Consider the following 127,270-nt stretch of genomic DNA (forward strand, 5'->3'; position numbering starts at 1 on the left):
AAAGGGAACTGGAGTTGTGAGAGCAACATTACAAAAGAATGATTGAAATGAAAGCATCAGAAGTAAAATGAGAAACATCTGATCAGAACGGCACAGGAGATGATAAATGAGTAGAAGTTAATGTGGGCAGAAGGGCTTCACTCAGTTATTAATGAGGCTGGTATGTTGTGTATTTCCAGGAATAATAAGTGCTGTAATATCTACTTTATCAAAACACATGCAAATCAAACAAACGTTTGGCCCTCAACACGTTATATATCGCTAATCTAGAAGCCAAATATCTTCAGCTGTACGGCTGAGAGCTGGTGTTGGCTGATACAAACACACTCAGAGAAACAGGCTGTGTGAGCTGTGCTGTTTGGGACAAATGGAAAAAGAGTCCATGTTCTATTTTCACTTTCTTGTCTTGAAAAAAATGTGAAATATCTGGGGTTTCCATATTTCAGATAAATCAAAACCTGGAATGGCTGTTCAGTTTTTATTTGTGTAAGTTTGCTAACTTCATCTCTGTTGCCTGGAGATAAGAGAAATACTATTGTAATTTATACTGATTTATCCAGTACAACATAGAAAACGATTTTGTATCATATTTAGTCATATGTAAAATCTCAATCAAAAGTAAGTATTTGTCAGCTAAATGCGGTGAAGTAAAAAGTACAGTGTTTCTCTCTGAAATGCAGTGGAGTAGAAGTTGTGAATCATTTTTTATTGTTATGAACTCACATGTTGTGAATATCATTTCAAACCATACTGTATCTTTTAACTGCATCTGGCAGATAAACATGAGGGAACTATTTTCCCTCAGAATTTTTATTTTATTTTTTTTATTTCACTGTGAGACATTTTGAAATAACTCATCAAGAACAAATACAGAGCAAACATGTAATCATGAAATGCGACAATGCAATACATTTAACCAAGCTGCATTATTGTAACTGTAGGTTTCAGTGTCGGAGTCTGGCCCACACTACAGACTGGAGGTCAGGACAGCTCAGCCTCTGTTGCTCTGATTTTCAGCATTCTTTTTCTTTAATGTGTCTATTGTACATCTTCCAACTTTGTGCTCTGCATGTAAGTGGCTGAAACAAGCAATAGATTGTCGGTTTAAGGAATGTCTGTTGACGTTCAGAAGAAACCCTGTCGCAAGTTATTAAAAAGATGCTCCGAAGAAAAACAGCCTTTCACCAAAATGGAGATAAGTTCTTTCAACTCAGTGTTGAAGAAGTATCCAGAGCAATATCTCAGGGTAAAATAAGTCCACTCAAAAAGTCTTGAATTCCAAATCTTAAAGTATCTTAAAAAAGTCTTAAGTAGAAGTACAGAAGTATTAGCAGCAGTAATACTGTATATAAGAATTCTCCACCTCTCAGAATCATCCTGAAACAAATAGGGGAAGCATATCTCAGAGTAACCACTGCTGCTAACTATAGCTTCCATTGGCTAGTTTTTAACATCAAAACTTTGATTTCTTCATTCTGTTGATCATTTTTGTTCCATTTGGAATGTTTTCAACTAAAACACCTTACACTATCAAAATCTCATTAGGCAGCAGAATGACCCCTGTCAGTGTGATATAATATCATTGGATTATTATCACTCATGCATTACTATGTACACAGCATTGTGTGTTGTAGCTGTTCAAAATGAAGCTAACTTTAAAGGAGGACTACGTAGATTTGGGGAAGACATTTTCACTGACTGATTTTTCATGTCTAAACAAACTAAACAAACTATCTTTGATTTCATTACTGAATAAACAAACTGACCTTAAAGTGACAACGAGGAACTTTCAGTTTTTGTTGATTCTAGCGCCCCCTTTTGACAAAAGCGGTACAACACCAGCACCTGCTGTTGTAAAGATCTTTGTTAGCCCGTGCCGGCAGCGTGTGCATTTGTTTTGGAAGTGAGTGACAGAGAGATCGCAGGATGGACCGTGATGAGGTAATGTATTTATATGTGATTTTATATGTGATCGGACCTGAGCACAGGCATTAATAACTAAATAAAAATAGCAGTCTGTTCGCTGATGGTCTCGTTTGCTGTTACAGGTCATTTATAATGATCAGAGGAATCAGAGCCTGTCTCATAAACACTTAAAAGTTCCTCATAGTCACCTCAAAGGACAACACAGTTTATACAGTTTTACTCTGTTTATATGTGGCGGACCCTGCCACCTTTCTAGCTTCTAGCTTCTCGGGACCTTATTTTCCTCTGAGAACAGCTTGTTTATTCAGTTATGGAAAAAATAAATATTTCTGAGTTTGCATTATTATCTCATTAGTATTATAAATAATTAAATTCTGAGTTTGAATTTTTTCTCCAAAACTGCATAGTGCCCCTTTAAGTACTCTATACACTGTTGGGTAGTTAACATTACAACATTTCATCTATAACTCTTCATACTTTGTAACCTGAGCATGTATTTTGTTATGAAACCTTGATCTTAAAATGAGTAATTGTAACTGTCAAACAAGTGTAGAGGATTAAAAAGTACAATCTGCAACTGAAACGTAGTGGAGAAAAGTACACAGTAGCATACAGTAAAATTATGGTACAGTTACCTCAAAATTGTACTTAAGTACAATGTTTGAGTGAATGTACTTTGTTACTTTCCACCACTCCCAATACTACTGGAGGTGGAGAGAAGAGCTCATCATCCAATCATCACTGCAGGGCAGGACATCTGTCACCTCACCAAAACACAAGGTTGGACTCACCATCCAACAGTTAGCAGAACTTTTCAGGAGAGGTCACCGCTCATCATAGAAAGACGCTGTCCCACTGGGTTTTATTGTCATGTGCTAGAAGCTGCTACCACCTGATGGACAGTGAGTGTACTGACCTCTCCCACTGTGCAGAGCAGAGACACATACTGCTTTCAATGAAATCTACATGTGCAGTGAGGGGCTCATTAAAAAACCTATTTCCACAATCACAACATTCACAGTTATTTCCACAGACACACAGAAACATGAGGTGTCTACCAAAATGAAGAGAGAAAAGAAACAGAACAATCTGAGAGAAAGTACAAAGGCATAAATCCATATCTTAAACATGGAAATCTATGTCATCATTGGGTTTCCATCTTATCCTTTCACTCATGCATTTATAAAATACAGAGACACGATCCATTTCTTTGAGAGAAGCTGCAGATTTAATTTTTTTCCTGCTCATCAAAATATAGAGCTGAATCTCTTTCCCTAACACACTGAAGAGTGGAGCAGTTTTCATGTGACTAAACCTTGATGTGCAGATTACACACATCACCCAAGAAATCTTTTATAGTGTACCACTGTATGATGTAGTTCAGTTTATGTTTAGATAAAACATATTATTTTGGTAAGCAATCAAATGATGTAACTGTGTTCACACAGTGAAGTGATAAGGCTGTCATCCATTTATGTAGACCTATTCATTATGATCATGCATACAAAGATCAGATGACCTCAGGAGTAGGTGATGTCAGTAAACTTAAAGTGTTTTTAGACTAACTTTGTATTCAACACAGTCAATTCCACTAATAGCTCCACTTCTCCCTTTCTCCTGGACCGAGGAGGTGAAGGTGTGAAGCCTGCACGGTCGATGGTGCATTCTGGACAAACATCTAGTTTAAATATTACAAATAAAAACACTAATTAATGAAATGTGTGTGCATGCATGTGTGAGTGTTTGCAACAGAGCTGGAAGTGTTGGATTTTATGATTGTAATCATTATGTGGGCTTGGTTTTGCTCTATCATAAAGCAACCTACACATGACATCCTGGATGTTAAAGGGGCACTTCGTAGTTTTGGACAAGAAATTCAAACTCAGAATTTTAATATTTACAAAATTAAACTGAATAAACAAACGGTTCTCAGAGGTAAAATAAGGTCCCAGAACACTGTTTGAAGCTAGACAGGTGGCAGGGTCCGCCACATATAAACAAAGTAACACAGTATGAAACTGTGTTGTCCTTTAAGGTCAGTTTGTTTATTCAGTCATGAAAAAAAGTTTGTTTATTTAATAGTTTTTTCCTGTTAATTCTTTTTATTTCAAAAAGGAGGGCAGTAGACAGTGACTCCCAGTGACTGTGTACTGTATGCAGGTTTACAACATAACAGCTTTGGTTTACAAAGTTACAAGTTTGTGCAAAAATAAGTTAAAAGTAACAAAAATGGTAATAATGACAGTAACATTAATTAAACAGAAAGAATATATAAACACACATTACATTACAAATGTAGAATACAACAAGGATGAATAAAAGAGTAAAATAACAAAATGAAATAGAAATGAGACAAGAATCAGGGGTTAGATTACCACCCCCTAACACACACACACACACACACACACACACACACACACACACCTTCACAAACAGATGGAAAAGAGAAGGTAGAAACCAAACAACCATAGCTAACAGGCAGGTACGTACTCGGATCAATCGGAAGGCAAACACTGAAGTGGGTTATAACGGGCTGCCTGATGTGAAAACATGTCTCCCTTGCCCCCCTCATTGTAAACTTTAACTTCTCAAGTCTGAGAGAAAGAACATGACCTCTCTAAGCCACTGAGAGAAAGAAGGACTCCTGTGTAGCAGTTAGAGCAGGTGTTTCATCAGGGATACCAACACATGCTATCAGTGGACATGGTTGCAAATTCAAGTCAAGTACTGTGGACACAGTTTAAAAAGGTGGGTATGTAATATTGGACATAAGAAAAACACATTGCTTACATTGCTGGGAGTGTTACGACATCTACTTCATGTGTCTCCAACATCTGGATTTATGCTGAAAGCCTAGATTTGGAAAGATGAGCCCTATGCAATAGCCTAAGTTGTACGAGGCTTCCCCCAAAACTACATAGTGCACATTCAATTATAACAGATGTAGCCTAAAACAATATATAAACACGTGCTCATAACTTGGCAGTCTGGCCCTCCTCCTCATCCCTGGACATGAGCAGACCCTGTTGGTCTCGACCTGCTCGGATTCAGGACAACGTTTCAACCTCTGTGGTATTTTAGCCTGTAGCTCCCCTGGTGGACAGTCTGTGTTGTGAAGTTTTGACACTAGATGGCGGCAGTTTACCTGAAGCAGGATATCAACCACCACTCCACCGAAGAAGAAGAAAAGGACCAATGTTGTCTTCCGGTGCTAAACTTCACGTGTTAAGATCTGCAACGTGAGTCCTCCTGTTTCTGTCAGGGACACGAATAAAGACACAAAATGACGCAGTCAGACGGTGTGGTGTAAGTTTGATCATTCATTTTTAATGGCTCACTGTGTTTATGTGTCCATTTTTTATTGTATACTCAATAAGCTTGTGTAGTGTTCGTGAAACCAACTTTGTTAAGACTGCTAACGCTAGCCTAGCATAACGTTTGTCAGCTAGCATTCATTAGCTGAATGTTTAGACAGAAATTCGTGTTGTATGTAGAATATTTTCGATGGTCATAAGTCGTTCGCTATGTGTAGTCGGTGTAAATCATTTAATGCCAAACTAGTGTTGAGCTGTCGGTTAACTTGTGGTCTCACACACAGCCTGTATGTTAACGTGTGGTTGTCAGTGATGGATCAATAAAAAGCTGTCTGGTTATTAATTCAGAGTTTGTCTCATAACTGCTGGTCAGACTGAAATTCCAGCTAGAAGACGAGAGTACAGTCAGTTTATGATAAACATGCGTTAGAGATGGATGTTACTCTGGTGTATACGTGCCTCTGTATTACTGCTGATATTTAAAGTCAAGGCAGTGTAGTGATAATTCATGGTAAGTGATACAAACACAGGCGGTGTGTCGAAGTAAAAGCTCTTCCCCTGCAGCCAAAGTATGTTGCTGGTAGCAACTACTACAATACTACCCAAAGGAAGGAGCTGTAATCAATTTAAGTGATATTATATCCTTTTCAAGCCAACAGCTCAGTGAATGGTCATCTGATACAACCATGTACCATGTATGTGTATTTGATGTGAGGGATGGGGCCACTCTTGTATTGGAGTACCAGATTACATTTTAGCATACAAGAGAAGGAAGTTTGCCCGTATTTTATTAGTTTAGTATAGGGCAGGTATCAGTGTTGAGACACCATCATGAGACTATTGTTTCTTTTTAATGGAAGTCATTGTTGCTTTTTTACATATGAATGAAGATATTCCCAAGTTACTTAATGTTAGTAACTCCCATTTTGCCCAAGTTTTTCTCAGTTGTCAAGCTGTAATATTTCTCATCATCGCTCTATAAAAGACAACTAATGATCAAAATGAGGATAACTTATGCGCATGTCTGCCAGTTCTTGTGGCAACATTGTACTTTCTCTCCAGCACAATATACACTTAGAGTTTTGTATTTAATTTCTAACTTAGCAAAGGATAGAAATCAGTCAGGGTTGTCAAGTTAAAGGAGGATTAACACGTTTTTGCACTGGTTGTCATTGTAGCTCAGTATGAACCGACTGTCAAACTGGCGAGATTGTCAGTTTGTATAGTACCAGGACCAACAATAGCCAGCAATATTAAAGACTAAATAATTAAAAAGCTACTAAGAATCAATTCCATGTGTAACACTCATTTCTTACTTTAAGATTTTTGAAGGCATTTTTTGCCTTTGTTTTACAGCAGAGGGAGGTAATGGGGTGATAGGGGAGAGAGAGATGAATGAGGTGAAGTTGAGGCAGTCATTCGACTACCAAGGTGCTCATTTCTGTTTGAAACCTGTCCTATGTTGTGACTCTGACAGCCTCGTGTTCGGCTGATTGTCATTTTCTCTCTTCAGAAAACCAAAGACAAAGCGCTCCAAGCGCTTCTTGGAGAGCAGAGCGCCCAAGCTGATTGAGGATGTGAAGACTGCCATGATTATGAAAGGAGGGAACACCAGTCTAACCGTCACACAGGCCCTTAAGGACATAGTAAGTAGTGTGATGATGAACTCATTTAAAAAAGACCTTTTAAGACACAAGTTATTTCACACGGACTGTCATGAAGGTTCAGTAATCCTCTATCAGTCTCCAGATGCTAAGCTAGCAAACAACTTTTCAACCATCTCATTCAGTGTGAATCCCAGTATCAAACCTAAAGTCTAAAACAAAGATGACACTGAGGTTTGTCACGTCAGTTGTCCGTTCTCACTTGTCTTTTGAATTGCTACTTCCTGCTTCAGTCTACAGGTTGACCTCAGTGTGATATGGGACCTGGTTAGCAAAGCTGTGAAGTCAAGCATGTTGAAAACTTATGCAGATATTATAAATTATGTTTCTTGTTGAAAGAGCCTGTTTAAGATTTGTGCTTTTTTGGCTGCCTTCTTTGTTCAAAAAGCTGTTTCCAGCAACGCCTGCTGTTCATAATCTCTACAAAAGAGGTGATTCATTGGATGCGACTACATGAAAGATTTTGTGGTTGTGAAATAATGGAAAAGGACTGTTTATGGTCTCATGTATACAGGCGGGGGTTAGAGCAAATAGCAAATCTGGGATTATTCACACAGATGATCAGAGTGATGCACATTTGTGATTAATCTTAAATAAAAAATCTGGACTCACTAGAAGAATTATAGATTCAAACAAGAAATCTTTTTTTCTGCAGTATGCATTGAAGAAGCCCAGTGCTGTGCTGTACAAGAAGTAAGTGGTTTTTCTGTCATTTAAATGTACTAACAGATTACATGTAACTGGGCAAAATATTATATATTTTCATTTTCAAATAATATACTAGTTAATTAATCCCAATTAGAAATAGAATCACAGCATTTTAAATGTACTTTTATTTATTTCCAGTACTAATTTTTTTCTCCTTTGTAACACTTAAAGAATTTAGTTAACAGCAGATTCAGATAATATTGAAAAGAAAATGGCGATTTCTGGTGTTTTCTTAGGTCATATTGGAGATGTTAGACTATAGGAGTATTAACACTAGCTACGGTTACATAAGCAATATTTACGTGTTTACGCTAAAGCCGGTGATCCAGTATGTGCGTTTACATTCCCCAAAGCATTTAATCAGAATTTCTGCTGATCCTTTACACCACCACTCTCAATCTGATTAAAAATTCCTTCAGATTGAGCCAGTCTCTTCCAATTGAGGTGGTTACATGAGGCATTTTTATTCTGATTGGGCTATTATTCTGATGATTAGTGGAATATTAGTGTCCATGCAAGCAGCTAGTGTCTGATGAAAAAGGATTTAGATATATTCTGACTCACAGCGAGGAATACCGATAAATCCTATAGAATCATTGCTGAAGTAGGCTGATCAAATTAGATGTGAATCCAAAGATGAATTTGAAATTAATTTAGTTACACTAATTTATCTCCAGTGTGAAATGAAAAGTAGCACAGTCAGTATGGCACATTATCTGTGAGCTGTCTGCAGTGTGTGAATTCTGTCTCTGTTGACCAGGAAGAACATAACGCGGCCGTTTGAGGACTCAACATCACTGGTAAGTGTACAAGAAAAAACATAGGACACCCCAAATGCTTTATTGCAATCAAATGTCTGGACATGTTTTCCAGATTGATTGCTCATCATTTAAACTCTTTGTCAGGAATTCTTCTCGAAGAAGACCGACAGCTCCCTGTTTCTGTTCGGCTCCCACAACAAGAAACGGCCCAACAACCTTATATTTGGTAAATTCTCTTCTATTCTCTCACTACCTCTCCACATCACTCACTCAGTTTGACACATACATTAAGAGAATTATTGTGTCATGGAATATACAGTGTATAATCTTCATTAGAAAACACTTCTCTTGATTGACTTATAGACTTACAGAGTTATAGTTGCATGTTCTCTTACTGTAGTGGGCACGTTTGTTTTACCCACAATTTCTACATGTTGTGTTGTAATGAGGACTCATCTCCTGCTGATTGTGCGTGGTCTTATCAGCTCACATGGTGCCCATTATCAGCCTACTGTCCCCATAATCTTAGCAAACACTAACCATTTGACCTCCATTAGAAATATTGCTGCCTGTAATTAAATGTGATACATTCAGGATGGTGTGTTAACTGATCAGGCTAAGCTTCATCCTTTTAAGTTAATCAAATCAGTTTTGAGGGCCTGCTTGCCAAATGATGTGTGTGTCTGTTTCCTTTGCTTTGTTTGCAGGTCGTCTGTTTGACTTTCACGTGCTCGACATGATTGAACTTGGAATTGAGAAGTACATCTCTCTGAGTGATGTTAAGGTAATGGTTGCAGTCATTCACCTAACATCTGCGTTGTCTGATGAGGGAAATTGGATTTGCAGTCTTGTTGACGAACTGTAATAGCCCAGTTAATTATAATGAGAGAAGGGATGATTATCTTCACAGCTCCGAAGTCAAATCAAATAAAACCCCTCTCTGCCCCCCCATGGTTTATTTTAATCTACCATTAAGCATCTATGATTTTACATGGTTGCCTTCAGTTTGGTATAGAACCAATCACAATGTTTGATTACAATAACTTCTGTGGAGAAAACCCCTGTGTCACGCACCAGAATACATACAATTTAATTTTCTTTTCTCATGATGTGTCTTTACATGTCATTCATCCATCTCATTAATTACAACACTTTAACTAACGGTGTTTACCCAAAACCAGCAGTTAGTCTGTGATGCCACTGTTATGTAGATATCAAAGATGCTAGCAAAGTAACACAGAACATTAAAAAAGTAGAAAGGTCAGATAGATCGGACCACTATGTTTAGCTATATTTCTTCAATGTTACAGTTATGGCTGAAAGTGAAAGTGAGGTCACAGTGATCTGGTCTATACCTCCTGATTTTAAGCCTTGTTTAAACAAAGAGTCTTAGGGCGGATTTTACTTTCTAAGAATAGTGCAACATATTGGAAATTTGTCCATTTGCTTGCTTATCATCTTCATGTCTGTGCATGAAGTAGCAAGCTGGAGTCAGAAAACTGAGTTTAGCATGAAGACCGGAAGCAAGGGGAACGTTTAGACAGACCCTGTCCGAAATTCATGAATATGCCTAGCAAAACCTCTTAAAGCTCACTAAATTGTACACATTTGTACACAAAACAGACAGTATGTGATTTTATGATGAGGTATGTCCTGGGCCCTTTTTACAGCACCTCTGTACAGCATCTGTGGCTGTAGTGTGGGTCACCAGGTACAGTCTGTGCGGACAGACTTTGGTTCTGGGTTCTGTACAAACATTATTCTACCAAACCTGGCAACCTTAATATTGAGCGAGGACTTTGGAAAGCTGTGCAGAGTCACTGCAGACCAACATGAAATAGTTCAGCACAGAACTCCTCATCAAATCCCAAATGTTTTCACATGTGTTTGTGTCTGGTTGGACCAAATGAGAGGCGAGTAAATTACTAAGCCTTAGCTTGGGAGGTGCATTTTTTTCACTCTGGACTCTGCTTACAGTCTTTATGCTAAGCTAGGCTAGGTTAACCACATCCTGTCATGAGACAAAGTGTGATCTTCATCTTCTCTTCTCACTCCCTCTAAATAAATAAGAATATTCCCCAAAAGGTTGAACCATTCTTTTAATTTGACGTTATATGAATAAGATATAATGAATATAAATATAATCTGTTGTTCAGAGTTTAGGTGTGGTGGGTGGAAGTTACCCTTACCCTGTCACTGCCAGTTCAGTGTGGGGTAGATTTGACCTTTTACTGTTCAGGCAGAAAAATGGTTTAAAAAACATCTGAATAAGAACATTATCTCATCCATTTGAATGGCATAGACCACACGGACACACTTAATATAGGACCATGAATTGGAAATGGAAAGCAAGTACTTACAGCTAATAAACAACACACAATGTGATGTGGTCAAACTTATATTTAACACTACGCCAGCAGCCATAATACAAGTTCACAGATCAGATAACATGTCCTCAAGTTCAAATACACTAAACCAACATAACAGTCTGATCTGTAGTGTTACCATGACAACCAAACCAGCTTGTCTTAACTTTGTGTAAAATAGTTTTTTCACTCGGCTGAACGTGCAGTCCTGTTTGCCAGAATAGAAAATGGTATAAAGTGACTTTATTGATACTTGAGACAAACAAACCCCAAGGAAGAGCGCCAGGCTTTGCAGCCAGTTTTTGTAGTGGGCAAACCATGTAATTACAACATCACGTGAGGCACTGTGGCCCAAAAAGACTTTTTCCCATAAGTTTACATAGTGAAACAACACAACCCCCGCAGAATGACTCGTTTCACCATCATAATTTGAGCCATTTGGTCCAATAAAATTTGTAAAGTCTAGAAGAGCCACATGATTAAATCATTTTATCCCCATTCAAGTTAGCCGGGCACTAAACTGAAAGTTCGCCAGCTCGGCCAGCGGAAGCCTCTAGTGCGTCAATCTAAGGGCCACACCATATGGAAGCTCTAGGTGTTTTCATACCCGGGAAGTCGAGCGTTTTGGCTTTAAAACACCACTGAGCAGCTTTCATAGGAATGAACGGGGCGCCGCCTCCAACGCTGTGTCCAAATTCAATATAACATCCTTGACTGGAGAAAGGAAAAACCACATTGTTGCCATGGGATGAACCACTCTTGAAATGTGTTTTGTCTGCGCTTTTCTTCCAGTGATTGAGGGAACACAGGTAAAACCCCACAGTCGCCTACAATTGATTTTTTGTGTTCTTCTGTTGCAGGCCAGCAAATGTCCTGAAGGGACCAAACCAATGCTTGTGTTTGCAGGGGAGGCTTTTGATACAGACAATGAACACAAACGTCTGAAAAGTCTGCTCATAGGTATATACTAGTTACTGCATATTCACAGAATGTGTTTCTAGATTTCGTTGAGGAGGAAATGTTGTTTTCTTGTTCTACTTCACACATCAGTCCATTTCTGTGACCCACCTTGCAGACTTCTTCAGAGGTCCCACTGTGTCTGCGGTGCGTCTGGCAGGTTTGGAACATGTTCTGCACTTCACTGCCCTGGATGGGAAAATCTACATGCGCAGCTACAGGTATAGAAATGAGAACTGGTTAAAAAAAAAAAAAATCATGTTTGCATCTAGTCAGCGTAACAAACTGTGTTCTGTGTGAAAAATAATTGAATCACAAAATTGAATCACAAATCCTCATGTTTGGAATTTAAGTCACTGTTGAATTTTGGTATACAACATCTATCTCATCTAACATCTCTCTCAACAAAATGGATGTTATGTGTCACTGCAGGTCTCTGTTGAAGAAGTCAGGGTGCCGAACACCACGGATAGAGCTGGAAGAGATCGGGCCATCCTTCGACTTAGTCCTAAGAAGAACACATCTGGCTTCAGATGACTTGTACAAATTAGCTCACAGACAGCCAAAGGCTCTGAAGGTAAAGTTTTCCTGGATAAGAATTCCTCAGCTTTCCTTTGATGGAAAATAGTAATTACATGAAAATGAGACATGTACACTGGGAAAATGTGGGATCAGTGATCTTAACAGGGGCTTAAGATGATTTTTTTCCTGCTTATTTCATTATCCTGTGCATAAAACTAAGCTTTTATTTTGAAACAATACTAAAAGTCTATTATAGGCACATTAATGGCCCCATTAGGCCAAACAAAATTGTTGGATGGGTGAAAAGACAACTTGGCTGTTCTTAGATCCTGACCACTAGTGGACTGACAAAGGTAAAGTGTGTCCTGAGGGTGGCACCAGAGGACAGAGTCTTATTTCCTAAATTGAACATTTGCACAGTTACCATTTTAGATCATCTAACACTCTCCATCGTCAGACTTGGCCGTATAGTAATGAGTCTGCGCTGTACTTATCAGTGCTTTAAGTTGATGCATGAACATTAAAACTACAACTGACAGACAGAATGATGGACTGAGTGACTGATGAAACGTCCAACATTGTCACATGGCTAACAGCATAGGAAAATGCCAACCCCACACAAACCACTGTCTAAAAAATGATAGAAATATAACAGGCATTATCCCCAAAATTACAATTTAGGGAATGATAAATGTTTTGCAGAGAGACGTCAGCCGTAAGAAGTGGGGCCTGTGGTACATTTGATGTACTGGTGGTACGAATTGATTGTGTCTTTGTCCGAGTTTAATGAAGGTCTATTGTTGAGTAAATCCTAAATATGTCCCAAATGAACAAAGTATGACAAACAGCTTGCAAAAATAGCTCTCGTTAATGCTTCACCTTTCAATGTTACAGCCCAAGAAGAAGAAGAACATTTCCCATGATGCCTTTGGTACCAAGTTCGGCCGGGTACATATGCAGAAGCAGGATCTGTCCAAGCTGCGCACACGTAAGATGAAGGGCCTGAGGAAGAGAAGGGGAAATGTGGTTGCTGAAGAACAGGATGGACAGGCACCCAAAGTGGCCAAAGTAGCTGAGCATGCAGAATAAAGTCAAGTACCCACCAGTGTCCATTCCATTGATACTGGACATAAGACTGACCATATGTTTATCATTACCTGCTTTTACTGCCAGTGATGGACGTGTGAGCAGCTGCCAGGCAAACAGGACGCTATTATTTAGTTTTTCCTTTTTCTCTCCATGTGACGCTCAGAGGGTTTTGTCTCAGATTTCTGGTTAAACCACACAAGCATCAGAACACGTTAAAAGTCCAACAAATGATTTGTATTATTTACAGTTGTAGAGGAAGTCTTGATGGTTTCTTCTGTAAGTTGAATTATGTAAAAAATGAATTTCATTGGATGCACTCACTTTAAAGGAAATAAAATGGTGTGTTAACTATGTTGGGCTGATTAGAGCTTTCATTTTTAGATTTTCACTTCCTGTGTTCACTGTATCCTTATTACTTTAGTTTTAGCCTATGATCATTTAACTTCTTCCTAAACAGTGTTTAAATTCATTAGTTTTGTTAATTACCACAGGGGGAATCACGCATTTATAGTTGAACCAGTCCTTCTCTCTGGCTAAATCATAGTAAACAATAATTTAAGCAGAACAAAGGTTCACTGCTCTGTTAGTTATAATGTGCTGTGTTTGTAGGGTTAACAGTGACTACAAATGAATGCTTTGACTGCAAAGGGAGGAGATCAGGTGGCAGATGACTGCTGTTACAATGATTATTAAATGTAGCTTTGTGAACTCAATCTTTTAAAAGCACGTTTGGGATCAGTAGAAAGAGGTCGTGTTTATAAGTCTTAATAATTAAAGCTAGATGTAACTGTGAAATCTGAAATCAAGTCCATCTTCAATTTTTTAAACGATAGAAGACAATAGATCATATAGAGATGTTGTCAAAGTTACCTACTTTAAAGGAAATTATAAACTTTAATGCTGTAAGTCAGTGTTTAAAAAAATAAAATAAAAATCTAAGTCATAACACTGAAGCACCACAAGAGTTTGCTGTTTGACAGCAGAATACACAAACTAACAGAACACAGTCTATTCCATTAGTTTATTGCTTACCATCAGAGAACTGTAATGACACTGCATACAGGAAAATACAATATATATATATATATATTTTTTAATTTATGAGTTAAGACCAATTTACAGACTAGACTCAATGGGTAGTCAGATGCTCTTCATTCACAACAGAAAAGCTCTTTCTGGAGCATCACAGCTAAACAGTGTTTCAGTATTCTCCTGAACAACTGAAGTAGATGGGGACTTGTCTTTATAATGTAAAAAACAACCTAATAAAAACCCATAACATGTCTCGATACAGCTCAGTGGACATAGTCCAGGCCCCTAGAAGCCCTGAGATCTCTAACTGATATAAACAGATGTTAGCTTGTGCACCCACTTCAGACTGGGTGCATGCTAACACTTTTAGCTTAGCAGCTTCAGTGAAGATTCTGTTTTAAAGATGGGTGTTAATTACACTGGACTGGACTAGCCCCCCCCTTAAAACAAGTCTCCAGCTACTTCAGCTGTTTAGCAAAATGCTGCAACTCAGTTTTACTGTGAAGCTCCAGAAATGTTTTGTGGACTACGAGACTTCACCTGACTTTCATCAACATGGAGGGAGGAGATGATGACTGGATTTTTAGTTTTGTGTGAACTTAGCCTTTAAACACTCTCCTCACCGTACAGATCCGTCTGTCCTTGTCCTTGTGCTTGTGCTTGCCTTGCAGTGTGTCTATTTTTAGCAGCTGGACAGTGAAGTGAAAGCTCTTACAACAACACCGAGCCGCTGCAGGAGGGCTGAACATGGAGACTGCTTATATGAGTCTGCTTTTTTTTTTTACTAGTTGCGCAAACCTACATGTTAAAGCGATATTTAGTCTGTACTATAATACGTGGTCGTCACGGGTAAATGACAGCGACCAATCAGCTGCAGGATTCCCCGGAGTCCCGCCCCTCCGCTCTCTATTTATAATATTGCAACAGCAGCTCTCTGACAATTACTGTAGGAACAGATGCTGAATTATCCAAACCACAGTTAACTTCAGCCGCACCTCAATGGATTGAGCCTCATCCTCACCAGAGAGCTGTCAGTAACTTCTGTCTGAATCCTCATCTTTCTGAAGCTGTCACCGCAGGCTGCATACCAGCAGATTTTAAACAGCACAGCTCGTTGTTCGCTCTGAATATAAACCTGACAGAAACAGTGACAGACGGCAACAACATGCTGGAAGGTAATACAGCAGGGAAGGATGAGCTGCCCGCCGGGGAGCCCGCCGAGGAGACGCGGCCGCAGGAGGAGACGCGGCCGCAGGAGGAGAAGAAGGAGAACGGGGACAGCAAAGTGAGCGTCCCTGCTACCGGACCGGAGGAGGTCGAGTTCGTGCACCCCGAGGGCGGCTGGGGATGGATAGTTATGCTGGCTGCCATGTGGTGTAACGGCTCGGTGTTCGGGATCCAGAACGCCTTCGGTATACTGTTCCTCTCCCTCCTGCGGGAGTTCGGCTCCGAGAACGATGAAGACCTCCGCTTCAGGACAGGTGAGTGAGGAGGAGCGGGGACACGGACCTCAACCTGAGGTGACTCATCGCTAGAGGTTCGACGTTTAAACTTCCTGTAAATGGCCTCAAATTAGCATGAAATAGAGTCATTTTAACGTCCGCTATGTCGCTCAGTTCCGTCGTGTTGTTGTGTCATGTATCGTGTCCAGAGGATGCGGTACTAACGGTCACGTTGAGCTAACTCCTCTGAAGGTCTCCGGTGCGACAGTGAATTAAAGTTGACGTTAACGGCGTTACTCCCGGGCACATCGAGCTGTGAGGCGGGGAACCTTTGACCGACCCTGCGCACTCACATGCTACCAGTGTAAAGTCAATGCCGTTGCCTAAATGTATGGCTTTTATATATATATATTTTTTAATAAAAAAAAAAAAGTGTTTCCCATTTAGCCAGCTGTAAGTTGCTAACGTCAGCTAGCAAGAAATACGATTTCCTGCATGACAGAAATAAAACAAAAGCAACTGAAGGAAACTGACACAGCTCAGGGACAGAGGGGACATGATGCTTTTTGGCGGCAGGGGAATGTCATGGCACTAAATGTGGTGGCAGTATTTTTTTAATGTGGTTATACTGGTTTCTGTCAGAATATGTGTGTGTGTGTGTGTGTGTGTGTGTGTGTGTGTGTGTGTGTGTGTGTGAGAGAGCGAGAGAGTGAAAGTTAGCTGTACTTGCAGCATGCTTTCACTAACTGCCAGGAGACATTGGGAGACAGACAGAAATGTGTTGGGGTGTTTAAATTGTGAATGAACGGAGTAAAGTAATCCACCTTCTCATTGAGTAAACCATTCAACAGACAACATGTGATGCCTCTTGTGGTGCAACCCAGTCAATAAAAACAAGTAGTGTGTAGGACCTTTTCTTATTATGTAAAGCCAGACCTTGACTCATGAGTTTCCATGTTTCTCTATATTAATGTCTTTGAAAAGCTCATCAAGCGGTTAGTGCAGAGAGCAGACTGGAGGGTCAGAGTCAAGGAAAAAGGTCACATCCCTCCCCCTTCTTATGTGGGTGTGGCTGGGGTTGAGATAGCCCTAGACCATAAATAATGACCCGATGTTGTTTTGTGTTATTGCAACGACCTGTTGTTGGCGCTGCTGTTGGCAGTTGAGTATGGAAACCTCTTTGCTGATCTGTCTAGAACCTAACAGTTCAAGTTCAATACCCTGTGTGCAGGCTAAAAGCTTTCTTAACACGATGAGAGAACTTAAAAGAGCAATTTATAAGATATGACCAGAATTTTTGTTTAAAGGGGCAGTATGTAGTTTTGGAGAAGAAAGTCAAACTCTGAATTTTAACATTTACAACATTAATGAGGTACTAGTATAAAACTCAGATGTATTTTTTCTTCATAAGTGAATAAACCAGCTGTTCTCAGAGGAAAATAAGGTCCCCAGAACTCTGTTTGAAGCTAGAAAGGTGGCAGGCTCCGCCACATATAAACAAAGTAAAAGAGTATAGATAGTGTTGTCCTTTAAGGTTTGTTTATTCACTTTATTCAGTCATGAAAATGAAGCAAGTTTGTTTATTTAGTTTGTTTAGGCAGAAAGAAAATCAGTCAATGTAGATCTTTCCCTTCTGATTAAAATTTCTTCCCCAAAACTACATGGTGCATCTTTAAAACATTGACATTGACATTAAGCTGCTAGAACAATCCTCAACTGCAGAAATTGCAGCAACATAGAAGTTCTGTATTCATCCACTTGAGCTATGGTGGAGCAAAGCAATGACCAAAGTTATACATTCAGAGTGCAAATAACTACAGTCATGATGCTAATGTGTCATTTCCCTTTACTTGTCTTGAAAATAAAATGTTTTGTGATTCAGAGGAACCTGGAATTCAGGTGAGAACTTCAGTTTTAAGACAGACACAGATTATTTGATCATGACCTCCTGAACCTCACACAGATACATTATGTTATCCACATATTATGAGTCTACATCTACCAAAAGATTCCATACGAGTCCACTTTAACGCAAATGACTGTTTGTCTTTAAACAAATGCAACTACTTTATTGCTGCTGCAGTTGTAGCTCGACATGGATATACTCTGCGGCTCAACACAGTGCACGCACACGCCACCCATTGCCCTCCCCTACAGACCAGAGTTCACTGGCTCTCTGCCCTGATGAGTGATGTCTTGTCAGGCTGAGACAACTGGACGATGGCAATGTGGGGAGGGGAGATGGACTCAAGGCTCGCTTATGCAACTTCCACCAAGGGTTTAACTTCTTTTTCTGTTTTCATAAGTGATACCGAGGCACTGGGTGGAGATTTGCTTGTTAAACTTAACTTTGGTCAACTAATAGTACCCTTGAATGATATGTAATTTAATATTGTGTGTGGATTTGTGTAGTAGCGGCTCACGGTTTGAGCCTCAATAAACACTACTCTTTTAACGTAGTTTCGCAAACTTGCTTTTATTGATTTATGGAACTGTTGTGTGATTTTATGTGAGTCTCGTGTGTGAATGTTTTTTTCTTGTTGTTTGAGCCCTAACCGAAGCTCATTTCCTGTCATTATGTGATAGACAATAAAGTTTCTTGAATGTTGAATCTTGAATTTAGGGCATTTATTTGGCTATTTCATATGCCTCTTATCCCTTAATAGGACTGTTTTAGTCCAGTGAACCTAGATTGAGTACTACTGACAAAAATAAGAAAAACACAAGTTAAGTTAAAAATTAAAAGATTCCAGTAAATGTAATAATTTAGGTAAGTAATTGGTAGCCAGTGATGAGTAGGGGTTCTACTGTGAACAGAACACACTGTGCCTTTTGGAGCTGGTTCAAATTCAGCATGTTATGTAATCATTAGGTCTCTCCAAACCTTTGAACCTGGTTCCTTTTGGATTTGATCTGTCCCTGACAAAGTTGGTCTTGACTGCAATACTGTTGTGAGTTTCTAGGTAGTCAGAACTTGTCAAGTCACTCTGGTACTTTACCAATGTGCTCCAAGATCAGGCTCAGTCAGGTTTGAGTCCAGAAGAGGTCCAAGGCTTATCTCAGCCTGAATGACTCATCTTACTATTCACACAGCTGTGTCCAGGCCTCCAGGGCTCTGATGGAAACCTGAACCTTTAACATCACACATATTGAACCAGGGAATTTGACTTTGTGTTGCTTCATTCTGTCAAAAGTTGTCATTTCTGTGTGTTTCAGTAGGTTGTGTTCTGGGGCTGAGTTTTGAAATGATGCAATTATGTAGCAGATGACTGTATTCGTAGAAAGGATGATTCTGCATCTCACATTTTACATCCAATGCTAGTGTTCAGTTACAATGCATGAAGAAGTGTGCCCCATAGTACGTAGCAAGGCACAAAGTGAGGATGTGGAGGTCAGGGTGGTGGATGGACATCTAGTGAGTGAAAGTTTCATGTAGGAGACTAGAGTTGTTGTCCTGTTGCAGACCTTTATACACTGCCTGGCCAAAAAACAGTCACCACCTGGATTTACCTCAGCAAATAGGTAAGAGCCTTCCATTGGATAATTACTGCAGTGATTAATATGCTTCCCTAACTGATGCAGTGAGGAGCTTCTCATCTCTTAAACAACCATGTCAGAAGACATATCCTGTGGTCGTGGAAAAGATGTTACTCTGTTTCAGAAGGGTCAAATTATTGGCCTGCATCAGGCAAAGAGAACAACTAAGGAGATGCTGAAACTACTAAAATTGGGTTCAGAACTTTCTGACGCATTATTAAAACCTGGAAGGAGAGTGGTGAACTGTCATCTTCAAGGAAGAAATGTGGTCGGAAAGAAAATGTTGAATGATCGTGATCGGAGATCATTTAAACGTTTGGTGGCATCAAATCGTAAAAAATCAACATTAGAAGTCACAGCTGTGTTTAACAGTGAAAGTAAGAGCATTTCCACACGCACAATGAGAAGAGAACTCAAGGGATTGGGACTAAACAGCATTGTAGCCTCAAGAAAACCACTTATCAGTGAGGCTAGTCGGAAAAAAAGGCTTCAATGAAGTGGAAATGGAGGATGAAGTGATGCACCCATCATGCCGTGCCTACTGTATAAGCCTGTGGGGTTGATTCAGTTGGTCAGGTCTAGGTTCAGTAACGTTATGTGCCCAAAAGATGAGGTCAGCTGACTACCTGAATATACTGAATGACCAGGTTTTTCCATCAATGGATTTTTTTCTACCCTGATGGCACGGACATATTCCAAGATGACAAGCCACTATTCATCAGGCTCAAACTGTGAAAGAGTGGTCCAGGGAGCATGAGACATCATTTTCATACTGGATTTGACTTTACGTAACAGCCTGACTCTCCCATCATCAATACAAGATCTTGGTGAAAAATGAATGCAACTCTGGATGGAAATAAATGTTGTGACATTGCATTGGCTTATCAAAACGATGCTGCGGTGAATGTGTGCCGTAATCAAAGCTAAAGGCTGTCCAACCAAATATAAGTGTGCGTGATTTTTTTTTTTGGCTGGGCAGATCTGAGCTGTTTTTTCCCATAACCTTAATGTAGCTGCAGTGTGCAGATATTAGGGCTGCAACTAACAATTATTTTCGTTGTTGATTATTTTCTTGATGAATCAAATTAATTTCTCTTTATTCCCCATTCACTGCGTGTTAAGTGTGCTTCACCTCCTATCCAGTCACAGTGTGGGAATATTCTCACCTCTCACAGGCGATGATTGAACCGAGGCTACTTGTTAAGAACGTAAGAACAACTGCTGCTGTGTGAACAACTTGTGCACTGTTCCTCCTCTTTGTGCTCTTATTCTGTAATCCGGTGGAAGAGCTGCAGCATTGCCAGCTGTCATCCAGCTGTCATCCCGCATCCCAACCTCTCACAACCCTGCTGTCAGGGCTGTGTTTAGTCTGCAGTTGTATTCATCAAGGCAGAACGCCAAGGATTAACAGTCTTTGGGCTTGTAATTTTGGAGTTTCTTTATCATTCCACTTGCTGTATCATGGTTTCCTAGGACATGCCATCAGACGACAAAAAGTATTCTGTATTATGACATCACCACCTTGGTATGAATTTCTGCATGTTGCTGGGACACCAGGATATTCTCAGTTGTCTGCCTGTGTTAAGTCTAGAATCTGCAGCTGGAGTGGAGGCCCTGCCCTGACACTGAAGATGTTCAGTTTAGTTCAGTTTAAATGTTAAGATGTAAAGGCTCAGGTTTAAATTTAGTCTTGCTGTCTTGGTTCTCTGATGACAGTAACAGTGCATTTCCTTCTCCACCTCCTGACGTGAGCGCAAATTGATCTTCGTGTTTTTCCCGAGCCTGTTTGCCTGTTCCCAGAGAGAATGTGAAGTGCTGCTTCACCCAAGATGACCATGCTCTACAGCAGGTCTTCCTGTCGTGAGAGGAGTGGAAACGGGCAGTATCGGCCTGTTGAGTGGTTTTTAAGTTGGACCTTGGTGGAAGGAGGCGGTAGGAGGGGCCAGTCGCCTTGACAGGCAGGATGAGAGGTCAGACAGAGTTGATAAACATCATGAATCATTCTAATGGGATCTCCTTCCTTCCGACGTTTGTATTTCTGTCTTAGTGCGATCAGGAGGAAAACAGAGGTTTTAACTTACAGAAGTGAATGAGACTATAATGAACTCCAGTGGATACTTGCTGTAATTAGTGCTGTATGGACTGCAGAGTAATTTGATTACCTTTGTGTGCTCTCTTACTGATGATTAGGGATGAATTATAGCTGGACAAATAATTTGATCTCAGTTTCATCTCTCATAATGAGGACTGCAACTTACAATTATTTTCATTGTCGGTTATTGTTAATTTTCTCCATTAATCGATCAGTTGTTTGGTCTATAAAATAACAAATGGTGAAAAATATCAACCAGTGTTTCCCAAAACGCAAGATGGCGTCCTCAAATGTCTTGTGTTGTCAACAACCTGACGATAGCCAGTCTCATAGAGGAGGAAAGAAACCAGAAACTATTCACATTTATAAAGCTGGAATCTGAGAATTTGGACTTTTCTTTTCTTAACTCAAACCTGTAACCAATTATTAAAATAGTTTGCAGCCCTACTCATAATTATATACACATGTTTGAGATGGATTTCTACTCATAATCTTCATGCTTATATATAAAGTTTAGTTCTCTGAATATAAATTACCACTAATGTTCATTTTTTCAGGCGACTAGTTGAGTGTCAGATTATTAGTCGATAACAATTTTCTTAGTGGATGAATTGTAAGTTATTTATAAATGAAAAATGATTTCAGCTTCCTCATTATAAGGATTTGCTACTTTTCTCTGATTTACATTATTGTCAAGAAATTATCTGTAGGTTTTGGACAGTTGGTCAGACGAAGAAAGGTTATTTTAAGACATCACCTTCATCGGCTGACAGATATATTGGTATCTGTATATATGTTGTCGATATTTGCTGTATGAAAACCTTATGGTTTTAAAAAACACAGTGCAGAAAACGATGCTTGGAATAATTTATAATTACTACATTTCAAGTGAAGTTTCAATGATGTAATTTTAGACCATAAAGTTAAATAAGCTCAATAAGTTAATAATAGAGGTTTCTGCTGCTCGTGGACACATGTTCTTGGAGACCAACTGAAGTTCAGTGGATGTGACTTTTACTTTAACAGGAGATTTAACATGCTTCTCATTTCATAGTACATGTTTAGGGCATGACTTCAGTATAAGGGGGTTGTTTTGGCACAAGTGAGACTTTATCTCAGACATGTATGGGACTGGCCCTTCTGTGCTTGAGCTATGTCACTACTTTGTCCATAATTAGTGATATATTCAAAAGCCAAGGGGCTGCAATGTTCATTTGCTTGAAATGTTAGCAGAAATGATATCTACAGAGCGATAAGGCCTTAAAATATACAGTACACTGTATATCTTTATATTTTCAAACCTCCCAAAAGCTCTTCATGAACACTAGGACTGGGTGACAAAATCAAATGTCACAATATTTTGACCAAATACCTCGATACTGAAATTGCAACCATTTTGTAGAGATGACTATTGATGCTTTCACAAAATGTAAACACAATTTGAGTTTTGATAAATAATCATCAGTTGTGTGGATATAATGATTAAGTGGGTAAAGGCAAGTCTTAGAACAAGTAGAACAGTCAATTTGTTTTGGGGACAATTCCATCTAGTTAAGTTCTGCTTTATTTATCCCACGTGGCTGTAATTTGAACAGAAGTGGTGAAAATGTAGCCTCATGAAGAGGAACCACCACAGAACAAGGAGAAATAAGAAAATCACTAGCTGTTCATGTTCTGTTTTTTTGCTCATGAAAGTGAAAGTTTCATACTTGGTTATGAACTACTATACTTGAATATGGTTCTTCATGGTGTCTGCACCTTACTGTTGAAATGAGCACACCCTTCATGTGTGGCTGTGGGACTAAAATGCAGCCAGTTACACATTCAAAACCCATCTGAGCTTCCTGTGTTGTGAGACCCAGTGGAGGACATACCAATGCACATGTTGCAACATGCATCTCAAATGCAAACTCGCATACTGTTAAGGCGGCAGACCTCCACATGAAACCAAGGATAAGGGACAATCTGGATTTGGGGAGTTGGTCTGAATTACCTACTTTTCCAGAATCATACTAACTGGTAGATATATGTTCAGTTTAGCTCAGTTGATGGATGTCTACAGCCCCCCAAAAAGTTGTGTGAAAGTTGAAGTATGTTATTTTTAAAGTTGTTAATTTAATATTCTATAAACTTATTTATCCATAGTTGTTTAACTCAAACTAAAACAGAAGTCTTATGGACTTATGTTGTTGTGTTGAAGATGCCCTCCACCCATGTATTAAGGCATACAAAATCTATGTGTCTAACATGGTTTTTGCAGGAAAAAAAGGTATAATTACCACATAAAGATCCTAAAAATGGCAACTACGCCTTCTCTTCATTACAAATTCTACCATATATGAATATGCATTTTTTTTTTATTCTACAAGTTTAACTGCTGGACACAGGATGTCTTCTACTTCACTGTAAAGTTCATTTTCAAGTTTCCACATCACACTTGAGTATACTAAATTGGACCAGGATTGGCTTCCAGACTATTTGTGATGTCACAAATCATGCTTGCAGCCCCGCCTCTTAATATCATGTTTTCACTGAGCACAGAGATAATGTACACTGTTAGCAATGAAAGTGAAAACAGCCTTCTAGTGTCAAACTGCACATACACCATTCTACACAGTGAAGCTCAAACATTCAACTGGAGGAACAAGAAGAAAAACATGTTTAAGACTTTAGTTTCCTGGTGATGGATGTGTTAAGGACAACACTTCTTGTGTCAAAGCATGTCAATTTATGTTGGCGTTTGAAATTCCTTTAGAAATGAAAATCTCCTTTGAGTCCTGTTTTAATCAAATTAGTATGGCCTTGACTGACTGGGCTGTCGTTCGACTCCCGCTGAAAACACAATGAAAAATAATTTATGCCCATTCAGCTTACCTGTCAGGGAGAATGAATATGAATGTGACCCTGGATTACTTTCTGACCTGATGGCTGTTTAGCTGTGACATTTCATCAAGGGAAGCTGTGTAGTCAGATGATCCTAGCCTCCCAGTTTAGTTTAGTTCATTTTATTAGGATCCCCATTAGCTGCTGCATTAGCCTCTTATGTATTATTTTAACAGATTTACTTAATTACTGCCTGTAGTTTGTGTGATTTAATCTTAATTCCCTGTTCTGATAAGGCAGTAAATCACTTCTTTGCAGCCCCCCAGAGCTCTTTTCATTAACAAACACTAAGCTGGTTGTGGCTGTAGATGGATTCTTTATCATTAAATATAAGGAGATTTAAACATTAAAAACATACTTGCTGTAAGGCACATTTTTGTCTCAGCAGGCTCTCTGCAGTGTTAGCTGGTTAGACCTACGTCGCTCAAACCAAAGACGGACCTGTATTTTGCACTGTATTTGCATTGTATTTTGTCTTTATGCCTAAATGTTTTTGAGCGATAAAGTCTGCATCACAAGAAATCTAATACTGGACTAACTCTTATGATTATAAATGATAAAAAACAGAGCAAATCCTCTTCTTAGCCTGTATCCCAGTAAGAAAGGGGCAACAATAGAGATTTAACACTTTAAACACAGTTTACACTATTTGTTATCAATTGGTGTTTTTAAAATATTATCTGGTATTAGGAAGTACTGCAGCCTGCCTTTAAAAAGTCATGGAAAATTACTTTTCAGACAATTGAAAGGACCTTTTCTCAAACGGGACATATTCTGTTCTACACAGGTTCACCATGACAGGCTGATAGACGTCATCAGCTCTCACATGGCAGCTGTTGTCTTCTCTAGCGCCAAAGATAATGATAAATCGTAATCAACCAATCAAAATGAGTAATGCTGGGGCGGGCAGGTCCAGCCCATTCACTGGCCTGGACTTTCAGGTCAGTGGCCTTCACATCTGCATAATAGGCTCTGTTTCTCTCCCTGTGGGAATGCCAGATGGGGTTAGTCCCGGGCCTGTTGCCATAAAAGCTGCTTACCTGTTGTCATTTGTCAGAGCAGTCAGAGACCTCTGGACCAAACAGGGACTTTAGAGTCTTTGGTTGTGCTGTTTTGATGAATCTGAAGTAACCTGAACTCATGACGTTCATGTCAATAACAAGAAGTCACCTGACTGTGTTTTGGCTGAATATTATTTTCATTCAGTGTGAAAGGAACACATGGAGGGGAGACGGAAAGATGAAACCAATGTTTTGTCCCTGGATGTGAAACTGACTCGCTGACTGTATGGATAAGTTGAAAATATTGTGTTAGTATCACTCTCTATGAGGGTCTGTCATGCTGAGTGTGAGGTAGCCAGGATATTTGTTTCACTGCAGCTGGGCAGCTGATGTGCAAGTAACTGATTGGAGCTTGACCTGCCTCTGCCAGCATTCAATGAAATGGAGTTTAAGTGCAGTAGCTTTAAATCTATCAACAAGAAATATGACCCTGACCTAGGCGTGTGTGTGCAGACTGGATATTAACTCTTCTTCATATTGACATGAGGGCATATACTTGTCTCCTTGTGGTGCTACCGGTACACTTTCTGTCACAAGGAATAAATCACAGTTTTTGATAATGAAACATTTTCATACAGCCTTTGTCCAGACTCTGACTCGTACCTGTAAGGCAGCCCTTCCCTTCAGGCAGAAGCCACTGAAGCTTGATCAGATCAGAGAGGAAGGACTCTCTGTGTGAGGCCTTCATCTCTATTTTCGCTGTTTATTAGTTGAACTTTGTATTTCCTCTGCCTGTCCTAATTCTTTTCACCTCAATGCAAAATGCTTTTGTTGGTTTAGCTAATCAAAAAAAAAAAAAAATTATATGGAGTTTGTCAGAATTCAAACTTCTGCCTGGCCCCTTCTATACTGCTGCCACTGCAATACTTTGCTAAGTATGTGTCATGCAGCAGCACAACATCTTGTTCACCTGAAACCTGTTTAAGGTTTTACATGACTATGTTAATGACTTAACCTTAAAAAGTAAAAAAACAAACAAAAAAAACCCATGTTAAATGGAATTCAAGAACATTTTAAGTCACTGCTAAAAGCCCTGGACAATCAGATTCTTAAGGAATAGTTTGACATACCTATACCATATCTCTCTGCCTGAAGGCAACAAAATCTGCATACTTGGATGTCTAAGGAACACAATCTGATATTGCCCTGTTGGTGTTGTTCTTGGAACATCATAATTAATGTTGTTGCAGAACCATCACTGCAACTGACCAATCACGTTTTTGTAATATCATAGCTAGAAGAAGACCAGAAAAATATGCGGGAGATATTCTTTCCAATGTTAAACATTGAGAATGGGTCTACTTTTACCCGAAGCACATTTTTACTTTTTTTCCAAGCTTAATCCCCCCAGGTATCATCCTACTCTGTTTTCAAATTAGATGTTCATGTATGTCTCCTATTAAATTATAGAGGTGGTTGTTGGGTCAGAATGTAACATGCCTGTTTGTGTATATCCTGCAGACTTGAATAGACTGGAGGAAGGAGCTCTCACAGCTGGCCTGCACGTGAGATTAATTTAAATATAGTACTACGTGGATTGAATGACTCCAACAAACCTTGACAATTTGTGTGCACAGGTCAATATTTGACAGGCCGTTTGATCTCAGGTGTGTGTAAGCTTGAGCCTCAGATTAGGTGAAGGTTGTCAAGAGATAAAGCCAAGAGCAGGTAAACATGTTGGAAGCAGAGCAGCACTTTAGTGGCAGGTCCAGGACCAATTGTTGGGCCTCCTGCACATGACACACATCATCAGGCCACACAGGCTGTGGTCTGATGGGGCTGGATAACACATGGGCAAATGGCAGTGAAGGTCCGCTCTCAGGCATGCCGTAATCAGTATGACAGCCTGGCTGATTGACAGGGGGAATTACGGGTGTGTATCTGCTGCTGATACTGACTCAGTGTTCGTTGCTCACAGGATCATTGGGTCAATGCACCAACATATTAGCTACATATTAAACAGTCCATACAATTTGATTCAACACCCCCACAAAGCAGCAAATTGGAGGTGTTATAATGCAATATGATACATTTAATTATATTTCAATTACAGTTCTCACATTTTGCAATAGACCATATTCACACGGCAGCCATTTTCCTCTGATGTCACACTGTCATACTGCTGTTCTTTACAATAGGAAATGTGTAAATTATTTATGAAATATCAAACTGTAATGTTAGCTAGGAAGTGGTTGTATGCTGATGTAGGCTGTTGTCTAATGTTAGCTAATGGGTTTTTAAATGTTGTTTCACTCTGAAATATGGCCCAATATCTCTCTGGATTTTTAGCTTGAACTATCATTTTTAGTTGCTGCTCAATCAGAAATCTGAAGTTATAAGGATTTTTCAGATTCAATTCTCTTATTTGACTTGCAACCTGGAACACAGCATTACAACATCTGAGCTTCCCACTCTGAGAGTGATGTCAGAGAAACATGTGTCACTTGTTAACATGGTTCAGTGAGCATGTGTGAGAAAGAAAGGCAGACATTAAAGAGACACTCAACGATTTTGCTCTAGCACTGCAAAGTTAATGTTGAAGCATTAATTTATACATTTCCCCTCTAAAGCTCATCATGGAAGGGGAAAACTTTGATTTGTTTACTCTCTCATGCATCCCTGAAGGCAGCACTTTACAAATAAAGTCCTGGAGATAATCAAGTTTGTAAAGAACATCTCAGAGCTCATCATGCACATCATACATCACATACAGCAACATATGAAACCACACTGGCAATATAATAAGATTCTGAGGGACAAGATTAGACTGGTCTTTGTATTGCATGGAAAGACTACCACAGAGGTAAAGTGGACATATTGCCCTGTATTAGGATAGCATAATAAACATTTCAAAATGGGTACTTCAGTTTTCATAGCTGCTTTAATCAATATTTCTGTCATCCAACTCTCAAGTTCAACAGCAACAACAGAGCGTTTAAGGCTGTCTTAGGTCATTGTTTTGGTTTTTACAGTCCACAACTTCATAGCAGTGAACACAGTGGAGCAAAAAAAGCTACAAGTGAGAAAATATTTGATTTACATTCAATAATTGGACACAAACTCTACGCTACTCAATGAAAGTTTGTGATATATTTTGTGATTTTTAAAGTATTCAAGTTAGTTAGTTATTAGTAATCAACACCATTGATAAACTACATACGTATCTGCAAAGTAATATAAAAAAAAATATTTAAATATTTTTATTGAATCACAGTATGTAATTTATGCCATTAGGGGTCCTCCGAACAAAACAGAACCAAAGATGTAAGTAGTGTGGGATCATAGGAGTCATTGTTAAACAACCACCATTGCCAGTGATAATCTATGTACGTGACTCAGGCAGAAATATTCACTGGCGGGGTCAAATATTTAACTTTTATTCACATCATGTTCTCATGGTCGCCGACTTCCTTCCTCACTCTCTGACTCTCTCCCAGAAGTCATAATGACAGGTGACCAAGTGTAACGCACTGCTACCTTCAGCAGTACGGGTTACTCTTGAGTTTTAACATTCATGGAAACATTTGGGATTATGTCAGTACACAACCAAAGAAAACATATAAAAAAGATATTGTCAGTTTAAGACATTTAAATGCAGAAATGTTACATATTATTTTCTTTAACTTATCTACAGACTTATTTTAACAGCAGTTCAGTGACCTGGATGAAGAAATTAGTGTAAAGCTTTGATGCTGCTACTTCATGTTCAGACTTAATGCAGATGCTAGTTAACCAACCAGTTTTGGTGATAATAAGTAAAGACCAAATGACAGGCGTATAACAACAGCAGCTATCTGTATACTGTGCTCTTAAAAAGGGGTGGACAAAAATCTCCCCCAATCACCAACCAGCCTTGACACACCACCCCCTTCCCCTTCTCTTGACATGGAACACGACTCCCATTTAACATTTTTCATATGGACCTCTTCAATTCACTTCAGAGAGAAGTTATTCCAAACATGCATATGATGTGTTTTCTCTCTGCGTTATGCAGAGACATAAATTACTCTGTGGCTGCTCCCCAACTTTTTTGCTGTGTCATCAGGCATATGGTTTCACTTCCTGTGGTGTGAGAGCAGAAAACACATGAAGGACATGAGTACAAACTTTGGGACGCAATTGTACAAAAAATGTATGTTTCTTCCTGCATCTCCCCCCCAGAGCCTCCTATAGCGCAGTGTAAATGGCTTCCAGCTGCTGTGAGCAGGAGACTGAGTAATGGTTGTGATTCTATATGGTCCACTCAGGCCCAGATGTGTAGCTGGGGCAATGTGAGGCCCTGATTAGGGCTATGACTGGTGTCTTTGTGATTGAACAGCAACAGCTGTAAAGTCATAATTTAACAGGATTGGTTGTTGTACAGTGAGACCACATTAAGTCTACAGTTTGCAAAGGGGCTGAGGTTTGAGCTGAGAATAATAGCAAGAATTTCCTCAGGTGCTACCCTGCTGAGAAAAAGGTCAGGCTTCACCTGCAGGAATCTCTGTTTTATAACATCCATTCAGGCTGCAACTGGTTTTCCTTGATCTGCTTACTTCAGGGGAAATTATTGTGGTCAAAGAAGCCTAAACCTTATCAGACCCGACAGACGCTGATGGGACTGAAACCGTGGACCTGTGCCAGTTATGATTATACCACCCTACACTGCAACAATATCAGGCTGAACTAGTATTGGTGCCCTCTATTCAGAAAAAAAGACCTTTTTTATATACAGGATTTTGTTGAGTTGTGTTGTTACATTATCCCAAATGTTTACAACAATGTTCAAAGCCAGGTGCCTTACATTTGGTTACCTGTTGCTGTACCTTTCAGGAGAAAGTGAGGAAGGAAGTCTGGGGATGAGACTAAATGTAACGTGAATAAAACTTAAACATCTGTGAATATTTGTGCCAGAGTTATGTCAGATACATTGTCATAAGCAATGGTGGTTGTTAAATTGTGTTCACCACCAGCAACACAAGTTTATAGGGGTTACTCAGGTGTTAATTGCCCCAAACAGCCAAATTACTTTACTGTACATTAACCATAAAATAGTGTGCATCAGCACACACTAAGGGTGTGGATCTGTGTGTTTGCATTCAAGTCAACCTCTCATTGAACTCAGCACTCACCAGAGACTCCGGTTCTCCCTCTTCTTTTTCCACTGTCCTCTTTGTAACATCACCTCAGCTGAATGCTGCTGCAGTCAGGCTAATAAATGGGAGTGAGGACAAATCCACTTAATCCCAAAAGGTAAAAGGTAAACTCCCTGAGCTCTCCTTTTTTAGTAAACAGCTCCGGATCAGAGCAGATCTGATGTGACTGGGGGTGTTGATTCCTCAGGATGGTCTGGCTCTACACCTGACTCTCTCCTCCAGAGCTGGCCAGCTCTGAGCAGCTGAGCCCTGCTTACACATCACTCAGCAAACGTCTTTTCGGGTTTTTGATAGAGAAACCCCTATAGGGGCAGAAATGACATATTGGGTGATGCCAATTTTATACACAGACATTATTTTCTGAAATAAGAGGAGTACTATTCTTTGCCCCCTCAGCATTTTGGTTGGTTTTTTTTGTTCTGCCGTTGCAGTATGAGCATTCAGTTTAATTCCAATAAAACCTTGGGCAGTGTCTTTAAACAAAGCAGGCCATTCCACTAATATTAACAACATCATTTAAGACAACTATCAAAATGTGTTTATTTGCATTGGAAGCAAGAGACATTCATTTGTTGATATCATTTGAATAAAATCAAATTTGAAGGGTGAAATCTGGATTAACTGAGTTCACATGGACATTTTTTGCAGTGAATATCCTCCGGTTGAGCCTTTCCTGTCCGAATAGAGATTCATTATGAATTGTAATTGGTCGGCATCTGTAGTAAATGATTAACTGGGTCAAGTGTGTAACACCAAGGTGCAGGGGCAGAGGCCTGTGGCACATGGCTGTATTTAAATTTAGGAAATCCTGTAAGCCAAAAACACATTCAATACTTTTCAAAGTTTCCTCCCACATACTCTCATGCACTCCATCAACTAATAATAGGAAAGTTGTTTCCCTGGCAACGCATGCAGCAACTGCACTTAGTTCAACCTAAACTTCAGCGCTTCTTTTCACAGTATACATCTGTCATCTATGTTGTCAAGTGAAGCAAATTTCAGAGCAGAGAAGTCAGTTGTGTAGATGTTACAGCTCTTGTGGCTGTTCTTGTGTTTCTGTATCTCCCCTCAGGAGGGACGTAAGTAATGAGTCTCAGCTATGTGCCAAAGATGTTCAGCTTAACATAGGCCACAGCTTGTAAACCCATTAACCTGGCCTCTTGCTCTGCTTTGTTCTTTTTTCTTCTCTGTTTTTTTGAAAGAGAGTGGATTTTTCTTTTTCTTTTCTTTTTTCTAACGAGACAAGCACTGGCAATCAAAGCTCTGCTGGAACGTAATCCAAGGCCAGGCCACCTAGGAAACACAGGAGTCTCTACACCTTTACTCTGCTCATTTATTTATTTTTTTTTAACTTCCTAGCCAACACTGAGTTCAGTACATTGCAGTCCACTTCCTGACCCCAGGTCAGTGGGTCTAAAGCTGTGATTGTAATGTGAGCTGGCTGGTGAGGCTGCTCAGTGGAGGTTCCACTGCAGCACAAGTTGAACCCATTGTGCTGAGCTGTACCTCTGCCTGTGGAGATCCATTCTGTCTGTATCCTGCCCATTATGATATTTCATGTTTCCTGACAATGTTGATTAGCCACATTGTTGCCAAATATTTTTTGACAAATGACTTAATGTTGTGCTCAAAATAAATTTAAGCTGTTGCTAAAATGGTCTGATGATGTATGACTATAGTAGAATCTGCTTGTCAAATGTCATCCAAGCGCTTTGTAGAAGCACTGGCAGTGTCTCCCAAAATTTGAGTCACTGGCTTGAGTGTATAGCTTAAAAATGTAGCATGGCTCCAGTAAGGAATATCACATTGTGTAGCGAGTGTGTGGTTGAGTGAGAGAAAGAGCTAGTCTGATGAACATCTAAAACTTTGAGTGAAGTAAGAACACTGTAAGGCAGCTCCTTTGTTTGGCAAAACATTTTCAACTTGATTAGAAAAAAACATGTCAGTGTGTCATTTTCGAGAATAAAGAAGATAAGTCAATACAGCTATAGCATGCATATGCTCATACAGTTTGGTCTTCCTGTTGGATAGTTGGGTTTGCTATTGTAAGTTAAACAGTGGTCTCTTATGTAACAGCAATAAATCAATATGTCAGTCTGGTAAACTATTCAGCATTTTACTGCAGTTGAAAGTGGTCAGTTCTTATAAAGACACCAGCCTGTTTAAATGTACAATGAATGTGGGAATAATCCAAATTGATACATAATAAATACATATAAAACAAAAATTAAATGTCAAATTTCAGACTAGCAGCAACCGTTAGGGTTCAGGTTTTGTCAACTAAAACACATGGTCATGGTTTGGGAAAGATCATTGTCATGGCTTAATACTTTAGAAAGCTCCAATCTGACCATGCGATTGTTGGGACAACAGGGTACTATTACATTATGTTTGCTTGAACTGGTTATTCAGTGGTACTGTTTGTAAAAAGAGTCCCGTTCACTTGTAGAGCTTGTGTTCTACTAGTTTTTTATCCTACATTGTATCTTTGCACAGAGGTCTTTAAAGTAATAATCTGGAAGATTTTCATGTAAATAAATATTTGTTAAGTCACTATCCATCACCGAATGATGTAACACAATGATGATTGAGCCTGTGGCCCACTGATGAAAGCCCTTGCATTTGCTGTTATACCAAAGATGTACATTGGGTGTTGGTGGCGACTTTCCCGGAAAATATCACGAGCTGCACACAGTTAGTGACATGTTCAGCCAGTAGTGGTTGGTCGGCCAGAGAGAGTAGGTGGCGGTGGTGGTGGCGACATAACAGTTTTGTTTGTCCTGGTCTCTGCTAGCATTGGGAGTAAACGGTTAAAGTTACTGTTAACAGTCATGGCCGAACAAACAAAGTAAAGGCCGATAACAGCGCATGATGAAAAGGTGCAAATCGCTTTCATGTGGTGTTGTTATGGAGGCGTGGCAAAGCTGCCAACTGCCAACTGACTGACGTCACACAGGCAACACTGGATCCCTGGGAAGCAGTGAGGTCCAATAATACACCTGCCATTGCTGCTTCCGGACGCATGTTTTTTTCTTTGAAAAGCTGTAACATGATCAGGTTCTCTATTCGTCTTCTGAGCTAAACCGATATAACTTGCCACTAAAATGTTAGCACCCTATTTCATATAGTTTAGGTCGCATTTAGCACCTGCACTCTGCAGGTGCTAAATGGCTGTAGCCAATCCAATGGGTATTTTTAAATCTGCCGCACTTCACGTTGCAGATTTTCAGCTCATATCCAATGACTTTAATGAAATAAATGGACATTATAATAGTTCTTTCTCTGGTACAAAAATACATAGACTCTTTGTAAGCTGAGGAAGCTCTTTGGCCAACTCTTACTTCTATCAAAATTATAAATAAACTGAAAAGCCAGTTTCATAAATATTGCAGTTAAATCTTGGCAAATGAGAATTGAGAAACCCTTCTGCAAGGTTTCATGTTGATGTGGTGATACAGAGGAACAGCTGGTCCTGTTTCTGGTTTGTTGGCAGTGAGAACAGTTGATTTATTAACAACCTTAATTTATTAACCTTTCACTCCTCAGTTGTTAAGTGGCCTCTGGTGTTAAATGAAGCCTGTCTTCATTCTCCATATTGGAACTAGATTTCAGCCCCAGCATCTTGGGTCAACAGATTCCTAGAATGTTCTACAGGGAAGAGCTGTTTGTTTGACCAAGCAAGGAAAATGGCCTGTCACACCACTGTGAATATGAGCCAAGTATGCCTGTCCATTAGTTGGTTCCATTAACTTGGTTAATAGATAACTGCTCAACCAAGCTTCTGAATTTTTTTTACAAATTGATGTGAAGTCATCAGTGACCCATTTGCTCCTTGCTGTGTTTTACACAGTTGGTCTTATTTGATGTTCTCAGTCAGTGATTTCCAGTCAAGGGTACTCACAACCCTGATACAGTACATATCACCAACATGAGTAAGTTGTCACAGAAAAACAACACATGTTGCAATAAGAGTTGCTCAATTGCTAAAACTAAGAGAGAAAATGGTTAAAAGTAATGAATAAACAGTTGAAATAGTTAGCTAAAAGTCATGAATAAACTATTGAAATAGTAACAACAATTCTAGTGTAATGTAATGATACTGTAGGTCTCGTGCTGAGAGCCCAGCCAGTGATTATAATCAGTGCCAGCACAGCGCTGTAGAGAGAGTGATAACTATGGTAACAGCAGGAGGAGACGTGGTCTGCTGTAGTCAGTTCAGTTTATCATTGGGATTATCTGTTTACATTTTCTGTCGTCCTGAGTGGGGGGACAACGTAACGCTGTTTGTCTTGAGCCCTGCAGTATGAGAGCTAACAGCTAACAGAGCTAACAGCTGACTGAGCTGACAGCTTGCAGCTGACAGAGCTAATAACTTCCAGTGGAGCTAAACACAGCAGAACGTAAGGTTTCTGTTCCTGTTCAGAGTGTTACATTTTCGAATTGCAGTTTAATGTGGCGGCACAACAAGTTTACACTAAATAAATGTACTGAAGTACTTATGCTGAGTACACTTTGTAGGTGAAAGTACTTTGAGGTACAGGCAGTGACCAGGTGGTGGAGTAGTGATGTCAGGGAGGGAGTCATGCTATGCGGGTCAAGGGGAAGTCTGAGCAAGTGAGACTTGAGTCTTTTGCGGAAGATGGCAAGTGACTCTGCTGTCCTGACATTGGTCGGGAGTTTGTTCCACCACTGAGGCCAGAACAGAGAAGAGTCGTGACTTCGCTGAGCGACCTTTGTTTGCTCTCAGCGATAAGTAGTCAGCTCATTGTAAATAATTGACACTTGAAATTGGCAGCTAAAAGTGATGAATAAACTGTTATAATAGCTCGAAGTTGAATAAATGAATAAACTTTTGTAAGTTAGCTCAGACTAGGCTAATGATGAATTAAACAATTGATATAGCTAGAAGTAATGAATAAGCTGTTAAAATAGCCTATGTAAAGAACAGCAGAAATAGTTAGCCCAAGGTTATTAACAAATTGTTAATATAGTAAGGTTGAAGTTATGACCAGACAGTTGATACTGCTGTTGGAGTAACTCAGACAAAAACATTTGCAACCGCTGTTCTTGGCAGCACAAAAGGACCAAACAGCATGATTACTGCTGATGAAGAACTGGACACCTTTCAAACAAATGTTGAATACAAATGATCTGAGTTCAAACTCTGCAGTTACAGAACTATCAGAGGTGTTACCTGATTTTCTTTGAATCCACTCTGTCTGGTTTACAGGAGACAGGGTTTTATGCATTTTTCACTGCTGTAGGTGGAGTCAATGTGGGGTGACCAGGTTCAGAGCAGAGGGGTTTCCAGCATAAAGTCTTTAACAAAGCAGACAGACGACTTAGGGCAACTCTGCCTCGTCTGTCAGTGTCCAAGCGGGGCCTACGGCTAACATTGGATGTCACTGGGACAGAGAGAATCCTGATATTACATTTTTCAACCTGGAATTCCTCTTTGTCTGAAGCGTAAATGCTTTTAAATCTAGAGAACCAGCAGATGAAACCACAGCAGCAATTTCCTGTTGTCCTTGAGGGATTGTTTGCTCTGCTTGTTCACTGCCATTTATTACATTATGTAGCTTAAAGCGGGCTGATATCCCCACAAATATGAGACCAGGCAGAGTGGACCCCATTGAATTTGGTGCATTTTTGTGACTGCAGTGGCTGGAATACGTAGATCCTAAGAAGCTTTGACAGTAGGTTGGCTGACACAGGAAAACCAGAGCAGAACAGGTCACTAAGCGAGGGGACGGTAACTAAATATAGATTCCATGTCAGTATTTTTACATGTGAAAATATATGTTTCGCTTTTGACTAGGATAAACTGAACTGTACTGGAAAACACAGCTGTGTCCAGTGAATATATGTCTATGTGTCGGGTTTGGATTAACTCACTCCTGTACTGAGAGTAAGCAAGTTGGGCTTTTTTGGAGAAGCCAAATTAGTATCCAATCACTCAAAGTTCAGCATCTGTACAATGTGGACTGGACTGGAGCATAGCATTGTCAGAAATAGGGAGGGAAGTCCCAAATATCTGCACCGGACATTTCCAATAAGCTGTCTTCAGCTGTCGTTATTTCTCTTGTGTTACTGTGGCAGTCCTGGTAATATCACAATGCCATTTGCCATTTATCCGATGGATGCTCACAATTTGTTCAAAACGTCACTGAGCACCCCTCTATCACATCAAGAATCAGGACACACTATCCCTGGACTTGCTTTGGTTTGTTTGACATCTACAAAGCAAAACCAGTTCTGTATAAAGTATGCTGTGCTTAGCTAGTCCACCACTTTCGTCCAGACTGAAACATCTCAACAAATGCTGGCAACATTGCCAATACATTTTGTACGATCATTCAAGGTCCTCAGAAGATGTATCCTCATGACTTTGTTGATCCCTGACTTTTCACCTTGTGCCACCATGAGGTTGACTTTTTTGGTTTTGAGAGAAATGTCTCAAAGCAATGAATGGATTCACAGTTCCCCTGATTTTCATGCCAGCATCATGTCCAAGATTTATTTTATTATCCAGTGAAATATCTCACACCCTCTGAAAGGATCGGCACAAACTTTTGTACAGACCATCTCAACATCTGTTGAATGGATTGCTATGAAAGTTGGACATTTGGACTGCTTCAGAACCTCTATCCTATGGGGGAACCTGAGTGTCCAATACTCTGACAGCATGTGTTGTGATGAGGATTCAGGGAGAATGAAGACACAGCACTGACACTGGTATAACCATGAAACCTGACACAGTGGTCTCCCGTTACTCGTGTAAAAACAGACAACAGAAACACTCAAACTCCAGCTGCTCTACAGTTTCCCACAGGTTTCCTCTGACTTGGCTTCAGAACTGAGAAAAAACAACTTTGTCTATATTAGCTGTGCTACATGTGCAGGCTTGTCATTAGCCTGTTTAGTCATGTTCAACTCTACCTACAGTATGCTTTATCCAGTAGAGGATGATTAATGATTCAACAGGAGACCTAAAAGTGCCCCAGGCAGTCGTTCCTACCAAAACATGTCACTCACTCCTGGCTTCCGCATCCTCTTTATGGTCAAAGGGCGCTGCACTAGCGTTTGTGCAATTTGTGTGTTTTGTCAACATTGGTACTTTTTTCCTACTCCCAATCTTCATGTTTGCTTCTTTTGCTTGATAAGAATAAAAACCTAAAATCTAAAGGCTTCCATGCTGTTTCTATTTATGACGCATTTCTAGAGTGACATCTGTTGTTCCCAGCATATGTCAGCTCATTCCTGTCTGACCGTTTGTCATAAAGTTAGTGGCAACTGTAGAGATACAAGTTCTCTGAGTCTGCCTACAGTTATCTTAAAAAACACTACTTCTTTCTGCTTTCTTTTGATAAATCCCACAATGATTAGGCCCTCCTGTTAGTATCCCAGAACTGTTCATCTGCATTGATGTAAATGTAAATGTGCATCTTAACATATATTGGAGGTTTGCTGCAGCATGTGACAGTAGTATTAACCTTAAGGTCAGAGAAGACTGCTGACCAAGCATTACGCAAACACTGTGGGTGTTTCCTGTCGTCTGCTCGATGGTCAGACTTTTAGCTCGACTGAGGCAGATCTCACTTTAGTTGTTCTGGTAACATTAGACCTGGAAACATGACAAATACTGAAAAAAGGGAAGAAGAGAAGGGAGGAGACACACTTTGAAGCCCAGCTCCATTTTTCTGCTTAAGAAAATACAATCTAGTCTTATTGATGTTGCGACCGAGGTGAAAGAACACATTAAACAGGCTTGCCGTTGTAAATGTGTTATGTTCAAGCACAGGCTGAGATAACCCACATGGCATCTTTAGGGTTATTTTTCCAAATTTGTCAAAACTCCTCCAGAGGCAAAGTATGTATATAGGTATTAGTTCTCCTCTTGACCAATAAACTGGACTGGATGTTGAAAATTGTTGTCCTTCAGGCATGAGACAACAGAGATTAGTCGACCAGTAAAGATTAAGCTGTACAATTGATAGTCACATAGCTATCCGTTTAATATCTCCTGTTGTATTAGACTAACAAGTATGACTGCCTTATGCTTATATCGGATATACTGTATGCATCAGTGTGATGAAGCTATGAATTTGTCACATATTCAAGTACTTGAGGAGATATTTAGAGTTATTTAGAGGATTTGATGGACCTTTGATCAGATTTTAGAGGTTCTTGGCCAGGTTCAATAGGTCCTTTGGTATGTCCTCGAAATTCATGATGTTTCAGATGTTCTGATAAGGTTCCAAAGGTTCTTGACAAGGTTTCAAAAGTGATTGAGAAGGTGACAAAAGTGCTTGATGAGATTTCAGGGGCACTTGAAGAGTATTATATGGTTATTGGAGTTGATTTTGAAGGACTTCCAAAGGAGTTTCCATAAGTTCTTAAAGGATAACTACTGTTTTTTACAACCTGGACCTTATTTCTAGCAAAATATATGATCATTTATGATCATTTACTCACCCAGATAACTTTGGTGTCATTTGGCGTCGTTCGGACGAAATTAGATCCAGTGTAGCGCCGCGTATGTCCATATAATGCGAGTGACGGGGCACCGAAGCTCAGCCTCTATGAGCATTAACAATAACAGCCAACCCCGGACTCACAGGGGAATAGCACTAGCGTATCATGACAAAATATTGGTGAAATGAACTAGTTTCGTGGCAGATAATGCGTTATATAGAGGCTGTGTGTCGGGGCCCCGTCACTCGCATTATATGGATATATAATGAACAACGAACAACTTCAAATGACACCAAAGTTATCTGGGTGAGTAAATGATCATATATTTTGCTAGAAATAAGGTCCAGGTTGTAAAAAAACGGTAGTCATCCTTTAAGGAAGGTCTAAGGAGTCCTTGCAGAGATTGAAACTTGGAGGTTCTGAAGAGCTTTCAGAAGCACTTAAGGATGTTCCAAAAGTCTTTAGGGAAATTTAGGAACTCTTTGAGGTCTCAGCCAGGAGGTAGTGGTGGTTCCAGATGATGCTCCTAGGGTCTTTAAGGGGTTTTTGATTTTAGGTTCTGATGATTAGGTTCCAGATGCTTTTAAGGACATTTACAGGATTCAGATGACACTTGAGGACTCACAGTATGGTTCCTAGAGCCACTAAGTCTCTCACTGGACTCACTGGATCAGCCATATTTAGACATCATCTTTGTTATTTTATTGGTTCATTTATCATTTTAAAATACATTTCCTTAAAATGTTGTGCATTGCATTATATCCCATAATTTATACAACATTACTAATACCATGACAAGATTTTACTCATTTAGCTCACCTTTACAGTGAACTATTAATGGAATGCCAAAGAAAACATAATTAGATGTACGTTTGTCTCTCTGAGTCAACTGAGGAGACACGTGCAATGTTACAGTATGATGATACCCATGAGCTTGATGATATCTCCGTGCTATCTCCGTGAGAGATCACACCTACATGTAAGTGTTCAGTCTTTCCTGTGCACACAGTGTGTGTTCCTGGAAAGGCAAGTGGTCTCTCTGTAGCTTTTACCAAACATGTTTCCTTCAAGGTTAGAAAGACAAATGGATGCAAATCTAAACAATGTAGTATGCAGTATGATTAATGATCAAGATCTAAAAAAGGAAATGTGTGTGTGTGTGTGTGTGTGTGTGTGGATGCCAGTTAGTGAATGATTGCATGGATACAAGAGCAACAGTGTTCTGTTATTGCATCACTGGGCTTTGTTTAGTGGTCATGTCTTCCTGGAGACAGTTTTGTTTGGTCTTATTTTTCTGTTTCAGTATGAAATGATAAAAACTTACAGCTTGCTGTGAGATTTTCTCATACATTCATTCACTCTGGCTTTCTTCTCTCTGTGTCTCTTGCAGCGTGGGTGGGCTCCCTCTCCATGGGGATGATCTTCTTCTGCTCTCCCATCGTCAGCGTCTTCACCGACGTCCTTGGCTGCAGAATTACAGCTGTGGGTGGTGCTGCTGTTGGCCTGGTTGGCCTACTGGCCAGCTCCTTTGTCACGTAAGGCAGAAAATCAGCTTGTCAATTCAAAGTGACATTTTGTCACCAGTGCTCATACATGACACCTACTCCTATAAGGTAATTGGGGTAGTGAGTAACTTAAGTCCGTGGTTATTAAAAACTTCAGTAAGCCAACAAATGTAGCTTACCCTCCATAGTTTAGGGATATTTAATGAACCAGAGTTAAATGAGCTGATATTCACTGTAAAGGTCAGTAAAGGTGAATGAAGCAGCAGACTCAGGGGATCATTTTATGTCAGTTCATCACCATGAGCAACATGAAAATATTGAGCCACTTTCAATATACTTCTATTTTGCATTTGTTTCAGATGAATCATATATGTTTTGTTACAAATGATAATACTAGCTTAACAGTTGGAATGAAACGTTGAATCTTTAAAAATTGTCCATGGATTCCAGAATATCATAGTATTCAGTATGTTCCCCTTTTGCTTGAATGACAGCATGCACTCAAGCGCCACAAGATAGTGTACAAACAATCTTACCAAAAGGCCTGTTTTTAGAAGCTGCTCAGGGCCTTGATCACTTGATCTTCCTCAGCAGATGGAGTTGCCCATCTTTTAATTTTGTGCTTAGAGGAACAAATTGGAACATCTGCAGCACTATGACAACTGGGCAAACTCCATCTGCAGAGGAAGATCATGTGATACAACTTGAAGGTCTAGAACAGCTCTAGGAGACCTTGTGGTGAGCTTAATTTGTCAAACTATAATGGATATTATTATTGGATAATAGTAAAACAAGTTAAGGATATTCTAAGTGTGTTCATAAGTCTATTTGTCAACAAATACAACTTATCTTAGGAAGCATTTAGAGTATTCGTGATGTATTAACACTGACTGAATGCTAAATAGCATAATATATCTGTAATCATATGTCATGGTAGGACAAGTCCTTACAGCATGTTATGATCCTTTTATTAACTCTTTATATACCATGTAAAGATGGCCCAAACTTTATGTTGATGATCCTGTAATATGCGTTAGTTAATAGGTAATAACGCTCCTTTAAGTCCTTACACAATGCTTATTAACATTACTAAGACTACATACTGTACGTGTTGATTATAGCATGATATATAACATGTTTTTTGTTATTACAAGACATAAGAAAAAAAATGTATTAAGTGTATAATAGGGGTAGACCGATTATCAGCCCTGGCTTATTATCGGGCTGATATTCAGCATTTTTCTGATTATCGGTATCTGTGATTTTCTGATTGGTAACACGTCACAATTAATAGCCTACAGTATATACACTGAATAATCAGAATCTGCTAAGTAACTAGTAACTAAATGTATCAAATAAATGTAGGAGAGGACGTATAAAGTAGCAGAAAGTCAAAGTACTCAAGAACCTGAAAATTGTACTGAAGAACAGCACTTGAGCAAATTTTACTTGTTAAATTTGTATTCATTCACTGGTTGTTGGAAATTTTGACACAAAGAGTTTTTAATTTTTACTGCCAATGGATATTGGTCCCAAGTATTGTTTTTCAGTCTCCTTGAGTTCTAATAATTTGTATCGGTTTCAGCCCTGAAAAAGCCATATTGGTCGACTGCTAGTGTAAAATAACGGTTCTATTAATACTAACAAGGCATTGTTCTCTTTTTAGACCCGGTAGCTGCAAAAAGCATAGTAAACTGTTAACAAATGCATAGTTAATGGCTCATTAATGCATAATTAAGTATGTATTAATCTTACCAAAGAAACTAAAAAAGCTTAGTAAAGGTTTAACAAAGACATAATAGATAAATTAGTCAAACTCAATAAATGTATTTGCAATGCTATTATAAACAATTATAAAAAATGTGTTATTATATTATTAATGTCTCTATCTAACATGTTTATGATGCTATTAATGCTTATACAGACATTAATTTTAATAAGCATCTTATTAGAACTTATGAGGGCATCTTTGCATATTGAATAAGGACTTGAATTTAAAGTTTTACCATTCATTTTTTATTTACTTATCATAATAATAAATAGGTGGAGGGATTAATTACCAATAAATAAATTAGATATCAAATACATTCTATATATTGGAAAAATCCCATCTCTTAATGGATGAGTTGAGCTGATCTTCCAAACCAACGCCTACTCCTTTTAGCTTTTATCAAGCCTCTGTGGATAAGAGGCTCTGCACTTCACACTCCCTTGTTAATAATTTCCTGGAATTCCATACTCGTCAACACGTGAGGAGGCACTCACACAAATGCACAGCAATATAAGATTCCAACCAAGCGTGGTTCAGTAAGTCCAATAAATGAGGAATAAATCAGATGAATTATTGCTTATCAAGTGACTGTCAAATAGCATTTTGCAAACACAGGCTGACAGCCAGGTTCTGCAGCAGACAGTGTAAGGTGCCAGATTTCTCCGTCATGTGACTTGTGTTGGCAACTCACTTTCCATCCCAAAACAGGACTTTGAAACCACTTGGAAGCACCATCCTGTATCTCTTTGGACTTTCACCACCAGCCATAAATCTTTTTACCTTGTTGAATGTGCTGTTTGATGTAATTTGAGTGGACATTGTAGACATTGTACCTAAAATGCTTCATCGGCATATGGAATGATCTGATGTGAGTATTTCTAGAGCTATATTAATCAGGAAGTTACATATTTATTTGTTTAGTTGAATATGTTAGTCTAGCCTATCTGACTCATTGATCCTTGCTCTGATTAGGGTTTGTACGGTTAGAACCAAAAGAACCAAAAGAGTTGCCAATTGCAGGTGAATGAAGCAAACTGTGTTCACCCCCCCTGTTAAAAACAAACAAATCGCCTACTGCATATGTTACAACATTCAGTTACACAAGACAGTCATTGCACAAAGACACAACAATCAAACCATCCAAAAATATTATTATAATGTCCGCAAGTAAACTTTTCCTCTTAGCACCTCTTATGACCAATGCTGCTGGCACTGAACAGCTTAACTTGAGCTGTTGGTGGATAAGTAGGCAGCATTACTTTGGTTTGGGAGGAGATGACCCTCAATCACACCACATTTTAAAACATTTATTCTCAACAGTAGTCAACAAGTCTGTTATTCCTGTTGGATAATTATTTTTACAGCCTTTGAATATGTAGATAATGAATTATTTAAATCACAAGGAACACCCATAGTTTTAACTTCCCTGATCTCTGGTTGGTGGATCCGCCCTGGAGCAAAAATACTGCATAATGAGTCCCATATAAACAGCTCACATGGGTTTCTGGTGACCTTTAGAAAGGTTTTCTTACAGCAGGTGCCATGAGAATGTATAATAGGAGCACTAGTGCAAATCAATAACTGGTTCTTTGCTCGGTACATACATGCATTCATGTCAGAAGTTACTCAAAAGGCTGTAAAGCACTGTATTGGTAACCCTTTATGATATCCAAATGGTACATTTATAGTTAATTATACAGTAGGTAATAGTTAATTCACTGTTAACAAACAGCTTTATTAACAATTTATTAGGCAAGTGTAAAGGTTTACAGTGCAACTTTACAATCAACAATAGCTTAAAAAACAATTTATAAGCATTTAATTGTTTATTAAGAGTGAAAAATCTATTAACTTAAGTTTGATTAACTATAAATGTACCATTAAATAATGTTTTTTATGATAAAGTGTTTTTTATCTCCTCACAGGTCCCTGGGCCCCATGTACTTCACCTATGGCATAGTGTTTGCCTGCGGCTGCTCTTTCGCCTACCAGCCCAGCCTGGTCATCCTGGGCCACTACTTCAAGAAGCGCCTGGGCCTGGTGAATGGCATCGTGACCGCTGGCAGCAGCATCTTCACCATCACCCTGCCCTTTGTGCTGTCAGACCTGCTGGAAAAAGTGGGCCTCCAGAACACCATGCGCGTCCTCTGCATCCTTATGTTTGTGCTGATGCTGGCCGGCTTCACCTACAAGCCCCTGCTGCCAGTCAAATCCTCAAACACCCGAACAGGCAGCAATTGCCCGCCCATGAACAAGATCTTCAATATCAATATCTGGAAGTCTTTGGGATATCGCATTTGGGCCTTTGGTATCCCTGCAGCCCTTTATGGCTACTTTGTGCCTTATGTTCACCTGGTAAGTTTCATTTTCTACATATTTCTTCATTTATATGCAGACATACCACGTATTTATGTCTTGTTTGTTTTGCTGGGTATCACTACCCCAGTCTTTGGACCAAAGGTCAGTCTGATGATGAATAGCAGCATGTAAATGCCAACAGAGGAATTCCATGGTGTAATTTCCCAGTATCCAAATTCCATGTTTTAGATGTGTATGTTGGCACGAGTGAGGGATAAGGGCGAGAGGTCAGCTAGGGAGCTTCAACAACACAGATATCAAAACACATACAGCAACGTGAGTCTTCTTCATGTGAAAGGTGAGAAGACTGGAAGTCTAGACCCCAGCCAGAATCTTCCAGGCAGTCAGCGATGAGTGTCAAGGCATTCTTGAGACTGCCAAATCTTTTACGCTATAGCATGTTTTTTATTGTAATATAGTGTTTTTTAGTCATTCACATTACTAAAACTACTCTAATTGGTTATATTTTTGAGTCACTTTCTGGCAATGCTCTTTTTATAATGATGTTGAATTTGCTGGCTTTTGCCTTTTTTCAAACTCTTATACTGAAATTTTATATTTGTTTTGTTGTTTCTGTTTTTAAAATCTAATTTCTAGTCAAATTATCCCAGACATAGTGTCCTTTAAATCAGGCTGTAGTTTTTCACATACAGTATAACGTGGCGAGGCAAGCTATTGCACCGACCTGTTAAAAGTCTTCATTTAGGAGCTGTTGGCGCAGTCGTGATTATCTGTTTGCATCTTAATGGAATATACTTCAGACTCTTATGCTGAGTTATATTGTTCATATACTAAATTCTGCAGTTGTTGAGGTGACTGCATTCCACGTATTGCACGTCACAGCAGCTTTGTAGTTCCCTCACAGCAGCATGTTACCGTGTGAGATACTGTGCTGTGTGGTCCTGACAAATATAACCAAATATTACAGGAAGACTCAGCTCACATTTCAGGACACAGGACACAGTTCTGTAAACAGGTGTCACTTTCACATCTCCCTTTATTTTCTGCGACAAGATGGGAAAATATGATTTTGGAGAAAACATCTTCCTCGGAGGGCTGGAGAGCAGAGCCTGGATATGTTGGATGGACTCAAGAGGTGACTGTTTATTTGGACACGATGGTTCTGTTATTGGAGGGAGATGAGCCTGTCCCAGGGATCCCAGCCTGTGTTTTCCCAACACTTCTCCTGTGTCTGCTACTCAGACTGGGACACTGCGGGGGCCGGCCTGCAGCCTCAGAGCCACCCCTGGCCTTATAGCCCCAGCACCCGTCCTTCCCTAGACACAGAGCCCCCCCTCCCTGCATTTTGACCCTGTATGGAAAGAAGAAGGAAAAGACATGGGTCAAACAGCATATTGTTCAACTTTCTCTGGTGTTTTTGTGTGCATGAGTATGTGTTTCGGCCTTTTAGAGTCACACTGCCAAGGTTGTCAAGCAGCACGTATCTAAAGTTTGTAAAAGACTAAAGTCCAATGTAGGTAGTTTGACACACTCACTCACACAAGCACATGCACGCACACACTTTTCCAAGTATTCCTGATATCAGATAAGATGTTATTCTTTCCGTTATGGCTGTGTTTGCTCTGTAAGTGAATTGATAAAAGGTGTGGTTGTGTTGGTTGTGCTGTATTGTCAGTAGCAGAGTTGTAAGAGACCTAGAACTTCCTCTCTAAGGTTTGATTTTAACAGCCAGACATGTGACGCATGTCGTTCCTTTGCTGAATCAGTATTGGTGAATCATAACAGATTCCCACTGGCAGCATACAGATGGTACTTTGCTGTCGAAATCTGCCTCTACTTTGATAATGAGCTTGTTTCGGAGTGTTTAATGAGGAGCACCTGCAGGGCTGCGGTGTGTGGGCTGGAGTGGTGCTGGATGTTTAATGACCATTAAACAGCCAAGAAGAGAGAGCAGAGAGAGTGAGGGCTGGTGCTCAGTGAGGCTCTGAAAGGGAAAATTTACCCTAAAACACACTATTAAAGAGTTTATTGGTGATGCTACTTTTTGTACTCTAATTTTTCCTTTCCCTGTGTTTAACTTAATGAAGTATGTTAACTCCAACAACTATAGACAGCACTCATTTTCATTGCTCTTTACCTGGTTGTTTGGGGGTCATGGGAGTTGGACCATGCAGTCTGCATGTGTTTTGTGGACTTGGAAAAGGCTTAAGACTGTGAGCCTTGTGGAATACTGTCAGTGGTACTGCAGGAGTATGGGGTACTGGGGGCCATTGCTGCTAGCTATCCAGTACTTGTTTAACCAAAGTGAGAGTCATATATGTTTTGAGTTGGTGTTGATCTCCAATACAGTTTGTGATAGTCTTGGGCAGTATCTCAAGGTTAATGTCATTAAACTGTGAGGTTCAGTAGCACTGGGATGGTGTGCTGGGATGAGAGTCAGCCCCAAGTTTGGGCCAATGATTCTCTGCTGGAAAAGGTGGATTTCCACCTCCAGGGGGGAAGTGAGTTGCTGCCCCAAGTGAAGGAATTCAAGTATCTCAGGATCTTGTTCGGTACAATGGAGTGTGAGATGGACAGGCAGATTTGTGCAGTGTGAGTGGTGATACAGGTGTTGTACTGCACTGTTGTGGTGAACAAGAAGTCCGAAGGCAAAACTTTCAATTTACCAGTCGATCTATGTTCCAACCCTCACCAAAGGGCATGATCCGTGGGTAGGGACCAAAAGAGTGAAAGCGTGGATACAAATGGCCAAAATAAGTTTACTCCGTAGGGTGACAGGGCTCAGCCTTAGAAATAGGGGAGGAGGATGGAGATCCGGAGGGGGCTCAGAGTAGAGCCCCTGCTCCCTTGCGTTGAAAGGAACCAGCTGAGGATGGCTCCTGGGACCCTTCAACTGGAGGCTTTCCAGGCACATCCAACTGGGAGGAGACCCCAGAGCAGACCCAGAACTTGCTGGAGGCATTGCATATCTCATCTGCCCTGGGAAGGTCTCGGGATCCCACAGGGGCAGCTGGAAAACATTGCTGGGAAGAGGGAATTCTGAAATACCCTTCTAAGCTGCCACTGTGACCCAGTCCCAAAAAAGCAGATGGGACTGATTGTTGGATTTGGTCTTTTCATGGGATTGGTTGAAAATTAGAAAAATATCAAATATCACCAGGCTCATATTAATTAATTAATAGGAGAGGATTAAGCAATCTAAAACACCAAGTTTCATAGTGTCCATCCCTGACAGTCAAACAAATGAATTATTCATCAGAAATCTTCCTCTTCTTGTTAGAATTGTCAGTATGATTCCTAAACAGGAATTGCAGCCACAAGACATGTTGCTGTTTGAGTGAGGGTTTTAGCTCTAAATACTCTCTAGCCCTCATATGACATCACAGTTGCTCCTCATCATCCCATTTTAACATAAATTGCTTGCATGCTGGATGCAAAAAGTTCTGTTGGTCAAATTCATTGTGGGAAATAAAGGAAGTGATGGAGTGTAATCGAGGTGCACGGGTAAGATCGCAGCAAGTTAGAGCTAAAAAGCAGCTAGAAGTTCAACTGCTCTGCTTACATGGAACTGATGTGTATTTTGTGGCCACAAGGCCACCTGCCAGGCTCAGAGCTGCATGACATGAAAGTGAGCTTGTGTTCCTGAAAGTGATCGACGACACGAACACACCCTCATAAAGTAAACACTCTAAACAACCCGCTGCAATCTCTGCTACATGTTTATGCATCTGTGATAAGCAAACCTGCTCCATCGATCAATTTTGATAGAATTACCTTTCCCACAAATAACTATTTGGATTTTTTTTTCCTTTTTTGGCCAGTCACACAAGAGATTGGTGGAAAATTGTATTATTTTTTGGCAGTGTACGGTAATGTAATGAGTGCTGTAATGAAAGATAAGGTTAAGCAGTGTTTGGAGACTGGAGATGGAATGTTAGCAAGGATTGATTAGTTAATGTTTAAATGCCAAAGCCAAAAGTTAAATGCCAAAGCTTAAATGCCAGAGCTCCAGGATAAACATTAGCATTATACAGGCTGTTACAGGAGTGAAACAAGATAACCTCTGCTGAATCATTTAATCTGTTTAAAGACAGAGGAGGAGTAAAGTTGTTCTCTGTTTTTTATTTGTAATGAGCAAACAAGCGACACAGCACCATCCTGCCACCTCGCAGGAAGCCTCGAATACATAACAGACATAATTGATGCAGTGTGTGAATGAGTCAGAGTTCAATAGGGAATGCCTTCTTGTGTCTGCCTAAAACATCCAGTAGCGTTTACCCAGCTGGTCATCATGACAGAGGGATTATAGATTTCCTCCTCATGTCTGTTCAGTAATCTGACAGTGTGACATCACAGCAGAGCGACTCTATGTGTGATAGACCTGACCAGACGAATCCTATCAAGGGGAAGTAGGTATGTGGTGTCTCTAGTGTGTGTGTGTGCGTGTGTGTGTGTATGTGTGTGGTTGTTCCTCATCTGTTGTGTTATCTTGCTTCTTGGCAACATGAGCCACAACTGTGGCTGACTGATGGAGTTATATCCTTAACACATAGCACCACAGTAGATTCCTACAAATGAAAAACCATCCATCTCCTTCCCAAGAAAATGCAGAAAGATAAAGTGAAGCAATAAATTTCACATCTGTACAAAACATTAGGGGAGTTAGTGTGCAGAGCATTAAGTAATATCTTGAAGTTCTGGAGCATAAAAAACATAGAAAATACAGATAACATTCCTTATTCATTTATTATTTCCAGTGACTGAATATTAGCCAACTGATACATTGGTCAGGCTCTAGTGCAAAGTGGTCTAATCTGCTGAAAATATAACAAAAGAAGAAGAAGAAATATTTTTCCCAACTTAATTGAGAATTGTTAATTCACACACTATTCTGATTATTAATGGATTGGAATATCCAGGATGGAAGCCATGTTAATCCAGCTTGGATTTGATGCTGTCTCTGGTTAATGGTCACAGGAATATGAGATGACCTGATGGGACTCAGGCTGGCCAAGCAACAGGAAATCAGAGACGATTGTGCTAGTGTTTACATCACTGATGCATGGTGGTCAAAAGCAGTCAAAGTTGATGGACAGTTTCCCAGATGTTGAACTTCTAATATAAAGTATATAAAATCATTACCATCTTGTTGCTGCTGTTTACATTCACCTCGACGCAAATTCAAAAACTGCAGTATGTATTTATGTATACAAATAACTGTATGTACTGTATGTTCTGTGTTTGTGTAGCATGAAGGAGTTTACAACTTCAGAAACAGCAAGGCAGTTAAATGTCAGATATCAACTACTCACTTCTTTGTGGCTGATGATGGTAATGATAAGCTCAGAGGGAGGAGTAACTGTAACTGTGAATGTCTCAAACAGAACTCCAGCTGGGAGACTGCCAGTCACATCTGGTATGTCTCTGAAAATCACCTCCCTTGGGGTCAGCCTCTATTGGGGTGTGTATCAGTTACTCTGCTGATGGCATGAATGCATACACACACACACACACACACACACTGAGGCCCCAGTTGTTATGCTTGCAGCACTGCTTCTTGAATGCGGGAAGCCCCTTAGAGCAGGATACTCCTGACCACAGAGAATGATGTTGTGGCATAGTGACAAAGACAATAAGTCATCCAGAGGTCATTGCTGATGGATGTGTGACCTGCAGGAGGGATGGAGGGAGTGATGAGGGGGGGTAGAGGCAGCAGACAGACAGAGCCTTTGAGCAGGACTGCTGTGGCCTGCCTAGAGGTAGAAGTAGCTGGCAGGGCCCCAATCTGCTTGGAAAACTGTGAATTTCATGGAATTGCTAAGTCGGCTACAACGCTGCCAGGCACCTCAAAACCTCACACACAATTACAACCAGATTTCTGCAGAACAGTGTGAATTCCTCGCGAGTTAAGTGTCACATCCTCAGCATGAAAAATCAAATTATACTTCCTTCTCTTTTAATTTTTTGCTGTCACTGTCTTTAATTTAAAGGGTAACTCCACCAATTTAACACACACATTAAAGTGTGTTTCCAGGTCCTTGGGAGTCCTGCTGAAAAAAGTAGTATAAAGCTTTTTGGGCCTCCAGAGGAAGCTGCATGTAATCTGATAGATTGCCTCCAATTGTATTCCACACATTCTTCTTTCTTTACAAAGCCTGGTGCCTAAATTACCCACAGTGCAACTGAGTCACCGAGTGATATCACTGGTAGCAATTTATCAGTTAAATAAATGACTTTCTATTGGTTTTTATGATTCTGCTTACAGCTGGTTCAAATCCTGTTCTTGTGGTTTGAGTTGATACTGTTGTTGCCGAAGGTTTCCAGTCTCAGTCCCAAGTGCCCAGAGGGCTGATAGATAAGACTATCTACTTTATAAAAACTATTCTCCTTGCAATTAAGCTCTGCAGTGTACCGTCTTGTGTGCCCTGTGCTCTACCTCCGCTCACAGTGACCTCTAGATCTGCTTTAGTATTGTAAAAGGATTTCACAGGTTCTTCAGTGGTAGACTAGTTTCTGGAACTATGAACCCTCTTAGTGTGTCTGTGCGACAAGCTTGTTGTGATGTTGTACATACATAATTTGTTTTCAGGTCTCTTTTATAATCTTGAACAAATGAAGCTTAACTGACCTCCACCACTGCAGTTGTATTTTCTGTTTCCTCTTCTGCATTTTTAAATTCTTTTCTCCATGGTATTACACTGGATTAGAGCCATGAGACAGCTGTGTTTATCATTTTCCTTTATTGTTAACAGATGAAGCACGTGGAGGAGCGTTTTGGAAAGGATGCCAGTAAGGAAGTTCTGCTCATGTGTATTGGCATCACATCTGGCGTGGGCCGTCTCATCTTCGGCAGGGTGGCAGACTATGTGAATGGAGTCAACAAGGTCTACCTGCAGGTTAGTGCCTGGCCTCAAAGTTTAAGGACTTACAGGTGAATTAGTTGTCACCTCTGCACTTTCCAACTTACACTGGTTGAACCATACTTTGTATGGTATGAATCCCTTTGAAGGCTCTTTGCTATGAGTCACAGTCAACAGAAATTGAATAGCACATTTTTGTCTGCTACAGGATCAAACATCTGCTCTGTAAACCACTTGTCCTCTTTTCTCCTTTGAGAAAAGATCTGACACCAAAAGGGAAAATGTACACTTCATATATTTTGGTTTAATAATGGTAGCCCCTAGTTTTGCATAAATTTGAAGGAATACTGTTGTTATTGGGTCATTCCTTACCAACTTACCTAGGCCCTCCCATTTCATGTCATGGATTTTCTTGAAACATCCATGTTAAAACTTTGAGTGCAATATCCTAAAACTGTACTCCAAATACTTTTTTAGCTCTTAGTTTTTTAAGTTTGGTCCTCAGAGCTAAATGTAATCATTGTTGTGATACTTTGTATGTATATTCTAAGACTCATCAATTCCTTATTGCTTGCTGGATTGGGTTGATCATTTTGGCAGAATGTTTAACAATAAATTATTTTTTGTGCGAATGACGAATCTTTCATTTTCTATTACATCGTCACTAGTTTTCACTTTCATTTTGATTCTGTCTAGTATTAATAAAATAGTTTATTCACAGGTTAGATGCTGGTGTGGTCCCCACTCTTCAATACCACTAACAACTAAGTGTCTGCCAATGACACATACTGTACACTACTTTATCTCTTATTCGCTTGCTGTAAACCGTCTCTCTGGCAGCCTTCCAGCTGCTGACAATCACATACAGACAGGGACATGCCTCTCCAGCAAACTGTGACAAAAAGGAGTATTTCTGGTATTAACCTAAAGACCCTTGTTCTTCCTTCAATAATAAGGGACTATTACCAGGTCATTTAAAAAGCACACACAGACATTATTATTGACTACATGTGATTTCAGTTGGACTTCCTCTTTTTACTCTGCCCACTGAAAACTCTGAAACAGCAGTAAGTCGATCATGTGACGGTCATGTGATATTAAAACGCATCATTGCAACCTAAAGTTACAGGAAACTGTACCCTGATAGGAAGACTAAGAAAATTAAAAATGACAACGTAAAGATTAATAAACCACAAAAAGAACAGGTACACTCCTCTCTCTTGTCCTTTTAGGTGACTTCCTTCTTTGTCATCGGCCTGATGTCCATGATGATCCCGCTGTGCAACATCTTCGGCGGGCTGATCGCCGTGTGCCTGCTCATGGGGCTGTTTGACGGCTGCTTCATCTGCATCATGGCCCCTATTGCCTTTGAGCTGGTCGGGGCTGAAGACGTGTCCCAGGCCATTGGCTTCCTGCTGGGTCTGATGTCCGTGCCCATGACTGTGGGACCTCCCATTGCAGGTAAACCGGTAGTCGCAATAATGTGTTAATGCTCTTAATAAGTCACAGATATATGTGATCTTGTCAACGTTCAAATTTGAATTAAGCATGGTTAATTAAATATAAATTAAGTTAATTAAACTTAATTTATATTTATATGTATAGTTAATTAAACTTAAATTAAGTTTAATTAACTATACATTTAGCATTAATTAGTGATGGTCATGACAAAATGTTAGCTTGGTGGTGTTTAGACTTGTCTTGAGCCCCTGAGCAATACACTAGTTTCCAGCTCCAGAGGTGCTGCTTTGTAGCCTACACTGACCTCTGACCTCTCTGTGGAGGCAAAACGGAAAACAACCTTCCCCTGCTGTGATCAACAGATACCTAGCATAGAATTCAGAAAGAACATCTACGTGACAGTCATTGAAAAGCATTGCCAGAAAATGTTGATGTTCCTCACAATAGTAAAATTCATTGTCATTAATCTTATGAATACATTATAAATATTGTCCATCTTATAATGTATGAATCACGTATCTGTCTGTGTAGTAAAATCGGTCCATAATTATTGTGAGTCTCTTTAATAATTTGCAATAAGGCCAGATGTCTTCTGTTTCTAACAGTTTTTAACTTTTTTTGAGTTCTTCCTCTTTTGCTGTAGCAATACATTTATAAGATCTAATATATTAAAATATCTTATGTTAATAGAAGATGACTATCATTCCCTGCTATTTGCTTTCGAAGGTCTCACAAATAAAATGGCAAATTTAATGGTTATACCGATTATACTTTGACCTCTGCCCTCTGATCCTGTAATGGCTGTCAGACAAAAAGCATTCCTGCAGCATTCTAAGCTGTCCTCTGTCCTGAGATACAAGTCCTCTTTTTATTCATAGGTCTTTTGCACCACCTACTGTTTGCTTTGGAACTTTGTAGTTGCTAAACAAAGGGGTGCAGATTGGAAGAACACACTGTATGCTAACAGTTGTGTCCATTTTCCATGGGAATGATTAACCTCTTCAACACTGGAATGCAACTGACTAAAGCTGCTCTGTATAGGTTCACATCCCTTGATATAAATCAGTCAGTAACATGCACATCAGCTCATGTGAGCATCATGTGCAGAGTGTCTATAAGACAAAGCAGTCATTTTCCTTTGATAGAGACTGTCTGTCTGTGTGCTTGCTATTAAACTTTACCCCTCCACAGAAGTCAGAGTCATCTACAGATGTTGCTGTTGCTCAAGGAAACTGTATCAGCTGAATACTTGCAGACAGGGCTAGAATTGCCCGAGTGACTCTCTCCAGAAATGCTTACACACATACAAGAACAACCGTGTTATTAGGAGGAACTGAGTTATGCAGGAACTGATGACATTTACATGCGTCATATTACTGATTACTGTGAAATCCATGTTTACATGCAGCAGGTCAGTATCAACTGTGCTGTGGGCCACTGTGGACCCTGCCTTATATAGACTAGAGCAGGGGTCTGAAACTCAAATTCTTTTTTTTCCTTAATGTTAAATAACTTATTGGAACCTTGCACTGAACTAAAAATGATATACATTTTTATTTACATTTTTACTAGACACCTGGCAGTGCTGCATCTGTATGCACATTAGTTTCTAACAGTGCAAATCTTTTCCCCTCAAAAATAAGTTATTTAAACCTTGAACTAGACTTGCATCCGTAGTCTGTGTTCCTGGGGTTACACTGTGGTCGGGCTTACACCGATTATATTACTTGCACACCGCCCCACCATCGTTCTGGTTTTTTAAAAATTAGTAGTCCGACAACAGACACTATGATTACAAACAGCCGGCGTCTACTCCATGCAGCAGTGGGGCCAGCAGCAGGGTCACAGCACAGAGTAACAGGAGTCACATTTGAAGACAGGGCCTCTGACCTTTTCTTTCATCTTGCTTTCACTGTGCTACTCTAACTATCTACAGACTTTGTGCTGTGCATGTGCACGAGTAAAAAGGCAATTAGAAATCCATTTCCATCAAATCAGGTTTCTCAATTTCCTCGATAATGGAAAGCTTGGTCTCTCATTTATGTGGTATTTAAAGAATAACTCCACCAATTTTCCACAATAATGTGTATTTACAGGTCTTGGGGAGTACTACTGCATATGGGATGTAAATGTGGTGGAAAATCTTTTGTGACTGAAGAGGAAGCTGTATGTAATCCGATTAATTGCTCCCATTGATGTCACTCTGTGGCTAAGTTGCATTGTGGGTAATGTTTCACCATGTTTTGAAAAGCAGTCAACTGGTCCCGCGATTGCACTATAACACTGTTGGACTCATTATGGGCAATTTAAAAACACATGATCAAAACTGAGATATCACATTTTGATTCCATGCAAATAAATTCAAACTCTGAATTTTAATATTTACAAAATTAATGAGGTAATAATACAAACTCAGAAATATTTATCTTTTCCATAAGTGAATAAACAAGCTGTTCTCAGAGGAAAATAAGGTCCCAGAACACTGTTTGAAGCAAGAAAGGTGGCAGGGTCCGCCACATATAAACAAAGTAACACAGGATAAGTTGTGTTGTCCTTTCAGGTCAGTTTGTTTATGTAGTTTGTTTAGGCACAATCAGTCAATGAAGATCTTTCTCTTTTGATTACAATTAATTTTTCAAAACTACATAGTGCACCTTTGAAACCTGGTGCCTACATTACCCACAATGCAACTTAGCCACCAGCCAAAACCTGTAAACATACTTGAATGTGTAAAATTGGTGGCTTTATCCTTTAAGAAAGCAGGTTATTGTCAGCTCTTTTCACTTACTACAGGTTACCTAAGTGCATGTCAAAGCTTTGTATGAGAGGTGTAAACATAGATATGAGCACCAGAGTGGAGGCCCTCTCCCATCAGCTTCCATTGAGTGCACGTTTACTGTCAGGATGTGTGAAATGATTCTCCCCCATTCAATCAGCATGATTGAAGTCTAAGAAGCAAAGAAGAAAAGAAGAAAAATCGACACACAAGTATCCCTTTAGATAATCCAGTTTATTATGACCCTCACAGGCTCCAGTAAGGTCCGTGTTGTGATTATGGGTCAAAGCCTCAGGCCAAAAAACAACTGATAACGTGACCTCACTGTGTCACAAAGTAGCTGTTTCTCTTCTCGCAGAAAAAGGAGAATGTATGTGTATCTACCTTTATCTGAACCCCCCTCTCCCCCCCTTTGTCTGGTTACAGGTTTCCTGAGGGACAGACTGGGCAACTACGACGTGGCCTTCTACCTGGCAGGCATCCCCCCCATCATCGGAGGAGCCGTGCTGTGCCTGATACCCTGGGTGGAGGCCAGGCGCAAGAATAGGGAGAAGGAGGAGGCCCTGAGCAGGGATCAGGAAGTGAGTCAGAAGATGATCGATCATGAGAAGGGAGACGCACAATGCAAAACTGGAGAGTCTGTCCTCTAAGAGCCCCGCTGAACAGACTGAACGAGAGACACATGGGGGTCAGACTGAGACTGCTGAATACTGAGATACAGTATTTGTGTTTTTAGCCAAGATTGTATTGACTGCCTTCTGTGGGAGAATGTCTGAAAATGCCAAAGTGATGAAACATATCAGATAGAGTCATAGATGAATGTGATCCTGAAGAACTATGCATTAGATTGTTTCAGTTCGACTGAACTAATCTTACAGCAGGCAAAACTTGAAGTTTTAACTAAAAATGGAGCAAACTGCACATTTCATATTTGTCACAAGGGAAAGAAAGCTAGCTGTATTAAAAATAACTGCAGCTTAATAGCTGCTGATTCAGTCTTAGCCAGTGTCTTTACAGAAACTAAACACTTTCAGATGGCATTCTTAAGGGAAAGGTGAACTTACATCATTCTTTACAATCAGTTTTTAACACTACCATATGTATAAGGAAACAAACTTGATTTAGCCTCAATCAATATCTTTGTTTTGCATCAGTGCAAAGCAAGGTGGTCTTTCTTCTTGAACCCGCCATCTTTATTGTCTCCAGTGTCCCCTTAGACAGAATTCTCCCTGTAACACCATCTTTAAACATGCCAAACTTGTAAATATTGGGGGGGAAATCTGTTTGTAGTATTTTAAAGGAAGTATCTCCTCAGAGATGTGCTATGAGGTCATGATTAGTGTTATTCATGACTCTCTGGGATCATCTGAGCTGTAAAGGGAAACAGCTTTAAGCACAATGATTTTACAGCTCCCAAACAAGCAGCTGTGTCCCCCAGGCTGGATGCAGAAAATCTGATCTTCCAAGGCTGGATTAGACCCTCAGGGGCCCAAAGGGTCCAGGTTCACCATACTGCACCATAGCTTGTACTAATGCTGAATGCACCACTAAAGCACGGTATAAACTGAAATAATTGGGAGACACATTCATTGTTATATAATTTTGACCTCCCATTATGTGTACAGGGCCTGAGTTGAAATCCACATTTAAGGCCTTTATTATATAAGTTCATATCACTCTGCTTTAAGAGGCCGCTTTTGACTGAACCACACACATGCCTGAGAAACTTTGACAGTGTTTCCGTGGCAAATAATATCTATAAAGGAATAGTTTGACATTTTGGGGAATATGCTTATTCACTTCCTTGCCAACAGTTAGTTGAGAAATTTGATCCCACTCTCATATCTGTCCATTAAATTTTAACAACTGTCATTGGCCTGTTAGCTTAGCTTAGCTTAGCTTAGCACCAAGACTGGAAATGGAGAAACTGCTAGGCCTGATCTGTTCTGGATTTTCAGCTTCTATAAAGCTAAGAAATTAGTGTGATAATAAGGGATTTTTATCTCATTTGTATAATCCAAAAAAATAATTAATGTAAAAAACAAGTTGTGGTTTTAGAAGGGTGCAATAAGCATAATTCCCTAAATGTCAAATTATTCCTTACACAATAAAAACTCTTAGCCAGCACAAGTACAACTGCTTTCAGTAATGAACTTAACATTGATTCATAAGAAACATATTAACATTGTATTTGTGTACATGTCCAATTAATGAATTGACTGTAGTATTGACGTTAAGCAGTATTTTCTTTTTTAACAACCAGTGGTGAGACTTGTTTTTAAAGTTGCTCTTTTTTCTATGCAATTTGGTCCACTATTTTCTGCATATACTTTCATTGTGCGACATGAATTTATAATGTCGTGCTTTTGGTTAAAGTGGAAAAAGTTCATATGCTTCCTCACATGAGGTTTGCCCAGTAGCTGACGCAGTCCAGGTCATAAAACACCCGTCACCGTGTCAGCAACAGATCACATGTGTGAATGGATGACCTCTTACAGGGACTAAAAAAATACACAAAATACTGGTGCTTATGTAGTTCCTCACCACTTTAGTAAAAGGCTAATACACATTTACCTATAGTATCACTATTGAAATGTAACTGAGGACTGGAGTTTGACTAATCATTGACTACGCCACAAGTAGTCAAGTGAAGTCAAGTTAATCATTAACTCTATGCCCAGTTCATCAACCTTTAGTAGAAAGGTTTGTTTTATGCATTCATATTGTATTTATTTTTTAGTTTGGTAACACTTCATAATAACCATCATCAATAAATGGCACATTTATAGCTTATTAAACTTTAGTTAATAGTCATTTAAATAATTTTGGCTTTATAAATGATTTATTAAGTAATTGTAAAGGTTTAAGGTTGCAACTTTAAGGTAAAATAACCATTTATTAATGATGGTTATTATAACGTGTTACCTTTAGTCTTTGTGGAGAAAGTCATGCTGTAATTGACGGGCATTTGCCTAAAGCCTTGATTTCATTTACTGAAGACCAAAATGTACTGAATTTAAAATGGCAGAAAGTGTATTAATCCTGTTGTGTTGCTGTGACACGTCTCCTTAAAGCCTGCAGGTAGTGTCATCAAACCATCTGAACATGTTAGGAAGTGACTCATCAGTCCGTCACTGTTGACAGTGATAGATTGCTTTTGGAAAACTCAGAGACCTTTTGGAAAGCGGTGCACCAGCATTGAATTTCTATGGGTCAATGATGTTTCCTCTGCAGACCTGTGACACTGTCTACCTCAGATGTTGTAAAAGTGTAGAGCTCCGCCCCGGCCTGGACTATCCCACCACCCCTGTTCCTCCATCAGAGGCAGTCCAGCAGAGCAGTGTTCATGTTTGAGCAGTGTGACTGGAGAAATAAACTGAAACGTCTTTAAAAATGATTTAGCTGTTCAAGCTTTGCTCTTTAATGAAAAGCTTTTTTGTTTATGAAACAACAGCGTTTACATCTTTTTCCTCTCTGAATATATATATTTTTGTTATGATTAAATCAGATCTGTTGCCTTTCAATTCCAGCCTATCTTTATAAATATCCGACTAGACTAGACTTTATTTTTACACTATTTTCTTTTCCTCTACAGTGCTAGTTACCAATGAGAGCCCAAGGAATTTCTTGTCAAAGAAATTTGTACCTCTGAACTTTGATTGTAAATCTCTTTGCCATACAGACATCTAAATGTTTTATTACGCTTAATCGTTGTTTTACTCACTAATTTAATTTAGTTATTGCCTCATACCTGCTGGCATCCAAAGAGACACTTTGAAAAAAGCTTCTAAAAATTGCATGATTTATTTTTATTTAGTCCTGGCTTTAGACCACATGTTTAGACAAACTGCCTTATTAAATTGTCTGTCATTGTGTCTACAGAGGCTTTATGTGGCAAATAGGAGTTTTTGATAAGCATATCTCTTGTATTGAATTATATTGTTAATCTTTCATTATTTTGGCTCTCTTCCATCTAATCCAGCTCCTGGCTTTCCTCAGACTATCTGTATGTATGTATGTATTTTGACTTTGCTGCAAACACAGATGAAGATTTGTAAAACCTTGCTGCAAGAAAGGCATCTTTGCTACTTTCATCCTATTGATACATATTTTTTGTCTTAGCTTCTCTTCACTTATTGCTTAGTTTTGTTTTATTCATACTTCTCATGAGTACCTGAACTGTTTTCTACTAAAATATGACTTTTCCTGTCTTTCCTATCTGCTGCAGGTCTTCTGGTGACCTGCAGTATATGCAATGTAATACTATGTAAACACAATCAGATTTCAACATTTTCAAGACAGTAAAAAGAGATGTTTGAATTTTTCTGTGACTACCCCCTAATTTATCTTTCCATGTTTGTGGCTGGTACAGTCTGAGCACGGCGATACTTTCACAGATAGTTGGAAGGTTAAAAAGATATTCCTGTGTGGCAAGTATGCTTACTTTCTGCTGCCAGACATACTCACGGTTCACTTTGCTTTAGAGCATTTGCCTTAAAACAGCCAATATTTGGCTTCAAACTTCAAATGTGAAACATTAACCTGCCACTTCTTCACAGTCTCGATGAATGCGTGAACTGTGAATGACCTGCTTCTTTAGGAGCCCTTCAAGGGCTCCTAAAGAAGCAGGTCATTTGGACGATTAAGAGACTTTTGTTCCCTGAGTTGAGGAATCCTTCCCATGCTTTGTACACAGTTCTCTCCCATTCACATGCTGTATCACGTTTTACTACAGTCATGGTTGCCGGTACTTATTTAGGAAGAAGGATTTGTAAGCAGTCTGGGAGAAAGTGCTGCCTGAGGGACTTAATTTAGGGAACAAATATTCTCAATGTATGTGGCCGTCCAGGAGATAATGATTCTCCTACAGTATACGGGGATATCCAAGGGTTCTTGACAGGCGGCTCTACAGAGTTTCCATCAACAATGTTTCACTAGAAAATGCATTTCTTGCAGAAATTGTGTGTTAATGATAACATCTGAAATAAATAGCAAAGATAGACAGAAATTCGAAGTGCATTGCACTTGGAAACCTGGAAACTGAAATGTAAAAAAGGCAAAGTTGGGAGCTGAACTGCATTACCTACAAAAGCTCAGAGCTGAAATACATAGCTAAAAAAATGGAAGATAACTGAAATTAATTTCCTGAAAAGGCTTAAAGAAGAAATGTTGTATTAATAAAAATGAACTGCAATTGCTAAACAAGGCATGGCCCTAAAGAGCTGAAATATATTGCCTGGAAGGAAGGCTGCTGTAATGCATGGAACTGGAAAAGATGAAATATACATACAAGACATGAAGTTTACTGAAAGGTAATTTTGTGTGTTTATTTTTAATTGCTGACAAAAGTTGAGTGTCAGGTGACCTGAAAGAAGTGAAAACGACTTGGATGAAGTGTAAGCACTGAACAGAGTTGACGGTCTAGTGATAAAAGTTTCCTGAAAGGAGTTAGTATGTCATCTGAACTGTGTTAGTTGAAAGAAATTGAAATGTCAGATGAAGTGTAAAAGATTTTTTTAAAGTATTTTTGTTAAATGAGTGTCTTACCTGTCCAAACACACCATTTATTATTAAAATGTAAATTAAAAAAGTAAGTGTGACTTTAAGGAGGCTATTCAACTGGATCTATTAGTAAAGACAGACCACATTAAAGAACTCTGATACTGGCAAAAAATCAATTGAGTTATGACCATCCTGTTGATATATGGCATCCCCTTATTACAAGGTTACACGGTAAATTAAAAAAACACAAGGGTTTAAATAACAAAACTATGTTTGAGTGAGGAGTGAAGCTGCTGTGTAGTCTGGTGGAACAGCAGCAGGTACTTCTGTATCTGTTGTCAGATGGCAGCAGGGTGAACAGACTGTGGCTGGGTGGGTGTTGTTTTTTAGTATCCATTCACTCTGCAGACATCTCACCTCACTGATGTCACTGATGCTCTGCAGATGGTACCAGGGATGTTCTGGTGGTTTTAATCACCCGCTGTAGAGCCTTCCTGTCCTGGGCCGTGCAAGATAGGCTCTCAGTGATGGTAATTCTAAGGAACTTAAAACTGGAACCATTGAAATGAAAAAGATAAAGGTCACTTATGATGCCACAGGGGAAAATACCATAAAATACAAGATGATTTATAACTATTGTAAGGTTATCATAACATCTGTCAAGGAACAACAGTTGAAAATAATACTTTTGCTTTAAACTGGCACATACTGTATACAGTGATGTTAAAATGTGCTATGTAAAAGTAATGATAAGGAACGACCTGAAAAGTGTGATGATTATTAAGCTTGTCTCTCTGTTGCTTCATGTAGGTAATTTACAAAATATCCACTAGATGGCAGCATTTCCATGACACATTTCACTATACTGTTACTTTAATGTACAATTTGAAAGAAAGGCAGAAAGAGAAGGAGCTGCAGTTGACTGAAGACTTGAACTTGAGACAGACTTCAGTTACAAAAATAAAGACTTGACTTGACTTTACCGCTGTGACACTTGACTGACTTTGTCTTGACTTCAAACTTGAAGCCAAATACATTCAAATCTTAACCTGATAAAAATGTAACAAGATATGTATGTATCAACATTAACTCAGCTTTAAAAGGAAAACATTCATTGTTCAAGTGTGACTAAACCTGACTAATCTGACTTTAACTCAATTTGACTTAAAAAAACAGCTTTGACTGCAGAAACATGGCCCCATTTGGCCCATTTGGCCCATTTGGTGCCTAGACACAGCCACAACATGAGGTGATAATGTCAGACCCACCATAGATGATATTTGACATAAGTGTTGTAAATCACCAGATCAAATGTTCAACTAATCAAACTTACCTGAAACAGAATCATGTACTTGAATGATTGGAGTAACTGTAATGAATAAAGTGACTCCAGTTTAGCATCTTTCACAGCTCTGGCCTCCTAATTGAAAGTTATGTGACGAGAATCAAATTTATGATCAAACTTGTGTTGTAACATTGGAATTTCTCACTTTGAAACAATACCTTCAAAAATATCCATATATTGATACCATGTTCGATACTATGGAGAAACATTGAGTGCAACACTGTTTTGATTTGCATCAAAAGATAAATATAACAAGGCTCGTGTGCTGTGTGACTGTCCTCCACATGTATTTATTCATATACTGTTGTTGTAGCCCTGCTGATGTGTCATTTTCTTCTTTTGTTTTTCTTTTTTTATATTTTAAGGTGAAATAAAATGTTTGGTGAAAACAAATGTTTCTCACCAATGAGAGACTTTTTGCCCATAAATTGTGAAGCTGTCTCTCAAACTGCAGCTCAATGACAACAGCTCCATGTGAAGCGCACTTGTCAGGCTGCTTGGCTTCATTTCATACAGCTCATGCTATAACCTATGCATTCATTCTGTACACAGACCTTGTCAATAAAGTTTCGGGGGGGAAAAAACTGGAGGAGTCACATTGTGTCTTCAGTCCCGTCACGTGTTGCAGTGTGAACGTCTCTCCAGAAGTGCTGACGGTACCGAGCAGAACCTGCTGCCACAGACAGAACACGATGTGCGCCAGAGCAGAGCTGCTGCTGCAGCTGAAGCACAGAGCCGGCTGCTGTATAGACGCAGCCGGGGCGAGGCTCCACACACTCAGTCAGCACATATGGAGCTGTCCGGAGCTGGCTTATGAGGAGACCAGGGCTCATGACAGACTGGTCGCGTTCTTCAGTCAGGAGGAGGGCTGGACGATCGACAGTCACTTCAAACTTGACACTGCCTTCAGAGCCACCTGGGGAGCTGCAGGCAGCGACGTGGTCAGCCTGGGCTTCCTGTGTGAGTACGACGCCCTGCCTGGGATCGGACACGCGTGTGGACACAACCTGATAGCTGAGGTCGGGGCAGCTGCGGCTCTGGGGCTCCGGGCTGCGCTGGAGGACACACAGGAGCTCCCGGTGCAGGTGCAGGTAGGACAGGGAGACGGCAGGTTATCGTCTCAGTAAAATGAACATGGTAGCTAATAAACATAGAACACAAAAACAATATGCAAAACGGTACATGGTTCTGTAGGACAGTCATTCACAAGCACACACACACTGGGCCTGAAGATCTGTAATCCCAAACTGACACTTTGTGCACAAAGTCAGTCAGTTGAGGACAACATTTCTTTAATGAACTGATCCTCAGTCATAAACACAGGAGAGGAAACGATTTAGATCAGAATTAGAAAATGGATCACCTGAATTTTTTCTTCCCGCATACAAATGTGTATCTTACAGTACAAGAAAAGTGCTTGCTCTTGGCCCGTGGTCAGGGGCGTAGCAAGCTTTTCAAAAGTGTGGGGGATGGATGTGGTCTTTCCAGTTCAGAGAACTTGTTCCAGATGCCTTAATATTTGCATTCCCTCCTGCTCAAATCTTTCTCTAAGCTGCATGTCAACAACATCCAGAACTTTGTAGAATTCAGTCCTGTAGTAGTCAGAAGGGGACGCATGTACATGTGCAGGAGCACTACCTGTGAAGCGCTGAGGTGGGATACGGACAGGAGGAGAGGCAAGAGGAGTGAGATGGAGTGTCTCACACATCCTTGTTGCCTCTCACTTACCCATTCTCACACGTACGAATATATCTGGGAAACAGACAGGTACCAAAAACAACATCTGTAACGTTCTCTGATGATTATAAACGTTAACTACTCCTGATATGTTTAGTAAACAGGTAGGCACCAAACCCACATATGTGTTTTTCTAATGTTTTTATGACTGTTTACAGCCATAGACATATATACATATGTTCTTCAATGTGCTTCCTTGTACATGCAGCTGTATAGATATAAGTATGTATATATGTTCTTCAGTGACCTGCTCTTTGTAAAAGCCAGCCAGCCAATTGCACTGTCTTATTTTTTTTTTTTTTATTTGCAGGCTTTTTAAAATGTTTTTGTCTCCATGATTGTCATTTTTAGTAGTTAAAATCACTGGATATAAAAACGATTCATCAAAATAAGTTAAATGTAAAATGTAATGTAAAAACATCAGTGCTTTTTATTCCCACAGACATCACATTTACATGTCAGGATCTGGTTATTATAGACACAGATTCAATATTTATCATCACAGTAACAGAGTTACATACATTGGCAGCTGTAAACAAATGAAAACATTAGAAAAATACATACGTGGGTTTGGTGCCTACCTGTTTACTAAACATATCAGGAGTAGGCTAGTTAAGTTTTTGTTCCTGTCTGTTTCCCAGGTATATTCGTACGTGTGTGAATGGGTAAATGAGAGGCATGAACTTATAGCGCTTTGTAGAAGGAACTTTATAAAGTTCCCTCCACTGACTTCGACGTACGATTCAGCGCTCAGTGAAGCGTCTATGTATTCAGCATGAGCTGAACGATAAATCTAACACAGCAGAGGCGGGACTTAAGGCGGAACAGCCAATCATCAGCCGGTCACACTGAAAGCCGGTGTCATGTTTGAAGCAACAACGGGAGAAGGAGTGGGAAACTGCGGAAAAACTGCAGAAAAAGTGTGGGTGTTGAATCCTCTGACCGGGAAAAGTGTGGGTGTTAAAACACCCACATCCCCCTCGGGTGCGACGGCCCTGCCCGTGGTCCTCCATTGGTCCACCATTGGTCTACAGGGGCTGCAGGAATCAGCAAAAACATAAATAAAGTTCCTTTAAGAAAGAACACACTGTACGAGCAATTCTGAGAGACTATAACTCACTGGTAATTATCTCTGCAGGTGACAGTGCTGGGGACCCCAGCTGAGGAGGACGGTGGAGGTAAAATAGACCTGTTGAGGGAGGGGGTCTTTGATGGCATGGATGTAGTGTTCATGGCCCACCCCCTGCAGGACGACGCTCCTTATCTCCCACTTGTGGCTGAACACGAGTAAGTCGAGGAATATTATCAAACTGGAGTTAAATGCTGGACTTGGACTTGTTGACCAGTACACACAGCTGTGTTATGTGAACAGTATACCTGAGTTCAAGATGGTGCCCATTCATGGGAACAAGAAAAAAAAGGTTTCTCTCTTCCTGATGTTTATGTGTTGTGCAACTACTACACATGGGCAGTAGTGCCTCTTCCCCTGAACTCACCGCTTACTGCTGCTCATAATTACCAATTACTCCTTTAAAGTCTATTGATATCGCAATAAAGACCAGCCCTGCTCTTCTGTCATGATCTGATGTTCTTCCAGACTTCCTGATTGAAGCAGAGCAGTAGAGAGACTGAAGTGTTGTTTGTCTCATGTTTTCCAGTGTGACTATAAAGTATCATGGTAAGGCCTCGCATGCCTCAGCCTACCCCTGGGAGGGAGTCAATGCACTGGACGCAGCTGTGCTGTGCTACAACAACCTGTCTGTGCTCCGACAGCAGATGAAGCCAAACTGGAGAGTTCATGGTGATCATCTGATGAACCTTTTGTAGTCATGTGTTGCTATGGTACTAAGTTTAGTAAGCTTGGATTAAATCATGTTGTGTTGTGCAGGTATCATAAAGCATGGTGGTGTGAAACCAAACATCATCCCTGCCTACACTGAGCTGGAGTACTATCTGAGAACCCCGTCACGTGCTGAGCTTCAAGTCCTGAAGGCAAAAGCCGAGATGTGTTTTAGATCAGCTGCTGTAGCAACTGGCTGTGAGGTAAAAGAACACATGACGTGTTATACCAAGAGCGTCAACTGATTTATCCTGACACTCATTGTTATTTTCCTTCTCAGGTGGAAGTGGAGTATGCAAGAAATGCTTTTGACAACATATTGCGAAATAAAACACTAGAAGATTTGTATGAGGATAATGGCAAGGCTCTGGGGATGGAATTCACCACAGATGAAGAAGTCCTCAACAATGCTTCTGGTAAGAGGATGTGACATCCTGTGACACTCAAACACAAATATTGTGTATTTAGATTCAGTAGTTGAAACATGAGTGAACTGCATCCCATTTATTTTACTGTGCGTCACAGTGAGCGCTCTACAACTGTATAATACAACTCAGTGTGTGTGATGTCACGTTTTCCTGTCTCTGTTATCTGCAGGCTCTACAGATTTTGGCAATGTGTCGTTTGCAGTTCCTGGGATCCATCCATACTTCTACATTGGTTCTAAGGCCCTGAACCACACAGAGGAATACACTGTAGCCTCTGGTATGTCGAGGAGATACACCTGTGATTTAGTCAATCTTATTGTTAATGGACAAATGAAGGTACTGGAACCACACTGAAACCTGATGGAGCGTTCACACTGAATGCAAATTTTCACCTAATATGAGTTTGATATCAGGAACATTTGCAATTATTCACCCCCAAATAGCCACAACACTTTACTGTACATTAGCCTTAAGCTAGCTAGCAATGGGATGTGCTGAGGGTGTGTGTGTGTGTGTTTGAATTCAGTTGAGCCTCTCAGTGAACTCAGCACGCAACAGAGATTCTGGTTCTCACTTCTTTATCCCTCTCTTCTGTGCGTTCATTAAGTAAAGTACATTTCCCCTCCAGCTCCATTTAGCAGCCAACACAGCATAAAAACATCGACAATGGAGGTCACCTCCGGATCCCTGCTGCAGTCATGGTGATAAACAGAAATGAAGATAAATCCACTTTTTAATCCCAAAAGTTTTCTCTGAGCTCTCCTCCCGTTGGTGAACAGCTCTGGATCAGAGCAGAATCTGATGTGAATCGCATATTTGCATCATTTGTGCTGCATGGCTTAGTGTTTTCACGTCTTTGCATCTGTTATCTAGACACACGTGCTCCACTTTCTGTGGGAACACACCATGGCATTTCTCAATAGCCCTTCTTACAGACACTTAATTCATAACATGTTTAGATCTGAGCAATGAGTGTTTTTGTTACATGTAGGAGTGATAGTCCAAACTACCAAGAAATTGTTAAAATTAAAAAATTGTTGTAAAGATGTTACACACTTTAAATATGAAGTTGTCACCATTACACTGCATTTTCTCCAGCAGCGTTTTGTAAATTGCTGAGTTATATTTTCTTCTGATGGTTCAAAATCAGAAATTCTCAAAACAAAGAGACTCCATTTATGTTTGATTTCTTCTGCTCTTTGTAGCTGATGGCCAGAGCAGCCGTCTGTTATTTTTGTCCCTTTATGGAAAAAAGGTGGAAACCAAAGTTCCAAATTATTAAACCTCTACTGAAACAATTTACCCTTGCAGGTGCAACTAAATGTCTGCAGCACTGCTTTCTTGGTCGTCCCAGGAGTGCTGCATCCTTAGCTAATAACAAGTTTGACCTGCCCCCTCCATGTGTGATGTCAGTGCTGACCCTCTCTTCCTGAGCTACCAAACCTTTTGCTGTTTTTCCTTGTTTCTCTCAAGGAAGGCTGAAACTTTATAATTTGGAGAATGGAGTATTCTTACTCACCGTGACCAAGAATTAAAACACTAAATCACATATTTATGAGGCAATTTAGACGAGATGCTTGTACATGTTTCTTATGTCTTTGTCCCTTCTTTCTCTTTTTCCATTGTTATTTTATAAATCAGCAAAGACAAGTTAGGATCATGTTTGAAATATGTGTTGGTGTCTATAATGCAGGTGATGACCGAGCTCAGTTCTTTACTCTGAGGACAGCGAAGGCTCTGGCCATGACAGCCCTGGATGTGCTGCTTCATCCAGAGCTGCTGCAGAAGGTGAAGCAGGAGTTCACCGAGGCCAAACTGAAGGAGGACAGGAAGCTGACAGGAGAGCACACAGAGCAGGCTGCTAAACGCTGTTGATGCAGGTGTAGAAGCTGCTGCTGCTCACCTCTGAGCTCCCTGCTCTCTGAGCACAGCAGACTCAGGGAAACTGTGGTTGGAGTCAAAGGCAGCATCCAGCATCCTTCTGATCAAAAGCAGAGAAATGATGATTCTTTGAATTAATTTTGATTGGGAAGTATTGTGGAGGCAGGCAGTTGACTGAAAATGCAGGAATTTGTTTCACAGAAAATATTACATTTATTGCCATTTTCAACATTGTTTAACTTCCAGGTAAAAAAAAACAAGTTAAATAAAAAATCACCATGTTGACAAATGATTCTTAAATCTTTAGATCAACATTGTGTAGAAATGTTCATTTTTGTTTGCAAACTTGTATCTTGAATTAAACATGTCTGTTACACTGATCCTACCCTCTCAATGACTTTCTGTAGTGTGGACATGTAACATGTACCATCAGAATGATTTTGAAGCTGTTATTGTAATGTAAAAAAGTTACATAATGTTCCTTTCATGGACCCTTTCATCTCTGAATAGAATAGTATACTGACATATTGCTTCACTCTTCGATCCGTGTTGTTATAGGTTTGTTAAATAAGGTGACTCACAAGTTAAGAAGTCAAGGTAGCTTTATATTTTTTTTCCAATCACATTACGTCAAAGAGCTCTACCATCTGCACAGCATACAAAAGCCTCTGTCTTTGATCCGTTCAGATCAGGGAAAAATCCACAAAGAGCCTTTCATGGGGAAAAACTCAGGAAGATCAACAGAGGAGAGATCTCTTTTTCAGAAATGCTGCACACATCTCACTGTGGTGTGTTGCATGCAGGTATACTACTATGCTGATGTGGGGACGAAATATGTACTTTCACATCGTATGTTTTAATAAATATCCGTAAATATCATGTAGCAAAAAGATGTCCTGAATATCTTTAGTATACTGCTCTCTTTTTATGATCGCTCTGAAAGCTTAGAAACTGTTTCAAAAACTGTCTTCATTTACCTTATATTCTATATTTAGGGTGACTATATCACATCTGTCCAGGCACACCTGATAAAAACTGCTGCACTTACGGCAACATGTATTACTATGCACCATCCCTGTTAAATAGACCAGTAAATAGAATACCACACTAATAATCAACCCCAGTCGTGGTGAGGAGAAGGCGGGTTGCAGAGCCCGAGCCACTCTCCCAGTATGTGGACAGTCACATCAGAGACTTGGTATGTACATTACCCTCTTACCTCAAAGACACTACAGACGTTTCGAACAAGTTGAAAGTCTGTCACGTGAACTCTAATGACCTATGCACTATGGATGTGTTCTAGTATACCTCACAAAAATGGCCTTGATGCTATGTACTATTTCTTGAAACGCGTGGAATCACATCCCTCAGCTGAGTTTCTGTTATCTTTAAATAATGAGGTGTTATTTAATGTTTCAAGATCAACACTATCTTCAACTTCGAGGCCCTGCTATGGGATCAGCAGAAGCTCCAAATTATGCTAATCTGTTTATGGGGAAGTTTGAGTTGGACTTTATTTATAACAACAATCCCTATTCTAGGTTTATTAAAAGCTATTGGAGGTACACAGATGACTTATTTTTCATTTGGAGTGGAAATACAAAAGATTTAAATGAGTTCCGTACTTTCATTAATTCAAGAATGGAGTCTATAAAATTCACATTGTGTTATGATCTTGAGCGTATTTCATTTTTGGATGTTTTGGTGAAAAAAGATGGGAATTGTCTTCAGACTGAAGTGTATAAAAAGGAGAAATACTTTCCTTCAGTTTGGTAGTTATCATCCACCGGCTTTAAAGAGAAGTCTTCCATACAGTCAGCTATTAAGATGCATTTGCAATTCTGATGAATCTTTTGAGCATTTACCTGTTAAAATGTCCATGTTATATGTATTATGTAGGCAAAACAAAACGGGAGCTAAAAACCAGAATCTGTGAGCATAAATGTTCTATTTGTAACTTTGATGTTAAATCATCAGTATCCAGGCACTTCAACAGTCATAGCCAGTTTGAGTGAACTACATTATATGGGCATTGAGACAGTGAAAATGCCACAGAGAGGTGGTAACAGGGACAGAGTCCTGCTCCAGAGAGAAGCCTATGGGATACACTTCCTCCACACTCTGATTCCAAAGGGACTGAATGAGGAGATTCATTTAGTTGTTTCCTGTCGTACAAACGTGCTATGTTGTTTCTGTGATACAGTTAGGTGCTATTCTGTTGTGAGATTTTGTTTTGTTTGTATGAGACCCTGTGTGGTCCTTTGCTCTCCTTCAAAAGGATACAGCTCCTCCTATTGGAGTATATCTGTTGTGCAGTGTCGGATAACCTATAGTTAGCACACCTGTGTGGTTTCACTGTGAATTTGCCAAAATACATGCTGAGAGAGGGGGTCTTGCCTAAAACACCCCATACTGAAGCTATATACATGAGTTGAGCGCATTGTTTCTTATTTGTATGAACCCTCAGCCTGATCTGCCCATCCCAATCTTCATGAATGAGGTTGATTAGCATCTGCTACGCTGCAGTTCAAGTACACTGGACACCTTGTTTTCATATTACATTTACTTTACAATAAAGTCGAAGCAACAGTGAATTCTCCCTGGAATTATTTATTGGAAGAAGGCTTCAGGTCTGACACACTGCACACACTCTGTTTGGTAAAAACAAGAGGGAAATGTTAGAGGGCTTCGAGGAAAATCCCAATGTTTTTGCCATTTTAATGTTTATGACCTGACTTAGGGCTGCCAGCAAGTGACCACAGTTCCAGACTGCGTTTCAACATTTCCAAGTGTGAAACCACTGAATAATTATGAGAGACAGTTTCCAGCTGTTTGTGGTGATTTGAAGAAATGTACATTGCAAGCAGATATTGACTGAATGTTTGTATTTTTGGGTGAACTGTTTCTTTAAGGAAAACACTTGATACTCTCAAATGTAGCCGCTTGGAAAGCAAATATTAGATGCTGCATTGTTAGCACACTACAGTTAGCTTTTGTGGTCTCTACAGTCACAACTGTATCTTAACAGACTTTTTCATGTCATGGTCACATCATTAATCCCCTTTTACCAGAGGATAGAGGATATTGGAGTTTGTTTACAATGAAATATTAGATTTTACTAAGCTCTGTTTTTGTCCACCATGTCTGCTGGTTTGTTTTTGTCTGAAATTTGACATAAGCCGCAACAGATGTTACAGCAGAATTATATAAGATAGAAGCAACAGAAGGATGCTTTTCAGATCTAAACTTTTGAATGGCGGTCTTAAGAGAGGCCTCCTTTCATCTGTTGATCAAACAGACTTTATTTGACTCCGACATGTCAGAAGTCCTGTATCACAGTGGCCATGTCCCTTTTGTCAGTCAATGGTGTTTTTGCAGTAAACAGTCAAAGAACTGCTGTAAGAAAAACTTTTAATCAAGAGTTCTGTACACTGACTTACCACAAAGTCAACACATAATTTAATATGCCACTATGCCAATGAGAACAGTTACAACAGATGGAGATGTGAAAGTAGAAAAAGATCCAGTTTCATCTGAGATTTACACTAATGTCTAAGTGTAGGTTCAAGCTTAGAAAAAGGTCAATGACATTAAACCATGAAGAAACCTTAAAAACCTTTTACAGCACAAACAGCTGTTGTTTAAGTACAAATAACCAGTGATTATGTTTGTTAATAATGATGAAACTTTAACACAATAACCAACACAATGACTGAGCCACACAAAAAAGGAACTTTTGGTATATCAAAAGCAGAATCCAGATGTGTCCAAGTAACCTAGTCATACCTTTTGTCAAAACATCAATGCATATTATCTACAGAAAGTGTCTTCTCAATACACAGCAGGATGTCCTTGGTTTTATATGTAATGCTTTAGAGGTCAACCATAGGTGTCAATTCAGCATATCTATTTGAAAGTTCAGTGCTCTGTGCACATCACAAAATTGTATGTATCATGAAGGTGCTTTCCACAGAATGAATGGAGCAACTATATGGGGCTGCATCTTTACTGTTTTCTTCAGTAGTGCACACTTGAGGTCCACACTGATTCAAAAGTCAACCGGTCAAAAAGGTCTCTGACTCTCATTTTCACTGTAGTTTAATTTGCTTCAGTTGATCCACAACAAAGAATAAAATCCTTGAAATAAGTGTTTGTTAATAGGTAATGAGGCCCATATAAGTCCTCATAATATGCCTATGTAAGTGTTTGTAATAGCATCATTAACAGGTTCATTATTAGAAGATGTTTATAAGCACTTATAATAAACTTGTTCACAGTTTGTAGACTGCTTAAGAATATTAATAAAGGCCTTATGAGTGTCTTACATTTGTATAAGACACATGTCCTGTAATCTTTTCTTAAAAACAACTGTTAGTAGCAAAGCAAAGTGCATTTACATCACAACACCGCTGTTGTTCCAATCATATGCCCCCAAATTGGTTGCCAGTTTGTTGCATTAGCTAATGTTGCTCACGCTAGCTAGCTAATGTTAACATTAACTGGCCACTAACAAGACTTATGACACTGACGAAACACAGGTACCACTTGATACCAATGGCAATATTGTATTGGCTGACAAACCTTGTTCGAAGCTGGACACAAACCAGAATTCTTACAGAGACAGTTATAAAAATGTTATTTGTCTAAATAAAAATGTACGAACAATATGACCTTTCATCAAGCAGCAAAAAAGGTTTAGTAAACAAGTATACAAACCCATAAGGCTTTTATCAATGTTCTTAAGCAGTCTATATACTGAAGTTTTTGCAAGTGCTTTATAAAAATAAACATGTTTATGATGCTACTATCAATGATTATTTTAGTATTATATAAATTATGTTTATTACTATTACTGTTAATACTGTAAGCATCTTATAAGGACCTATAAAGGCACCTAACCCAAACCAAAAAAGTTTATGATCAGTATTTAATGATGTGCTGCCTGCTATTTCTTTCAAGTTGGAATATATATATATATTAACAATTGGCGGATGACAGTTTGTTAAATTCAAAACTTCCTGGCATAGCTGCTCCCAGGCAAACACCTTTTAAGTACACATCATGGTACTCTAATAGTCCTGTGATGAAGCTACATTGGGTTATAGTTGTGTTTTGATTGGCTGATTGACTTGATTCAGCTTCCCAGGTCCTCTGGGGTTCTCAACATTTTGCAGTGACTGAAGATGGAGTTTAAGTAGAATCTGTTGAGCGTTGACCCAGCTCTTGTCAGGACCTCTGGTTCTGGGTTCTGCATGAAGACTTCTTTCTTTCTTTGGATTGGTCCGCTCCATTTTCTTTCTTACAAATCTGACACAAGACACAAAAGCCTGAATCTGCAAGTTTAGTGCACAAGTCTCCACTCTACTATAAGTGCATCTGTTCACCACTTTGACAAGTGGAGTGGCAGATTTTTCACACTTCTGCTAGAGGTGTTCAGACCTTGGCCATCCACAGGTCTGTTTGAGTCCCATCTGCATTAGGAGTAGATAGACCAGTAGATGATGTTGAAGAGGATGTAAGATCCAGGAAAGATGACCCGGGAGAACTTATCTATGACATGTGTATCAATCCAGGCGTTGCTGTAGGCGCTGGTGCCAACATGGCCAGTGACCTGGTCGCTCTCCATCGCCAGCTGCACCAGCATCCTCTCACGTTTCACCCCATTCTCTTCTGGCATACCATAATTCCCTGTTGTGTTGGCATCAACCTCACTGTAGCTGGCTGACATCATGCCAGGATGAGCCATGCCACAAGTACACGGCAGCTGCAAGAATATAAAAAGGTACTAAACACTACATGTCCACCCCCCAATACACACACACATTATAATGTAATGACAGCATCCACAAACATGGCTATTAGTTTGTGCTCACCACCGTCAAGCTAGCATGTTAGTAGTTGGAAATTTTGGCTGCACTTTTTCTTTCATTCTTGTGTGACTGGCATGCAAATAGCATTAGCAATATATCCTAGCCTTGTGGTAGACTCCAGTCATGCGCAATGAGTGCAAGGGAAGGCAGGCAGGTATGTTATTAGACAGACAGCAATCATGTAGTTCAGGATATAGAGTGGGTTGTCCAGCAATCAGAAGGTCATTGGTTCAAATCCCTGGTTCCCCCGGCTGCATGTCTGCTGCAAGTATTCTTGATGCTGAACCCCAAATTGCTCCTGATGAGCAAGTGGCACCTTACGTTGTAAAGCGCTTTGAGCGGTCAGTAGACTGGAAAAGGGCTCTAGAAATGCAAGTCTACTTACCATTTATGATTACATACAAGCCGAATTAAATAAAACTAAAAATTCTTCTAGAATAACTTGCCAGTCCTAGTTTTGAGGCACAGTGGTGCATTGGGCTAAATATTAACATCAGCATGCTAACATGCTCACAGTGACAACAGGTAATGTTTTCACAATTGTAGCTACTAACATGGAATAGTTTGGCATATAAGTGGTCATAAAATCCAAAAATCAAATCCAATTCAAATGTTGACCTGATTATAGAGTCAGCATCAACAATATTATGAACTTAACTTAAAATTAATATTTAGGCCACCTAAATTTCATGGCAGTTCAAGCAATAGTTGGCCAAGCAAACCAACCACCCAATATCACTGTCCCTCGAATCATGATACTAACCCTGTTAAGAATATAAAGAGCGTCAGTAAGTGTACATGTACCACATGGTATCTATGGGCATGAAGATAAGAGACTGGTACTAACCCTCTCTCTGAGTTTCCTCTCCTTGCGTTCTTGTAGAGTAGACAGGTAGTTGACTGCTGCGTACTCTATCACCGACAGGAACACAAAGACAAAACTGACCCACAGGTAAATGTCCACAGCTTTGATGTATGACACCCTGGGCATGGAAGCGTTGACTCCGGTAATGATGGTGGACATGGTGAGCACCGTCGTTATACCTGAAGCAGGGCAACAAGTTCAGATGAGGTGAAAACAGTCATGTCTGATCTTCAAGAGGGCACATTTGTCTGAAAGTAGAGTACTATTTCCTCCTTTCAAGACACTGCTTCTTCCACCTGTTTACTCATTTGGTTCTTGCTCTGGTGTCAGGTATGTACCAACACTGACTCACACAAAGAGCCAAATAATTTTACTAACCTGAATTCAACAACATTTGAGATTTAAATGGTTGCCCATCATTGCCAACAAAAAAAAAGAAATTGTGGGCTGCTAATGCTAAAGGAAAAGTTCACCCAAAAATAAATAATTATTCATTTGTCATTATCTACTCACACTCATGCTAATGGAAACTCAGTCAAGGTTTCATGATCCACAAAACATTTCTGGAGCTTCACAGTAAGATAATGTTGCAGCATTCTCCTAAACAACTGATGGAGAAGGAGACAACAGGGGGAAAAAAGAACAAAATGGCTCCACACAGCTTGTTTGGTGTAATCTAAGTCTCTGGAAGCCCTGAGATCCCAAATTGATTTGAGAAGAACCCATCTGAAGTTTGTCCACGAGCTCGACCCCACGTCGAGGGTGTAAATAACACCTTTTCAAATCAGTTCTAATTGGATCTTGTAGCTTCCAAACACTTTGGTTTACGCCAGGACAAACTGAATGGAGCCATTTTTTGTTTGTTGTCGAGTACTTTTCCTTTTTTTATATATTTTAGTTCTTTAGTTGTTTAGAAGAATGCTGCAACACTGTTGCTGTGAAACTGAAGGAATTTTTTGTGGACAATTAAAACGTCACCTGACTTTCAGTTGGCATGGGGTTGAGTGGATAATGACAAAGCTTTCATTTTTTGCTTGAACTTTTCCTTTAAAGTTACAATAAAGTGGGTACATTTTAACATTACATGCAAATTGACATTTTGTGTGATTTGGTGCCCCCCACAGTTTCTGAGTGCAACACCACTGGCATAAATCCAAATCCCAGGTCTGTAACAATTTGTCAGACATAACATAGCTGCTAACCACAGACAAAACTCATCACGTAATAACAATGTTATGTCTTGAAAATGTGTTTGTTGAAGTAAACATGTATGTAATGCTGTGATCCTACCCTCTCACTGAAGTTACATAGTGCAGAAACAAGTGATGGGGCTGGAGTAGCTGTGACAGAGACACCATTCACCCTATTATAAGACACTGTACCATCACAATGATTTTGAAGGTGTTATTTTAAGGTAAAAAAGTTTGAAAATGTTGATGTCATGAAATTGCTGTTTCATTTTCCACTTGTGTATGCATGATGTATGACAAAGGATACAAGAAAGGAAGTCACATGTTTTTTTCATTTAAAATTACTATGCTGCCATAACAATAATAACGTTGCATTTGAAATGGCACTTGAGCAGTAGTGATTATTTTCAAACATATTAATTAAAACGTTGTCATACATGATATGCATACACATTTGATTTGATTAAATAATGTCATAAAAGTCAGCAGTTGGCTTCCATAACATAATTATTATCATGTGAGAAACTGTCCAAATCTGCTCAACAGCAAGAAATTAAATCAATTGTATTAATTAATTAATTATTTTTTTATTCATATAGTCCAATATCATGAATCATACGACACCCTCTATCCTTAGACACTGGATTCTGATAAGGATAAACTTCCCAAACTCCCAAAAGAGCTAAACCACTAATCGTCTAACTAACCACTGCCACAGTTAGCTAACCATAGCCAAGCAGTCTCACCCAGTGGCACTCTGGCAGGAACGGCCCTGCGGTCAATCCAAAAGGACACCCAGGACAGCATGACCATGAGAGTGGCAGGGAAGTAGGTCTGCAGCAGGAAGAAGAAGATGTGGCGCCGCAGAGTGAAGTTGATGTACAGACGGTTGTACCAGCCTGGAGAAGAGATGAAGTTAGATGTTGACGATAATGTATGCCTTTATCAAAAGACAGCGCTGCACTTTGTGTCAGTACCTGTGCTGCTGTAAAAGGCCAGCCTTGTGGTGGTGTGGAACTCCTGGATCAGAAACTGTGAGAGAGAAATCCCCTTGTCTGTGTTTAATGACCGGTTCCCTTCCTTCCAGTAGAGCATCAGGTCATCATCTGTGTATGCATCTGAAGAGACAAAGAGCATTAACTATGTGTGGCACAAGTTCTGTTGTAACTAATATGAAAATAACACCAAAATGAAGACTCAATGCAGCAAGAACACAGTCTGCAGTCGTCTATAATCATTTAATAACATTTTCTTAATCCAGCATGTTCACATATGTGAAACAGGACAGAAGGGGACTCATCTCATGCATCTGCAGCTACACCGTACTACTGTACAGAAGTCACAGGAATTATTGGAATGTAGTTGTAAGTAATAAGGAGAGGAAAAGCCACATTAAGCTGATCACTTACAGCTCTCTATCTCCAAAGAGCACGTCTGAGTATCGAGAGGGAAGCGGCTCAGGTCCATGTTACACATGGCTGTGACCGTCACCCTGCAATGACAACACAGTCAGCTGGAGTAATGTGACTGTTGGGGTATGAGCATAGTTAAGCCACAGTAATCCTAAAAAAATGTAATAGGTAAGAATTACTATTGTATTTGTTCTACAGCTCAAGACAATCTTACTGTATCTGCGTTCATGAAAAAAAATCTCAAATTCTGTCAAGACACTCTTGTCAGGTTTGTAACCATTTATTAAAGCAGTATGTATTCTCGTTTTGTGATTAGGTTTAATGATTAGGTGCGAATGTTAGGGTATCCTCCAATAATAGCAAGTAAACATACACATCACCCAGCAGAAAAATAACCAGCAAAAACACAAAGAAATGTCTTGCTAGTTTGGTGACAGGCTTTGTCCTGTCTTGTCTTTTCTGCCCTTTCCTACCTCTGCACCATTCTAACATCCACTGCTGTCTCAAGTGAAGCTGCTTTGTAATCTGCTATTTATCAAATGTGCCTCATCTCTGATTTTCCTTCAGAAGCAGTGGGAAAGCAAACAGGAACGGCATAGGTGTGGATGTAACTCCTGTGACTATTTTGAATATCATTATATTGTGATATGACATAAGTGCTGTCTTTTCCTGGTTTTAAAGCTTCTCAGATGGTTCAACTTGTTCTAATTCTTGCCTTTACCTACTTAGTCATTATATCCACCTTAGTGATGATTATTTACCAAACATCTCATTGTGTTTACATGTATTTTGTGACAATAGTCATCCCTACAGTGTTGTCACATTATCGATATCAAGGTATTTGGTCAAAAAAATCATATTGATTTTTCAACCAAATTATTCAAAATTATGGGGCCAGAAGAACTACATTCAGGAACTAAGCATTTCTGTTTGTGTTCACATTTATATAAAGAACCATAAAGATAATTAAAACAAGTCCAATAACAAATGGCAGAGTTTTCTAACACAAGGAAATGACAGCGAGAAGTGTTTGTCCCATGTCCAAATACTTTAACCCAGTACCCTCGAAGAGTTCCTGTGGTGGAAACAGGCCTGGTGTTCCTAATTGAGGTTTACCAAACTCAAGAAAGTCTGGCAAATTGATTTCCCTTTCAGTAGTGAAATACATGAAAAACAGTGGCTGTCTGTTTGGTGCAAGCCAGTGTTAAAGGCTGCAGTATTCATGGGGGATGTGAGACTAAGATGTTTGCAGTTTTAATGGGGTGCTTAATACTGTAAATATAGCCCAATGACTTATTAAAGGCCCATGATGGATTTCTAACCTTGAGCAGAGAATAACCCCACTATATTCGCATCAAACACTGTGTGGGTCGGGGTTTCAGCAGAGATTTGGTTTTCAGCACGGAGATGATAAATGAAAATACATAATCCAGCTCACAGGACAAGAGGAGGCCACGCGGTTTGGGGGCCAGGTCTACAAACTGTCATCCTCACCCGCCAATCTGCCTTAGTCTGGAAAATCTCCAACTAGCACCAACCGCACAGATTAACCCAGGTCATGTGATGAGTATGGTTATATCTACTATTTACCATCAATAACTCTTCCCTCATGCACATGGTATACATTCACCAGGTAGCATACACCACATTCTACATCAAGATCAGGATGTTTGAATCCTAACCAGATTGCAGACTTAAGATAACAGGAGTTTTGTTTGATTTTATTGTTGAAATGTGGGTGTAAAAGATAATTTCTATTGATCATTAGACTCCTACTATCAACGGCATGTATCAATCACCCTCAACGTTAACGTCCAGATTTCACATCAAACAGTGAATGTAGATATTGTTGTAGATGTTGATGTCACCATTTGAATTTAGTTTGGACCAGACTGTCAGGAAGTCAGCACTATGCTGGTCACAACAGGAGGCAGATGGCCAGCTGCTAATCTCTGCCAGGCTCTGTAATGTGGATTACAAAATCAACTATCTTGGCCCAGAGCCTCCTATCGCTCCCAAAATTACAAGGTCTTGCTCAGCAGTATTAGCGGTCGTAATTGGCAGAATGTTATCCCCTTAAATACACATCTTGTACCACGGCAGCTGGTGCCACTTTGTCTTGGCGGAACAGCCAACGGTAATTACATCCCTGAACACCCACTAACATCATAACCTGCCCCAGTTAAAAAGTAGTACATGTGCTGCTTATATCTAGTACCAAAGACAACAGAGAAATATGTCCAGATGCATGTGGAGAAACTGCAGTGTCAAATTTGCAGGCCGAATAAAGTTAAGAAGTTGAGTTTTTCTACAGTAATCCTTGAGAACCAGCGCCACAAACTTTGCTCACACAGCATCCCCTGGTATACACCCCTAAGTGCAGGATGAGTCATCAACATTTTCTTTATTTAATTAAAAAAAAGAAAAAAAAAGAAATCACAAGCTCTGAAATAGGCTACCATGAAGAACACCTACAAAACAATTGTTGTACAACATATTGTTGGGCCTTATACTGGACTAATGGTTAGATATAGAGCAAAGATATATGTCATAACAACACTTAACCTGAAGAACTAGCCTCTATTTTGTGTCTCTGCCAACCAAGGTATCATAATAAAGGGAACACTTGAAATATTTGTTCAGATATTTGTTACCTCTGCCAACTCTTATGCTAATTAAGTGAATGAGACCAAAATTAGAGAGGTTTTAGTTTTTAGTATTCGAGCATAATCTCCATATTGGCACATTTTGGCATGATCTGTGCCATTCAAATTTACTGTGGGTACCAAATTATGTATTTCACTTATATGTTACCATAGGTGCTCAAAAAATAGCCCAATTGGGCTCTGCTCAGCTTAACAGGTTAAACATCAATTTTGAGTTCATGAGAACTTTAAGCTATTGCAGAAAAAGAGGACATAATGAGATGACGGAAATAAAAGTGCACCACTCAAACCTGAAACTGTTAAAAGTCATGTTGTAACATGATGTAAATATAGCATGTATGTGTTTTATCATGTATTAATTTGCGGAAGGTTAGAGCTGATCTGTTTTCGTCTGTGTCGGAGGGAATTACCTGAGGCTGTAAAGGACTTTGCCATCTGGGTAAACTCTTAGCATGACGTTGTCAGTGGTGGTGTCATGGGTGAAGGACCTCTTAGAATGGACAAAAAACATGTCAGGTACCCAGATTTTCTTCACCAGGCGGCTATCGAAGGTCATGCTCTGGTTGTGGTTGCTCTTAAAGGCCAGACGTTCATCTTTCCAGTAGTGCCTCAGATATAGGGTCATAGTAAAGTCCTTTAACAAAGAAATACAATACAGTCTGTTACAGCACTATCCCAACTAACAATATACATGAATTGTCTGACTTACACTTTGGTCCAAACATACCATATCAACCTCTGAAATAGCATCCAAACTTTCAACCTGAACATCCACTCCAACTGGGACTGCAGGCCCTGCAAGAATATGCAACAGTTTACAAAGATGCATTAAGCTGTTATTTACAGTAGTGTTGATATGAGTGTCATCTTAAAACACAGCACTACAGCAGTGCGTGCAGATGTCGACCAGGTGCCTCATTTGGAACCGGATTATCTGTGTTGATACAGAGGTTGTGACTCCTTTTTATGTCAATCCTTTTGCTTTAAACAATGACTTCTGCTCTCTTTTATCCAAATCCCCATGAAAGCAGTTGGGTGCAGATTTCCCAAAAAGATGTCACAAAGCCAGTGGAGTAAGTACTATAATCCTGACCGACATTATACAGCAGACTGTTTGTTTTTGTCTTACTTTTCTTTTAAACAGGGAAACATTCTTCAAATTCTCCTAACGGATTATCATAGAATTGAACAATGTGAACAATAGATCATATTCACATGATTTCCAAATTCACAACTTTGTGATTGATCAGCAGCTGTAAAGAGGATGGATAATAATCTGGCTACCATTACCATTTGTGTTACATGATACAATAGGAAAGACATAAATTAATTTCTAAAAATATTAATGCACATCTAGGACACATTTAGCCTATTAAGCCAGGAGGTAAAGTGCACCTGATGTAGTCAAATGGTAATGTTAACTAGGAATTGTTTGAAGGCTAATGGTAGCTAATGGGTTACCAAATATTTTGTTTTATCTTGAAATTTGGCACGATGTCCCTTGGGATTTTCACTATCCATTGTCTATTCGGTTGTGGAAATTGTTCAGTGATAATGACTTGTTCTCCTCCATAAGAGTAAGGGATTACTTGCCAAGGCCTCAAACCTGACCAAGTTGTTTTTGTGTCTAAACCTGGTGGCACAGGAGTCCTTGTTCAGTGTTAAAACTTCTGTTAGTAAGTTACCAGGAGACATTTTTGTTATATTTGCAGAAAATCTAACAAATGCTCTGACAAATAAAAGAAAAAAAAAAAACAGTATCTGTGACTGTCGCAGGCCTCTAATGAACCTATCCAATCATTTCATTCGGCCTGTATGAAAAGATTGAACAGGCTCTGAGCTGTAGAATGATTCAGCCACTGCAGCGACAGACCCATTCAGCAGTAAGGGGTAACTGTGGTGCCGGGTACTCGTTTCAGACAGAGGTACAGTTGTTCATGATGGCTTTTTTGCTTTTGTTTATATGATTGTTGCTTATTTATGCATTATTTAGACCAAAAAAAGCTGAGAGAGATTGTGAAACGTTGCCTATAGCAGCTAACACACATCTCCCAGCTGGCCAATGAGGCAGTTGGTGTCGGTGTAGTCAGGCAGTGTGCGTTTGTGTGTTTTTAAGGAGTGGCTCTGGGGTGGGATTTTTTCTGTTGGATACTTTCAAAATGTAACTGGTTTCTACAATCAGGTGGAAGACTGGACAGAAAGAAGAGTGAAGGAGATGCATGGTGGTGCTGCCCTGCTGCTGACTCGTGCTGCTGCTGATTTATGTCTTCTTTTTTCACTTGTTTTTAATGGGCTTAATTTCACTGGATTGTGTTGTGTGACTGTAACAAGTGTGTTCTGGGCTGAACACCATGGTGACTTTTGTACATGATGGGGTGGGTGCAATATTTGTTATGTGCAGTTTATTGTTGTGACTGACACAGCTGGTGCTGTTTTGTCTTATGTAGTTTATTTTACTGTAGCTTGGAGGCATTTATGTGTGCAGCATTTGAGTGCAAGACAAATTTCCCTATGGGAACAATAAAGTATATCGTATCATATTGTATACAGGAGGAAAGTTAATGATATGTTTACAGAGTGTGCAAATTAAGTATACCAAACAATGCTTTTCAGATAAAATACAAATCTGAGGCAAAAATGGGAATATGTAAGCAAAAGTATTGATCTACGTCTTGCAGAATACCTACGGTCAGTGTTGGGGGAGCTACTTTGACAGCTAGCTTTGCAGTTATACAGCAAAGCTAGCTGTCAAAGTAGCTTAGTTTGGTTCAATAATGGTGCAATATATAAGAACTGGCAAACTGTCAAATTCATACTCCAAACAAACTGTCACAATCTCATTTTGTGGGGGATTATTTGTGTTTTGGTGCTTGGTGCTGTTTTCTGTTTTGCATGCAGAGGTGCACTGAGGCTGGGTGGAGTTTGCTGTCCCTGGAGTCGCTGATGCACACGCATCAGCAGCAGGTTGGCAATCAGCGCCTGCTGATAAACTCTGCTCTCAACACTACCTGCTGACAGATGATTGCATCGTTCACACGCGGTAGATGGCTCAGTCGATGTTTACGAGCTGGTCTCTAGTGTACCTGTGCTCTCAGTCTCAAGACTTAACTTTGTTTTTCTCTGCCTGCAGTGTTCTCATGTGTGCTCACCTGCCTGTGTCTCCGTTCTCTGTGAACCAACTCTCTGCACCTCTGCAGCACACTGTCCTTGCCCTGCATTCTCCAGAGCGTCTACACGCCGCGCAGCACACCAGTGCCACTGTGAGCTACCGCTTCCCCTCCCTTCACCTCTCGGACCTAGACCCAAGCATGAACAGCTTCCACCCTCACCTGCTGAAACCCTGTACCTTTCAATAAATTGCCTTTGAATCAAATTGTATTTGATCCTGCCTCGTGTCCACTTTTGGGTTCTGCAAGACTTCATCCGTTGGAACAAACGGGGTAGTATAGCACCATAGTAACTGCTAACTGCTTCTAACTGTAGCTGCCGTAAATTAGTTAGCTCATTTAGCAATGCAGCTATCAATCTGGGCTTTGAGCTCGGAACACCAGTGGAGTGGTGATATTGTTTACACGGTGAGCACAGGAGCTTTGGATCGCCAGAGAGAGGGGGGGCTAGCTGGTTAGCATGCTAACTTCAGTTGCTGTCCCTGCTACACAATACTCAGATTACTTTTAATTAACATCAAAACGGATGTTTCTTCACATTCTACCGATAATTTGAGTACATTTTTTAGTATTTTAAACAAAAATTTGTACATATGGCACCTTTAACTAAAGCTACTTAGAAAAAATACTTCAAATTGACAATGTACACATGAAATTATAACAAAATATAATACTATTCATACTACTATGATTTTATGCATAATGAGCAAGCTGAGTGGTTAAGACAACCAAGTATTAAAGAGAACTGCCATGCGAATGTGTCATAACATCCTCGCTTGCTCACTTCAATAGAGAGGCATGTAAAGCATGTATCGATATAATTTTTGAGGGATGTCTGAAATATCTTTAGTATTAACAGTATTATCCCCAAAAACATAAACTTTAGCATAACAACCCTCCACTAAGTAAGTAAGTAAGTAGGTAAGTATCAGACTAAATCCAGCTCAAATTTCCTGATGTGGCTTCAATCAGCAGCTTCAGCACTTCTACTTCCTCTCCACTGATCCCTCTGACCTTGCCAACGGGTGACAGCAAGGTCCTACAACATGTCTATTGTCAAAATCCACGCCTGAGAGACACTACCCCACCGTAGAGGTTGACCTTTACTCTGACAAAGGCTTGTTCAGGGCAGTTGTACCAAGCGGTGCATCTACTGGAAACTATGAAGCCTTGGAGTTGAGGGACAATGACAAGTCTTGCTACCTTAGGAAAGGAGTCTCAAAGGAGGCCATTACCAAAGCAGGATACACAGACGAGGTTGGGATTGGCATGGACGTTGCCAAGCTGTGACATAACTCCTGACGAGCTGGCTGATCTCTACAAGAACTTTGTAAAGGATTATCCAGTGGTTTTCATTGAGGATCCCTTTGACCAGGACAACTGGGCGGCCTGGACCAACTTTACTGGAGCACAGAAATCCAGATCATTGGCAACGATCTCAGTTACCAACTCTGATCACATCAGCAAGGCTGTGGACGAGAAGGCCTGCAACTGTCTGTTGTTTGAAGTCAATCAGATTGGCACAGTTACAGAGTCTATGCGAACATGTAAGATGGCTCAGGAGAGCGGCTGGGGTGCGATGGTCAGCCATCGCTCTGGTGCAACTGAGGACACCTTCATAGTGGATTTGGTGGTTGGCCTGTGCACTGGACAGATCAAGACTGGTGCACCGTGTTGCTCTGAGCGTTTGGCCAAATACAACCAGATTCTGAGAAGCTGAGGAGACATTGCTTGTTTCGCTGGAAAAAACTTCCAAAATCCACTGAATAAGAAATATAATGAAGTTGTATACAACTTTTTATGGGCTGGTAAAAAAACATATATAAATCAGACAAAACTTTATGCAGCCATAGAGGACGGGGGCCTTGGCCTCCCCCATATAGACTGGTATCATTATCATCATCATCATATCATCATCTTTTTGTCTGAAACAGTTATCAAAACTATATATGACAGCTGAACAAGCTCCAATGTGGGTGTCTATAGAGAAAGACCTTACATACCCTCTCCCTGTCCAGGCTTTTATTACTCAAACCAATGGTGTTGTCCCTTATAATAATCCAGTCCTTACCTTCTCACGGGAGACATGGGGAATCTCACACAAGATCATGGGCTCGAATCCCACTTTTACACATAAAACTTTTATTATGGTATAATACAACCCTTAAATTATGTAAAAAAACATTCTAATGGGTTGGATGGGTGAAATTGGGAATTGTTTATATTGGGGACTTATTTGACGGAGACCATCTAATGTCTTTTGAACAATTAAGACACAAGTATACACTCCCGAAAAAGGAATTTTGGAAGTACTTGCAGTTGAGGAGTTGTATCTTGGTGCGCTTCAGACAATTACTGCTTATATCTAGAACTGAGATGCAGGGCAGGCTGGAAAAGGATGGACACTTCAAAAGGAAAACTTCATGTTTTTACAACCTGCTGAGGGGATCTCAACCACCCAAATTTGAAGGCCTTAAGAGATGCTGGGAGAGGGACATAGGGGAAGAGGTAGCTGATGAAACATGGGGGGATATTATTGGATTATGGTTTAAATGTCAAGGGAAATGCAGACACGTTTGATTAATTATAAAATTATTAATAGAATTTATTGGACCCCAAGTAAAATGGCAAGGCTAGGACTCAGAAGCTCAGACTTGTGTTGGAGATGTGATACTATTTGTGGCACTTTCTTATACATGTTGTATTCATGCCCCATGATAGATCTTTTATGGTCTAAGATTATCTCCTTCATCAATACAGTGATGACTTCTTCGTTGGTACAGGGACCAATGCTCTGCCTATTAGGTGTACTACCGAAGGGAAGTGGTCTAAATGCCCACCAGATCTCATGTTGCAGCATAGCACTTATCACTGGATGCAGGATAGTGCTGCAACACTGGAAAACTAAAGGAGACATATCAGTGAAGGAATGGTTTGACGAAATAGCCAAAATTTCCTCCTATGAAAGACTTTGTTATAAGCTGATAGATAGGCCAGATATATACATGAAAATATGGGGCCCTATGCTACCGTAACCTGAGGTCCTGAAGAGTTGCACCCTTTACAATAATATTGTTTTTTTTGTTTTTTTTGGTTTATATGATATGTATAATTTGAGGTATTAATACGTTTACATAATACCATTTGGTACATATGATGTATATCAGAATATATACTGTATATAATGCTCGGCCTCTGTTTTCCCTTTGTCCTTGTTCTCTGTCCTTGTACCGTCTTACATGTAGTTTGCTGTGATAATTTGATGTACGACACATTTTATTGGCTATGTGTGTATGTATGTTTTTCCTTTTGAAAAAACAATAAAAAGAAAATGTTAAAAAAAAAAATCAAAAAAAAATCCACTGAATAAGTAAATGGATGGATGTAGCATTTACTTTACATACAAATCCATGACACCCCAGTGGGTAATAATGGAAAACACATCAAAGACTCAGACTTTGAATGCTGCTAATGTGGCAGATTAAGATGGGAGTGATAGAAACCTGAAGATAAAGACTGTGACTGCTTGATAATAATTACTCACTGGCCCACAGCAACATGGCTCAGACAAAATCCTAGTCTGTTATGTCATCTCTACAAGCCAGTGCTGGACACTCCCACCTCCCACATTTAGATGAGTGTATAGATCGGTTTGTGTGACGTGGGGTTTAGTGTAGACTGTAAAAGAGCACTTGACGTGGCTAAGGACTGTGGACACTGAATTAAAGCAGAAGCATCTTTATGGAGAGATCCCAGTCTGCTGGCACTGCTCCATTTAGATCAGGATAAAGTTCCTTACCTCCAAATCCTGGTCTCATTGTAAAGTCATGGTCCTCTATCCTCAGCAGCCGATCTGTGCTCGAACCCCAGACTTTAGTTATATCTGGACTCCTCTTGAAGATGGGACTGATGGAAATTGTAGGAAAACAATGTCACAGTTTATTTCCAAACCATAACGTATGGGGTTTAAGGTCTCTACAAAGGATTGTGAACAATTCTGCAATTGTATTATTACTTACATGACACTTTCCTTTTTAAATGCATAGTTTAACATTGTAAAAGGGTCTATTTGAACCCAAACCTTGCTTTTTTTGCCATGGCCATTGCCAGATATATAATTTTAAGTGTAAGCCAGCCTTCTTAACAAATCAGCCTGTCAACATAAATGCAGGCGTGTGTGTGCACAAATGACACAGTGCTGAGTGACGTGACACAGACAGTCAAGTTACACCATGAAGAGACAAGTGGAGGTGAAATAGCAGAGTGTACAGTAAAAAAACGACCCAGTCTTTTTTCTTTTTTCAAAACAGACGTATGTGTAAAAATGGTTAATAATGGTTGAAATCGCCTGTTGACTTCTACAATCATGATGAAGATTTGATTAAAGATGCCATTGGCTAGCAAACGGGCCATGCTCGTCTGATCTCAAAGCATACTGTCCATTAACAGGGTTTATCTCACAAGCGAAAAAAATAAGAACTTAATATAAGAGTCATAAATACAACAAACACAAACTGTAAAAGATTAAGTTATTTTCTGGAAGTTTCGTTCCAATTAATCTTTTAATTACAAGTAATATATTCACATTTTGCTAAGAAAGAGAGAGAGAGAGAGAGAGAGAGAGAGAGAGAGAAAGAGAGAGTGACACACACACATACACACACACACACACACACACACACACACACACACACACACACACGCACACTGTATATACTGTATATATAATTAATGTAAATCAATATTGGTGTTGTGTTTGTGTTGTTATTTGTTGTGTTCTGTCTGAGTGTTTGGACAGATGCTTTGGCAACATTGTTGTTAAAACTTTCATGCCAATAAAGCCCCTTTGAATTGAATTGAATTGAATTGAGAGGCAGAAGCAGAGGGACTTGTTTTAAAACATAAAGAAAAAACAACCTAAGAAAACATAAAATGGCTTCATACAGTTCAGCCATCATAATAATCTCCAGAAGCCGGGAGATCCCAAACTGATTTGAAAAGACTTCATTTACACCCTTTTCGTGCTGTTGAGCTTGTGTACCCACTTCAGCCATTGCTTTTAGCCTAGCAGCTAGCAGCGGCTTGGAGGCTTGGATTACGCTGGGCAAGCTGTATGTAGCCATGTTATGTGTTGTTGTTGTTGGTCCAGTTGTTTAGGAGAATGCTGCAACACTGTTTTGCTGTGAAGCTCCAGAAATGTTTTGTGGGCTATGAAACTTCACTCAACTTTTGAGTGGCATGAGGGTGATTAGATAATAACTGAATTTTCACTTGGAACCGATCCCAGCTGACATTGGGCGACAGCGGGGTACACCCTGGATAAGTTGCCAGTTCATCACAGGGCTGACATATAGGGACAAACAACCATTCACACTCACATTCACACCTATGGAATTCAATTTAGAGTAACCAGTTAACCTAACTTTTGCATGTCTTTGGATTGTGGGAGAAAGCCGGAGTACCCGGAGAAAACCCACACAGAGGGCAAACAACTAAGCTCCGCACAGAAGGGCCCTGCCCCAGCCAGGTCTCGAACCTTCTTGCTGTGAGGCAACAGCGCCAACCTCTGCACCGCCGTGCTGCATGTACATCTACTTATGCTTCTCCCAAAGCCTATTTCACATCTCTTGCACTATTTAGCAACTATTCAAGGGTTTACTGAGAAAATAGTTTTTCATTGTTGTGTACACCTCACACTGACCCAGTAGTCTGATTGTGTGCATTGTGGCTTGTTGTCATCGTATTAAGTTTATGCAGCACAGCCCAATAATCTTATGAACTTCCTAATTCTGAAGGATAAGAATGGATTATATTGGGCTTAGTAAAATACACGGAAGCTGCCCATCCTCCTCACTAGATGCTGCTAACAATAGTGTGATTAAAATGTTGACCGTGTGCCTCTAAGTCCAGTTATGCTGCTTTAATCTCCACAATAAGATTCTCCTGTCTAGCCTCTGTTATCATTCTAATGGGACTAAAGAAGAGTTTAAAAAAACACACATACACGTACCTGCCGTTCTTGCCAATGGGTGCTTCTGTTGGAGGCATTTCTCTTTTCGATCTGAAAGGGGGAAAATATTTTGTTATTTCATTCATGAATTATGCAATGTTAGACAGCACTGAAGCTAAGCTGGGTAAATCTTGAGAGTAATCTTAAAGTAAGATGAGCGTGCTGGAAAAACAAGGTGAAGATTTTCAGTCTTTGACATGATGGTATCCTAAATAACATACTCGTGACAAAAGAGAGAACATAGAATCAGATCAATTTCAGCCAAAGTATAAGCCTGTTCTAAACATCTACAGCTGGAGCGATGAGTAGCCTAGATGAAGGCAGGGCAGGAGTGTGCTTTAAATAAGCCTCGGTAACAAGACTGGACTATCTCCTCAGTTGCCTACGGGATATTAGATTACATAATCAGCATCATTGTTTCGTTATTGTAACCATACACTGAAAATCTAATTGAAATGACAGACTGCCGAGTCTTCCGGCAGTAAGCTCTGCCTGGCAGGGGATTGTGGCAAGAATGAGAAATTCATACTATCAAGATTTTTTTTTTTGCCTTGCTGTGGTGAGCATGGCATTGTCAGACGGCCGGTCCAAAGTGAGATATCTGAACAACTTTTGTCCAGATTGCCAGAAAAACTGTGGATTAGCGTGGATATTCATGTTTCAGGTGGAGTGAGGGGGCAGAGCCACAGCAGCTGCTCAGAGTGAGGAGAGAGTTGGGTGCAGAGCCAGACCTTCTGGAGGAATAAACACCCAGAGAGCTCAGAGATTACATTTTAACTTTTGGGATTAAAAGCGGTTTTATCTTCAGTCATGTTTATCAACCTGACTGCAGTGATCTGCGGAGGTGACCTGTTTATGTAGTGTAATGTTGACTGCTGACTGGAGCTGAAGGGGAAGCGTATTTTACTATACGAGCAACATAACAGACAGGGGAGGGGGTAAAGAAGAGGGAGAACACAGGGGTGCTGAGTTGAGTGACAGGTTGACCTGAATTCAAACACACACACACCCTCAGTGTGTACAGTTGCTCGCTAGCATTCAGCTGATGTTCAGTAAAGAAATCTGGCTGTGTGTGAGTAATATGAATAAACACAGATAATCCTGCAGTCAAACTCTCTTAAAATCTATCTGACCTGACTCAGGCACAAATTTTCACAGACAAGGGAAAGCTTTATTCACTTTATATGTCACATTTGCCAATTTCCCTATCCTAGAATTAGCAAACAGAGACCAAATGAGACACACCTTTACCTTCAGTAAACTTTTGGATTTCTCTGGGTTTGAACATTCATGCTAGTGGTACGCATGAAATATCCACTGGCCACACCATGAACTTTCCTTTAGTCTCCCCATCAATTTTGCTCTCAAGAAGATAAACTCAATGACCCCATGACCTTTCCCACCTTTAGCCCCACTACAGACAAGGGTCTACAGTTGTATTCAGACTTAATGCAAAGCAACTGGCATGATTGGATAAAAAATCAATGGAAACACATTTTCTCTGTGGTCAAAGGTGAACCGTGCATTTCAAAACTAACATTAACCCCAATAAATTCTTATCCTGACGCTCTATGAATAATCAATGGATGTAAAAAGAAAAGAAGAAGAAGGAAGAGATACTGAGATGATTATTCATTCTGGTACAAACAGCACCTACCAAAGGATATAGATTTCGACTTCACATTGCATCTTTGGTGTCAGATATGGTCACTGATTGGAAAGACCACCATTTTTTTGCACAGGAAGTGATCAATGCACAATCTGACATCAGTATGCTGGTGTTGTTCCACAATTTTGCTGCGGGACCATTATTGCAGCTGACCAAAAAGACACACATGGGAGAGGTTATCGTTTGTAACGCATGGAGAAACCATGTTTTTCGTGTAGTAGTCGTGTTGACTAAACCTAACAAGAAACAGAAAATAATAATAAGTGAACTCAACAGTACAGCAAAATGTTCCAAACAGCACACGCATCTCGGTCTGCTGGGTGAGAGCCCTGTTGCTTTTTCCTTAGTTGTGATGATGGTCCTGGAACAACGTTAATTATGATGGTCTAGGAACAATACGGTGATACCAAATACACCAACCAACACTCAGTCTTATAACGAACAGTGAGCAATTGCTCCATCCAGTGGACAAGAAACTCATCAATGCAGGCTGAATCTGCTTTTTGAATCTGTTTTTGACATTCTGACATCACTGGCTGTCACAAAGGCACACTCTTCTTCATTGTACTCAAAAGTAGTCTTGGCTGACTGAGTGTGAGTGAGTGTTAACACCAACTGAAAGATGGCATTTTACATGGAAAGGTTACCTCTTTTGAACCGGGAAGGTAGACAACTCTCTTCTTAGCTGTAGTGGTTTCACCTTAACTCATCAGCCTGGACACAGTGAGACTGAGAAATGATTAAGCATGTGGTCGAGGATAGGTCAAAGAGCTGATGAGCACACCGTCTGGTTGCTTCATCGCCTTTGAACCTAAGGCTAAGTTGATTTGAGTTAAACATCTGTATGCTTGACAGCATACATTGAAATCCCCTCCACAGCTGTGATTTTCACTGGGTGTCAGATAAGGTCTTTAGCTCTGTGTATATGTGTAAGGCTTATATAAGTTTTCTAAAACAATGACCCAAAACACACGTCATTTTTTATTTATTTTTTATTTTTACAATCCATTATAGATGTTCAGAATGTTGTCATGCTGTTCAGCACTACTTTTTTTTTTTTTTTAAATGACTGCACTATCTCACACATGGGCAACTGTAGCTTTTCATAGAGGCACATACCAAACCCAAATTGGTGAGCACACTGCGATGAATGACATACAAACTACATCATTATTTACCATTTGAGGTTTGACTGGTTCTCAGTTAATTACATCATGTCGTGCCATCAAAATGTACTGTATCATGCCGTACACATATGCTTTCTACAGTACTGAATTCTACCATATTAGTGTTATTAAAAATATATATTTCATGTTTATATCAAGTTTCATGTCTGTTTTGTGAAATTATAATACGTTTTTGTTCAACCAAAATCAACCCATTATCATCACGTGACTATGATGTAGTGGCCGTTTGTCCAAAAATCAAGTTAGCTAAAACTTATCAAAATCAAAGAGGGCCACTTCGGAACCACGGGGGTGAATCGTACGCAGGCAAGAAGTCATAATGTCCATTCAAAGCTCAAACAAATACTGTTTCCTGTATGCCTTTCTTGCGCTGGTAGAAAACCATGTGCCCACCCAGGTGCATTCTGGTCCTCCACCTGTGTTCATACCTATATAATCTCTGGTGCCCAGTGCTACCCAATTTACAAAGAAAACTAAAACTAAATAAGCCAAACAAAGGAATAATATTTACCTCAAATTACTAATAATAGAAAATAGTATCACAAATTGAATCAAAATAAAACTATACTAATCAAACATGATCAATAACAAATAAATAATTAAATAGCTCCAACATATGACATTAAGCTATGTAGTATAAACAAACTCTGTCATCACAGTGCCTGTTACCTGCTATCAGCAGCCAGCATACTGGAATAAAAAACGTCAAACTCTCACACACCTAAAATATTTAACCACTCTAGAAAGAAAAAAAAGAATATAAAAACAATGATTTTCATCATTTTTGACATTGTGACACCAGAACAATGTTAAAGGTGTTATTTATAAGAAATGGCCAGAATTCAAAGGTAACCACTAACTTCTGCTCACTACACTCTTTGCTGTAGCTGTCTTTGGCCTTAGCGACTAGCTGCCATTACAAGGTAGCTCTGTCAGCAGTGGAGCTAAGTCATCCTATTAGCTCACGGAGTCTTCCTGCACTGCAACCTCGGATGACGAGGGGAGTCACAGCAGTCAAAAGGGACTCATGACTTAGAGGATGTTCTTCCTGAGGCAGCTGAAGAAGTTCAACCTGCCAAAGACGATGATGGTGCACTTCTACACTGCCATCATCGAGTCCATCCTCACCTCCTCCACCACCGTCTGGTACGCTGCTGCCACTGCTAAGGACAAGAGCAGACTGCAGCGTATCATACGCTCTGCTGAGAAGGTGATTGGCTGCAGCCTTCCATCCCTTCAGGACCTGCACAGCTCCAGGGCTCTGAGGCGTGCAGGTAGGATTGTGGCCGACCCCTCCCATCCCGGTCACAGACTTTTTGACACTCTCCCCTCTGGCAGGAGGCTGCGGTCCATCAGGACCAAAACCTCCCACCACATGAACAGTTTCTTCCCCTCTGCAGTTGGGATCCTTAACAAGTCCCAGGACTTATATTGTTTATTTTTTACTTTTTATTATTGTTTAAGTGTGATACTGTCCTTTGGCTGCTGTGACTAAGAAATTTCCCCATTTGCGGGACAAATAAAGGAATTCTGATTCTGATTCTGATTCTGATTATTGTTTATTGTCTTCAATGTATGCAACTTATTCACCTAGACAAATTCCTCGTCCGTGTAAAATCCTTCTTGGCAATAAATCTGTTTCTGATTCTGATTCTTAATGAGGCAATCAAGCTCATCTTAGTTCGGTTAAAGAGAGAAACTTGAATTGAGATGGTGTACAGTTGTATTTTTCTGTTTGGCAAGGCAGATAGGTGTAAAAATATTTCCTTTCTTGAAATTTTGTGAGTTTATTTCATTTACTTTTTGGAGGAAGTTTCCCAGCTGAAACTATGGGGCTATCAGACTATCACCTCTTCTGGTACAAAGTGGTAATACAAGACAGGACGGCTGGGGCTAGCTAGCACGTTAGCATGCTAACTTCAGCAGACATTTCTGCAACATAGACATCTTTGACACACTAACACAGATGTTTCTTAACACTAATGTTGACATTTTCTGACTGTTATAAACTTAAATTCTGGCAACATCTTACAAATTGCCCCTTTAGAGACGAATAGTTTGAGGAATACCAGGGAGTTGAATGCTTAATTTAATCACATTAATAAATTAGACTGGGTGTAATACAGTTCTGCGTTGTTAAAGACCTGAGGTATGCATTTAAGGGTTAAAGACATATAGGCAACCCATTGGGTCTGACACAGTATCTATCTCTTCTAAAAGTTACACAATCACAGAATGTCAAGACTACATTTAATTGAGCACATGTTCAACGACAATAAAGCTGAATTACATCAAACTGAATTGAATAAATGGCACAGTGTTTACTTTTGTGATAAAACCACTAAATTATTCTGTACCAGGCTAAAACATGGTGGAACAATGAACTGACTCAGTGAAGTTACAATAGTGCAGAGTCTGTCTACAGGGTGGCAGATGAGTCACTGTTATGGTTTACTTTTGTCCTGGATTAACTTGTGGTCAATTTTCCAAGAACAGAACCTATGCCAACACTTGAAAACTTGCATCAACTTTCAGTGAAGCAGGGTATGGCTTTAGTTTTGGAGTCAAATGAGGTGAATGACCACTCATATCAACTAAGCTTCTCAAATCCAAAATTGTATCATTTTGGACAGATGCACAGGAGGAAGACAGTATGACATGTTTTACGTTTGTGCTGCACTAAAAATGACATTTAATTGCTGGCCTTCCTTCCGCCCGGCTAACCTTTGCCAAAGCCACAACAATAGCAATAATTCAGAAAGCACATTAACACACTTAGATTACGGGTTACGTAATCAGCGTAAGTGATTTTTCCAACCAGGCATATGCGACGTTTTGCTGCTGTCAGCTAAAAACAGAGCTTTGAATATCAAGCATGTCGGAGAGCTCTGTCCTGAATCCACACAAGCCCAGTGAAGAAAAGACACCAACAAACAGAAAGTAGGTCAGGTCTGCCCTGTCGCTAAAGTGGAGTCCAAAAACTCAAGACTGGTTAGAAAAATGCCATACAGGAATTTATCTACCAGCTTTAACGTATAAATACACAAGTTTGATTTATTTCAAGTTTATAAAATTAAAATTTCAAGGTTTAAATTTCAGACTGAAATGATGAGTTGGATGAATGTACAGTCCAGAGTTCAATCAACTCATTAAAGAATACATGATCAGCATATTCGCATGCATTGTTTAGCGTAAAATCTCTCCTGGGACCCTTCTTTTTTATAGTTTGAAGGAAATGTGATGGAAACTTGCTGTTTGTTTTTAATAGATTTGAAGATTAGTAAATTTTTATGTTTTTACAGTAATGCAAAAAACACAAACCATGATAAAGGCTAGTACCTTTACCCTCTCACATGTTCACACTCCGAAGAAGTGCCAATGTCAGAACGTAGCAGCTCCAACAGGAGCATCTCTTCTCAGTGTGAAATGACGAACTGACTCTTCAAACTGAAAATGTAAAAGGAAATCAAATTTCTTTCCAATGTTGGTAATGTGTCTGAACAGTTGTTGATTCAACTAAATATCACGAATGTGTTCAGTTAACATACATACATAAAAGTTGCTTTGGCAAAAAAAGAAGAAGACTTAAAAAAAGACTTTGAACTAATCATTCAATCTAAGTTAACTCAAATATTGTTGTTCACTTCACTGATAGCATTTCTGACAATAAAGTTTATTGCTAAACTTTAAAACATCCTGCCTTTCATACATATCTTTGTCAAAAGTGTTTAATAACAGCATTTCAGAGATCACTGCAAAAAATGTGTCTATGGTTGACATATCCATATTGGAATTTTTTTTACTCCATAAAGTTGGTATTGGCATTAGCCCCAAAAATCAAGTATTGGTCAGGCTTTACTCATTCTTCTTGTGCTGGAAATTATCGGCGTATCATCATGTGGTATGATCTAAACAGCAGCGCGATCCTGGAAATGCTCTTTTGTTGTTCTTAAATACTCATTTTGCTCCCCACATATTCAAATTCTGATCTATTATCAAATAGATTGCAACATAAGTCTAAACCTGGATTTCATGAGGAGCAAGATAAGCATAAACTCTTTTGCAAGATTACCAACCCTGTCTCCTCAGGGGCCACAAATTAGTTTGATTCGTTCATTAATATAAACTAAAAAGAAAGGGGCCTCCACAGATCCCCGTTACCTTGTCTTGTATTGAAGCCTTGTGTCAAAATTCAAGATTCAAGATTCAAGAGGGTTTATTGTCATGTCATTCCTTGTCATTCCAATGAAATAACGTTTCCCAAAAATGTTGTTGTAATACCTTAAATATGTAATAATATTGTGCATATCTACCTTAATAATAATATATTACAATATTCAACTGGTTTATAACCACACTATTGTCAGTCTTTCCTTCGAGCAGATGAATCCAGCTGTGCTTCCTGCTCTGTAGCTATCTAAAAACTCTGTTGTTCAAAACATCTGCACCCAAATATACTCCGGCTTTATCTGCAGATATTTTGCCAGGCATTACTTGCTGATAGAGGCTTTATGGGACCACTATCAAACTGATGCAATCCCCTAAATCAGAATAAATAATAACATTACATCATCATAGAAGGAAAATCCGTTTGCCTTTTTACAACCAAAGGCAACATGTGCTAATTTCATAACTGGGCTCAGTGGTGAGACAAAAGACAAATCTGAAATCATGCAAGTGAGGCTTACACAACAGACCCAGACGGCATCTTGTACTGCGTGACTGAATACAAGAAGCTAGTTGAATTTGAAGTATAGCGTCTAAAATCTGATTTCCATGGTAACTGAGCAAACTCAATCTGCGGCAGAGTCCCTGAAGTGGACATTAGTTGAAATTGATTAGTTCAAAAATGAAATACTTCTTGGCAGAAGCACTGCAGGACATCTGCAACTTGACTTCTACCAAAGCACTCATGCTTCGTCCTTAAATGAGTTTCTTAAACAAGCGAAACCACGCTGAAAGAAGTTGTTGGTTAATTTATCTTAAAATGACTTTATTATCCTCGCGCGTACTTACGCACAGCACACAGAAGGCAGCCAAACCTCTCTTACATTTCCATCGCACAGAACTGACCTGACGTGCCGGTGTGACTGCAGTATTTGACCTAACGGACGCGGCAGGCCGGACACACCGACCATCCAAAGCAGCAGGTTGAGCAGCACCACATCCGTGTGCATGGTGTCCAGCGTCCCGGCGCTCGCCCAAAGTCTCAAAACTGCACGCTGCTCCCGCAACTTTTCCCGCACAGGACGGGCATTCCGCACATGCCTCGCGCCGTAAACATAGTGAGAATCTATACATGGATGCCACGGTATTTAATCTCACAGAGGAGGGGGAAGCAATTCCGCCTAAACCTACAAATCCTCCGCGTCAGATGGCTCGGATTTGCTCTCCGTGCGCTCGGTGCAGTCTGGGCAGGAACGCAGGGCACGTTTTTTCCAGATGGTGAGAGCGGATCTTTCACCTCCACATGCACAGGTAACAGCTGCCAGCTGTGCAGGTCACGGGAATGGAGGATATGACCTGCACGCCTACTCGTTCTTTCACGTGCAAAATGGTCAATTATCAGAAGTGGATGAGGGAATTAAAACTAACAGGAACGAAACATTGGGCGTTATTTTATCCGCTTCTTCCCTCAGGTGTGTGAAGATGAGGGGTCATTTAGAACCATCCTGTACTGATGATGCTTCATGTGGTACAGTCACACTGATGTTGATTTGATGCATTTTAATGGACTACATTAAATCTGAGTTACTCAATAGGATATATGTTGAAAAGCACATTACCAATTATCAATATGTATATGAAGTTATGTAACAGCATTTTAATCCACAGCGAGTGTCTGTGCAGTGTAAACCCTGACTGCAGAGGCTGGAGCAGGCATGTCACAGAGGTCACACACTCCAACGATCATATTTTTCCAGTCTTTCTATCACCAGTGTGTTAGACAGTGAGGTGAGGCTCACAGCACTGTAGCTGGACCGGTACCCTGCAGCTGCACTTCCACTTATCCAAGAGATGATCAGCTGATTGTTACTGAGGTAGCTCTTACAGCATCAGAGATATTGGGTTTATTTTCTTTTCCAGAGATCCTTCATTGATTTGTTTGGGAGGAGGGTTTACTCAGGACAGATTTGACAAAGCAAACTTTTTTATTGAACTCTGGAATCTTTATTTTTGAAGTACTATTCAAACTTGCCTAACACTCTACCTGCAAACAGCCACCAGGATAATCTCAAGCCGTTTTTGTAAAATTCCCCTAATTTGAAAGAAGAATTTAAAATGTAAATGTTAGTTGTCAGGGTATCAAACCGATGATTTGATGATATTTACAAATTCAGATGCGTTAATCTAACAATGGCGCAACTGTCAGTGCTGGAAAAAAACAAAACAATCAAAGAGATTTGGATAATCTACACATATGGAAGTCATAACTCATCCGTCAAAATTATAAGATACTACGTCAAAAAGGATATTATGTAAAAAATGTGACTATTTTAATCATCAAGATTACGACCTGAAAAGTCTTTCTAAATGATATCTGATGGTTCTGACTTAATAGCTTAAATTTTTGACTCACCATGAGTATTTTTTATTTTTGTCATCCTTAACATTTACATTTATTTTCCTGGCAGAAATGAGCTTCTGTAAAGCATTGTGACTTCCCATTACATTGTGGTTCAAATGCTGTTTCAGAGGCTTTTGTTTCCTAAGAAAAACACAATTCATTCTTCCTAGTAAAATGGAAAATTTCATGAATACTGCGAGCAGAAAATGTCAGCTATCTGTCTATAATATAATCGTTGGCTTTTAAAGGTACAATCCAGGACTTTAGTACTGCACTTCTACAGAGTTAGGGGTCTCACAACATACAGAGTTTTTTAGAAACTGACAAACATTTTGCAGCAGAGTCCAGGATATCGTGACTTTTACTCCATATGAGGCCAACTCTAAAATCTAATCTCTGAGCTCTAATCTAAACCTACATTTACAACTATTGCTATTGCATTAGTGTAATGCAATAGCATCTCTCCAGTGGACCACCCAGGTTTGGTCAACACCTTCGTATGTCTTTCAAACTCCACACACCCAGTTTGTTACACAGACTTTCTGATATGATTGTTAAGTCTCAAATGGAGATAATTATGATGATATCACTGCAATCATTTTCTCAGATTTAAGAAAGTAAAATTGGTGGACTCCTCCTTTAACAGTAATAGCCACTTCCTGTGTTTAAACGTGCACTCTGTAGTTTTGGGCAAGAAATTTTAATCGAAAGAGAAAGATCTTCATTGCCTGATTTTTTTTTTATGCCTAAACAATCTGAATACACAAACTGACCTTGAATATGTTATATATATATAATATACTGTTTTATTTTGTTTATATGTGGCAGACCCTGCCATAGCTTCAAACAGTGTTCTGGGACCTTATTTCAATCTGAGAACAGCTTGTTTATTCACTTATGAAAAACACAAGTATTTCTGAGAAGTACTTTAATTTAATTAATATTGTAAATATTGAAACTCTGACTTTAAATTTCTTCTCCAAAACGACATAGTGCTCATTTAATATCTGTACTCCATATTCATTATTTATTGCATTTGAACAGTATGTAGTGTCCTCACTGAGCCTGTGGATATTGTGCAGTGCTGGAGTGTGGACAGTATTAATGTCCATGCTGCAGTGAAGTTGATGAGCTCTGCTTGGTTTTCAGATATGTCGTCTACAGGATTATCTTGAGGTGACCCAAGCTTTCATTTTCCCTTGCTACCCAAGATTAGGTTTGATCCTCCATCATTATATTTGATATTGTTTTGATAGATTATTAAACAGCAACATGGCAGCAGTAAATGTATGGCAGCAGGGCTGTCATCTGTGTCTGCAGACTGTCCAATCAGAGCTCAGAGGAGATCATCTGTTTGTTGCAACACAGCAAGGCCTGGACCTGTTTACATTAGCTATAGTTGGATCAGTACAGAGTTCAATCAACTCACTCATTTCACACCTGTGAAAATGAAAGTCTTGAGGACTTTAGGAGCAGTGTTGGACAGACTCAACAAGACTTGTTTTCTAAGAGATACATTAGTAGTGGGTTGTAAAATGTTATGTTTGTCCTGAGAGTGGCGCTACAGGACAGATGATGAGTCAGTATGTGTGGTGGCTGATGATGCTGGCTTTGTGTAAGAACTGTTCTCCTAAGGACAGGCTGTGGTCAGTCTGCACCGTCAAGGTTTTCCTCAACTATTTTGCTGGCTATATCAGTTCTGCTCCTTAGGGATTGGCTAAATGCAGAGAACAAGTATCACTACACTGAACTTTGTATGATTGTTTGTGATAGATAAAGGTTCTCCTTCTTCTTCTCCTTCTGAGTTAGCATACATTTTGATCATTTCAGTCCAATAGGAAGAATCCTTCCAGTATCCTCCACCAGTGCTGGCCCAGTGTTCATGACCAGGATGGAATCTGGAGAAAGACCCAGTCAATAAGCCGTAAACATCAATTTATTATATTTAGGTCTGATGCCATTATACCAGTCCATTTCTGATGTAAAAATGTATGAAAATGATTTTATTATTAAAATAAAAATAAGTTGTAACATGGGTGATGAAAGTAACCCATAGGCAGGGTTTTGTGGCTTTTGGCATATTGACATTCTTATTATAGCATAAATCAATAGCCTACTATTGTAAAAGAGCAGTTTATACTGTATCCCTGCCAATGTAAAAAAAAGAGTACACTTCATTTAAGTATACTTAGTTACTTCATGAGCACATTATTAATGTAACATAAGTTTGCTAGTTCCAATGTAAGAGTGCACCTAATATGCTAATGATATGTCAGTATAGTCTATTAGTATAGTGATACTAAAAGCATATTGAAATACACTTCAGGGTGACTGTACTATTTTTGAAATACCATTAAGATGCATTTAGATATACTTGAGTACATCTTTTTAGACACACACTGAAATGCCACTGTAAGTATTGCAGAATTATGTAGCCTTTATTAACCTTAAAATAACAGCTTCAAAATCATTGTGATGATACTGTGTCTGTACTAGGATGAACGGTGTCTCTGTCACAACCACTCCACCCCATCACTTGTTTCTGCACTATGTAACCTCAGTGAGAGGGTAGGATCACAGTGTTACATACTGATACACACTATGCTGAACTGACTGAGGAGTTTGAGCAGAACAAACTTAAAAGGGCACTATAGAGTTTGAGAGGAGAAACTCTCAGAATCCTAATATTTACAATATTAATGAGGTAATAATACAAACTCGAACATATTTTTTTTTTGTATAACTGAATAAACAAGCCGATGAGGAAAATAAGGTCCCCAGAAGACTGTTTGAAGCTAGAAAGGTGGCAGGGTCCGGCAAATATAAACAAAGTAAAACAGTCCATCAGTTTATTCAGTCATGAAAATGAAGAGTTTGTTCAGTTTGTTTAGGCAGAAGAAAATCAGTCAGTAAAGATCTCTCTCTTGAAATTTCTTCCACGAAACCTCGTAGTGCACCTTTGAACTCACTGTGAGGAAGGCAAAAGAGATGTGCTAGGAGGAGATTCTACCACTAAGTAAAGAATCAAGATAAAAGCTGAGCATCTGTAGAGCTGCTTGAGATACAGTGTCTTGCTGTAGGACACTTCAGCAGGACAGACACACAAGCTTCTTGATAGATTAATGAACCTTTTTGGTATCTCTGGAACAGTACTAGAATGGTCCACATACCTGTCTGACAGACTCTTCAAAGTTCATATTAACAACTGCACACTTCCTTTGCTCCCCTCCTTGTGGGGTCCCTCAAAAGTCAATTCTGGGTCCAATCTTGTTTTCCTTGTATGTGCTACCTCTGAGCAATCAGCATCACTCTGCCTGTGATACCTCTTACCTCTGCTATGCTGATGATGTGCAGCATTACTTACTGTTTAAACCATATAACCTTAAAGGTCCCATATTATACTGTTTTTCATCAATTTCACACAGCTGTCAGAGGTCCAACAACACTGTATTCGAGATGTATTGCCCCAAACCCATCAGTGGTCCTGAATTTCAGCTGTCTGAAAGTCGCTCAAGTGAGCTCTACTGAGAGCAGCTGTTTCTGTGCCTGCACCTTTAATGCTAATGAGCTCCGTCCTGCTACACGGCCCTCTCAGGGAGAGGATGCCGCTTACGCTAGCGGTAGCATGCGCTAATGTTTACGGTGGATGTATCGCTATGGCTCGCCGAGATGCTGTCGTTCAACCATACCAGTTTGACCCAGAATCAGACCCAGAAGGAGAGGCTCAGAAAAATACAGACTCTGCGGCTGCAGCAGGACTCCCCAACACAACCACCCGGCTCCCATCCCCCACTGACCTGCAACAGGTAACATCTAAGAACAGCTAGCGAAAGCTGTGTTTGTCTCCAACACATTCTCCAAACTCTTGGACACTGTTCGCATAGTCTCTGTCTCCAGTCTGCACATGTTTCCAGACTTTTCACTGTGACAGCCAAGCTCCCTCGTAATATTATTAACATTAAACTCGCTTCAAACGCCGTTGCATAGCGGACCGAAGCGGAGCTAACTAGTTAGCCAATTTCAAGCTGACTTCACCATACTCGTAGGCAACTGTAAATACTATCAAAACGTGTCTTACCTGTGGCTCGGGTGCAGTTGCTGGGTCCCGTATGGTTGGGACTGATCCTTTTACGAGGGTCAGTGTCGAGGCAAAGCCAGCTTTGTACTGACCCTCGTTACTGAAGCAGTCCGATGTGAAGTGGTTAGCACACATAAACAGACTTACAGGAACCGTAGCCGGCACGTTGTTGTTGAAAATGAAACGCAACAACTGTCTCTTCTGTTCTTCTCATACTTCTCGTATGGTGCTTTCAATAGTGTAATGGCGGATCTCTGAGACGGTAATGCTGTACCTGGTGGGTGGAGACACTGTAGGTGGGAATATTCAAATGATCGGTCAATGACGTCGGTGACCAATGACGAATTTGAATCGCTCATCTGGAAACTGCAGGCAAGACACTATCAGAAATCTGTATCTCACTCAAAAAAGCACTGATGGTCTTTTTTCAAAGTTTTTATGCATGTGGCAGCGCCGTAGACCCAAAATAACCCCCAAATCCCAGAAAAAGTGAGTTTTTCATAATATGGGACCTTTAACAATCTTACCACCCTTCATGACTGTCTAGCCTCTCATGAATTGGATGACTCCAAGTTTTCTCCATTTCAGTTCTGATAGAACTGAGGTCCTTGTGATTGGCTGTGAGATTGGCTGTCATTATATTTGTCTACTTACAGTAGCATGTGTTCCTGTGGAATACAAACTCCACACAGGTGGAAGCAGACACTGCTCTTGGTTTAGACGTGTCCCAATTTTCTGTGGGAAAGTTTTTGTTGACACTTTATAATAACCATCATTAATAATTAATATAAATTTACCATTTATTAATGATGATTATTACAAAGTGTTACTACATTTTTCTATATTCTATGATGATTTTTTAATATGATTGGTTGAGTGATTAGTGATCATGATTGTGGTGACTCTAGTACAGAGCAAGGTGCAGTGTTGGTGAATGCAACCTTGAATCAACTCCTCCCCCAACAGATTCCCTAATCAGGGCCAAGCTATAAGGCACCTGTTACCATTGCTCTGCCTCTGATGTGGCTGGCAGTGCCTGGTGTCTCAGGTATGCTGAAAATTTTTTTTTTTTAACACATATTCCCGCATGAAATGTGTATTATAGTGGACTGTCTTTGTTTGAAGCGGCTGTCCATGTGAGGAATCCCTGTTTGCCCCTTACCAGAGGGCTTTCTGTGTTTATGTCTGGTGCCATAAGTGGTGAGTAGGCTTAGTTTTTAAAATGTATTTTAACATGCAGTGAGCTTAGCTAATTTTATTTGCCCCTTTTTTCAGGTTCACCTGCACAATAACACTGCTGTTTTGTTCAGTTTTCCCTTTAGTTTAGTTTTGTGTTTCATTAGTGTTGTAGGTTGTTTGAATTATTGTTTTTTCCCCTTTGTTTAGGTCAATTTTCCTTAATTATACTTAAGGTTGAATTTAGGTTGAGATAATTGTCACTAATAGTCCTAAGATTGCTATGAAGGTGAAATCTTACTAAAGTCTCTCATAGCAGCCTTAAAGGGATACTCATCCAAAAATTTAAATTCAGTCATTATGTACTCGCCCCCATGGAAAGTTTTGTAGTCCTAAAATCATTTCTGGAGCTTCACAGGAAAACAGGCGCAGTGTTGTCCTAAGCAACTGGAGCAGCTGGGGCAGCTCTTCATTATGAAATTTTTATTCTGATAACCCTGGTGCAACATCAAAATGAGACTCTCTCTTCCCATCTCCCAAGCATCACCAGCAACAAAGAATTTACAGGTTTAAAAAAACACATCTAACACACAAACAGAAATGCTGGCAGGCTGGATGAGGTGGAGAGAGCAGAGCCCACAGGGACCGTGAGGAGCCAGCCAATCAATTAACCAAACACACCTACAACCTTACTGAGAAACAGAGGAGGACTCAAGTCAACAATTTCATTCATGTGAAGCCTTATCACTACAAGGATATGAAAAAAGGCCACAAGAAAGCAAAATAGGCATATGCATCCCTGTCCCCTAACAGCTTCTATAATATTCATAAAAGTAGATAGATCAGGCCAAAGCTACCTTAAAGCCTTGACATTCAGGCTCAAACCATCCACTGAGGTTGGATGTCATCTTGTGAATGTAACACGTCTTGTTTTATACACCTACAGGCATGTCATTGCTGTCCTGCTGACATGTCCCAGGAACACTGTCCTGAAGGCAGGCCAAGATTGGGACATGCTACTAAAGGTGGACCATAGGGGTGTGCAGAGCAGCCGATATTTGTATCTGTATTTGTATTTGTTGAGGGGGGAAAAGTATTTGTATTTGTATTTGTATTCGAGTAAAATTCAAAATAGGCGTAAAAATATATATTTTTTTGAGTTACACTTCTAATTTTCGTTATAGTGTAAGTATTCTTTAATTATCCATTATAATAATTATGGATATGCAATATTGGTTGATGTTTTTCCATAAATCCAGCAATGAACATGTAACAAGGAATGTCATTGAAAAGAAAATAACATAACAGCCATTACCTCATCCATGGTTAAACCAACAACTAATAAAATATCATTGTGAACATTATGAACCCCACCACCACCCGTCCTTGTTGGAGGACGTTGAACAGACAGAATAAAAACAAATAATACTTAAAAGAACTGTTCTTTCTATTATATTTCTTTTACTCTGTGGAAGATCTCCCAACGGAGTGAGGGACAAAGCAAGTGGGACAGATCTGCCCAGTCCCTGAGCAGCGCGCGTTTCACAGACAAGCCACAACGCAGAGTGTGAACAGACTCCTGAACGTCACTCACTCACTCATCTGGGCATGTACTGCGGTCTCATGAGGAAACGTAGCTTTTTGATATGATGTTTTTCTTGTTCCTGAATACAAATATTTTTTAAAGTATTTGTTCTTAATAAGTATTTGTAAAAAACACGTTATTTGTGCCTTTCCGAATACCCTATTCGGGTTCGGCTCCACCCCTAGTGGACCAGCACACATTTCGTCGCCACCTTCGTGTGACATGGGCTCAACTCGATTTCCTGGTCATCAAGTTTGAGGAGCAGGGGTTGAACCAGGGGCATCATGTTGGAGGTTGACTGGATGTGCCTGTTCATGAGGAGCGCCTCATGTACCTTTGGTATATGGGCAACCAAAACTCCTTCTGAGAGAGCTCTGATAAATTTGATGTGTCACAGTCCAAAGCCAGCAGTTCTATCCTGGACTGCCTTCACACACACTGCACATTCACTTCCACCTTCATCACCTGGCGTAGATTAGAGTAGCCAAAAACTGTACTCAAGTATTAGTACTGTTACTTTTCAAAAAGAAGTTGGCCTACTTAAGTAGAAATAAAAGGTAGAGCTCAAAATAGCTACTTCAATAGAGTACAAAACTTCCTTTGATGAATCCAGTTCAGATGTCCCAAGTTGTAGTATGACACCCCACATCTGGTCTGTCCAATCACATGAAGACACTAGAATTAGAGATGTGGCCACATCAGTCTGTGTCTGTTATCTTTCTGAAAATGTCTCATATCAGATGACTCATCTGACTTCATGTCTTCACTTTTACTGAAAGACTTTCTGTGGTTGAAACATTACATCAGTAGTTTGTCTTTGTTGTGTGTGCATGATTTGGTCTCTGCTTTTCTCTTCATCAGGCTACACTAATGATAGTGACTAATTAATGTATACATTATCTTAAATATTTAGCTACATTACAGCAGAAAGCAGGAGTCAAAGCATGTACAGTGTGTATAAATTATATTTATAAGTTTTAAAATCACACACTTACTGCTCTCTGTCAGCCCGGTGCTCTGATGAATTCACAGCTGCACTGTGTGCTGCTAATTCCTCTGTAAATAATAGCAGTCAGCACAATTTGAAAGCCATCCTCCTGCTGCAGCTTCTGTTCTGAAGAGTCATGTTGAGGCGTGGCTGTGCCGACCAACTACTGGTTGGCCTGAGTGTGAGGAAAAACAAAGATGTCTGACTCACCTGGAGAGATGGAACAAACGCTAAATAAGGCATTCAAAAAGATCGCTGACCTTCTCAAGGACATTGAACAGATGTCGAATGAGCTGCAGAGGAAGGATTCCCTGCTGATCACCCTCAGGTCCCGTTTCCCGGCATTGACCAGCTGGCTGGAGACCTCACGGGCCGGTGAGTTAGCGCCACAGAACACCACCTCTGCACTCGGGCACACAGTTCTCTGGGAGCCGTCCTCCTCCGGTCAGCGGCCCGCCTGCTCTACTCCAAATAGGGGGACCCCCTGGACCGAAGTGGTCGTCCGCGGGCGGAAGAGGGCTCCGAGCGGGATTCATGGCGGGGCTACTTCTCCCCCAAGCCTATAGCTCTCCAACAAGTACGTGGCTCTGTCCGTGAGCGAGAAGCCGGCGGCCCGGGACCCGCACCAGGAGACACCACCTGTTCCTGCGGCCACAGACACCATGCCCCCATTGACGGACACCACAGCCTTCCCTCCACTCACGGCTAGCTGCCCTCCAGCAGGCGGGTGTCCAACACGGGGTCATCCACCTCCGCCGTCCTGCGTCTCATCCCAGCGCAAGCGGCTCGTCAGGGACGTGGTGCGCTGTCACTCCTCCCGTTCTCCCCACCAGGCGAGGGATCACGCCCCGGGCCCTGGTGTGGGTGGTGGAGTGGCTGAGCTGGCTTGCTCCCCTGAAGACTGAGTGGATGCTCCCACAACCCTGGTCATCGGGGACTCAATTGTGAGGCACCTCCGCATGAGGGGAGCGTTCACCATGTCGTTTCCCGGAGCCACCGTTATGGACATAACGGGGAAAATATCTGACATCCTGAGCTCGCATCCACAGGCAAAAAGGATTATCATCCACGCAGGTGCAAACGACATCACCAGGCAACAGTCAGAACTTTTAAAGCGAGACTTCTCCCACCTTTTTAACACCGTCTCACAGTCCCAGGTGGCTGTTTTTATCTCCGGCCCCACCCCCACCTGCGGCAGAGGGATAGGCAGCTTCAGCAGGCTGCTCAGCCTCAACACCTGGCTCTCCTCTGCCTGCAACTCACACCATGTCGGCTTCGTCAATAACTTTGACGTGTTCTGGGACAGGCAACATCTCTTTGGGCCAGATGGGCTTCACCTGAACAGAGCAGGTGCCCATATGCTGTCAGCCAACCTGGCACACAGCGTACAGCATGCCAATCTCCCCAAACCAGCACCAGCTGCTCTGTCCGCCACCGATTGATGTCCCCCAGGTCCTTGCTCCTATCCATTCAGTTCCGCCTCTAACCACCATACACACAACACCGGACTTGGACCTCATATTCACATCAACACTTCACCCATTCCCGTAATCATTACACTCCATCAGCACATCAGACACTGCCATTCCCACTCTGTGAACTTTCATAACCTTAGACTGCTCACAGAACAATCCACCTCTCAAGTCAACAAGCCACCTGTCACCATCAACATGGCGCTTTTTAATACTCACTCTCTTTTAAATAGAACTTTTTTAATGAATGATGTGATTTTAGATATTAAGTTAGACTGTCTTCTTTTAACTGAGACATGGCTTGGCACTGACGCACCTGCTGTTCTCACCGAGGCTTCCCCACCAAATTTAAATTTTTTATTTTCTAGAGGGGGGTAGAAGAGGAGGCGGGACGGCATCCATCATAAATAACTCATTGACCTCAAATGGAGTGTTTTTTAACAGTTACATGTCATTTGAGCACCATGCCTTTACTTTTAGCAGCCCTCCGATTCTCTGCATTAATGTATATAGACCACCCCATCACTCTAGTTCTTTTATCAGTGAATTTTCTGAACTTTTATCATTATTCACACCTCTTATAGCAGGATTTTAATAACTGGTGATTTTAATCTACATGTTGATGATACCTCGGATCCGATATCCAGAAAGTTTTTAAATCTTTTAAATTGTCTTGATTTTAAGCAGCACGTCACGCAGCCAACTCACAACAGAGGACATACCCTGGACCTGGTCATAACCCATGGCCTTTCCGGTCGCACTTTATTTTACGGTACGTTAATAAGACGTAACAGGCCGTACTTTGTATCAAATTAGACAAAAACAACACCTAATAAGACGTAACAAGCCGCACTTTGTATCATATTAGACAAAAACAATACGTGAATAAGACGTAACAATACGTGAATAAGACGTAACAAGCCGCATTTTGTATCATATTAGTCAAAAACAATAGCTAATAAGACGTAACAAGCCGCACTTTGTATCACATTAGTCAAAAACAATAGCTAATAAGACGTAACAAGCCGCACTTTGTATCACATTAGACAAAAACAATAGCTAATAAGACGTAACAAGCCGCACTTTGTATCACATTAGTCAAAAACAATAGCTAATAAGACGTAACAAGCCGCACTTTGTATCATATTAGACAAAAACAATACCTAATAGGACGTAACAAGCCGTAGGCCTACTTGTTGGCCTTTATAATAGGCATGGCCTTTATAATAGGCTATTCGGACAAAACACACACAGTTTTTAAGACACCAACAGATGATCTTTGCGAGAACTTTGCAGACCACTTCAGAACCAAAATCAAGGACATCAGATCCTGCCTTTTATCCCATCAAATTTTATCTGTTAAAAGGAACCCTGGCTATGAAGACTTGTAGTTCTTAAAAGATAAATGTTAGTATCAGTTATAATAAAGTGATATAAAAAACCTTCTTGATGTCTTCGTTTTTATAAAATTTGTAAAAAATAGTTTAACTCGTAGGTCGCCATTGTTGTTAACGGCGCAATGCACTCTGGGTAGTAACGTCATATGGTTGCACTGGCCGGCTTCGGGACCCTGTTGTGACTGTTCAGCGACATAAACATGTCATCTGTTCAGCCTTTTCAATTTGAACCCGAGCAAAACATTAATGAGGACAGCACTGACAATGTTTCACAAAACGAGCATCAAAATGAAGAGCAAGAAAGACGGGATGAGGCGAGAGTGGGACAAAACCGGTGGTGTATGTGCGGCAACAGCGTCTCCATGGTAACCGAGAGGGAGAGTGTTTGTTGTCAAGAGCTCCAATTTTTGTCAGCAGATGTTCACGGTAAGCTATTGTGTGATCAAACTTATTCCAATATCAATAATTTTGAAGATTATTAGCGTCCAGAGCTGTCGTGTGCTTTATAGATAATTAGGATATACAGTGAAACGCACAACTTTGATCATTTTTGCAGATATCCCGTGCATCACAGCACACGAAAACTTTGATGCAGATTGCCTCAACCGAGACATAAATCATATTTGGAGAACACTGTAACGTTACACTTATTGATTTCTTAAGTGACTGAAGAGGTGAATTATCAGCTTCCTCTGTGACCAGTGGCGTGTCCGATGGTTCGCCTTACGTTACAGAAGCGGCAACTGCAGGAGCGGGTTGTCTGCTCAGGAGAGCATCCAGCGTCTCTTGTCTATGGCGCTTTTTAACGCGCATTTCACTCGCTCCCCGAGGGCGTTTAGGCTCCATATGTGGGAAAATTGTTGGAAAAGCATTTGATTTTAGTCTCAGCCTCAAATGCATCAGGAGAAAAATGTCGAGAACACAGCCGCGGATCTTTGGGAAGTTGTGTCCGTCCGCATGCATCTTCCCACTCCTTTCTCCTCCTTTTGTCAGTAGGAAAGCAGTGTAAACTCACATCACTCCCCTTGTTGCCTTTTGACTGGAAATCGCATCCAAAAGCAGCACAATGTGGCATTTTACTTGAAATTACTTTAACTGTGCGCACATAAACAAACACTAGCGTCAATAGCTTTTCTACCAAGTGCAACCACTCTACGTCATCGCCCCCAGAGTGCATTGCGCACGGAAAGCATGGCGTCCTACGTAGGTCAAAATATGTACTAAATATTATATATTTTTAAAGCAATGGCAATATTTTATGTTCTTCTAACAACATATTTTAATACAAGAGAACAATTGTGGCGTATTAGGGCCTACAAGTCTTCATAGCCGGGGTTCCTTTTAACACACCTGAACTGTTGTCCTTGCCTGAGGAAACACTGGAGAGTTTTGCCCTGGTTGATGCAAGGACACTTGGTTGAGTTTTCTCCCAAGTAAACCCAACAACCTGCCTTTTAGATCCAATTCCCACATCACTCTTAAAATCGTTTTATGGTTTCTTTGAGGAACAGTTTTTAAACATCATGAATTGCTCTCTTCAGACAGGTGTCTTTCCCACCGCCTTCAAAACGGCGGTGGTGAAGCCCCTTCTTAAGAAGATCAATTTAGGCCCCAATGTTTTTAATAACTACCGACCCGTATCCAACTTACCGTTTTTGAGTAAAATTTTAGAAAAACTGGTTTTTAACCAAGTTAATAACTTTTTAAACAGAAATAACATTTTAGAGAAACATCAGTCTGGTTTTAGGAGAAACCACAGTACTTTTATGTAATTATGGATACATGTTCCTCAGGAACCCATGAAAGTGGATGTGGCGTTCCCCAAGGGTCAATTTTAGGTCCACTTCTTTTTAATCTTTACATGCTTCCTCTTGGGGACGTCATCAGGAGACACGCTTCCATAGCTACGCTGATGATACGCAACTGTACATTCCGTGTCTCCTGATGACACAGGGCAAATTGATGCCCTTTTTAACTGCATTGTAGACATCAAGTCATGGATGGCAGCGAATTTCCTACAGCTCAACCAGGACAAAACTGAGGTTTTAGTTATAGGTCCTGAAGGCCAGAGAGAGAAACTTTTACCAAAACTACGATCTTAAACCAACACAATCAGTAAAAAATCTGGGCATGATTTTTGATTCTGAGCTGAATTTTATTCCACATATAAAAAATATGACGAAAATAGGTTTTTATCATCTTAAGAACATAGCCAGAGTCCGCCCGTTTCTCTCCTAGGCCAGTACGGAGGTGCTAATGCATGCTTTTATTTCCTGTCGCTTAGATTACTGTAATGCCCTGCTCTCTGGTCTTGCCAAAAAGAGTACTTTAAATCTCCAATTATTACAAAACTCAGCCGCACGCGTGCTGATGAGGACCAGAGGGCGGGAGCACATTACACCGGTTTTAGAGTCGCTGCATTGGCTCCCCGTCCGCTTCAGGATCGATTTTAAGGTTCTTTTACTGGTCTTTTAATGTTTTAACGGCCTTGCGCCCTCCTACTTATCATACCTGCTTTTACCATATCAACCCTCACGGACCCTGAGGTCCTCCGGCACCGGCCTTTTATCCATACCAAAACCCAGAACTAAAACCCACGGTGAGGCAGCATTTAGCCACTATGGCCCCCACCTGTGGAACAGCCTGTTGGAGAGCCTCAGGACTGCAGAGACTATTTTTAAGGGAAGGTTAAAGACGCACCTTTTCAATCAGGCTTTTAACTAATATTTTAAATTCTTCTTACGTTCTTATGTGGTTCGATCTTATTTTATGTTGTTGCTTCTATCTTGTTTTTTAAGACGATATTCATCTTAAATAATTGTATTTGTTTTATTTATCATTGGTACTATTGTATTTATTATCTTACGGATTTTTATCCTTTTAACTGTTCACTGTATTTACTTATCTTTTGTCAGGGTTCTTATCCTATCTTATGTTTTTAGTTTTTAGGTTTAACTCCAGTGTTTCCTCAGGGGGGTCCTCCACACTGGGAGCTGTGTCTGGGCTGCTGCTGGGGGTGCTGTCCTTGGGTCCCTTCGGCCCGGCCAGCTGTTGTCTGTTGGGGTCGGGGGGCCTGGGCGCTGGTGCCCCCTGTGGCACAGCCTGCGACTCCTCCCATTGTGGATGACCCCAAAGGTGGCGCTTCCTCAATCCTCAGTGCCATGCCATGTCTCCCTATTGTCAGTGAGAGTGTGCAGGTGTGTGTGTGTGTGTGTGTGTGTGTGTGTGTGTGTGTGTGTGTGTGTAGTATGAGGGTGGGAGGGAGGGGCTTTCTTTGTAATTGTTTTTTCTTTCATGTGTAAAGCACTTTGTGTTGCATGTCCTTGCATTAAAAGTGCTCTATAAATAAAGTTTTGATTTGAATTGATTGATTTGAATAACAGAGCTCCATCAGACCTGAGACCAGCTAACCAACAGCCACATGTCAAAGTCCTGCACTGGAAGCGCTTCGTCAGAAGAAGTATAAACAGGAAAATGTCCAAGCATATGAAATAAAACTACAGAATGCAGTATAATGTCCCTTGTGGCATCATATGATAAGTGATATTGTGCTGAAGGACAGCCTTAGAAAAGGTAAATGGGATATTGAGCGGCAGAGCTGCGCCCCCTGCTGACAAAAAGGAGCCATCGCAGAGTGAGCTGATGAATCGGGGGAAGCGTGCTACTGAGAGAAAGAGAGACTTTCGTTGGAATTATTATTGTTGTCGTTCCTGTTGGGAGCTAGACGTGTGCGTTCATATACCAGTGAGTGTAATGTTTATGGTTGTCAAATCATGTTATGCTGTTCATTATGGTTTATTCCGGTGTTGATAATCAGGCTATCCAGTTAGCTCGCTAAAGCTAATAATTGCTAATAGCAGTCTCTCACATGTGTATGTTTATATTATTGGTGTATATTATCGGTTGATGTAAATCAAGAGGATAATTCGCTATTATTTCATTGGTTATTTACCACTACTGGTAGCCCAGTGTGCAGCTAAAATGATGTGCTGTTCTGATAAATGTTTTTTCTTATTCTCTGTTACAGAACCACACACACACACACACACACACACATACACACACACTTTTCAGACACACTTTTCACATACATTTCATCCACACACATAATCATCCATCACACTCACACCCTCAACATTCTTGAACGACAATAAAGGAATTAAAGGAACATCATCTGGACTTGTGCATTTCAACTTATGCCCCCCAGCGGCCACAATAGTTTCCATCCAGTTCATATACAGTCCTTAGAATAACCTCCAGAACAGATATAATTAGATTATCATTAGTCCTGTAAACACAGAATTTCATTGTTGTAATTGGTTAAAGCAACACTAGGTAGTTTGGACTCATTACTACCCCCGGCTGGTTGAGAAGCGCAATTATCTGTTACTAGAGTTGTAAATACTGTCACTGTATGAGAATCCCTGGGGAAAATGAATACACGTGAATTTGTTGACAGAGCTGGCGAATCACGAAATCGTCTGAACAAACCTCAATCGAGTGCCAACAACAAGCTACATTCAGAGATAGCAGTTGGTAGTTTGTTAGCATATAGGCTCATTAGCATGCTAGAATTATTCTCATACCGAGTTGGTTGTAGTGATTGCACCGACTTCCAAAACACGACGCTTGGGCGTGAATGTGTTTAGTAACGTCTGAATATATAACTACGTTTTCGGGATTTACTGAATACAATCGCAAGTTGACGTGTTCGGCGTAATAACTACAACCAACTCGGCATGACAACAGTAAGTAGCATGCTAACGTTACCTCCCGATCACACTGTTCAACTATTATGTTGAGCATGAACTAAGGAATCTGCAACTTTTCAAGACAAGACGTTCATAGTGTTTTAGTAAGTTAGTCATCGTTTACAGTCACTGCATGAAAACGTGTAAGCTGACGTTGTGTTTGGTGCAATAACTACAACCAACTCGGTACGACAACAGTGGCTAAGTAGCATGCTAACGTTACCGATAACAACAATAGCCTGACGTTACCTCCCGACCACACTGTTCAACAATTATGTTGATTATCTGCATGAACTAAGGAATCTGCAACTTTACAAGACAAGACGTTCATAGTGTTTTAGTAAGTTAGTCATCGTTTACAGTCACTACATGAAAACGAGGAAGCTATCGAAACGGACAGCATTAGCTTATCTCCCGGCTTTATTACGGTTATAAACTGTGGACAAATAGAGCCCCAATGAACACCACATAACAACAAATCAACTCAAAGTAAAAGTCGCAAGATAATAAATATCTATATGTAATATATGACTTACAAATCCAGTAGCATCTAGGCTAGGTCGCCATCAGTTCTTTCAGCTCGCACCACCGAGCGTAAGCTGGTCCAATATTTATCCTTGTCCAGCTCATGTTATATCACTTTCTCTTTTTCTTTTCTGCGCCTCCTCAGACAATACCTTCTTGGCTTTTTTAGCTGGCTTGGCCATGGTGTTGGTTTACAAAAAATCCAAGTAGCTGCTGGCTAAATCCACTGACGAATAAACATGTCGTAAAGCAGGTCGCACTAGACTTCTTTACGTCAGGTATGTAGCTACCTGCTCAGGGAAGTTACGCAGTGCGGTTTCTGCCGGCGCGACCCCCCTCAGGCTGCAGAGGCATCACCATTCATCCTATTAACCGTTATTCTACCACTTAACTGAGTTTAGAAATATTATTTTAAGGTCGAAAAACTACCTAGTGTTACTTTAAGTACCATGAGTTTGGTCTGAGCTTGGAAAGACTGTTTTTAATCTTAGTGTACCTGACTCCTCTACATATAATTGTTTTATATAGCCTTACTTTTATTAACATTCAATTATTTTAGGCTTTTATTTACTTGTATGTTATTTCACATTTAAATCTTTTTCTTTTTAATCATATCATCCGATGTAAAAAAAAAAGAGAGTTTTGGGTTGCCTTTTTCTTTTTCAGTAAATCTCCATGTTGTTGCTTCTCTCTTCTTTGTTCTGTTCATTGTAAATGAGGTAACCCCTCAAGAATCTCTTAAGTATCAAAGGTTGATTTTTAATTATCTCTGGATGGTATTGCTTGTTTGCGCCTCACTGTGTGTGCTCTCTCTGAATGTGAATTTAAAACAAAATGCTACAAACTGTTGAATAAGCCAAGCAAAATCATTCCAGATAAATTCCCCTTGCCTCATTTGCATCAGAATTTGACTTTTTTGTTCAGAGCACTGATGAGATATGTTAAATACTTTGGGTAATGTGTAGGTATGTGTGGGGGTTATGTGCAAACCTGCATGCATGTTTGCACATCGCACACATTAAACAAGGAAACACTACACACTAAAAAACAAACAAAAGAAAACCTGTAATATCTGGCAACGGGGGAGACAAAAAATACTGTAAAGTAACAAAAGACACACAGTAATTTCCTGTAATTAAATACAGTTTTTATCTTTGTCATGATGTTTAATTATGATGTTTACACACACAAAAACAATGAAATGACCTTTAAATATGGTGGAATGCTGTTTTAATATAAATACTTGAAAACTTAAAATTGCAGATGAGTGCTTTTATAAGTTGGGTTTTAGTATACAATCTTACCTGAACATGTTTGTATATTCAAAACATAGTTTATTGTAGTAAAATGATAACCACTAGTAAAACACTAGATTTACATTTTTAAAACAGTATACCAATGCTTATATCTGGTGATCAGATGTACCAATGTGTGATGTCAATTACTGATACCAGAGACATGGTGTTTTGAACATACACATTACAAACACTAACAAAAAGTAACATTTGCATTTTAGAACATCAAACAGTAAACATTACAAACTGCTCAGCACAATGCATGATGGGAAAGTGGGCCATCTGTGACTCCAATACTCTCAGCCTTACCCATCACAGTCAAGTGGTGTCTTCACAGTGAAGTTGCTGACTAGTTTGTGAAATAATTGCTAGAAATTTGATAAAAACACATTCATTCAAAGTTTTTTTGTGTGAAAACACAATACAAACATAGCATCCATACATAATTATACATGATACAAGATATCTGTCAATTCTCACACAAATCTTTGTAACTACACAATACTAGTCAAAAATCTTATCCAATTTAATGAATATCATTACGGTATCAAACTTGAATGTAACATTGTCAAAAACAAAAACATAGCAAAAGTATTTTATGTGGCAAAAAACATCTTTTTGTAAAAAAAAGTAACAGATTTTTCATGTTATTTAAATTTTGTAATTTTATGGATATTATATTCCTTATCATTCATCACTGTCTAGAAACTACTAACGTATGTTACGTACTTTGGGTAATGTGTATGAACGAGAGTATGTGCAAACCTGAGAAAAAAGTAAAAGAAATAAAATCTTTGATTTTATTAGCATGGTGGCTACTGTCCCTTTCTTGCATTGTATTTATTCAACCAGTAGAGGGCAGCAAAGGATAAACGTTGATAAAACCATGTACTGGACTGCGAACGACAGTCTGCCACCTTGGGGAAAAAAGAGACGCATTTTAAATGAGCAAAATCATGTCGGGTCACGGATAGTATTATTTCTAATACAATCTTTAAATATTCCTTTATCAATATTTGAATAGCAGAAATGATCTGCTTCCATCAGCTTCAAGTCAAGAAGAGTACTCTGTACTGTAAATCCCACAGAACCAACTCATAATTATCATAAACTGTGTGCGAGTTTCTTTTAGCAAACGACAGATTTTCCCATGTCACACGCGCGGGCACACACACACACACACACACACACACACACACATGCTCTCACACAAACACAAGCAGAATTAATCTGGATTTGGTGGGTGGAAGATTGCTGCTCTTGATGGAGAGCCAACCTCCTGACATTACATAAAGCCTTTTTTCTGTCTCTCTTCATTAGAGGTTAATCTATACACACACACCAACTGTCAGCTGATCATATGGCCCAGACGTGTCAAAATCAGATGCCATCATTTTTTTTAAAGTGGTGTTGCAGTGTGCTCACTCATCATCACGGACTGTGAGATTGAGATTAAAGCTGATGTTCATACTTTTAATAGTTTGACAGATAAAACGACAGTGTTCTTCATTGTGAGCGTGATGCATGCCTCTGAAAGATGGGCCAATAGTTTTAATTTTCTCCCTTTTATTTTGACCTAAAGCTTAGCAGCTAAAACATTTTTTACAATAAGATGTTTGACTAATATGGATTTTAAAAGACTGTTATGAATTTACCAAACAACCCTTGATGCTGGAACACAGATATTCAGTATTTGAACTATAATTCTGTTCTTGGCAGAATGGAAAGCTTCTGAAACAGCTTTTGGAACAACATGAAACACTAACATAAAGCAGCAATGTGTATGTTTCTGGAGAAAGACACGTAATTGTTGAGTCTCATCCTCAGATTGACAATACTTATGTTTTGGGTTTGTGGCTTGGGTCCATTGCCAACTCAAAGCGTCATGTGTTGTTGCTTTAGAAACCCAAACTACAGAAATTCCTATAATAGTTAAACATTTGGGGGAAAAAATGTGTTGTAAATTCACTTTCAGGATAATTAACACTTCTTTATTTTGTTTGTTTATTCCATACTGAAACTAAAATATTACAACTGAGTAGTTTTATGGGGCAACCTATTTACAGGCCAAAATGTATCAAATCATTATTAACAATAATTTACAACAATTTGAGAACATGTTGCATGACAACAGAAGGCAAACTATAAACACCAACATATTATAGGTCAAAACATCCACATCAACCACAGACAACACCAGCAAAGAGATGAAGAGCGAGAGACATTCTCCAGACTCCCTTATAAAATTGCTCAGTTTTGTGAGTTGTTCAGTTAGGAGACTTGTTATAACTATAAACTTTGTGAAGCGCTGTTTCTAAGAAAATATTATGTATTTGGACCTTGTAAACTCAGCATACGTTATAGCCTCATTTTCAGAGGTGCTGCAGCCCCCTCAGTGCCCTTGTTTCCACATCCATGTACATTGACAAAAACACCCCTAAAAGAAATAGACAGAACCAAACAGAAAACAATGACCATCACATTTTACATTCCTGAATTCTTGTTTTATGCATCATATTATATCAGATGGCTCCAGAACATTTTTGTGTTTAAGCAATGAAAGAAAAGATGGGAAATACTCTCTTTTTCTAGCCCACAGAGATCACACTTACTGTGTAATTAAATCCATTTGGAGGTACATTATGAAATGTCTTGAAATACACTTCCTTTAGCTTGTTTTAAATACAGTAATTATCACAGATTTGTCATGCTTTCTCCCACTGTACTGTATGTCATTGAATAGGGTAGACCAAACACACACGCCTCTCTTCTTCAATGCTATATCTTCTTCTAACAGTTTGCCATGAAACAGAAATGATGCTGAGAAGTGGCAGTGATACACTGGATTGAAATGAGATATGTTGAGCTCTAAGCTCAGGACAGTTCTTGTGAATGTATCAGAGGCGTTTGCTCACATTAGAAGCATGAGATGGATTCAAGGAAAGTGAGTGCTTCAACAGCATTCAACAAGCCTGCTGTGTGGCTGTAACATCAGGATGACTTGTTCACCTCTGTGGCTACTGCAAGAGGTTAGTAATCCTCTGCCCTGCTGACGTGTCCTGCTGTGTCTGTAGGCTATACATTATATATAACATACGTTGAATTATTACATAGTACACTATTTGAGTGTATTTTAGTTATGATATTAAGATATATATGACATTTCAGAGGCAAATATTGTACTTTTACTCAATAACATTTATTTGATAATTTGAGTGACTAGTTACTTTGCAGATTACACGCTCCATCAGACTCATAGTAGCGTATTTTAAAGTTAAAAAAAACTAATTCAGATATCAGAAAAATGCTGAATATCTGATAATTGGCACGTCCATAGCCCATAGTACTGCTGATACTTAAGTACATTTACTGCCAAATGATTACTTTTGTACATTTAATGTGAGATCCTAAAAGACTTCTGCTAAAGTAATATTCTTAGTGACTTTCACTTTACCAAAGTGATGTTTTTAACATGATAACTTTACTTTTCCTCAAGTATGACTTTTGGGGTCTTTTTACAACACTGACAGTTGGACAAAAAAACCATAAGACAAGGTCCACTAGCTAGCTATTTACAGAGCTTTCTACTACACTTCATGTTCTTCATCAGCAGACAGACACAGACAGGGTCCTTACAGATACAACCACTTGTTACCATGTGACCAAAGTCCAGTATAACTGACCATACTGAATAAAGAACATGGGATGCATTTGAAAGCTGTGGAAAAAGCTTGCAAGTGTAAGCTTGTGTAAAGCTGTATTTATTTTTTGTCACACTGCTATGTTCAAAGCCAAATTATAACCATTATGACCTTTTATATTCAAGGGATACTTTAACATTATGTACAGGAAATCAAACTGATCCCACTGTGACTTAAGAACGACACTGCCCACTAAAATTCAGCAAGATACATCTAAATGCAGGACAGAATCATTTCAACTCAAAGTCAACTTACATCATCACCTCAATCACTGGTGCTCATCCTGGGGGCTGGAATCCCAAGCTGGTCCGGAGACAATTATTAAAGGGTTGCCTAATGATTGTGGAGAAAAAAGTGAAATGAGATATATTTTAGACTGGGGAATAGTTTTTACACCACATTGCCTGCACCAGTCATAGAATTTGCTTTAAACTAGATTTTGTGTTTGTGAGAGTCAAACACACACACACACACACACACACACACACACACACACACACACACACACACACACACAAGCCCTCTTTTTTCATGTTGGCACTTTCAGGAAGTTGTGAGTTAAAAGTAATATTAAAGGACCTACATGTGGAACTTTTTGACTTTCTGTCTTTGGGGTGTACCAGCAGAGATCTAAAGGTTTTTTCTTGTAAGTGCTGACTACTTATGGCGTCAAGACCAACCACATAAGGGAGACCTGCTGAGATGCTTGTGGTGGTCTCCTTTGATTTAGCAGTTTCTGTCCTGGTCTCATCATCCTCACCATGTACCTGATGCCCAGAATGTCCCCTGGACCTGCTGTGCCTACATCTCTCTACCCTCCTCCTCATTTAGAAGATGCTGCGCTCTGTGTAGGAGGGCCCTCATCACTGATCTTTGATGTTGTATATGCTGGCTTGAGTTCAAATTTAGATATTAGCTCCTATCAGCCTTTACATGAACACAGGTGTCTGGGGTTTACAAATTACCATTTTCTTCTTGAACTACTATGAGGGTTATTGTTGGTGTTGGCCAGGATAAGGCATATCAGAAATTATGATGCCATCCATACATAACCGACTGTTATCAGTGACAGATGTTCAATACTTCACATTCACATGATGACACTTCCATCACCAGTTCCATCTGCTAATGATGACTTTAACATGCAGTCAGTGGCTCCGTGGCCTTTGAGTTTAGATAATTTTGTCACACATAACTATTCCCAAGGTCAACACTAACTTCACTGGTCAAGGCAACAAAATGTAGTTTCCAGAGATGTAATACTTTTTTTCCAAGATGCAACCAGATGCTTTATTTCCTTTAAGCACTGCATTGTGGGAAGACCAATTTCTCATAATATTTAAACATTTTTCTCATAAATGGTAGAAAAGTCTGGGCATGCTCCTGATGAATCGGCGGATGGTGTCCTGGGGGATCTCCTCCCAGACCTGAATAAGGGCATCAGTGAACTCCTGGCCAGTTTGCGGGGGTACTTGGTGGCATCGGATGCACCGATACATAACGTCCCATAGGTGCTCAATTGGATTTAGGTCACAGGAACAAGAGGGCCGGTCAATGGCATCAATGCCTTCTTCATCCCGGAACTGCCTACACACTCTGGCTACATGAGGCCGGGGATTGTCCTGCACCAGGAGGAACCCAGGGCCCATTGCACCAGCGTAAGGACGCCTGTCACATGTGCTCAGTGTAAACCTGCTCTCATCTGTGGAGAGAACAGGTCGCCAGTGGCAGACCTGCCAATTCTGGTGTTCTCTCACGAATGCCCATCTCAGTGCATGGTCCGGGGCTGTGAGTACAGGTCCAACTGGAGGACGTCATTTTGTAGGATTATTGATGCACTTCTACGGCCCTGTCCAGCTCTCCTTGTGTAACGGCTGGTGTCCCGGTATCTTTTCCACGCTCTTGAGACTGTGCTGGGAGACACAGCACCTACATTTACAACAAATGTATTCTAAGGAAACAGAGACTGAATATTCTGTTAACAATTTGATGATTATTGTTAAACGATATTAGAGAGTGGGGAATTAATCAACTATATCGCATTAAGAACCCAATGGCCAGAATAAATGCTGGCATACTGTATGTTTCTGCAAACCATGGATATGTTGAAAGTTGACCTTTCTTTATGTTGCAACTTTTTTTTTTATTTGGCTCAAATTTCTATTTTATGTTGCGACAACACTGTGCTTAAGCGCTGGTTAGGTTTATATACAAAGTCCACTTGGTAAGGGTTAAGAAAACTGTGGTCAATGGCTTGGTAGCCTCCTCACCTCTAACTCCACCACAATCCCCTCCACCTCCTCATATGAAAGTCAGGTCATAAACATGTAACGTGAGCGTGATGACATGTTTTGTACAAATATCAATATGGCACGTATGACAAGCAAATGTTAACACGTGTCATTCGCAGAAGCATTAACTACCAAGATTTTATTCTGGTGACTGGGCTGCGCATTATACCTACTTTATGATACAGGATGTATTGTAGCTAAAACATAGACCACCAGTCAAGAACAAGGTTTCCCCTCTATCTCCAACCTTGGCTCCATGGATGACACACATTATGCAGTGAAAGCAGAGCCATGCTGATAGAGGGCAGCGGCCACTGGTCTACAGTATATGGCATGTGCATGACTCCTGTGGGTTTTGACATTGCAGCAGTGTGTTTCAATGCCCTTGGCATCTGTATATGACTGGAGAAATCTACTGCAAGGGTTGAAGTGCGTGGGCACACATGCAGAATAACTAGATTGCACTTGATGTGGTGTGACATGAGCCAGTGGTCAAGTATCCCATTCTTGCTTTGCAATATGATCTTGAGATCTGAGGTTCATTTTGCACAGTGGTTAGTTGGAAATGATGATGTAGAGAGTTTTGTAGTGAAGGACCCATCTATAGTTAATGTTGTATAACAGTGATATCCTGTTCGGCTGTTCAAGCAACGTTGAATACAAAATGTATCTCACTTGCCCCTTGGCTGTGCCAAAGGGCTGTTTCACTTCTCTCTGTCAAGAAAAAAATCTTTGCTTTTTAATATGGAAGCCCAATATACAAAAAAAAAAAAAAGAAGCAATGCTTGTTTGCAGGCCCTCATTAAATGTTTCAGATGCATACATGTGGACAATTACCCCATTCTGTTATGGATGAAGAATCCTCAACACTTGGACTTTTACTCACTGATAGGCCCAATGGTTTTTATTGTGGAACTTGGGGGAAACAAATGAAGACTTTAGGATGTCTTTTTTTGTTTTCTAACTAAAAAAAATGAAGACTTTTTTTCAGCACAAAAAATAATTATTTTGCACAGATTTGGATCACAAATTTGTTAAAATCTGTGTTAGTGAGCACTCCTCCTTTGCTGAGATGATCCATCCCACAAGTTTGACATATGAAGATGCTGATTAAACAGCATGATCACTGCTCTGGACTGGTCACAATAAAAGGCCACTCCAAAATGTGCAGTTTTATCTTGAAAAAAGCCATTTATTAGGAACTGAAATATGTCCTTCACATGACAAGGGTTACAGATATGGGGGGGAAGGTGGGGCACAGTCAGAATCCGGTGTTACCACTATTTGCATCATGCAGTGTGACGCATCTACTTTGCATAGAGTTGATCCGGTCACTCAACTTCAGTGGCGGTTTGAAGTTCCTGGATATTGGCAGGAAGTGGAACACACCATCATACACGTTGATCCAGAGAATCTAAAACATGCCCAACGGCTGACATGTCTAATGAATCTGCAGGCCACGCAACAACTGGGATATTTCCAGTTTTTAGAAACCGTGTGCAGAACTGTGCAACATGGGGCTGTGCATTATTGTGCTGCAACATGAGGTGATGGTGGTGGATGAATGGCACAGCGACAGGCCTCAGGATCTCTGTACATTCAAATTACCATCAATAAAATGCACCTGTGTTTGTAGTCTAAAGCCAATGGGGTACTCTGTTCACAGTGTTGATATTAGCAAACCGCTCACTCACACTGTGCCATATTTGCTGTCTGCCATCTCCCTGGTACAGCAAACACCAGGATTCATCAGTGAGGAGAATACTTCTCCAAATAAGCAGGGAGTCAGGTCCTGTTTAGTTTAGTATGAAAAGAACTCACTGAAAAATTCAATCTAGCCAGCTAGCTGGCTATGTAGCTAGTTTGATAGCAAGTTATGCGCTAGCTAGCTTAAACATTATTATTTAACTATACATTCATAGTAATTATACTTTTATGTCACTTTGTTATATGATGATGTACCTATTTGTCTGATTGAACTATTGAAATATTGAACTGGCGTCTCATCCCGGTGAGAGCTGGATTTGGCCCCAGTAGCCCCGCAACCCTCCGAAAGGGGGGATAAAAGCGGCAACACCCCGCGACCCCAATAGGGAAAATAGCAGAAAGAAAATGAGATGAGAGATGAGATGAGACCTATTTGTTTCATTATCTAAGTCTGACACAGCTAATATGAATCACTATAGAATGGTGACAAATCTAAAAATGTCAGCTAGAGGGCTTCTTTACCCTACATCTGTGGCTCCTAGAGGTTAACTTAAATCCTCCTAATATTGTTGAATAGCAGTTTATTAATTTATCTAATCATTGTTAAATGGTTTGTCCCTGATCAAAAACCTGATTCACACTTTCAATCTGTGGTGACCTTGTGGTATTTCCTTTGATACAGCCCACTGTTTAACTGTTTCTGCATTCACACTGAGTCATAGCTCGGCATCTGGAAGGCTAGTGACAGAAAATACAGTTTTCTTGGATTTGAGGTATAGTGAAGCAAGTGTAATAGAATGTTCATATTTGGCTCAAATGGAAACTTTTACAATTGGGAAGTTTTCAAGTGAACAAGTAATAACCATGAAGTGCTGGAAATAATCATTTTTAATAAGAATGAATACTGTGGGTGATATTTTAAAAACGGAATGGCAGCAGGCCCCAGAATGTTATTTTGCTACCTTCTGCTTTATTTGCATCATCTGAAGTATTGTGTGATAAAACTGGCCATTTTAGAGCGCCTTCTATTGTGGCCGGTCTAAAGTACACCTGTGCACATCAAACTGTTTAATCAGCATCTTGATTGGTTCCACCTGTCAGGTAGATGGATCATCAAAGGAGAGGTGCTCACTAACAGGGATGTCTTAACAAATTTGTGTTCAAAATGAGAGAGATATAATTATTTTGTGTTCATAAAAAAATTCTTAACTTTTTTACTTCAACCTTTAAAAAACACAAGTGTATAAAAGTAAATGCAGGATCGTTAGCACTTCCCGTGTGAAATGCTTGATGAAGGTCACTTGACCATAACGTAGCTACTGAATACTTTTACCAGACATGTTGATGATGTGATGTTTTTGTTTCTAGGACAGGACCTCTAAGGACTCACATGCACATTCATACATTCTTCACAGGTGGTGGTAATAAATACCTGCACAAAAAGACGGAAGAGTACTCTGTTGTTTTATTCCCAATTCTTCTTTTATTCGATATGGATATGACAAAGTTTGTGTCTGAGGGTGTGAGCCATGTTGTCATGTTCCGTCAATTTTAATCTATGAAACAATCGATGATCAAACAATGGGGCAGTTATAGAATGTTCTCTAATTTGCTGATTTTCCCCATTTTAGTTGTAAATATTGCAAGAAGGTGTTATTACGGATATATTGCTGTTGAAGTGTTTCACAGGATGAGATGTGATCAAGTAAGTGTTCCAAATGTATACATCATATTATTTTCCTTTAACTGAATGCACATGATTTTGATCTGAAAGTCAGGGTTGAGCTGGGTCTCCAGTTACTACTTGGACTTCCACCAAGCTGCTCACGTCCTCTCTCTACCCCATCTCTCCCTTTTGTGTAACTTTCTCCTGCACTAATTAAATTCTGGCAACGCCTGAGCTTTATGTTGTCACCTCAAGGGGCTGAGCTCAGGGTTGGGTAGCATAGATGAAAAAGTTCATTCTCAACCTTAATATATGTAGGCATTATTTGTTGAGCTGCAGAGATATTATCAGGCCTTTGGGTATCTGCCAAAGAAAACACAGATATGTTCAGTGCACTTTAATGAGGGGATAGTGGTAAAGTCAGTAAAAAAAAAAAACACATCCAAAATTGCTTTAAATTCCGCAAAACTGTCATTGTATTCAGTCTTATGACAATGCTTTGCTTTTATGATATACATGTTCTTCATACATCTTCATTTGTATATTAATAAATTGGTCAGACTTCATTTACACTTGAAGGGCAAAGCCATGAATAGATCAAGATCAAAGTAACCCCCATTAACCTCCATAAAGCTCCCAAAGTACCTGTAGAATGTGTGTGAAATCTCTGTAAAACAACCTGCTCCGTGAGTCCTGGATTTCTCAGTATTGCTTCATCCCCGACACTGACATTTGCTTGACGTTTCAGCCTTTGAATAACTTTTGCATTAATGTTAAGGGGTAGAAGGCAGCCAGAAAGAAAGACAGATTAGTTTTTTCATTGCGGTTTTTTGTGAAGCTTGTTTTGTGCCATATTAAAATCTTCACCTTTGGAATGTTTGGTGGAAGATAGAGGAAGACGTTGTTTTACCTCTGGCGGACTGACAGTGGTGCAGGAAGGTGTCAGCAGGGTCTCATGGTGGAGGGGGTATAAACAACCTGGAAGTGTCTGTCACTGTGACTGTCTCCACTTTGACTCAGTAAAAACAACATGCAGGGAACATTAAACAAAAGATGGGACACAAAATGTCTTTTTTCTTTTTTCCCTGCATGGCTGACAGCGCCTGGTTATGTACCAGCTTCCCTCATCGCTCAGGAACATTAAGTTTAAATAGACAAAAATATGGTGTGTGAGTATAAATGTGTGCAGAATATAGCTCTTATTCTGCCATTTCCGCTGCTTTTGATCTGCAGCCGTGACCTGTAGCATCAATATGTAGTATATGTAGTAATATGTATCTACATAACACATAAAACCAGGTTAAGGTATGAGAGAAGGAGTCAGTGATTTGTACATTTGCCCCCTGCCTCCACACCACGAACCACACACACACACACACACACACACACACACACACACACACACACACACACTCATATACATCTCCCGAAGGACATTGTTACAGTTGTTGACATTGTTTTTGACATGTTATGGGAATGTTACAGGCAGAAGAGTATCTCTATGATCCTCTTACTCTTCCACGACTATACTACTGTGCCCCTGCAATGTCTCTGCTACTAGGGCAGGGGTGCTCAGACTTTTTCTCTTGAAGGGCAATAACTGAGCCGTAATGGCGGGCCATGGGTTTAAAGCACCTAGCACATA

General features: G+C 39.9%; 4 protein-coding genes across 5 annotated transcripts; 3 read left to right on the forward strand and 1 right to left on the reverse strand.

Annotated features, from left to right (window-relative positions):
- Positions 1–5,108: 5,108 nt before the first annotated feature.
- rpf2 (ribosome production factor 2 homolog) lies at positions 5,109–13,658 on the forward strand. The gene is made up of 10 exons (XM_084377200.1): positions 5,109–5,232; positions 6,754–6,886; positions 7,560–7,597; positions 8,373–8,412; positions 8,518–8,599; positions 9,081–9,157; positions 11,600–11,699; positions 11,815–11,917; positions 12,129–12,273; positions 13,113–13,658. Exons 1-10 carry the CDS (start codon positions 5,210–5,212, stop codon positions 13,305–13,307), a joined length of 936 nt encoding a protein of 311 aa, XP_084233326.1. The 5' UTR covers positions 5,109–5,209; the 3' UTR covers positions 13,308–13,658.
- Positions 13,659–15,218: 1,560 nt separating this feature from the next.
- Positions 15,219–59,980, forward strand: slc16a10 (solute carrier family 16 member 10). The gene is made up of 6 exons (XM_084378297.1): positions 15,219–15,820; positions 40,355–40,499; positions 44,166–44,595; positions 51,312–51,455; positions 52,652–52,880; positions 56,083–59,980. Exons 1-6 carry the CDS (start codon positions 15,505–15,507, stop codon positions 56,304–56,306), a joined length of 1,488 nt encoding a protein of 495 aa, XP_084234423.1. The 5' UTR covers positions 15,219–15,504; the 3' UTR covers positions 56,307–59,980.
- Positions 59,981–63,125: 3,145 nt separating this feature from the next.
- LOC311271389 (xaa-Arg dipeptidase-like) lies at positions 63,126–68,769 on the forward strand. 2 transcript variants are annotated; one of them, XM_084377032.1, is made up of 7 exons: positions 63,126–63,594; positions 65,379–65,527; positions 65,899–66,041; positions 66,129–66,283; positions 66,361–66,496; positions 66,678–66,785; positions 68,202–68,769. In XM_084377032.1, the coding sequence occupies exons 1-7, from the start codon at positions 63,196–63,198 to the stop codon at positions 68,381–68,383; spliced, it is 1,272 nt and encodes a 423-aa protein (XP_084233158.1). In that variant the 5' UTR covers positions 63,126–63,195; the 3' UTR covers positions 68,384–68,769. The 2 variants fall into 2 exon arrangements, with proteins under 2 accessions (XP_084233158.1, XP_084233159.1); XM_084377033.1 differs by having other exon boundaries at positions 63,126–63,588.
- Positions 68,770–73,865: 5,096 nt separating this feature from the next.
- Positions 73,866–97,602, reverse strand: LOC311271597 (gamma-aminobutyric acid receptor subunit rho-1-like; the record flags this gene model as incomplete). The annotated part of the gene is made up of 10 exons (XM_084377344.1): positions 73,866–74,153; positions 75,107–75,303; positions 77,061–77,213; positions 77,292–77,432; positions 77,724–77,806; positions 80,803–81,026; positions 81,120–81,187; positions 87,359–87,465; positions 89,570–89,620; positions 97,499–97,602. The coding sequence occupies 10 exons, from the start codon at positions 97,600–97,602 to the stop codon at positions 73,866–73,868; spliced, it is 1,416 nt and encodes a 471-aa protein (XP_084233470.1).
- Positions 97,603–127,270: the final 29,668 nt, after the last annotated feature.

The sequence above is a fragment of the Pagrus pagrus genome (assembly GCF_965226575.1).
Source record: "Pagrus pagrus genome assembly, chromosome: 16".
NCBI classification, from domain to species: domain Eukaryota; kingdom Metazoa; phylum Chordata; class Actinopteri; order Spariformes; family Sparidae; genus Pagrus; species Pagrus pagrus.

Bases quoted from the DNA above. Each gene is read 5' to 3' on its own strand.
- rpf2 (XM_084377200.1), top strand. From the start codon at position 5,210: ATGACGCAGTCAGACGGTGTGGT. The intron at 8,413-8,517 runs GTAAGTGTACAA...ACTCTTTGTCAG, and splicing joins TTGAGGACTCAACATCACTG to GAATTCTTCTCGAAGAAGAC. The intron at 11,918-12,128 runs GTATAGAAATGA...GTGTCACTGCAG, and splicing joins ATCTACATGCGCAGCTACAG to GTCTCTGTTGAAGAAGTCAG.
- slc16a10 (XM_084378297.1), top strand. From the start codon at position 15,505: ATGCTGGAAGGTAATACAGCAGGGAAGGATGAGCTGCCCGCCGGGGAG. The intron at 51,456-52,651 runs GTTAGTGCCTGG...TTGTCCTTTTAG, and splicing joins TCAACAAGGTCTACCTGCAG to GTGACTTCCTTCTTTGTCAT. The intron at 52,881-56,082 runs GTAAACCGGTAG...GTCTGGTTACAG, and splicing joins TGTGGGACCTCCCATTGCAG to GTTTCCTGAGGGACAGACTG.
- LOC311271389 (XM_084377032.1), top strand. From the start codon at position 63,196: ATGTGCGCCAGAGCAGAGCTGCTGCTGCAGCTGAAGCACAGAGCCGGC. The intron at 66,284-66,360 runs GTAAAAGAACAC...TTTCCTTCTCAG, and splicing joins CTGTAGCAACTGGCTGTGAG to GTGGAAGTGGAGTATGCAAG. The intron at 66,786-68,201 runs GTATGTCGAGGA...TCTATAATGCAG, and splicing joins GGAATACACTGTAGCCTCTG to GTGATGACCGAGCTCAGTTC.